The sequence below is a fragment of the Argiope bruennichi genome, chromosome 9, assembly GCF_947563725.1.
Source record: "Argiope bruennichi chromosome 9, qqArgBrue1.1, whole genome shotgun sequence".
NCBI classification, from domain to species: Eukaryota; Metazoa; Arthropoda; class Arachnida; order Araneae; family Araneidae; genus Argiope; species Argiope bruennichi.
The window spans coordinates 5,020,403-5,142,298 of NC_079159.1; the positions used below are offsets into that span (position 1 = coordinate 5,020,403).

At 31.5% G+C, this 121,896-nt stretch overlaps 5 protein-coding genes and 4 non-coding genes across 14 annotated transcripts; 1 reads left to right on the top strand and 8 right to left on the bottom strand.

The window, feature by feature from the left end:
- Positions 1–27,226: 27,226 nt before the first annotated feature.
- LOC129985191 (innexin inx2-like) lies at positions 27,227–45,989 on the bottom strand. Of its 4 annotated transcripts, none has more exons than XM_056095120.1 (3): positions 45,806–45,989; positions 33,347–33,394; positions 27,227–31,488 (listed from the first exon to the last, which is right to left on the bottom strand). In XM_056095120.1, the coding sequence occupies exon 3, from the start codon at positions 31,476–31,478 to the stop codon at positions 30,321–30,323; it is 1,158 nt and encodes a 385-aa protein (XP_055951095.1). In that variant the 5' UTR covers positions 31,479–31,488; positions 33,347–33,394; positions 45,806–45,989; the 3' UTR covers positions 27,227–30,320. The 4 variants fall into 4 exon arrangements, with proteins under 4 accessions (XP_055951095.1, XP_055951096.1, XP_055951097.1 ...); XM_056095121.1 differs by lacking the exon at positions 45,806–45,989 and adding an exon at positions 40,264–40,675; XM_056095122.1 differs by lacking the exon at positions 33,347–33,394.
- Positions 45,990–59,716: 13,727 nt separating this feature from the next.
- Positions 59,717–59,788, bottom strand: Trnap-agg (transfer RNA proline (anticodon AGG)). Its single transcript has one exon. It is a non-coding gene; the product is annotated as a tRNA-Pro (tRNA).
- Positions 59,789–60,144: 356 nt separating this feature from the next.
- On the bottom strand, positions 60,145–60,216 carry Trnap-ugg (transfer RNA proline (anticodon UGG)). The gene has a single exon. It is a non-coding gene; the product is annotated as a tRNA-Pro (tRNA).
- Positions 60,217–66,927: 6,711 nt separating this feature from the next.
- On the bottom strand, positions 66,928–66,999 carry Trnap-agg (transfer RNA proline (anticodon AGG)). Its single transcript has one exon. It is a non-coding gene; the product is annotated as a tRNA-Pro (tRNA).
- Positions 67,000–67,370: 371 nt separating this feature from the next.
- On the bottom strand, positions 67,371–67,442 carry Trnap-ugg (transfer RNA proline (anticodon UGG)). Its single transcript has one exon. It is a non-coding gene; the product is annotated as a tRNA-Pro (tRNA).
- A 1,231-nt stretch (positions 67,443–68,673) lies between these two features.
- Positions 68,674–76,010, bottom strand: LOC129984740 (uncharacterized). The gene is made up of 3 exons (XM_056094687.1): positions 75,799–76,010; positions 72,018–72,599; positions 68,674–68,851 (listed from the first exon to the last, which is right to left on the bottom strand). The coding sequence occupies exons 1-3, from the start codon at positions 75,824–75,826 to the stop codon at positions 68,757–68,759; spliced, it is 705 nt and encodes a 234-aa protein (XP_055950662.1). The 5' UTR covers positions 75,827–76,010; the 3' UTR covers positions 68,674–68,756.
- A 5,290-nt stretch (positions 76,011–81,300) lies between these two features.
- On the top strand, positions 81,301–110,206 carry LOC129984506 (uncharacterized). 2 transcript variants are annotated; one of them, XM_056094399.1, is made up of 3 exons: positions 81,302–81,453; positions 99,188–99,261; positions 107,914–110,206. In XM_056094399.1, exon 3 carries the CDS (start codon positions 108,145–108,147, stop codon positions 109,255–109,257), a length of 1,113 nt encoding a protein of 370 aa, XP_055950374.1. In that variant the 5' UTR covers positions 81,302–81,453; positions 99,188–99,261; positions 107,914–108,144; the 3' UTR covers positions 109,258–110,206. The 2 variants fall into 2 exon arrangements, with proteins under 2 accessions (XP_055950375.1, XP_055950374.1); XM_056094400.1 differs by lacking the exon at positions 99,188–99,261 and having other exon boundaries at positions 81,301–81,453.
- Positions 88,464–102,035, bottom strand: LOC129984507 (innexin inx2-like). Its single transcript, XM_056094401.1, has 2 exons — positions 101,943–102,035; positions 88,464–89,664 (listed from the first exon to the last, which is right to left on the bottom strand). The coding sequence occupies exon 2, from the start codon at positions 89,439–89,441 to the stop codon at positions 88,608–88,610; it is 834 nt and encodes a 277-aa protein (XP_055950376.1). The 5' UTR covers positions 89,442–89,664; positions 101,943–102,035; the 3' UTR covers positions 88,464–88,607.
- Positions 110,207–110,617: 411 nt separating the features above from the next.
- Positions 110,618–121,134, bottom strand: LOC129984352 (innexin inx2-like). 2 transcript variants are annotated; one of them, XM_056094220.1, is made up of 2 exons: positions 120,962–121,134; positions 110,618–113,720 (listed from the first exon to the last, which is right to left on the bottom strand). In XM_056094220.1, the coding sequence occupies exon 2, from the start codon at positions 113,708–113,710 to the stop codon at positions 112,604–112,606; it is 1,107 nt and encodes a 368-aa protein (XP_055950195.1). In that variant the 5' UTR covers positions 113,711–113,720; positions 120,962–121,134; the 3' UTR covers positions 110,618–112,603. The 2 variants fall into 2 exon arrangements, with proteins under 2 accessions (XP_055950195.1, XP_055950194.1); XM_056094219.1 differs by lacking the exon at positions 120,962–121,134 and adding an exon at positions 119,236–119,323.
- Between the last annotated feature and the right edge of the window lie 762 nt (positions 121,135–121,896).

Below are 121,896 nucleotides of genomic sequence, written 5' to 3' on the forward strand. Positions count from 1 at the left end.
GGTCTTTACACCAAATGTGTGGATTTCTATCAAATTTCGAACAAAATCCATTCACAGGAAGGTCTGTCTGGTCATTCGATAACTACAAAACTCAAACAGCGAGTAAAATAAAATTTGGTGCACAGATTCAGCATCTAAAATATAAACTCTAACGAAATTTTGAATCAAATGTGTCATTCTGTACTTTGTTATGCATGTAAACACAATAACTCATACATGCAATGATTAAATGAAATTCAATACATAATCCTGGGGCTACAACTGCAGTTCTGTTTATGAGTGAGAATGCAAGAAGACGTTCTAAATGCATATTTGCACTCTGGATTGAGTAAAAATTGCTAGATTCACGCCAAAGATTTTTATTTCGTAACTATCGTTCATCACTGCCATGCAAGGCACGTGTCACTTTACCCGATGCACACAATTTTATGAAGGGCAAGGAGGATAAAACCTTAACTGAGAATATGCAAAATAGCTTCGCTAGTTGAAATGATGTTTGTCTGTTATTATGCTTGTGCATATGAAAATTCAAAAATAATTTCAGCTAGACAATTGAAATTTGGTATTGAGTTATTGCGTCGAAATCGTAGAAATTAATTTTTGAACGAAATCTATTAGGAATAAGTTTGTCTGTCAGACTGAAACACGATAATTACAAAACGTAAAGAGTTAACAAAATAAATTAAATTTTTTATTCAGCTTCAGTATATTAAATAAAGATTCGGATAAATTTTCAGGCAAACAGGTAAAAAAAAAAAAAAAAAAAAAAAAAAATTGATTGTCTGTCTGTCGATTTGTACTTTCGTATGCATGTGAATACAATAACTAAAAAAAAAAAAAAAAAAAGCCTCTGTGATTTAAATGAGTGAAATTTAGAGTGTGATTTCAGCGTTTGAAAAATAGATTGTATTAAATTTAGAATCAAACCTGTCAAGAGATGACCATCGATACTTCAACATGTAGCATTCAACATTCAGTAATTGCAACTCAAAAAACACTAACTTAATTGAATAAAGTTTGATATATGATCTTGTCATTAAATTATTTAGTGCCAAATTTTAGTTTCTCCTGGTCACAAAGGAAAAAAAATAGCCCGCTGATTGATACATTGGCACATTCGTACTATATTACGAAACACAAAACTCTCATATGCGAAACTGAAAATAAAAATCTGAGCGAGAAAGTGTCAAAGAGAACAAGTCCCGCTTGCTTAAACGAAGATGGTGGCAGGTATATATTATTTTTTATATACCGAAATAAATTTAATAAATGCGACAAATTTAACAACTTTCTCCGAAATACTCTTTATAGAACTATGCTAATTCAGCACTGACGTAAAAAGAGTTCCTTGTCTAAATCACGTGGGTGTCAGACCTCCCCCCCCCATCCCCCGTGCCCTATCAACCAACGGTCCAGACTCGGTCTGTCACATGCTCGGGTACACTACGCCAAACTGGAAAATTCTAACAAAAACTCGAAAAATCTGCCTAATATTTTATTGACCCCGCATTACTTGCGACAATGGCGCTTGAAATTGCAGCAACCCATTCAATTGGGGCTTATTTGCCATAGGTTTTTCGCTCGCCGTTTGTCTTAATCCGAATCATTCGACCCTCTCAATTGGAGACCAATTTTCCACTCCAAGTCCAAACATAGAGATATAAATCTCCCATTTTATCTAATATCCTCTCTCTTCCCAAGACGTTGACTTGGTGTCACATCCTGTTTGGCGACAACGGGGCACGCTGTCCTCGCCAATTCACCGGTGGCGATTTCCTTTGAGGAAACAAAAAAGCATACATTTCTCGGTACGTTTGGTCCATGTAAAAATAGGCCCGGCGTCAATTGGACATTCTTTATTTAAGGTTTTGAAAACAAAACGACGCCATCTGACGAGATAACAAAGGCTTTGTTGCGATGGGAAAAAATTGTTTTGTCTTGCGGAGAAATGAGAAACACAAAGAAGATGGCAAAGACGGTTTTTGTTGTTCTGAGTGGTTTACGGACTGGTCAGATGTTTCGCAGACATAAATAAAGTTGTTGGTTTTTTAAAAAAATTCTATTGTATGAAACAATTCAAGCATTTGTAGAATTTTTTTCCCCGAAATTTTTCATCTCAATTCCATACAGAGTACGATGTCTGATATGATGTGCTGAGCGAATGTTTGAATTTTGAATTTACCATCAAAATTCAGATCCATTTAGAATTTAAAATCGATTAAGATATGTGGTATTAAATGTTTCATTCACTCACTTTTCATTAAAAAATGATTCGGCATTTTATTGTCTTAAGCCAAAGAAAATTTAGAATAAATTAGTTCAAGAGACTTTGTCTTCAAAGGCGGTGAAAAAAGATTTATGAAACGGGTAAAATTTAATGTCTTCGATTATTGAAAAAAATTTAAGAATTCAGTTAAGACTTATTAAGCTTTCATTTTTGAATCTGCCTTTTCTTTTATTCTTATAATTTGGTATAAACAAATCAGAAATTTGAGGTTGTGTTGAGCCAGAACTTTGAATTTTCTATGCACTCAAAGATTAGACGGCAAAATTTTTGTTGACAAATTTAAATTATATATATATATTGTAATCTTATAATGCCTACAACTTTTCATAAAAATTTTCCACTAGTTCTATAGTTTAGTTCCAAAATTTGTGAATGAAGCACTAACTACTAATTACTAATTAAAAATGAAATTCAATAAAAAATAATTAGTTTTAAAACGTCAGTGAATTTTATGTTAGTTATATTAACGTCCCTTTTGAAAACCGCATTAGGGCGTTTTTGGAATGGGCCATTTTGAAATCCGGTCAGGTAAAGAAAAATTTCAATAGAATTAAAATTTAAGTTTGTTAAATTTTAAAATTTTCAGAGAACAAAATATCGATTACTAGACTTTTAAAAAGATCCCTTAAATATTTTTACTTACAAGTGGCAAAAACTTTGAAGGAAAAAAAGTGGGGGAAAGGTTCTGTTTCCCTAGTACATTTCTGATATAATGATCAACACTTATATTTTCACAAGCTGATACACCCAACGTTATTAGGGATTAAAATTCTTTCCTTTATAATATTTTAAACCGAAAAAATACTTTTGCATAAAATATTCTGTTGCACAAAGCTCTTTTTGAACATATGTATTCAAATCAGAGTTGTTGTTTTTAAGTAGTGGCAGAGTTGCTCAAATTTACCTTTAATTTGACCACATTTAATTTTTTTAAAAAAGTTAATAAAAATTGAAAGAAATATTGAAATAAAATAAATTATTGAAAATAAATAAAATTGATATAATTGAAAAAAAAAATGTTGACTTTAAAGAGGGTTAAAAAGTAAATTTTCAGGAATAATTTCCCCTAAAGTTACTATGTAAAAATGATGAAAATATGGTTAATTTTTAATTAATTGATTACTTAATTAATTTCTGTACTTTTAAAATAGTACAGTTTTCTATTTTCTGCTTTAAATAGTAAGTATGTAAAATTTGGTTGAATTCAGCCCAATTGTTCAGGAGCAGACGCATAACATACACAGCCTTAATTGCATTTATTTACATTATTTACCTGCATATATATGAAGTAGTAAATTGAAAAAGGTTAATCATTGGCTAAGGGAAAGTAAAAATTTATAGATTGATTTTGTAATTTTTAAAAATTTGTTAAAATAAGATATTTTTTTAATAATTATTTTTGTTTATTGGAAAAATATTAATTAGATGGGCTCATAGTTGAATCCCCCCCAACCAAGTTTTTCCTTGCTACACACACACACACACACACACACACACACACACACACACACACACACACACACACACACACACACAATCCGTAATTGAAAGATTATGGTTGACATTTCAAAAACTTTGAACTGTGACAGGCAGATGAATGCACCTTTTTTCTTTCACAAAATTTTGAAAATGTTTGAAATAATCTTTCAAGACCGGTGAAAGGTGGCATATTTAGCACTTCACGTACCGCGTGCACGAGTTGCAACCGGATGAGAAAGCGGTCAAATGAATTCTCAAAAACGAAAAAGAGCGTGCATGTTCATTTTATGAAAGAAGTCAACGAAAATTAGGTTCCATGGACTTGAGTTCCGACGTTCCATGAGAAACACCTAAATAAATGTTTAATATTACTGCAGCTAAAAGTATGTCTCAAAAATTTTCAGTTTTTAAAGAAATTCTTAAATTTTATTCTTTTGCAGAGTAGAAAGGAAAGGAAGGGAAATATGTTCGCAGATCTTGCCTAATAGAAACAAAACGTTAATGCATTTATGTCATTCTTTGGAACCAACTTTGATGAGGGAGAATAACAACGTCCCAGGGGTGTTTTGCATGTGTTAAGCCACTTTCGACAATTATAAACCAGAAGTGTCACTGAATGGCTTTCCGTCATCGGAAGACATTTCATTGGAAACATTTTACAACGGAGAACCAACCAATATTTTATGGGTTTTGTATTTAACCCATTTGAGATGGATTTCACACCATGTGTGAAAAGAAATTTTCGAATCAGAATGACGGTCATCACACCGTATGTACAGTGATGTTGAACTCAATCATCAGTCGGTACGGAATGTCGGCTTCTGGGGATGGTCTCCAACAACAACAACAAAGCGGCGTCTCCTTCAAGTTAATATCGAAAGCTGTACTAATGTGTAGCGATAACTCTTGTGCAGATATTGAGATGCCACCACTTATTAGTGTAAAAATTCACCCACTAATGTATTTAATTTTGTGTATAATAATTGAAATCCATTTTTAATGTAAGGGAATTTAAGCACTTTCAACCGTCAGACCAAGCTTTGGAAGAAACGGTATGCTTCTCCTCGTACAGACTAAAAACATCTGAGAGATCAAAATGTTCATCTAAGAAAGATTTCCTATTGTTGCGCATGTGTAGTAACAATTTTTCTCATCACACACGAGGTACGAGAGATCGACTTTTGAAAAGTGCAACCCTGTGGTAGAAATGAAATACGATACGTTTTTGTCCTCTGTAGTATAATGTAATTGTATTTATTATTATTATTATTTTATTTATTTTGCCATTTTTCAACTGTTTTCTTTTTCCTTCGTATGTGAAATATTTTATCTTGTATCCAAAATTTGGAAATAAATCAGAAAAGAAAATTAAACTGGCAAAATATATATATAAAAAAAAAAAAAAACAATTTTTAAATATTTTTTCTAAGGATTGTTAATAGTTTCATTTTAGATCTAGGATGAAAGGATCCATGCTCTTCTCCTAACTTATCAAAATAGATTCGTCTGATGTCACTTTATTTTTACATCTCACTCATCAACTAATTAGAATCGGATGACACACACTCAATGCTTGTATTCCCGATTATTTTACAGTGAATGAAGAAATGTATGAGTTAGCGGCAGTTTTTAAAAATTCTTCGTAATGAAGTTCATGAATGAATGAATTTGTAAAATATTCTTATTCTAATGTAATTTTCCAAAAAGGGGCGTTTTGAAGAGTCATTAAGGGCAGAGACATTAGTCTAATGAAAGCATAGCTTTCACATTGCGTACCAGCCCAGGAAACATGATTAAAGAGAATTCGAAATGAAAAGAGAAGAATTAACTGACATCCCCTGTAGACTTCTGTAGACCAGGCTGTCATTTCCTGCCATTATTCATATTAATATTAAAAGGCGATAATGGTAGATAAAAAAAATTAAACCTGTTCCAGTTTGAAGAATATGTTTATAATAACTAATTGAAAAACTTTTTAGACTTGGAAGTTTAAAATCCAGGCTCTAATAAATATTTGACCATATATATTTTTTTATGTGTTTATCTACTTGTGGGAGTTTGAAAACCATACTTGTTCAATGAAGAAGCAATAATTTAAAAATAGTTTTAAGCTTTCATTTATCTTTATTTTTCCTTTTCTTTTTTTATTATCAAAATGAATCCTATTTGAATAATAAACCAAGATTCTAGTAAACATCTTCTGGGCCAAAAAATTCTACTTCCACTTTTCTTTTATTTATTTTTTATTTCTGCAGTTTATGCAAGGCTTAAGAAAAGCTTTAAAAAGTTAAGATGGGAAAAACAGATAAAAGGTAAAGAGAAGCTTCTGTCATGTTTATTCACTGGTCGCATTCCCGACAGCTGAAAAAACACCAGCAGATGATTGCTGCTCGTACTGAAACGGTTTTCACATTATCAAATCTTCGGACGACGTCGAACAACAGTTTTTGAACGAGTTTTCCTGCAGGCTCCTACTCTATGAATATTTGAAAGAGAAAGAGAATAATTACTTTGCAAACTGGAAATATTTTTATTGCCAGTAACGATTCGAATTCAAAATAACAAAAATAAAAAGGGATTTTAAAGACTGTATTCAGAAAGAAAAAATAAAATAAAATTTATATTTCGATATTTTTATTAAATGTATACGAAACGCACATTCTTCAGTACGAATCTGATACAGTGTTTTTGCTTAACAAATGAGATCTTTAAATGCCTTTTATATCCTATGACATGGTAAATGTCTGGCACTCTTAGCTACAGTAATAGGGGAAAAAATGCACGGCGATTCTTATAGAATGGGACACAAATAAAGCATACTTATGAATGCTGTAATTAATTTATTTTAATAAATCAAATTTACTGAGAAATGAGAGGTAACCAAGTTTCCTTAGTTGTTCTACGTGATAGGCAAATGACACGATAAATATCTATAAGCTATTTCAGTTCCTGCACTCTCGTGATTGAATGTCCCTTGTTAATGACGTCAGCCATCCCCTCTTTCAGTTGCAGTAAGTCCTGGAGTCTTTAACAAAACTCCACAGAAAAGAAAATCGCAAGGGATGAGATCTCGACTGCCAAGAAAGCAATAGCATATCTTTTGACCTACCGTTGCCTATCCAATGATGGTGTAGACGCTTATTTCAGTTATTGATATACGTGTTCTGCCAATGATTTTTCGTACATACGGGAAAAGTGTTTTTCAGCCACTTCGGCTTTTGCGGGTACTCGTCCTGGATTAATTTTCTTGCTCGTAACGTGAAACTGCTTCATCCACCTTTCGATGTTGTGATAATGGAGTGGTTCTTCAACAAATGTCGGCCGAAAATGGATGACGATAGACGAAGATGTTTTGGCATGTTCCAAAACAAAGAAAGCTTTCTCCTGTGTGTGGATGGCATCATTTTGATAATGATGGAGACGAACTACTTTTTCTCAGGGATTCATTTGGCATGTAAATGAAATAAACAGTTTAAGTGAACAGTTTGCTCAGAAATGAAAGTATTATTCCTTTTTTTTAAAAAAAAAAAATCTCTTTTGTTTCTGTAACTAGATTTCATATTTATTCAAAACACTCTTTTCTTTTTGTAGTTCTAAAAAAAACAAGAAAATTAAAAACAACGCACTACCCGAAAACATTCCTATAATCTTGGACAGTTTTATTACTGACTAACATGTTGAATCAAAACTGGTATATATATATATGTATGTGTGTGTGTGTGTGTGTGTGTGTGTGTGTGTGTGTGTGTGTGTGTGTGTGTATGTGTAAGCAGATATTTTTGAAGGCAGTTTCGTGGCCGAAGAGAGAGAAACGACACTTTGAATTTTTAACTTCGTTTTATTTCCAACCCGGGGGGGGGGGTACAAGCAGCACGTCCGCTCACAGTGCGGCACAGGAGCAGAAGACAGCGATAAAGAGACAAGAGAGTGAGAATATTTTTCCCAGTGCTTGTATACCATGAGATTCCGATAGGGATGTTTTACACGTATCGACCACAGGCAAGGGAATCATAGGGATCTTTTTGAAGCATTTGTTTAGGTCATCAATTTTTTGCCTCTTCACTCGGAACGTGGGAGCCGCTAACGAAAGCATTTTTATAGAGCTTCTCTTAAATTAATTAAATAGAAAAAGTGGAATGGGATCAGGAAAGAAGAGTATTTTAGAATGAAGTTATTATGGGCCGAATTGAGCTAAAAATTAGGAAATTAATTAAGTTTAAATCAGATTTTAAAATATCATTCTATATAAGTATGAAAGTAACAGAAATAAAAACTTCCAAGATATTTTGAAAAGTATATACAATTAAAATGTATCCAGACAATTTCGGATTTACTTATTCTCCAAAAGTCTAAAAGAATTATCTTTGAACTTCGACAATTCAAGTTTTGCTGTGAAGATGTGGTCACGTGAGCATTTGGGGAACAACACAAAAATGACACAAGAAAGTGTTTTAAGCTCTTTTCGTTTTTACAGAAAGATAATATTTTGAAATTTTGCAATGGTTTTATACACTTCTTTTTTCAATAAAAATTGCAAACAATTTCGGAAAGATATAAATATTTCTAAATTCCAAAATTTTCCACGAGTTCTTTATTTATATAATGGAGAATTTTCAACAAAGTATACAAAATTTATAGAATATATAAAAAAAAGTCTTATAGTATCATACTGAAGTTTAAAATGGTTGTTATAAATCTTTGAGAAAATACCAACATTTTTAGTAGAGAAAATATAATATTGCTGTTTAATAATAATGCGAAACATAGCATATTTTTCCTTTCATAATTTCAAAATCAGATATATAAGGTTATTTCTATAAAAATGCCGTTTGAATGTCATTAAGAATGAGAAAGATATTGTAGTAAACTGAATTTCATTTGCTATCTGAGAGAAATAAAGACGAGGAGTTTTCCACAAATTGATATTTGCATCTCCGAATACCTACTCTAAATTCTAGAAAAGGTTTGGTAGATTCTAAATACCTTTCCATACTTATAAATTAAGAGTGTAATTAGATTGCAGTAAATTAGGTGTCATAAATAACAAAAATTTATTATGTTGTTCATTATTTTCTGCTCAAGCATTAGACTTCTGACTCACGGATCTGATATTCAACTCATGGTCCTCCAGCCCTATAATCGGGACTATCATCAGGACACCACGTAACGGTCAGCAAAAAGGTCACTACCTTCATTTCACTATCTAGTAATAGCCACACCTACAAAACTGCAGCTTCCGTTCTGATTTTACTAAAATAACTCAAAGTTGGGACCACTATTTCTTATCGAATTCACAATCTAAGCAATTTTGCTGTATTGCTCAAAAGAGAGGTAAAAGAAGCATTTATTGAATGTGTAGTTTCTAGCCAAATTTCTTTTTATATCGCAGGTCAAGAAATAGAAATATAAAAATTATTGTTTTAAGAGATTTATTGATTTTTCAGAAATTTTGTTAAAGAAAAGAAATATTTATTGAAAGAAGGGCTAAATTGTTAAATAGTCAAATTAGGCAATTGTCTGAGGTTCTCATAACTCTGAGAATCTCGAAATATGTTTTTGGAATATTTTCTGAGCAGTTGATTCCTAGAATGTCTGCGTTTGTTTCATAAAGACCACGGAACTATTCAAATTAAAATTAAATAGCATTTAAATTTCAAAACATTATTTTCCTAATTATTCGCGTGCTTTCAAATTCGTTTGGAGATGAGTGTGGGAAAATTATTTTTTTATAATTAAGTGATTGACTCTAAAGTCAGCAGACCTGGTAAATTTTGTATTAGAGAGTACAGACAGCGTTCAAATCTATAGTACATCTATAGTTTCCTGCTAGTCTCATTCCTGTAAAGACCCTGCTAGTCTCATTTTTCAATAGATGCTGAATGGATATTTGGTCAGTGATCTTAGCGATTATTTGGAGCCAAAAATGAAGGTTTTGGAAAATATAAGAATCAAGGCCTTATCTCATTAGGAAAGGAGAGCTGTTATTTCTCCTAGAATATTTCATGTGAATTCATTCCGTGCTAAATTCTATATAAACTCTTGAAGTTGAGATGATTAGGCCATTCTCCATTTGGAGTATTGATCGCAGAGCGAGCTCTTTAATTGTTTGCACTAAGCACTTATTGTTTTTCTATTTATCGATTTGCTGTCTGCTTTTGTACTAGTCATTAGTTTAAAAGTTCTGAGATATAGCCTACAATATTATTCTGCAGTCTTCAATCTAGGTTAAAATGTAAGTATAATAACAATTAGATGATAAGTATACTAAACTGAAGTCGGCGTTTCTTTTAGTCGATGAGTACTTTATGAGTTCTTCGACGTCAAAAGACATTCAGTTTCTGATTCTGTGTTCTCGCTTACATCACAGGCGTTGATCACGTGATTTATAGATCCTTCTTCGTTGCCGCTCTGACAAGTCGTGCTTTTGTCAAAGAAACGACTTTGGTGCACAGAAAATACACTACATGTCCAGTGTACACTTGATTTAAATAAAAGTCACCCTCTATTCGGTTAACAGAAGCGTTTTTAAGATGTCGAGAGGCTATTCTCCCCTCGATGGAATTGTTCCATCTCTCCCGCCAATCTTTAATTGTTAGGTTTTTTTTTTTTTTTTTGTGTTTCATTTTCCGAGTTGGGTTTTGGACTCACGGAAAGAAATTTCTTGGGTTTCTAAGTTTAAAGCTTCCTCGGCTAGTGTATCCGCTTTTTCATTTCCGATATACTTCTGATGAGCTATGATCTGGATCATTTCAAACCCAAGCTCAGCATCGTTTTCTTTTATATCCATTATTATTAAGTTTTTTGTTTCAACAACCGAATCAAGAGCCATTGAAGCCGATCTGGAATCAGAAATTATTTTTGCCAATTTTATATTACATTGAGCGACAAACTCTAGAGCAATTCTGATTGCAACCACTTCTGTCAGAAAGAGGCTTCATATAGATAAATAACCTCATATGTAAACATATAATTTCAAACCATTAAGATAAACGAAAATTTTCTTATGAAATCAAATTCATTTTCCATGTTTACCATTTGCTCCCGGAGAGTCACTAAGTTGTTATTCTTACTCTTTCTGTTTATGTATTGTTTTGATATGTGAATACAAGGATTTCCAAGCTATTGAGCGGAATTTTCATGTTTACAGTATTTACTTGGAGGAATCGCTATTAAGTTTTATCATTGCTTCGCTTTCTTTCTATATTAATTTATTTTATCTTTTCTTATACATTAATATATGATTCTTAAGCTATTGAATTGACCTTGTTCTTTCATAGTCACAATAAAATGGCAGGCTTTTATTTGAAGAACTGACTTCATATAAAAGTAAATTGTTGGGGTTTATTCCTGAAGATATTTAACATCGAAACCACAGAGATTATTGAAAAACCTTCCTTGAATTTTTCCAAGAAGCAAAATGCGAAATCATTCCCTCCAACCTCCCCTTCCCCCCGCTCTCCTCTTGTTTTCAGTTTCAGCTCAGAGCAGCTGATAAAGAGTTTTCTTTTTATTGCACGTGTTCATTTTATTATTATTATTCATGCAAATAACTTTAATTTCATCAGCCCTTTCAATGATGTGACTGACCTTCAATGACGTGATATCCTCCCCCCCCCCCATCAATGATGAACTCCTCAATAGATTTTTCATTTCTAGATGGCGTTGAAAACATTTTTCCTTTGTATCGCGCTAAACCTTTTATGTTAGGACCCAATATATTTCACCTTATATGTTCAACTCATAAGGTGAAATTGTCCTAATTTGCGATTCTTTTATATGGATTCGCTCTGAAATTCAATTAAATGTCTCGGATAAGATTAAGAACATATAACTTTTTTAAAAAAGCTACCATCACAAGAATTTTCAATTTTTAAGTCGCATAGAATACGGTCGCCATAATATGATAATTGTGAATATCTTAAACCGACTTCTCCGACCCGTTGAAAGGTATACGGAAAAATCCGAATGACTGGATCGCCGCAACAGCAGCACTGGCAGAAATTATGGGTGAGTCCTAAGAGCCAACACGGCTCTTAGTATGGAAGGCTCTTAGTTAGCATGGCTCTTAGTTAGCACGGCTTAGGAAGTATGTCCCGTTATTGATTGAAGGAGTCAGACTCCCAACTTTTTGTGTACCCACCAGAGTGGCGAGAATCAACCACTTCAAATACGAGGTGCCCCCCCCCCCACTTAAGTGGGACGATAATTGTGGATAAATTATCCAAAAGGGATAATGGTAGCACTAAAAGAAAAGTATATTGTTTATTAGGAGTTCATCCCATTGTTCGCTGATTCTCGCCAACCCCCTGGAAGATTGCATTGCGATCCCGCTAAGCAAATCCTGCTCTCTTCGCTGGATAAAAGGAGTACATTGCTTTCTCACACAATTATATCAAAGAATAATTATGTTTCAGCTTGAGTCAGTTGCTTATAACGTCTTAATTTATATCAAAATGGAATAAAAATCTTCGATCTTGAAACAGGTTTTTTCCTTTTTTTGACTTTTGTAAGCTTTTACAAATTTGATCAGTTTTATTTTCCACCAGACGGAAATCTGGTATTTAGTAGGTATCGGTTCCCTCATTTGCGGTGAAATGAGTACCAGATACTGATACGAATATGATTTCAAATTGGGATCGCGCTTTTGCAGAAGAGGTATTGTCGACTTTATGTCAGTGGCCTTAATTCTGACAGTGATTGATGGGTGGATGAGAAGAGTCTAGGCAAGGATTTGTTAATGCAGTTAGTATAGGAGAAGGCAGACATTGTCAAGGGTATGTGCATCGTTACAAGGGTAAATGCAAGTAATAGATGGAGATGAAATATATATTATAAAAAAAATCCCCCATGCTCATAATATTGCCGAGATAAGAGCCATTGGTATCACTCCAAGAATTGATACTCTGCTTTTATGCCTGTTATTTTTGTGCTCTGATACGAAGTATTAGAGCGAGCGATACAATATCACCCAATCCTAATTCGATAAAAGATCGAATGAAATGAATGCAAACGATGTATGAAGAAATGTTGTATGTTAAACCTAATGTGGAAAGTCAGACGTCAGGTAAGTAGCAGCTTAAGTATCCTCACATTCTGACCGCAGTTTAAAATGACGAAATCCGACTCAAAACAATCTCATTTTACCCCAAAACGGGGCGTTAATACAATTAAAACTAGATTCATTTAATGATGCATTCTTAACATTTTGAAATGGACCCTCATTATATCATAATCAACTCATTACATGATAATCAATTATGTGCCAAGATTAATTTTGATCAGATAACTTTCATAACGAAGAGACGAAATAGGCGAATCATTAATTAAGCTGCATAGAATAATCAAAAGATAGCCTTGCAATCAATGCCGAATTTCTGCATAAGCTGTAATTTAGCCTCTCCCTTTCTTGGAGAGAAGGGACAAACAAAAATTTTACGAGTGAGTTCTTATGATATTTGTATTGAATGTACTACTTAAATAAACTTATAAAGGGGAATGTTTCCATGTCTCAAATCACTTAGGACCTCATCAAGTCGGAAAATCAGCTCATAGCAGAAGAAGAGACAATTTTACCGAAAAAAATGTATTCTGTCCCATTTTTTTTCTTTCTTTTTATTTTCCGAAAGAGAATTTTTCGGGCATAACTTTGAATTGGGAGTTCGAAATTCTGTGCAATATCTCAATCCGAATGGAGTAAAACACTCCTTTTTCAGATGATCGACTCTCCTCTGCTTCTCCTTACTTCACCATTCACTTTTTGCTTTCATTCAAAGACGTCGACACCGTGAGCTGAATGGGCCGGATGATGAAGATCGAACGCTCTCTCTCGGAAACCGAAGTGCAGGAACCAGGAAAAAGGAGTCACTTCACAACAGTGCAACGGACATGAATATGAGGCGGAAATATAAAACAATCTCAAGGCTAAACAGTGTGAATGAAGCGAGGGGGTCCCATTGATAAACACGACTTTTAATGAGCCTTATCAGACTGAGAGGAAACTTCCGTTTCTGAGACTGAAAAAGAACATACCCAGGATTGGAAGGGGTAGAAAGTATCACTTCCCTTCCCTATCAACTTACAAACGAGAAATGATTACACTATGGTAACACAAAAAACCACATGAATCAGTTCTATTGGAATGGCAGTGGTCAGAATTCTCATAATTTTATGCATAAAACCAAATGAGGAATTTATTCTTTTTTGATGTAAATGTTGCTCATATATGAGGTTACACTAACTGGTGACTGTGAATTGGTGGCTATTTTTCCGGATCGAGTTGAATTATTGATGAAGTTTAACACAAGGTTTACCATGAGTCAGCCTATACCTATTTCTATCAAAGGGGTTAACCCCTTTCGGTTTTTTAATTAGAAAAAATATAAATTGGCCTATCTATTACGAAGTTAAAGTAGAAAAATTTTAATATTTTCAATCTTTTTGTTGTGGTGTGATGAAAAGGCAGTTCCTCTGTGTTTATTTACTAAAAAAAGAGTTTACTTTCTAATCTAGGTCTTCAAGACCATCCATTCTTCTACCACCATCTTCAACCGAAACATTCACTCACACGTCTTCTTAATAAAAACCTATAATAGTTTCTCTCGGACTGACTTTCGGCTCAGTATTCTTGCTTCTTATATACACACATTTTACTAACACATATTTATTTCTATATTTATACCTATATCTGTATGCGCCCCTATCAAGCCGTTACATATTTAAATATAAATGTATATATTCTCAACAGTATTTATTCGAATCGTCAAAATGGCCCTTTCGGTAAAAGTAGGTATACTATATACATTCCTCCGAATCTAAAAAAAAGAAAAAGAGAATATTTGAGCTTATATGTCTTATAAATGTAAGTAAAAATGAATTAAAATATTCCCATAAAATACTGCAATAATTTTCTTGAAGAAAATGAACGAAAAATTTTCTCAGAGGGGTCAAAATGACTCCTTGGTAAACCAAATGCTAAGACTGACCATGCGGTTTATAGGTTGTTATAGTTCTATAGGTATTTCTGTTTAAGTTCCTAGAAGAATATATAAATAGACAATGGAATTTTTTCATGAAATCAAAGTTAAATGCATATTTGTAGGGGCAAAAGGAAGATTTCTATAGTAAAATGTATTTTCAGTGAGTTTGATACTAACTTCGGCCGGGTGCTAAAGTTTTAATAATTGTGAAATGTTGAAATATTATACATTTTTTAAAAAAAAAAAGATTATTTATTCTGCGTTTGAAAACTTTAGAAAAAAATTGCTTTAAAGAAAACAGCCGTATAGATGTAATCCGATAATGCATGATTTTTATCTTGAAAAATCAACTGTCAAAATCAAGGAAAAAAGGTTTTTTTTTTTTTTTTTTTTTTTTTTTCATGAGTGTCTGATTTCAGGGTGCATTTTCATCTTTTGTGTTGTTTTATCTTTCCCTTTTTCTTATAGGTTGCATTAACATTTCTTGAACTTTCGCCATGTATGACCTCATTTTACCATTTAAAGAGGCTGAGACTTCAAACTGCGAAACTAAATAAGGAAAATAAGCATTCATGAAAAGTTCAGTCAAGAATATTTATGAAATCTTTTGAATTTACAGGCCATCTATAACCCTTTCAGCTTACAAATGTAGAAAAATCAGTAAAACAAGTGACTTTTGAGAATGAACAGAGCACCAAAATGAATCATGTCCCCAAATATGAAAAATCGTGCATTCATCTTGTACTGATGAATTATTATAAATGAATGGGTGAGCATTTCCCAGTCACTTCTCGTATACTCTATAATAAGATTGTTTCGTACTTCCACCCTTCATGAAAATTGGCAATCTTGGGAAAGGTCATAAAAATCATGAAAACCCAGTTACAGATTTATACAGTCTCGTGTACGAACATTTTGAGCTTTGTAGCCTAATGAGTACAAACAAATATCCGTTTTGTACGCTATTTGACGACTTACTAAACTGACTGACTTACTTACTTTGATACAGAACTTTCATTTTAGTAGCAAGATCAGATACCAAATTTCATTCGTCTAAGTCACTGCGTTTTTGAGTTATCGCGCTTATATGCTTCTGGAAGTATGATCAACAGACGCTCAACTCCTTCTTCAATTCGGCAGGTGTCTACACTATGGATGTTAAATCTGTGTTCTGAATTTTATCCGTCCAATTCTGTTTGTTTTGTCGTTATTCTATTAACTTGTATTCGAACAGCCAGATAGACAGATTTCACCTGAATGGAGAAAGATCAAAATTTCACAGAAATTTACACATTTGGTATTAAAATCATGTGCCAAATTTCATCTGTTTAGGTCAAAGCGTTATTGAGTTATTTTTGTCAACGAGAGACAGATATAATACCAGCAACGTGTTTTTTTGTGCTCAGGGAGATCTATTTGAAAAAATCTTCAGTTGAATATATTGATGATTACAATCCTTTCTTTATGTTTCGTAAACAAGAAAAGAAAAAAAAAAAGACACCCGTTTACATATTTACTTCGACATTATACATTGGATAGTTTAATAATCTTGAAAGATTTCATCGTCTTGCAAGCAACACTCTTTATCTCACTTTTCCCAATTTTACAACAAAGAATTTTTTTTTTAACAATCTATACCGAATATTTCTGATTTTTTTAAAAAACATTTGGTAAGAAGATGCAATGTTCATACCACAGATAAAAAAAAGTCATTATAGGTTACGAAAAAAATTCAGTTTTTGATTCTCTTTTTGAAAAAAACTTGAAAAATGAAGATAGAAGAGATGGCTTGTTAAACACACACGCACAAAAAATGATTTTCTATTTTGTGTTATATACTTTAATGCTTGATTTCTCGTATATGAAGTTTTACAAAAAGAAAATAGTGTCAAAAAATTCGAACTCGAAATGTTGACACTATTTCTACGTTTCAGGCTTCCTTAAGTCCGAAAAACCCAATTTTGGAATTTCGTCTGTCTGTGAAAGCGATAAATCAGAAACGCTTCGAGCTAGACAGGTGAAATTTTGAATATAGTCTTTATACTAAATTTGTAGATTACTATAAAATTTTGAACGAAATCTATTCAAAGTAAGTCTGATGGTCAAGCTGTCCTAGTACAAATGAACATGGAAATTGCAAAACTGAAAGAGCTAGAGAGATAACATTTGATGCACAGGTTTAGCATCGATAATGTAGATTCATATCAAATTTGGAACCGCTTGCATATAAATATGATAATCCAAAAACATAACAACATAGGTAAGTGAAATGTACCTTACACAACAATTTTAATAAAATACAAATTCACATAATAATACTAACTTGCCTAATAATACAAATTTACATAATTTTAGATACAGAGTTCAGTATCTTAAGTGTAGATTTGTATGAACTTTTGAACCAAATATGTCAAAAAGTGAGCCATTTATGGGTCTGAGTTTTTTTATGGATATAAAGGCGATAATTCGAAAATGCAATCATTTCATTAAATGAAATTGGATTTCTAATCTTGCGACAACAGTAGAAGTTCTAGTTCAAAGTGGGTTTCAATCGGTCTGAAAAAATTAGCCCATGTTACAAATTCGATTTTTTTTGTAATACTTGTGTATCAATCGATGTTAGCGATTGCTCAAGGGGAAAAAAACAACAACACTTAAGACGGACACTAGATACTGTAAACATACTAGGTTAAAGATTTGTAATTATTATTCGCCTTTGGCTTGCAAATATTAGCTTCAAGCCAATCTTTGCTATAATATCTCCATGTGTGAAAATAATCGTAACATTCCCGATCTTGTCTCAGGACCACAATTTTATGCATTTCAAAGGGATAACACCTTTATTAGGGAGGATGTGAGAACGTTTTGAAGAGACTACTGTCGCTGATTCTATCAAGCTATGAAAATGTTCACATTTCAGCCGAATTTTCACAATAATTCGAACATATAATGCAATAAAACTTTCACTTTATAGGCAATGTGTAAAATAGTTAGGTAAGAGATAAGTTTTCAAGTAAAATTTTAGTAGCATCGCTTCTTCACATTTCTTGAATGTTTTTATCTGTATGAAAGAAGGGGGGTATATTTTATAAAAACTCCGAATGTATTTCCCATTCCACCTTTTCCTTCACTTCTATGTGAATTTCCAAAAGAATGTTTTCCAAGCATTGCTATGGATATAAAGAAGTATAAAAACGTCTCACATTTTTTTTTGTCAAGATTTGTTCGTTCGAATACAGACAGAACAAAAATTTTCCGTTTTTGCGAAAACAACCTTCTTTCCGCCCCACTTTCTACTCTTCCCATAGAACATTCACCAAAAACACGGATGCAAAAGGGTAGTAAGAGATGAGAGCCAACAGGTGCTGGGCACCTTTCACGTGAGAAACCCACTGAACTACAGAAATCCACAACATTTTCGGCATAGGAGGGACCAATAGGGGGGAATTGGCGAAGAAAATGGTGACGTCACGATTCCACTACTTCGAAGCATATGCTGCAGACTTCCGGTGGTTTGGCGGAAATACTTTGTTGTGCACGAAATCGAACAGCTGTCTACTACGAACACACGGCGCGCGTACGACGTGTTATTCTTAAGTCCTCCCCTTCTTTGCCGAGGAGGCAGGTGTGACCTGGATGGCGTGTAATACCCTCGTCTGAGAGCATGCAGTTTGTTTACATAGTAAAATGAGAAAGAAAAGTCCGTTGCTATCGATATTCAAGCAAGTTTATTGATGTGAAGACTATTGTAACTAAGAAAGTGATGAGAAATTTTGTCATGCTTTTTTCGAATAATGTCTTCTGCAATGCTATTACAGAAGAAAGACATACAGTGAGAGATTTTTTAATTGATATATTTATTGCTAATAAAAACGAATGCTTGTTGGCACTCTACAGGAGACATACAGCTACCAAACTTAGGAGAAATATGCATGAACGAGAAGGGGAGTATGCGACATTCCGATTGAAAAGTTCTTTTTTAAAATTTTAAATAATTAAAAATAATTGAAATTCTGTAATTTTTTTGGTATATATATATATATCCTTGCAAAATATCACATAAAAATAATTTCTATATCTTCTAAAAATCTGAAATTTTTTAAAAAATTATATCTGTTTAGCTGTTGAAAAATTTCCTTCATTTTGACAATTTTTCATGCATCATTTGCGACAATGCGTTTTATTATTGCAATAAAATGCAAATCATTTTCATTGTTTCCAAATATACTACAATGCTTGTTTTTCTTCCATAGTTGAAAGCCAAGGAATGAAGATTCTATTTATATTTTTAATTAACTAACTAAATTTATCTAGTTAGAGTCAGCTGACTTGTGCAACTAAACATTAGATGTCACAGCGCAAGTACGTTTCTCATATGACTTGTATCCTTTAGTATGTTATGTCTGTGTACGCAAATAACATGAATTCTAAAATAATTGTTTTCATTCTAAAACTCACTTTAACTATTCAGGATAGTTTAATATTTAAAAATACTTTACTGAAAGCCCTTTTGAAAACTTGTTAATTCATATTTGTTTAAAATTAAACAAATCTCCTATTTTCGGCGAGTCAGCTGGTCGCCAATGGCAACCAAATAATTCCAAGATTATTGAATAGACAATTGGCTAGAAGGTTCAAAACTCAGGGAGAGAGCGAAATTTATTGAAAGATTTTTTCAAGGTATTTAATTCTGCACTTTCTGTTTAATTACAGGGGTTGTGAAGTCGAATTTGCCTAAACAAAAATGAAATATCATTAAACATTCACAAAGTTATTATCGGAATAATTTTCATTCTTGAGGATCCATGTACTATCCTTCCTCCTCTGCCATTTTGCATCGACCAACTTACTAGTTCAAGCCATGACAAACTTTGGATTAAAATGTTTAAAAGCTGTATTTAAAAAGTTTTTTTAAACCGTTTTGCTGGAAATCACTTTTAAATTTAAACGAAAAAATTTTGTAAACGCGAGATACTGAAATCTACTATTGTGAAAGTAATTCGGCCAACTGTGATTGGTGATAAGGATTCACAAAAAACACGGATGCAAAAGGTTAGGAAAGAGATGAGAGCCAACAGGTTCCATCGAAGAACCGTCATGTAAGCTTGTCTGGTGCACGTTCAATCCCTAGGGGCCAAATGCCCTTGTGCGGGGGTGTCAGCTCAGGTGTCGTCCTCGTCATCTGATCGCCATTCAAAATTACGAGGCACGTCCCAAAATAGCCCTAATGTTGCTTTAAAAAGGGACGTTAATACAACTAAACTTAACTAAATTTGAAAGTAAGTTGTAATTAAATCTTTTGCCATTTTACTTTGTTTTAGTATTTACTAGTCAAAAACTGCTCATATTAGATACTTCTTATATTTTGTTCTTTAATTAGCAGAAATTATATTTATCTGGTTGAGGAAGTTGAAAGCAGAGAGAAGAGAGCTAAAAGCGTTTAATTTTTTTAATGGTTCCTATAATCTAATCCATTTTGTGTATATTCACTTACGTTTTATAAATCAAAATATTCTATAAGTTAAAATGTTTTTAGAACTTAACCTTTAAAATTTACGTCCCAGATATCTTTTAATGCTTTTTCTCCTTTTGAAGTGCTTGTTTGAAAGTAATTCGTTCATGAAAAGAAGAGTAATAATATTAATTTTTATTCTTAAACTGTAAAAATATTTTTTTTCAAAAGGACTTAACATTTCCGGATCTCTCTGCTCTTCCTTCTCGTCAAGGGCCGGGCCGGATATACTACACTGCGACGGGGAAAAAAAGAAAAAAGAAAAAAAGGACTGAGTGGAAAAAGTGTTCAGAGAATATGGCGGGAGGGATATTGAAAAGGAAATCATCGAAACTTGAGGAAATGTGTTGAAAAGTTCAATAAATAAAGTTCAGGAAGAATATTTTTTTTCTGTTCTGTGCTTTTTATTTTTACAATAAAACAAACGCACTTTTTAATATACTATCGTTATGGATTTCTATTTTATAATACACTCCCGAGTATTCGGTTTCCGTACTATCCACCTAGGTTTTTTTTTTTTTTTTTTTATCGCAATTAAATGAGGAAAGCAAGGCGTCTATTAAATCATTTATTAAAAATTTTTTCAGAACCTAAAAATTCCAAGTTTTGACTCATATATTAGGATTACCTTTTCATATCTGTGTAGTCATATATAAGTGGAAGATAAAATCAGTTTGAGTCAAACTTAAGAATCAGGTCCACGATTTGCGTTAATGTTTTGTTTATGTTTCCGACATTTAAGTAGGGCATTACCGAATTTATGTTAAAATGCGAACAATTAATATCTTTTAATTTACTTTTTATCTAATAAATTCTTGAAATGTGCAGTGCAGTATGTAAACATACATAAACTACCAGTACAGAGCCTGCTATTTTAACTCGACACGTTACCGGCAATTGCTTCTATGATTCAACGGGCCGCGGCTGATTTCACATTGAGATAAATGGAGGGCATACAACACATTAAGAAGTGCGAAAATACGTATTATAAAGAATGAGTTTTGGTACAAAAACTTTGTCTTCTGGTATTGGTGGGCAAAGAAATGAATTCATAGACTTCCGGTTTATCCGACTTTTTTTGTTATCTGGGCTGCCCTTCCATCTCATTAAGCCGTATACTGTATGTTCAAGCATGATTTACTTGAGTTTACTGAAAAAAAAATTTACCATGCATACGTATTGCAGTCTATACCTTGTTCAAATTCTTCGATCCTGGAGTAGTTTCCTCTAAATGTTATTCACATATTCCCTAATAAAGGCGCGTTATTCCCTTAACCCTCGATCAAATTTTACAAACTTTAGATAAGACCGAGGAGCAGGAGAGTTCTTACTTGCGAGCGCTTTGTTTTTTCAGTATAGGGAAGAAAACCGATTAAGTATTTTGGGAAGCAGTGTTGGATCAATTGAAAACAAAAATTGACAAACAAAGTAGGATTACAATAGCATGATCATATACAGATTTCAATTATTTAAGTAGGCGCATTATCGCATTTGCATGCATGCTTATATGTAGATTGACTGATGGTAAATAAATTTGGTTCAAAATTTGATATAGATTTACTTTTTAGGTGCTGAATTTGTGTTACCAAATTGCATTTTTCCAATTCTTTTCACTTTGTAGATATCGTGTTCAGTTGTACTCGGACAGGCCAACTTTCTTTGCATCGATTTCTTCCAAAATTTGAAATATTTGTAGCCGCTCTTATAACAATAGCCATGACTCATCGATGACGTCAAAGACAACAACGCCCTCTGATGCCTGGTAGCACAATGACTCAGTTCAGATCCAGCGATGGCATGTGCTGCATTCTTTGACCCATGTACTTATTATATATATGTTAAAATTATTCGAAAAATTTGTATGTAAATTGTCGGTGTGTAACGTAACCTGTAAATAAATAACTGTTACAGAAATTCGGACTTTTTACTGAACCCCTAAACGACTCCGCATCTTCAAATTTAGTGTAATGAGCGTATACCGAATTTCATCTAGCTTTAAAGCAATTCTGAATTATTGTGGTTCCAAAAATGTGTATCTCGACCTCGGGCACGTCTCAAACATAGAAATTTTCCAAAATCTCCTTCTAGAGATTTCTCTTTCATGTAATTATTTACTGTAAGAATAGTTATTCATAAAATGCTAGTGGTGCTCGTGGCTATGGATGCTATCTTGTCGTCTGATTGCTGACGTGTTCGTGATGATTCTAGTTAGAAAACATCCGTGATTTTGCAAAGAGTTGAGCTTTTGGGTATAAAATTTTTCTCTACGAACAAGTCTGTTTAAACAGGTGTCATTAGAAGGTCAATGAACTGCGAATGCAACAGCATTTAGCGAAAATAAAGTTTTGAAATTTCTGCGATAACCACTGTTGAGTCATATATAATTGTTTAGCTCCTGCGATCGAGCAATTTAAATTTCTGCGTATTTGTTTTCATGTTATAATTTCAGGTTTAAGGAATATTTGTATAAATAGAAGCTTTCTTCACTCCATTTTGAAGAACAAAACAACTAAAACACGTAAATGGTGAATTTATTGTGAAACTTTTTTAAACGCTTGATACTTAAACTGAAAGATTTTCAATGTGAACATCATTAAATACATACTACCTTTCATTTCAAATACAAAGAAATTATTGTTTCAAATATGATGTCATTTCTTAGACATCATTTGTAGATCAGAATTCCCAAATTGTGGATCGTGAGTCAAGTTTTGATAGGTGGCTGCAAGAAGTTGAATGTATATGTGTCTTTGTACAATTTACAAAAACGTGTTGTGTATTTAAAGTTTATATCAACTGCAAATAAGAAATTATAATTTTCAAAAACTATTTTAGCAATAAAGGTTTTTTTCTTCAGAAAATTTTCATTTGGCACAAAAAGCTCTTTCTGAAAAAAAAAAAAAAAACATATATTGTATCTCTCTTTAAAAAAATTGCATGTCGAAGATGAAATGGATTGCAATGCTTGAAAGTTGGGAATTCTCGATTTATACTATTGAGAATCAATTTATATATAATTTTTTTAAAATCATTTGCATTTTTTTTTCCAATAGAGAAAAATTAGCGCTTCCGGCAGCAATCGAGAAATAAAATAAGGATAGAAGTTTTTTAAAAGATAAAGAAAAAAGTAATGTTTTACACGATTGATCAATGGCATTTTAACCAAAAATATTGTTTTAACAATTATATTTGTGTTGCTTTTCAACATTCATTTGTCTTGCAGCAAAAGTTGTGTGAATTTTACAAATGTTTGCTACCTAATATTGTAATTTTTTAACTACAACAACTTTTGGCCGTAGATTCTTATAAAGCTTCTTCCACATTCTGCAAATGTGGATCATTTAGCCTACTTAAAATATTGCCCAAGATCGGTTTTAGAATAACCACTAAGTTCAAAACTGACATATTGCTCATTAAAGAAGGACGTGAAAGAAACGAAACAGTAAAAAAGTGAACAAATGAATAAAAGTGTAAAAATTCAGTTGTGTTTTGAAATAAAACAATTCAGAATTTATTTCTGTGTTAGAATGTCTACTAAATTTTAGTCTAACATATAAAAAATTCTTTTATTTACTTTTTTTATTACCCAAACTCAATATGCAGCGCCATCTTTACCTTTAAGGAGAAAATGTGAAATATTTTTCCCTTCATAAATCGAATTTTTAAACGTAGGCGTACGAAATGACATTGCATTTCATTTTCCACCATCTTTGTCATAGAGCTTTAAGCATCAACATTTTAACTAAGATCCTTCTATGCTTCAAGTGACGAGCATGCAATCGGTCATTGAAACAAAATTTTCGCTTTCATTCATAACTTCGAGGCATTCACGCGTTAGAAACAGTATTTATAATTTCAGTGAATGCAATGTCCGTTGAAAGATATGACTTATCCCCTCGTTAATCTAATATATAAAAATGAAATTTTGTTTTTTAGTACTTTATGCGCTGCCGTACCGTTCATCCGAATGGCGATTAAACTTTTCCCACTTATTGCTTGCACTTTTGCTACAATGATATGCATAGTACAATTATTAGCATTTATTTTGAACAGAATAAGATTGGGTTTGCATTCTCGCTGGCCATCCACTAGACGCAGCTTCAAATGTGCGGATTGAATTTAGAAAATCCAGCTTTTACACATGGCCAGTTATATGTTCATGAATCGGACAGCCAAGAAATTTATTTGTTTTTGCTGAAGACGGAAAAATAAAAATATTGTCTACCCTAAAGAACTTGAATAATGAAGTAAAAAAAAAGAAAGAATAAATATTATTTATACTTGTTCTTTATATGTCATTCATTTTCACTGAATGTATTCATCGTCGATAAGAAAATAAATATCATTCCTAATTAAACAAGATAGATATTTCAAATTATATTATTTCTTCTGCGACAGCAATGGTCCAATGACCAGCTACTACACAATAAAATATTTTTATGGTAATTTGATTTATTCTTTCTAGACAAATAAATATAAAAATAATTATTAATTGCATTTATTTATGCAATTGTGATGAATGAAAATACGTCACCATATATTTCATCATACTCTATTCAATAGACTGACCAATCATTTTAAGGATGACCCAATAGACAAACGATGTTTCCATTATAAATCCTTCAAAAAAAAAAAAAAATCTTGTTTTCAATAGTTTTATTTGCCCTATTTACGTTTCTAATGTCCTGCTCATTAAGCTATTAGCGCCAATAAGTCAGTATAACGCACCGCCTCATTTTGTATCGCCGTCAAGTGGTCAAATGATATAACCCTTAAATGTATTCCTGTGAGTGTTGAAAATAAAAACTATGATGATAGTCCAAGATTTTGTGTTTGATTCATACGTGATTGTGTGTGTTCTTTTTTAATAACTTTATTGTGATAACTATTATCAGTGTGGTACTATTAGTAAACCTTTACTGCGAGTGTTGAAAATAAAAGCAATGATGATACAGTCCAAGATTTTCTGTTTGATCAATGTGTGATTGTGTTTTATAAAAAATGAGCTATCATGGGCCAAAACAAAAATATAAGGGGCGCATTTCCAATCATCACGACTGCAGGTAATAATAATAAAACATGCATCTTGTTTGTTCTCTTAGTGGAGTAATATCAAGGATAAGTGACATTCACGAAGCAATTTTTCCGCATTCAGCCATTGTCAGTGGCTTATCAAAGATAAGCGATGGCCGTGGAAAGATATTATATTCTCACCCTTTCCTATTTTGTTTTAAGGACCATGGCACCTCTAAAGTCAGGTTCTTGGCATCTACACCTGTTCAGCCCTCTGACTGCAACGCCACTACTAGGATGGGCATTATTAAAAATCCATTTGTTTTATGCCATAATCATATAATCAGTATTTTTTAAAGACAAAGCTCAATAAGTAGCTTTAAAAAATAAAAATCAACTAAGGATAAGAATGTCTATTTATACAATTGCCAGAAAACCGTTTACTGACGAATGTTCATACTTCTTTTCATGATTTTGTTTCCATTTCCGTCCCCATGTCTTCAGTAAAATGAGTTCGCTTTTAACGATTTCCCGAGTGTTTTTCCAGTTAATTCAATTTTCGTATGACAGCGCTGATAGATAGCAAAAGAATATATTTCTACTTTCCTTCCTATGTTCTCTGTGAGGTATTCTTTGTCCATACTATTTGTCGACCGATAATCTATCACCTACAAATATTTAGAAAATAATCATTAAAAAAATATGAAGAATATAGTGTCTAGCTTTGTTGTGTTTATTTGCCTCTGCTGCGCTAAACAAATGGTAAAATCTAAGAACAGATGATTAATATTATTCTAAAATATAAAAGTAAATCAATACAGAAAATAACGCATAATATATGATAATGCAACCAAGAAAAGTTTTAAAACTTTAAAAAACAAACAAAATAATGATCGAAACAGTAGAAATATAATGCAAGAACTTTGAAAAAAAAAAAAAAAAAAAAAAAAAAAAAAGGAAAGTGCACTAAATCAAATTACAAAGAAGCAAAAAATTAAAACACTTGAATGGTGTTTTTCACGCGGCAAGCCTGGTAAATGTAGAGATGATGAATTAAAATAGCAATGACGAAGAGTAATGTGAATTTTTCCTGGCGCAAGATCCTTTTCTATGATATGCTGCATCGAAAACAGGTGTCTATAAAGCATCTAAAAACAAAATCTTAAAATGAATGGATATATTTTGTTTGAAAATTCTATTAGAATATACTTTCAATAAATCACCTTTTATGAGGATTGTGAAGTGAAGTAAATTGAAGAAAGGGAATGACAAGGGCCCAGAGCATCAGTGTAGAACTAGAGCCAGTGACAAAAAAAAAAAAAAAAAAAAAAAAACGTGCCGAACTAAAGAAATTAAAATGTGACCTTTTCCCTTAATCCGATTTTTACAGGTCATGTTATCTTTAAAATAAATCAGAAAAGATTCTTCTGTAGAAAGAAGAAGTTTTGTTGGTTTCAGGTTCTGACTTGATGATTGTGCTTCGTAAAGGTAGGGGATACGCAGAAAGATAAGTGTTTAAAACGCCTCCTAAAAAAATGGCAAAATAATCAGAGTTTAACCTATTGTTAAATGCATATATCTCCTCCTTCCATCTTACTTCTCATCCCTTTTTCAAGCAATAAATTCCTCCCGACATATGCACGATAAGCGCAGAAGGTTTACAAAACCCGAAAAAGTGAGCAGTAGATTAGTCGAAGATGCTAAATATCTTGTTTTGGAGTGCAGGATTGAGAGTTTGGAAACTTGCATTATGGTTAACAAGGATTTAGTTTTAGTTATATTAATGTCCTGTTTTAAAGCAACACTAGGGCTATTTTGGGACGGACCGTAATTTTGAATTGCGATTAGATGGCGAGGAGGACACCTGATATTTAACAAGGAAGAGAGATACAGAGAAAGAAAGAGAGAGATAGAAGTTTCAGCAAAATAAATATATGTATCATCTTGGAAAAAATACAATCAGCATTTATGAGTTTTATTCTTTCACAAAATAAACACAATACATATAAAAAATTAATAATATAAAACTATCAAAAAAGAAATATAAAATACAGGTACAAATGTAGTTTAGATAATTCGCATTTGAGCAAAATTTTTCACATTCAAATTCAAAATACATTTCATACTTATATACAGTCTCATCTTTTTTTTTCCTTCGAAATGACATTCTTATATTTTTAAATATATATGTTTAGATATATATTCTTACATATAAAGCTTCATAACTTGGTCACTTTTAGCCGAAGAAGTATGAAATATTTTTGTTTAAAATGTTAATGTGCCAAGGATAACATGATGAATAGAAATTGAAAGAAATTGCATAAGAATTCAGAATATCGTTACTTTTTCAGTACTTACTCATTCATCGTTACTTACTCATTCATTCAAATATAATTATTTTTTTCATTTAGAGCATTTTTCACATTGGAAATGTAAGCCTTTTTCTAATGTCTAACAGTGGTTCAGAAATTGATTATGGGCTAATGAAGAATGCAGTATTCTGTATACTGTTTTAATACAATATTTTCCAATTAAATTTTTGTTCATTTTTATTTATTTCAAATTTGATTCCAATTATTTAAAAGTTAGAAAACATTCTTACATAGAAAACAAATGCTTCCATAAATACATCATCAATTCGTACCCTCATTACATCAACAAATACAAATATCGATTCATACGTTATAATAACAAAAATTGAGCTTTGATATTAAAATAATCATACATTAAAAAATTCAACTAACTCGAAACAACTTTTTTTTATACATGTTGTAAGTCTGAATGTAGGAATTTATTACAAATGTTTGGAAGTGCTTGGCAATATTCAATAAAACCATATTACTTCGTTCTTGATTTAAAATGCTGTTTCATTTACATTGCATCTTAGATTCAAAGTACAATAAAGTCTCGTTTCATTGGTTCTTAATAAAACAAAAATCGTAAAATTGAAACTTCTGTCTTGTTTATTGATTTTAGTTTTGGTATTGTAGAGTGACAAGTGACAACTCTAGTATTGTTCTTCTGTGTTTGATGAGGGAGCAGCATTACAAGGCACAAACTAATAGGGAAAAAAAAAAAAAAAAACTAAATAGATCGTTAGTATAATTAAATTGTAATCTAGATCAAGTGATGTTTTTTTCAAAGTCCACTGACACCTTACAAAATACAGAATTTTCTTTAAAGTTTCTATACTCCTCTGCACCCCTAAACGTATAGCGAGGGAATTATAAGGAAGAAATTGGCAAACCCTCGAAGGTTACGTTTGCCCACAAGCATGAGTGCCATCGACTACTGGGTGTATGACGCATTCTGAGCTTTGAATATAGTGAAATAAAAATGCCTCTTGGATGCCTTTCTTTACGCCGATTAGATCCTATTTTGGCACGTATCTACCATTTTGGTCACATACCAAATTTGCGTTTTTGGAAAATTGTGTAAAAACACACGTGAATTTAGAGACCAAAAATGGGTCTTTATAATAAAATTTACACATTTACTATTCTGATGATGCATTTTCATTGGAATTGAATCCACGCAGTTCTTTGCGTTTTTACTTTCTCCTAAATGAGGTATAAAGAAGGTCTTGTAATCGTTAAAAATACGAACCTGAGATTTTAACGAATCTTTTCATTTCAGAGTTCTCTGAGTTCGAAAAATACATTTTTTTTTTTTGGCTTTCTGTCTATCTATCCGTCTATATCAAAGATAACTCAAAACCGGTGTCAGCTAGATGGATGAAATTTGGCATATGATTTTTACTCCAAATTTCTAGATTCCCGTCAAAGTCCATTAAGAGGAATTCAGTCTGCCCGGCTGTTCAAATTTAAGTTGATTAAATTAAGTTAAGAGAATTATAAAACAAAAAGAGCTAGATAAATAAAAAATGGTATACAGATTTAACATCCATAGTGCAGACAGCTATCTAATTTCTGAGCCAAATCGAAAAAGGAATAGAGCGTCTGTCGGTCGTAGGCAATGATCGAATTTGGTACGTGATTTTGAGAGTATAACTCCAGTCCTGCACCAAATTGTGGTTTCAGTCGGTTCGGATAGAACGCAAATTCACCTTTATTATAGAATATGCGACAAAGGTTTGGGAAGATCACTCCCGCTGCTTGAATCATCATATTCACATGCATATGGAAAAAACAGACAGATTCCCCTTCAATGGATTTTGTTCAAATTTTGAGAGAATTCTACAAATTGAATGTTAAGACATAAGCTTTGACTCCATCTGACTTTGAGTTATTTTGCTTACCAACAGGCAAAATTCCAAAGGTGTGTTTTTCGAATCCAGGATAGTCTGAAACATGAAGATTCTTCAAAATCTAGAGGTCGAATTTTTTGACTATTAGAACATTACTCCTATGCACACTTTGCATACGGAAAAAAAAAAAAAAAAAACACCGATAGATGAAATATGTAACACGTAATGTAAATATGTATTATTTAATTTACAGAAAATTTTTTAAACCATTTTATATTACCATTTACATTTTTGATTAAAAAGAGATAAGATTGAACCGAATCTGGTTTTAAAAAGTTTTTTTGTCAGTTTTTTGAAATGCAGCAGAATTTCAAATTTTTTTTAAATTTTGCACAATACGCATCTCATATTTTGATGAATTTTCATCATTTCGGCTCATTTTTTAATACATTCTATATATTCCGGTAAATGTAGAGTTTACAGTATTTCAATGTTATTCACCATTCTCTCCATAAAGATAATATCAAATAAAAAAATAATCTAGATAAAATTTTTATTTTTAATAAATTTTTCTATTGTCATGCAAAAAAAAAAAAAAGATTTTATTTTAATTTAAAATGTTTCATAGATTCAAACAAAATTTAAGTCAATGAAAGACTTTTAAAAAGTTAAAAGTGTTAACTATTTTGCTACAAATTACATTCGTATCGGATTAAATTTTATACTTGCACTATAAAGACAAAGACAAAGAGAAAAGAAAAGAAAAAGAAAAACTCTCAAGTACACCAAATCCATAAACGACATCTCCTTTTTCGATTTAAACGGAATGAAGAGAAAAAAGTGAACTCATATGTAATTGTCAACTGGCTTCCTAAACTTTTTCCCTTCGAGTTTTTTCGCAAAATCATTAATCAGATCGTTGAACTCGTCAGGCTCAAAATTTTTGCACAACATGTCGAAGAGGAACCAATCAGCGAGTGTACTTTTTCTGAAAATGAACTCATAGCACTCTGGGTAAGTAAGGCGGACTCTCGATCGAGTCCAGAATTTTCGAACGCGAGGACTAAAGACGATGAAAAACCTACAAATCAGCACGCTGGCAGATAGCGCCGCGATATACAAGAGCCAGAATGTCATGAACATATAGAATTTTTCATCCATGCTCGTTCTGGGAAATTTACAGACGGCATCAATGTGCCTCATATCTCCAGGGGTCACCTCACGTTCAAAGAAGCATTTAGTTTTAAGGCCTGACATGGGCAAGTGGACTGCATGGTTACATTCTACCTCCCAGTTAGAAAGGTTGGACCTATACCAGGGAATATTCTGACCCATGAAGTGCCCATTAAACAAGGAATTTATAAAGAAAATTTGACCCACCACATTTATGAAATTCAGGACTTCCGCGATAATTAAACTATAAAACCACCCATCGGGAATGGTGTTGAATATCTTCGCCAAGCGATTCACGAGACCCTCCCTGCCGGTGACCATCCCTTTTTCGACATTCTTAAGGGTCGAATTGTATATATCTAACATTTTTTGGGTGATGCCGCTCTCCAGAGCACGCCACAATCTGTAAGGCAAGAGGAACAGCACACCCTGGACAAAGAGGCTTAATGTCACCACCTGATAGAAATACATCATGCTTGGCTCTCGTTCCAAGATCGTTTCGTTCAGGCCCATGCTTCGTTCATATGCATTTCCGAGACCGATGTCTGATAAATTATATTCGCTGCTGAGCATGCAAGAACTTTCCAACATCTTCCAAACCCGATCTCCATCATTTATCTGGTCCATGGGCTCTTCTATCAAAGTAGTGGCGGACAGAAAGATGCTGAATGCAAACAAGAATCCGAAGGTCAGCCTGTAGTGAAGTCTGAAGATGCTGTTATCGATGATGGCTTTGAAACGGTCCGTGATGATACCGTTGCGGAATGGTACTATAAAGGCTGCTATGCCGAGTAAGAAGAGGACGATCGATATAGGAATAGAGATGGTCATTTTCCAATATCTGCAAAGGGGGAAAAAAAAAGCTTATTATAATTATTATATACTGAAATGAAAACTAACGCTGCATTTAAAAAGAGTCAATAATGCGGATGCATTCATCGTCGCTCACAAATTCAAAGATAATAAATCTAATAAAAATGAACGGAAGTGTTTCACCTGAAACTTGTTCACATACTCTCTTAATAAAAAATAATATCTAATAAAAATAATATTATTATAAATAAGCCCATAATATTCATAATATTGGGTAGAAGCTTGGCCTGTACCAATTTACGATTGATAAAAAAAAAAAAAAATCGACTTTTCGATGTCAGTTTTTGAAATTATCGATATCATGATAATGAATAAGGGTTCACGATGAATCGCGATACAAAAGGGATTCATTCAGATTAAATCCACAATTTTATTCTCAGCTTGCACTTTCATACTTAGCCATACTCGCATAAAAAAATAGAAGCTCTGCTATTATTTCCGCTTTCGCCTGGCGGTGGAACTGTTTGTTCCTTTCAAAACGAGTTTGAGTACTACTCGATCAAACTTCCGATACTTATCGAATTTTTGATACATATCGAATTGCCGATACATGACTATTAAGAATCAATAATGGCAATGCTATTTTTTTTTTTTTTTTTTTTTTTTTTTTGACATTGCAAGATATTGTTTTGGATATATGTGTTAGAAAATATGTCGATATCTATCATAGTTTACTAGAAATCATTCTTTGATGAACCCCTTATCATGCAATGACTAGTCTGACTCGCGCATCCAATAATTGAATTTTTCATTTTAAATTTGCAACTAAACCAAAAGTACTCAGCAATTTGAAAAACAAAAATCACCTAAAAACGCTTTCATTCTCAAACGCCCTTATATTATAATAAAAATTAAAATAACAATGAATGGTCTAAATAGGATGTGTCATCTAATTAGAAAGTTAAAAAAAATTCGTGGGTCAAGGGATTAAAGAAAAAGCCGATGGTTTTTATTAAAGTTTATTACATGTATGAGAATAAATGAATTTGATGATTAAGATGCCAGATTCCAATTCATCCAAAACAAGGATAAGACAAAAAAATTTTAAGCATGTTCCAGCATATTTTATTAAAATAATTATTATATGTTGGGAATCTTGCAATGCGGAAATTGATAAAAATTGTAGAATATTTTTTATTTTTAAATGTTCTTTTTAGAGGAAAAAAAAATTGCGTTATTTTTTATAATTTTAAGAAGTATAAAAATAAATTTATTGTATGACTTGAATCAAGACAGCCTGAAATCACGAAAAGAATAACCAAGAATTTTACAGATATATCTCAACGTATTCCCGTAAAATTCTTTAATATAACTTTGGAATCTCAATTTTTATTAACTTGGCGCTGATATGTGAACAACCATTCGAAATCAATTATATTAAACACCCTAGCATCCTGAATCGGTTTAATATGTGCAATTGAGTACGATGAAAAGAATTGAAAATGCCAAAATGTTTCGCACACCAGTACAAATTTTCTTCGAAACATTATTTAGTATTGAATATTATTTTTTTTCATTGGTAATGCAATACGGCATCACTGACACATTCATTTTTTCGAAAATACTTTAAATACTTACCTTCAAAGTTGTCTCCATGGTTTGGTCAAAGACTGCAAAAATTTTTTGAATCGATTTAGAAAAATAGAGATTAAAAGGAATATAAGCTTCATTTGGATCTTTAAGAATGGAAATTAAACGAATAAAAGTTTCGTTTGGATCTTTAAGATTAAAAGAATATAAGTTTCTTTTGGATCTTTAAGGATAGAGATTAAAAGAATAAAAGTTTCGTTTTGATCTTCAAAGTAAAAAATTTAGATACTACTTACTTGTGAATATCAGATTCTCCAACTGCGAATTATCATTTGACTGTTAACCTGAAAGAGTATTTTAAAAATGTGACTCATTTACCACATATTAAGCTATGCCTCTTTCATTTAAAACAGTGCTCTTTGTATATTTTGATATTTCGAACACAAATATGAAGTGAGGCATTCAGTCAATGAAAAAATAAATAAGTAAAATCTTTATTTTTATTACAAGAAGGGGAAATATATAATATTTATTAGATTCAAAATATTTCTATTTCACTTAAATATTAATATTGCTATAAAAGAAAGATAAAATTAATATAACGTAATACTTCTTGTACCAGTCAGTTTGCCTGTAACTCAAAAATGTTTTGAGGTATAAAAATGAAATTCCATATATTTGCACCAGATGTGTAAATTTTTGTCAAATGTTGAGCAAAATCTATTTAGAAGAAGTCTGTCTCTTCAGCTGTTTGAGTACAAACGGACTCAATAATTACAAAACGCAGAAAGCGATGTAAATAAAATTTGGTATAGAAGTTAAGCATCTGAAATGGAGATTTGTATCAAATTTTGAACGAAATCTGTCAAGCGGTTGACCGTCTGTCAGTCCGCTCTTTTTCATGCATGTAAATGCAATAATTCATAAACTCAATGACATAAATCATTGAAGTTCATTACATAGTTTTGTGACTACAAGTGTGATTACATTTTAGTGCGAATCTGTCTCCAAAAAGGCGTCCAATACACGTATCCTCAAAATTGATTCAGTAAAAATAGTGGATTTACGCCAAAGATTTGTACTTAGTAACTATTACGAGATCTGTAATGACTTTGCATGTTATTAGTGGACGCCAATCAAAGCGTGCGTGGCCATATCCAAGATACACAATTGTACGAAGGGAGAAGGGGTAGAATGAATCGGAGGATGTATCAGAATGTTTCTGGAAGACTATCTCCTTTGGTTTTTGTCTACGGATTGAAAAATTTGAAAATAGTAACTTAGATAAAAAGGAATCTACCTTTGCCTTCCAGGAGAGGAATTATTGCCAAGAGGAATTATTTTTTGTTTTGTTTAAACTTTTAGAGTGTCAAGACTCATTTGCTTAATATAGGTAAGAATCGGAAATGTATAAAAACTGTATTCTTTATTTTTCAGTAGTGAATGGATTGACTCAAAAAAACATTAAAAATGAATTCACTATGTCATTAAAACATTTTTCATTTGGAAATATTTGCCTTTTCGAACCATTTAGAAATGAACATTCGGTCAAGTACTAGATTATTTAAAAACTTATTCCAAATGTTGAATTCTTGTTCCTCGCCCGTTCATATACATTTTTAATTCTTCTTTTAGGTGAGATTATCATCCTTCAGTTGTCTGAAATGGAGGTTTGTTTGTTTAATTTTGTTTAGTTGAGTTATATTAACGTCCCGTTTTAAAGCAGCACCGGGCTATTTTGGCACGGACTTCGTCATTTTCAACCGCGGGCAGATGACGAGGACGACACCCTGCAATGGAGGAATAAATCAACCAAGAAACTCATCTAACCACTGAATTCCTCATCTATATGAATAAATATATGTGATATGAAATAAATATGGAATTTAAATAAATGTGTTGTTTTTAACATTTAGTATGAGCTTTGATTGAAACAAGGGAAATGAGCACTCCTATTTAAACAAAAATTCAAGCGACCTGCATTAATGCGTATTTGCAAATTTCCATGTGTAAACAAGCATATAAAAGAAAGAATATTTTTCAATAAATTTTCCAAAATTAAACATAAATAACTGATTAATATACAGGATTTTATAATTCAGCTTCTACTTTAAAAGGGACATAAAAAGAAAAACCTTTGACACATTTTTATCAGTTTCAAGGAAAATATTTCCTGAAAAAAAAAAATACTAACCAATAGCGAGTCATTGCTGTTAATGAATATTGACCCTCGAGAAACTTACGGAGAGTTTAGATAGCACGGCCTGTTGCACAATATTGTGTAATATTATATGACATTAAACACTATCCCACACTATTAAACAACATTGTAAATATGGATCAATGCCATGCAATGTTGTACAATATGTGTGTGCTGCTAGGGAGATGAGACTTATTCCTGCCTAAATGGGAGGGTTAACAAGCGTCATCGCAAAATATGGATCAAATAAATAATTTATGGTATCTCCCCCCAGCTTCGTTGTGTTCATTTAAAGTATGCAAACGATTTAAGAGCATTCTACCTAATAATTTCCTTTTTCTGGCCATTTCAAGAGGAACTTTAATTATAAAGCCTCTGTTCATGTTTTATTAAAGCTAAATATCTACTGAAATTTAAATTTTATTATAAGAAACTAAATTTTGATAAATCGGAACGTTCAACCGATGGATAAGCATCCCACTTTTATCTGGCGGAACTGCATCAACGCGATATATCGTCCAAGACATACGATATTTTCCGATATATCGTGATATCATAATTTATTTATAGCTATTAAGAGTTATAAATAACATCTCTTAACATACTGACTGAGCAGACGAACGACTCCAACTAAAAGGAAGTTTCAATTTATATAATAAAAATATTTGTTTTCTTTAGAGATAAAATAGTTAGAAAATAATTGCGTTAAAACCCCTTTCATAAAGTGTGTCAATGCCGAAGCAATGTCTGGAAACTACAATTTATCACACACGGTTTAAAACAAGTATTTTTATATATTAGAATGACAATGTTTATAGAAATATTAACAAAAATTCTATATGAAGGACTATAAGAATGAAGAGCAACAAAAATAAACATTTAACTGGTAACCAAAACGAAATCGAAAATGAGTTGTGAATCTATTATTGGGATTAAAAGAATATTATTACTATTTTCAAATAAATACGTTTATAAAAAAATGCCAAACGCGGGAACTGTAAATTATGATGATGATATTAATACCTTTAAATATTTAAAAATGGTTCTACTCCTTCTTCTTCTTCTTTTTTTTTTTTTCTTTTACTCCATTCATTTTGCTATTTCGGTAATAATAATGTCAAATATTTCTGTAAATAATAATGCGCACAAAGATGAGTGTTTCGAAATCATTAGTTATAATTTCCCAATAATAAAGATGAAAGTGTATGGATTTAAAGGCTAGAACGTTTGACTACAGCTACCAAATTTGGAATATGTATATACCTCGGAGCAATTTTTTGAAATTCTTTACAAGAAATTTAATTAATTAAAAATCAGTCGAAAATGTGAAGTTTTTCTGCTATCATTTCTGAAAATATTACAGTACAAAAATGAATTGTGCATTGTTTCAAAATATATACAAAAAAATGTCTTTTTAGTGATACTAATTTAATAATCATAGGAATTTTTAATGAATTTTTGAAACTTTTTAAAAATATTTTTTGTCTAGTTTTCAACAATAGATTACATTATTATCCTGAAATTCAAGCCGTTTCCATGTTTGTTTTGACAAATATTTGATCGCATGATTTTTTTTCATTGTTAAAGGCTAAAGAAGAAGAATTGTTTAATATCTTTGCAGTTCACAAGACGAATAAAAAAAAGTTAAGTTATAATACCGTGAAATTTAGAAAATAGATGAGCTACACATTTACGTTTTTAATAGATAAAGGAATGTCTCCAATAGAAAGGTTTATGAATATAATGAACAAACGTAAGTCAATTAAAATAACAGATCTTTAAAAAGTTGCAATTTGACTGAATCATAGACAAAAGAAACATTTATATCCAAATGATTTAACTAAAATTAAAGGTAACCAATATTCTTGACAGACCAGCTGGTCGACATAAACGACTAGCGAGTTAATAATATATATGCTTCCATAAAAATATTAAAAAAATGTTATCTAAAATAAATCACACGGTTGATTAAGTTACAAATTTATTGAAATGTGAAAATAAATCGATAGCTTTATTAAAAAATGGAGCTTCAAAATGTGCACTGAGTAGCGCCGAAAAATATTTAAATCCGCTGCTACCTCAGATTTTAATGCTTTCCACTTTTCAAATGACGTAGTCTGCGAACGTTCACTTCAGTTTGCATTGGAGAGTATACACGCAGTTTGTGCAAAGCAAATAATGATCGGAAACACCAAAGTTAAAACAATGCAATTAGCATTTAACATAGAGAAAAATTATTATTGAGTAACAAAGCAAAAATGTGCAATGTTGTCCCAGTTGTATCCCGTTTTAAAATCTTGCCTAATGTAATTTATACTAAACAGTTATGTTGTTTTTAATTACTTTGCCTTAAAAATAGTATATTGTAAGCTAGGTTGAAAATTCCGTCTTTAATAAAAAAGGCACAACAAGACTCAGCTGTCGTTCCATACCAAAAGCAGCTGTTTAATTAGGTTATGAAGGTAACTTACTGTTTTAATGACACAGGTGTCCTTTTAGTATTTAAATAGCATTTGAAAAAAAAAGTCGATTTATTTCCTGTTATATTTATACATTTGCATATTTAATTAATTTTACACTCTTGTAAAATAATTTGTTACAAGAAATAAGACATCAAGTGTCTATATTATAAAAAAAAATGAGTTCGGAATATTAAGAAAAGAAACTTAACCCCTTGACCTAGTAATTAACATCTCCAAGATACACAACATGCCCTCTGTAAAACATGCTTTATTACCTCGTCCTATATAAAGAACACCTACGATATTTCATCGTGTTTTTACTTTTAAAATGATTGCCGCATTCAATTAATTAGGTTTACTTTTTAAAAATATCTGTCATTTGATGTATGCCATTGAAATGGGATTAACATGCTAGCATAATATACAGAGGCGGTGGCAGAGGTTGGCAAGGCAAATTCGACAGGAGAGACATAAACATGATTTCTTTCATTTGGCTTCACATAATTAAATCATAATAATAAATTTTACGTCCTCTCATTGTTAAAAACTTGCAAAGATATTTGGAAAAAAAAATGTTCCAAATTTTCTTTACTGAGATCAGAAGATTTTCTATGTTTGAATCTACTTTTTATGAGACTTTTGATATTTAATCGCACTGAGATCTAATTCCAGAAGAAAAAAAAAAAAAAAAAAACGGTTATATTTCATTCCAGATTGTAGATAGAAACACAGGTTGCAACACTAAATGACGTACATTTTTTGAACCATGATGGAAATATTTAATTGAAGTTTAACGAGAAATATGATTTAACTAGTTTGCTTTTGGTTCAAACTTAACACAGCTCTTGATATTCTGGATCTTCTTTTATTATTTATGAAATATTTAGTTACAACAAAAAATGAATGAATCGAACGGGACTACAGTCATTTATAAATGCCTAGTAATGGATAATGATAATGTAAGCAAAATAATACTTCATAAAATGAAATAACTAAAACTAAAAATTCAGAAAAAAGTTTTCTTGGTTAGTTAATTTTTTTGATAATGAACAATGTTTCTGCAATATATAATTATATGAAAAGAATTAATGTATAAGACATTATCGGCGTAAGAGAAAGTAAGGAAAAAAAATAATAAATCTTATTTTTATTCTTATAAGCACCTTCCAATACAGTAATATATATATATATATATATTGATTGCGATACAGAAGAGTTTTAGAGTTCTTTTCGTTTCTAGCTAGAATTTATGATGAAATAATTTTCCATGGATTCTTCCTTTTCGAGATGTGTTTCCGAGTCTGACGCGAATGAAAATTCACTCTCATTCGGACATGAACACAATAGAATACGGGAAGGATAAGATGAAGTGATTTCTTAAGAAGGCTGACAAAAATATTTTGTAAATTTATGATATATATAAAACCAATGTACTTCATTCAAAAACTATTAAATATTGATTTTGAACTCCCCTATCTTGCCTTTTTGGCTCGTGTTCTAATAGTTAAGTACTTTTTTTCCCTCAAAGCTATAGCAAACTAATATTTATCCCCCCATAAATGAATGTTTTTCTCTCAGTTGGTTTTTCTTAATCCCCTCACATACAATGACAAGTCTGACTCGCTCATCGTATTGCTATATTTTCAATTTAAAATCTGCAATTAAATGGCGGTATAAAGTAATTTAAAATGAAAAAAATATTTTAATATATCCGATACCCTCATATTATTCTAGGAATTAACAATAATTGTCTCAAATAGAAAATCTCATCTAATTAGGAAGTCAAGAGATTAATGTTATGTATGAATATTCTATGAATAACTGTTTTAATCATCGCTTTATGAAGAGACTTTTATTCAAAGACTATTGAAAATTTAGAAGCAATTGAAATTGTAGTTTTTGCCGTGAAGAGTAGCTGAAAGAAAAAAATATGGTCTCCAATAATACTGAAGGTAAAATCTGAGAAAGCAGGTACTTATTTAACAAGTTTAGTGCATATTTGATGAGCTCTTTTAGTGTATTTAAAAAGTTGCCATATCAAATGTATCTATTTTTTTTATCATCAATTGCAATTGATAATATTTCATTTGTCTGATCATTGTAGCCTAATAAATTCGATTGCAAAAAACAGATATTTTGCGATTAAATAAACTGAATTTGCAATTATACAATTTACTTACTCCACTGATTTATTGTGAATTCACACAATTTGGCTAATGCAAAATAACTCTTTTTAGCATGCATATTACAATAGAATGTAAAGAGAAAAAATTGTTTGATTAAATTTAGTTTAACCATTAAACAGTCAGAGAATTCTTATAGTGAAATGAACTTTAGAATTTATTACTGAGAAAGTAACAATTGGATAGTTTAAAATGGCAATTCTTTTCTGAACTATTCATCGTCCTATTCATGTATAAAATGAAAATTTTATAATTTCCTTAATAATTTCACCTACAAGTAATCGAAATAACGGTTGCAAACACTTTTTTTCATAGACTATGATATCAACTTAGTCAAAAGACAAAAATGCAACGTCATATTCACTTACCAGTTTGCTGATTATTCTGCTAAGTATAGTGGAAATTATAAACTGAATAAACAATATTTGAGTCAGATGTCTGAAAATCTGCTTGCTTAACGTCGTCGACACCAATCGTATAGACTTCTTAGTCGGCCGACCAATAACTATCGGCAAAATGCGGTATCTTATTCACCAGCCATCTAGTCGTTTATACTGCCAGAAGTGCAAATTATAAGCTAAATAAACGACACCGGAATCTGAGGACATTCGATCAAATATAAATTATCGGCAAAATGTGACATCTTATCGATTTCCACTTTGTTGATTACATAGCCGAAATGCTTAAATCGTTATTTGGATATTTCGATTGATTACAGTGCATCCATTTTAAAATTGTTTTGAAATTATCACATTCGCAATGCCCAGCTCTCTACAGTCATTCTGGAAAGGCGAAAGTTTTTGCTGAAGAAACCCTCCATTTCTCACCGACGGGGGGGAAGTAAGCGGTTGCCGACAAGAGGTGCAATGCCCCCTCCCTGTTAACGCCGCATCTGATACTATAGGGGAAGATTGAATTTTAAATTCGGTTCTTCGAAGTTTTTTCGCCTTAGTTATTTCTCCTCTTTCAAATGTGCTTTGGGTGGCTTTGGGTAATAAATACAAATTTCAAATAAAATGGGACAGAAAAGTATTAGCGCAGTCTGAAAGATAGTCACTTAAATCGTAGCAAAACAGCCAATTTTTAGCCATTAGTGATGAGATATTTCTTTCAATTGAAAATATTCTAACGAAATCCAAATCTGCATGTCGTTTGACGTCCTATAAAGTAAAATATTCTTGACACACTTAAAATTAAAAAAAAAGTTCCACTATTCCAATGGTAAATTTGATCTGAAAGTTATGAAACTTTCCATGACACCATTTCAAACAATTTTAAATCATTTTAATAGTTGCCTCCAGCAGAGCTGAATATACTTAACATGGTACAGGACCAAATACCAAGACAGTGCTAAACTTTTTCCATTAAAAAAAGACATTACTATCCGTATCTCTCTCTCCCCCATAAAAAAACGAAAAGCTTTAAGAGAGGCAAACCTATGTCGGAGGGAGCAGTTAAATCTAAATAAAATATTTTCAGCTAATAAGAATTGGCTATCAACCAATCAATAATCAAATGAATTGTATTCATTTCAGTTTCGTATTGTCAGCCATCTAAGTTAGAATGGATGGAATTAATTTAGTTATTGATTTAATTTAATTGTAGTATGCTGAAAACATTCATTGCAATGAACGACCAAGAAATAAATTGCATCACTTAAAAAAAAGGAAAACAATCCACAAAATTGCTATTTGAATTAAATATTCATATATGAACAAAATGAAAAGATACTAAGTCAGCTGGACTAAGAAGGACACTAGCCATTTGGATTTTAAAAAATGTCATTTGCCAGATAAATGCATTTGTAAAATACAGAAATTCTATGAATGATAAAATATTAGAATAAATGATGACTTGGTCAAGCGTAATGGCTAAGGTCCTAAGCTGTTTCATCATGCTTATTTATAAACATAAAAACACGGTGTTTGTTTAAATTATAATATTATTTTAAGTCAAAATAAGTAAATAATAAAAACATACACATTTTTAAAAAATATTAAAATAAATAATTGTCTCAAATATACCATTACTATCTTTTACTAAATTAAAAATGTGGGAAATTAAATTGAAGTTCATTTTAAAAGAAAGGCCTCATAATATGCACTTCCTAGGGCCCTAAAATGAATAAATCTTCCACCGAATATTTCTCAGGGAATGAAATTAAAAGACTTTCTGAAATATACGAGATTTAATTCAGGATCTAATCATAAACTGAAATCGCATTCTTAAAAAATACCAAGAGGCAAATGTATATATATATATTATTCGCATGAAATCACTTATCACCATTCCAGAGTTCAAATTTTTGATTTTAAAAAATTATTTGAGAAAGAATGATTTTTTTTAATTGAAGAAAAATATTTTAAATACGGCGAAACAATAAAATAAGTTTGACTTAAATTTCTGCAATAAAATAGGTTTGATTTAAATTTATGCATTAAAGTTGGTTTGACTTGAATTTCTGAAGTAAAAACTAGTACCGCAAATTTTATTTAAAAAATAATTTTAAATACTTGTTAAACTTGCGGAATATTGCATCATTAAAAAACAATATTTGTACTAAATTAGAATTATTGAGTCCATCCTTTTCGGAATTTTAAGCTGATGTAAGCATTACATTTGTGCAAAATATCACCATTAGTTACCTCGACCCTTTTCTTGCTTTTAATAAGTTAAAAGACAAATTAAAGTTCTACTGGAGATATCAGTTTGTACCCTCCAAAATATATTTGTGACGAATTTCGAGACTCACTGTCGCTCTTAGTATGTCATAAAACAAGATTTTTTTTTCTTTTCGTAACACTTTCCAGAAGGAGGAAATTTTCGTGTCCCCGTTTTCATCCAAAATATTTGACCGCTATTATAGAATTAGAAAATAAGTACGAAACAAGACATTCAATAATGGTGAACGGAAAGAAGTGAAGTTTTTTCCAGTATACATTAGCCGATTTTCAAAGATTTTTCTTGATACTTTCTATTCACAATTAGAGAATAATTAAATAAAGAAAATAGGTGATTTGAAAGGTAATGGGTGAAAAATATTTAGTGATTCCTAATGTTATTCATTTCTATAGCATCAGGGATCAGAAAGGTAATAAATTCACTTAAAATTAACTTTTAAAAATTATTAATGAGTGATAAACCCAGCGAACAAGAGCAGAACAATAAGTTTTTAGACTATTTCCAAACAAGGGAACAGCAAATAAGGAAGCATTACAAATAATTTTGGTGACCTCAATAGTGTTCCTATTAGGAGCCCCAATCAATGACGGACTTAGATATGTTGGGTCCTCGTCGTGCACATTGAAACTTCGTTTTCAATAACTGATCAAAAGTAGTTTCCCATTTAAAATATTTAACGTATTAATGACTCAATTTAGTTTAAATTTTGAAAACATTGGCCATAATTATTAGTTTTTATGTGGATTAGTATATTATGAATAATTTCATATTAGTTCATTATTTACCTCATCTATATCTATACTTATAATAAAGCTCAATGTGTGTGTGTGTGTGTGTGTTGGCGCTCTACAGGCCAGGTCATTTGACATACAGCTACCAAATTTGGTACATGTATACCTTAGAGGTCGGGAATGTGCACCTGGGGTCCCTTTTTTTGAAATTTTAATTAGAATTTTAATTATTAATTAAAAACTAACTTTCCCGCCAAAAAAATCTTCCATTTTCCCCACCGCCAACTTTTCCGCCAAAATAATCTTCCATTTTCCCCAACGCCAAATGATTTAGGCTTTAGTTCTTTTTTTCTCCCAACAGTAATGAGGCTAGGGTTAAGATTTTTCGGCGGATTATTTCAAACGATTCTGTTTATTTTCTTAATGTTTTATGCATTTAAAATTAAACATTGTTAATTAATCCATGTTCCAGATTCATTCTGAAGTACTTTTGAATTAAAATAACACAGAATAAAGGAAATTAAAAATGTATAATCTGCATAGCGTTACCCCAACTGGCGTAGAAAAATTCACGCATTTGCGTTACCGTAAAAGGCGAAGAAAATTCACGCATGCGCACTGTGTTCTGATCGTTGGCATGGCAACCATTAACAACGGACGATTTAAATTACTTTTAGGTTAGTTGTATGCTTTTGTAAGTAAATTGTATTTCTGTTAGTTATATATTTTTTTGTATATGCTTATAGTTTTAAGTACATCGTTTTTTAAGTAGTTTTTTTTAACCTGTTTTCAATGATTTAAATTATTTTTAGGCTAATTGCATGCTTTTGTAATTAAATTGTATTTATGTTAGTTATATATTTTTTGACATATGCTTATAGTTTTAAGTACATCGTTTTTTAAGTAGTTTTTTTAAACCTGTTTTCGACCGATTATTTTAAACGATTCATTTTATTTTCTTAGTGTTTGATGCATTTAAAATGAAACATTGTTAATGAATCGATCCGTTCATGATGAATCTGAGAAAATTTTGTTGACAAATTCTTGAGATATTATATAAATTAAGAAAGATATTCTTTAGTGCCCATAAAGTTTAAACGCTCAGTGACTCTATTATCAGTAATCATATTATTAAAAAAAATGCTTTGTTTCAGTAAAAAATATTATTATATTAATTGCCGATTAATCCTTTACACTTTAATTTAAAGCATAAATTCTACGAGGGGTAACAGAAAATGAGAGAGATACATATCACGTTATGACTGAAGGCCTTTATAATATTATGAGTGAATTATATGACTATCAAAATTTGAAGTTTTAAAATATTTTGCTGAAGAATCTATTAAAGTTGGAATTGCATAAAATATTTAATTATTAAAATTTTAACGAACATTAAGATTGGCGAACCGGCTGGTCGCCAAAGGCGGCTAGTTACAAATAAAAATATATAGATATTATGATAGATGAGATGGAGCTAATAAGCTTCAAACGAATATAACATGAAAATATTTTTTTTACATGACTTACCAAGTGGAAAATAACATTACTATTTAAATGAGTGATTAATAATTGTAGTATATTACAAATAAATAATTTGTTATGTTTTATTTATTAATTGAACTTTAACACATAATGTAAAGCATAATATATAAAGAAGCCACAATCCATTTGGAGTGTATACATTAAGGCATCTTTTTCAATAACTGATCAAAAGTGGTTTCCCATTAAAACATTCAATGCCTTATTTAAGTTTTGAAAAATTAGACTGTGATAATTAGTTATTATGTGGATTAGTATATTATAAATTGTTTGATATTAGTTAACAATTTGCCTCATAAGAATAAAAACATATAATTATTACGATAGAACTAATAAGCTTCAAACAAATATAAACATTAAATTATTATTTTTTACATGACTTACCAAGTGCAAAAAAACATTACTAGTTAAATGAATGGTTAATAATTGTAGTTTAATATAAATGAGTAATTGGTTATGTTTTATTTAATAATTCAACTTAAATACCTGGTAGACGCTAATATTTTATAATTCATAAAAGCAATATTTTTAAAAATTTATTTTTTTCGGTATCTTTGCAAATTGCATTTTCTAACCCACTTGCCGTTTCTCAATCCCGAGGTTCTAGGGAATTGCCTCGTTGGAAATGCGTCCTGGGTCACGAATCATAGTTCAAAAATTCCTGCCTTGAAAAGAAATGTTATCGATTTATCAGGTCTATTACAATTATACAACTTCGAGTTAGAGAAAACCACCAGCGCGAATCCGCCAAATCTCCCATTACTTCGCTAATATTTTTTAACCGCCAAATCTCCCATTACTTCTTCCAAAATGGAGGCAGTCCCGCTATAGCGGGACGCTCGCAAACAAAGAAACAGTGAGTTTTTAAACCAACAAACAAACCAAGTTAGTGTTTTGGACAACTCGCAGAACTCACCCGACTCACGCTGCATCGAAGTCAAGAGCAAGTTGTACTCACCAAAAGGCTCCTTGAAAACAAAAAATAGTTGTTTTTTCGGATGAGATGGAACAGTTGGTTACACAGTATAAAATTTTGCAGCTCTCTCGACTTCCTTCAGGTTTTCTTCTTCAGTGTGGGGGACACAGAGTCGCTGATCGTTCTTGTGACGTCACAGAAACTCGAACCGGTGGGGCAAACCGGTCAGGTTTTTGCCCGGAATAACAAAATAGTAGAAAAAGAATTTTCTGAGGCACTATCAGTCCTTTTAAGCTTTGGGGGAAAATGTGGGTTTGCCACATGTTACCGTTTATCTGAACCTGCGCGAACTATATTTTCATTTTTTTATTTAATACGATTTGACTTTTGGCGAATTTTATCAATATTGGCCCAGTCAAAATAAAAACCAGGATTAAATTGTAAAAAAAAAAAAAAAAAAAAAAAATGAATTTTTGTACTAGTTAGCTTTCACATAAATATCACCTGAAGTCCATTTTCGCAACTGAACTAGCTCAGGTGAACATTCATTCTCACTTCATTTAACGGAATATTTTTGGGACACTATGAAAAAGAAGGGGAAAAAATCTGAACTGTAAATGAATTTACAGCAGTGAAGCAGTTGATTTTCAGTTAATATGTTGAAGCAGGGATATTTTAATAAATGTAAATATGAATAATACAAACAATTGTAGTCATGAAAGCAATAAATAACTCAAAATTCCGCTTTCTTAAGAAAAAAAAGTATAATGTAAATATAAATGATATATCGAAGCGGTCATTAAATCAATGGTTATATGCCAATTTCTAAAAAATAATGAGTGCTTTAATATGTCACGTAAATATAAATAATTTAAGCAATATTGTTGCAGTAATTATTAAATTAACATATTATTTTATTTATTTAAGAAAAAACTTTATTTTTTTTCAATTATTAAAGCATGCGATTTTGTTTTAGCACCAATTATTACGAATAGTTGAAGCTCTTGTATATATACAGCCTAAGGTATATATATATATATATATATATATATATATATATATATGAAAATTATAATTGTGCCAAACGCTGCCTCATGGCTATCGAAGTGTAAGAATGACATTTCATAAATGAATAACGACATAAAAACGAAAATTTATGTTAAATAGTTTATTTTAGTTACATTAAAGTCCCGTTTTAGAGCAATACTAGGGCTACTTTGGGACGGACCTCGCAATGTTGAACTAAGCTCATATGACGAGGACGACACCTGAGTTGGCGAAAAATTCGAAGTTTTTCTCTTTCAAAAGGGCATCATTTTAAAAGGATGTGGTTCAGAACCTAAGAATAACTTTTGGAATCTAATGAACAAAGTAGAGTATCCTGATTTTAAAAAAGTTGTGAAGCATTTAAAATTGTTCTTTGTCTCCACCTACCTGTGTGAATCTGCCTTTTGAACGATGAGTGTAATTAAGACAACATATCGTTCCCTTCACACAGACTACCATTAGAGATTAGAAGCTAGTTTTTATATACCAAGATATTCAAGATTGGCAGACAGTATGCAGACTAAGTCTTCTACTAATTATAACTACGAGAACTCACTTTAGATGAAAATGGTTTATTTTCTAATGTATTTTGAATTGTTTGATATTAAATGCACCATTTGGAATTATTAAATTTGTGGCTATTCTTATTATGTTTGTAGTTGTGTAGGTAAGTACATATTCCGTATTTATTATTATGTTATAATAAATATTGTAGACCTTTTTTCTTAGCTCACCACAATTAGGCCACTGGGTGGACTTCACACCCTTAAAAAATGAGAAGTAGCCCGTATCCTGGAAACATCTGTTCACGCCTGATATAGAGTAATAGGGGAAAGTCATTCATAATCACTAAGGAATGACAGAATTTCAGATATATAATTATAATTTAATCTCTAATTTATCCATCAACAATCTAAGGCAATTGTTTCAAGAACTTTAAATCTTCAGGCAAAACGCAAAGAAAAACGGCAGGTCATTTATCTTAGAAATAGAAAATTTCCCTAAGTACTGTGCTATAATTTGATAAATATTTCCCTGGTACGTACGCTTAATAATATAGCAAATCCGATTCATAGAACAGTTTTGGAAGAGAAAATGATCAGAAATCGACCATGGGAAGGTTTGAAACAATGGTAAGCCTGTTTCACTGCAGAAAAAGCTTCTGAGAGTCTAAAATTTGAAAGTAAATGTTAAAAAAAATGGAAGATAATGATAAATAAGGATTAATTAAAAAAATATTGGAAAATAATTTGTGTGTGTGACTAAATACGAAAGAAACATTCTTACATATCTATTTATTTTACTCTTCCACTTTCATAGTTTTTTATTGTTCAATTGTAGTGACGTGAAATGTTTTTAGCGTAAGTTAGATCTGCAGAAAATACAAATAGAAAAATTGATTAAGCTTTGATTTTTAAATTAAATGAATTAAAAATTAGTTTTTGGTTAGTTACAATTTCTTTACTGAGTCTTAAACATCAAAATAAAGATTATTTTTTATTACCTAATCATTTGACTAGAAACAGTTAATAAGAAAATATAAAATTTAAGTTAAGCCAAAACCAACACTGTGCAACGTAGAATAGCTTATAAGTCCCCCACCCCCCATCTCATAGCTAAAATGTATGAATCATCCGTGAGAAATAATATCAAAATGCCCTTAGAAACAAGCCAGTGTCTAAAGTTACAAAGTCATTCTTAAGAGCCACTGCGCAGAATTGCAATGAGGAAATAATTAAATAAACGTGACTAGAGAAATTCCCAAATATTATATAAAAAGAAATTAATTCTAATTGTGTAATGAAATAAAAGGGTAGATACCGAATCTAAAGACTTGCGCAAAATTTCTATCCATGTGGTGGGTAGATCAAGAGTGATAGGTATGAGCCAGCTTTAGAAAATAGCTCCACCCCACCTCCCCTTAAGATATTCGGCTAAGAGTGAATGACCAAAACACTGTGACAACATTACTGGGAACTATGTTTGAATCATAAGGGCCGGTAACAGTCGTGGTACAGCACCTCCGGTAGGAGGCACGTCCAGTCATTGGTAGGGTTTTTTTTTTTCTTTTTAATTTTATAATTTTATATTCTTAATCTCTGAAAGATTTTCTTGATAAAACTTTTGAAGTTTTCTTCTGGTTGCATTCTTCGAAAAACTGTGTTGAATTTATATTTGAATAATTAATGTTTTAATATTATTTATACATAAAAAAATTATTTTCTCAAATTCTAAATTCTGGTAAACTTTTTCTTTCTCATCCTTCATAAATTTATGAGAATAATGGTGAAATTTGAGTCCATTTTAGATACGCGATGTCTACTTTAGCAATATCTGTTGATATATAAAACATGACTGGATTCATTTCTACTTAGTGTCTATGTCTACTTTATCAATTTCTGTTGATATACAAAATATTACTGGATTAATTTTTAACTACAATTCTTGGCATTTAGATTATTTTTTCACAAGAAAAAAATATCTAGATATTCTCAAGACATTAGTTTATTGTTTTAAAACGATAAATGACCTCATGTTAAATTATTTTCAGCCGTTTTCTTCATTCGGCTTCCCAAATTCTCTTGAACTGTAAATGATGCCATTTAAAAGAAAAATTGGCACTCTGACTTTAAATAAATGGCATCAATAATACCATTGATGTCTTTATATTCAATTACATTACTCTTGAAAAAGGCAAACTCTATGCTTTATTGTTGACCTTGTTTAGAAATATGCTGCCATTTATTCTTTTACATTATCAAAATAGTTTTATAAAAATCTAAATTCTTTTACAATAAGCCATTTGAAATGGATCTTCAAAACTCACCGTCATCTTCTCTTGGTAAATTCTTTTTGTTGAATCAGGATCATTAAGTGATTGTTCAGGATCCCTGTGACGTCTTTTATGACGCAAAATACAAAGTGAGCATCTGCGGGTCAGATTCTCGAATTAGAATTAACAATAAATCATCCTGTGACGTAAAATCCTGAAGTAATAGTAATTCACTCAACTCAACTCCATTTCACAAAGGCCATGGAGTGACACAAGCGAATGATGGGAGTATTTAGTTATAGAGAAATTCTCAAAAAGTGACTCTCAAAAAATGATTCACAATCATTGTTTACTCATTAAATCTCTGAGATCCTTCTTTGAGATGAAGAGTTGACTGTTTAGACTGTCTTCAGTTTCCACGTAAATCAGGAATTAGAGAGGTGAATTCATTTTTATTTCAGAATAGCCGTCTTTCGTGACCAGTTGGCTCGTCTAACATATTGATTGAAATTTAATTTTCATTCAATCTCTTGGATATAACTTCATGTCCATGATTCCAACAGCAAACCCTTCTTAGGCATCAAATAGTTGGAAAAGACTCGCTTTTATGAGTATAGGACCATTCCAATGAAATCAAATCTGAAGACATCACAGTATTTTTAAAAACGTAACTGTTCCGTTCTTCTGTTTTAGTACTGCAACTGCAACTTCTTTTCCTTACTTCTCATGTAATACCCGGATATTGAATAAAGTCTTTAGCTTGCAACATTGGCAGAAATAACGAGAACAAATATATAACTAAACAATGAAAATATTTTGAATTTCAGTGCAATAGATATTTGCTGTTTAAAATAATGAACTTTTTTTTAAAAAAAATTGTTAAAATTCAAAAAAAAAAAAAAATTGAGGAGTACTTAAAGTAGTATCCTTAAACAGAAATTATTTTTTCTGTTTTAAAATGATGTGAAAATTATTTTTTCTTGAAATATTTTCAGCAGTTAAGATGAAAATACGTATGTCAAATTAATTTATAATCAATTAACATCAATTCTATTTTAAGTTAAAAAAAATCGTTCTAAAATGCACATTCCTAACTTCCAAAATATGCCTGTGCCAAATTTGGTAGCTTTACATCTGTCTAGTTGTCTGTACCTTAGACCGCCAATACACACACACACACACACACACACACACACACACACACACACACACACACACACACACACACACACACACACACACACACACACATTCTCTTTTATTATTGATAGGGATGAAGAATTCACTATTTTAACAAATTTTTAAAAAATATTAAATCTAATAATTTTTACTAAGAGCTTCCTATACATAAATAAAATTAGGGGTATCCTATTAAAGTCCAGAGAAGGCATTTGAAATTTAGGACTATCTCAGCAGATGAAGATTAATATTAGTCTTAGATAAGTGTCATGTTTTAGATAGTGTCATTTGTTAAGAATAATAAATCGGAACCAATCACGTTAATTCGTTCCGATTCTAAGAAATAATACTTATTTTCTATAGAAATATTTTTTTTTTTTTGAGAAGCGATTCTAAAATTGATTTTTTTCAAATTTAAATACAACAAAATGTTTATTGTCAGTAGTCATTACTCCAGAATATCGAAAATTTAGAATGCCATATTATTTCACATTCCGCAGAATTAGTTTTGTAAGCACTATTAGTTTTGTAAGTTTTCTTAAAAATATGAAATTATTTAACTAATTATTCTGTTTTATTTTTCATTTAAATGGATTGGTTTGTGGGGTGACGAAATATGAAGGAAAAACTTTATCAACTTTACGTAAGTCTTTATTTAAACAAGTAAAAAACATCACAACTCTCTGGAAAAACCTAAATTAAGTACTGGAATTCAAGAGAAGCGCTCAAGCCAAACAAATCTACAGGATTGGATCCAATTAGTAAACGCACGATTAAAAATCTCCCATTTAGGTTTATTTTATACTTAACGCTAATGTAAAATAAACTGTTAGAACTATGTCATTTCCCTGAATGCTGGAAAACAGCTGTGGTTGTCTCTATTCCGAAACCAAACTCTGATTTGTCACAACCCCTAAATTTTCGCCCCATCTCGCTACTTAGAAGCCTGAGCAAAGTGTACGGATCTGTGCTTCTCAAAAACGTCTGAATCAATTTTTATAATATTATGATTTTCGAACAATTCGGATTTAGGAAAAATCTGTCGGCGAATCACCGTCTTATTCGTGTTACAGAACTGATTCATGATGGCTATGTGAAGTCCCAAACCACAGGTGCACTTTTACTGGACGTAGCCAAAGCCCTTGATAAAATTTGGCAGGGAAGGGCTTTCATTCAAGTGCATACGACTTGGATTTTCGGCGCAATTTGTCAAAATTTTACGCCCGTATCTATCTTCTCGTAATTTTAGGATACGAGTAAACAATATAATTTCGTCCTCCAGACCAATCCTGAGCGGGGACAAGGAAGTTTGCTCTTTAACGATTTATCGTGAATTAGGAATTGTCACTTAGCAATTTTTGCGGACGATTCCGCCATTCATATACAACATAAGGATCCTGAAATTGTCACTACACAACTACAACAGTACATGCGTCTTTTGCAGTGTTGGCTCATCGGCTGGAAAATAAAAGTGAACCCAAATAAATGCGAATGCCTCCTATTTATTTAAAAATTGTCAATATCCGATCTAGCCCCTATCCAAATTTTCAACTAGCCTAGTACAAATACCTAGTGTAAATGAGTACAAATACCTAGGGTTCATTTTAGAAGCTGAATTAAGCTTTAATAGTCATATTAAAGCGGTCCCCACCAAAGCTACGATTATGTGTGTTAAACTCAACAACTTAATTGCTCCATGGAGTAAGCTCTCAATTAGGCTCAAGCTTCTGCTCTACAAAGCTATATTAAGGCCATTATTGATGTATGGCTCCCAAATTCGTGGGAGGGGGCACTTCTGCCCAAAACATTAAGAAATTGCAGGTTTTTCAAAATAAACATCTGTTGAAGATTGTTAATACGCCCTGGTACGTCAGAAGGAAAATACTTCATGATGGCCTTACAAATTGAACCTGTTTTGGAATTCATTAAAAGAACATCCATTAAATTCTTCGAAAAATTACCTTAGATTCGTAACGAGTTACTTCAATTGCCAGCGTATAATCCAGCTGTGCTCAGATCTAGAAAGAGACCTAGAGCTGCAATCGACAACTCTTGCATTCATTTTCCGTCCTTAAAATGACTGAGAATTTACTAACTGTTATCAATCTGGTGGATTAAAATCTCTCAAAATTATTCCTGTTTAGACCTTACATAGCTAGACACGTGAAATTTCTGGATTTTTTTTTTCGAAAATAACTAATCAAAATAGTTAAATCAGTCCTCATAGTGAAAGGCACTTTCCATTAAAGTTTTATTTCCACCATAAATAATCAAAATATTGTTTTCTATTAATAATTATATCATAAAAATATAATTTAACAAATTTACCTTATTTCCTGCTGTTAGAGCTTTATGCGTTCGTCTAGTCTCTATTATTCCAAATTATAACGTGGAAGTGCTTGTCACACAGCGAAACTCCGAAACATCACGACGTTGCCGTTACCAAATACTTTAAGTCGCAATAGCCATAAATAAATATAATGCATAGAGATATACATTCTAGCACGTTACTTTTTGCCAAAGTGAAAACGTTAAGTGGAGTTTTTATCTGAAGCAGATTTCGAAACAGCTGCGGGAATGTTCGATTAATTCTAATGAAATATTTCATTTTAGCCGCTGTTCCCAGAATAAACGAGCAAAAATGAGGGCCTTTTTCGAATTCAGCTGATAAAACGGACGGAGCTTACTTAAAATCTTCAACATTTGTTTGATAAAATGGACCTAAAATTGTGGAAGAAATGGATGTGGCCATTAGCTCCATTGCAAAATTTCTCGAAGAAATCGATAATTGCCTTTTTGATAATGGAAAAACTTGTTTCTTAATGGAAAAGATAGAGTCAGAATACTATAAGGAATATTGAGCACTAAATTAAAGGCATCAAGGAACCTTGAAAGATACTATCCTGCTTTTAAAACACATACGATGGGAATTTGAATTAGTTTCTCGGGCAATTAATACTACGGCATTATATTCACACTATGACATACATTTTTTTTTTTTTTTTTTTTTTTTGCACATATTCACAAATCACTGTTGCCATGCACTCACTACAACTATTTTCGAACTAGAATATCTACATAATTAAGTAGTATGTAAATTTTAAAGCTATGCTTTTATTAATTCATGGAATTTTTATTTATTGAAGTAATTATTTGTGAAAGATATTTTTTTAAAAAAAATTTCACTTTAAAGTGCTTTGCAAAAAATCAATGAAAAGAAAATTCTGACCATTCTTTGATTTTTAAATATTAAAAAAAGTATCGACCGTGTGCAGGTTTGCTTCGAGTAATAAATATGAAAAATGATTGAACTTATGTACACAAAGTTATATTAATTGCTTACGTAGAATCAAATCAATTCTTGAAGACTTATTTGATAATAGGTATACAATTATACAAATATTTTGCCGAGTTTACACTCAGCAAGTAAGCAGCGCATGCGTAGAAAGGCTGAAAAAGACTGCTATTCGGTCTATGGCAAGTACTTATCCCGACGGAACAACATGTTGCTGTATTGTATTTTTTCTTACTGCTCATGCGTTTGTTGAATTTTGCGGGGTTTTTTTGGCGTGAAAAAAAATTGATAACTTATCATAGATTAATTCCGACATTTTTTGCTCTTTGTTCTTTCTGATGCGATTTTTTTTTTCATTTTATTTCCCACTTTTTTTTCTATAGTTTTCCAAATTTATGCATGCTAATCTTTTTTTATTTATTTTACCATGCTTCTTTGTGTAAATATCCATCCATTTAATATGATGCGCAGTGAAAAAGAAAATTTCAGGGACGCCAAAACTTTATTAGAAATTTATAGCAAAGCATGGAATGTCTGAATCGATTTTAAGAAATTGTGGCAAACATAAATCAGTCCCCTTCTACGCATGCGCTGCTTACTGACCGCCTTACAACTGACCAAGTGTAAACCCGGCATTAGTTATAACACTGTTAAGGAAAATTTGCATTCAGAATTTAGAATTAATTCATTAATATTTCCGAAGATAATAATTATAGAACATTAATAATTGTCTGTATTACTTCTGAAATATATATTGTAACATGCACAGAAAATTTGTTGGAATATTGCAAAGTCGTGTATACACAAATCTACATTTTTTGGGTTGGCGAATGAGCTTATTAAATCAAAAATCTTGATTAAAAAATTTTCCAAAATTGAGCTTTTTTTTTTTTTTTTGATAAGTTAATAGAATTCTGTTTTTAATAGAGTTTTTCTTTTGTTACTTGCAAACATTATTCTTTCTTTGATATATTTATTCAATGTTTTTACAATAATTTTGAGAAACAGAATAGGAATATTTCTCGTCCAAAAAAATTGTTCATGGATTAATTCAAGCAAATATTTATTTAAGATGGTTATTTAAAGTTAGGTCATATAGATAATATTTTAAAAAAACCTTTTCACACTCTATAATTGGTTATGCGTTCCATTATTAATGTTAAAAAAATGTGCAAACAACATCCTATATATGCATAAATATTATGATGTCTTTTCGAATATTAAAGCGGCATTTTGAAATGGCTTGCAGTTTTTCTTCTTTAACATTTTGAATTCAGGAAAGCAATTCGATACATATTTATACATTACAAGAAGTTGCTTAGTATTTCAAAAAATGAATATATATGTTACGGCCAAAGCCCGAAATCGGCCAATTCGCGATCTGGCCAACGTTGCTGTAAACTTACTGGCCAATGTCCGATCTTTTCTTGATTTCGGGCTTTGGCCGGCCAATTCGCGAAATGGCTTGGGACGAACGGCCAAAGTGGGAAGAAAGGAACTGAGCAGATTGTTTTACACCCTGTTAAAAATGAAGTATTTAAAAATGAGTACTTCTGTGTACTGTTTTTATTAAGTACAATTGTTTCAGAAACGAGTTCAAATATAAGTGACACCTGTGAGTTAAAAATAAGCTTGTAATATATAAAAATATGATCTCGTGTTATTCTGTTCTCATATTAAAGTCATAATAGAAATGATTCAGTGAACGTATATACTGTAACAACGTGATAGCATGAAGATTAGATTTGCGCCCTTCAAAATGAACGAATTATATCTTGAGCAAATGCGTTGCGTATCGTGTATGAATACAAATGCAAATTGAGTATTCAGATTTCAATTACCTTTAAGGGTGATCCTTAGTCTTTTTCTGCTCCATGGACCTAATGTTAAAGATCCCACATCACATTGTCTCCCGAAATATCGCTTCAAAAAATATGAAATTTTTTGCAAAAGCAAATAGCAAAAATAACGGCTAATTGAAACAAATATGAAGGACAAATTGTTTTGTTATTAATATAATTTAAGGACATTTCTTTGTTGGCACCATCTTTAGAATTTCACATACAACATGTCCTTATTTATATATGATACATGAATGTCATTATATTTCTTTACCATTAGTCGCCTTTGGCGACCAGCCGGTCCACCAGTATTAATGATCGCTAAAATTTTCAATTAATGTAACTTGTTCTCTTAGTAGCCTTTTCTGAAAAATATTTTTGAGCTTCATATTTTGGTAGTTATATGATTCAGTCGTACTTTTATGTAGGCCTTAAACAGTTCTGTTTCATTGTACTACTTTCCCTAATGTTCAGTATGCATAAAATTTCTACTTTAAATTAAAGGGAAAATGTTAAACTGCAATCAATATAAAAGCTTTTTATATTGAAACTAACCATGTCTTTTTTAAAATATGAAAATTGAAATCAGAGTCATTCGGCAGTGAAATTATATGTGCACTGCAGAATAATTTATATAATATCTTAAAGAATAATTCAACGAAAATTTCTCTGATTCATCGTAAAATTAATTTTTTACTTTCAAATGGATGATGCAAATAAAAATATTTTATTTTATTTCAGTCAATAAATTACGAATTTTAAATTTTACGCAATCCTTTGGTCCCAAGGAATCATATTCTGCGAAATACTCTTGGCACCAACTTTTAAATAAATAAATAAACGTCCTTATCTTTTGCGATAAATCTGACCGATTTATGAAGATTTTATGCATCAGTTTTAGAACAATTAACATTTTTATAATCACAGGCCAATCACTGTCGAGAAACCCTGCAGAGGATTAGCGTATCTTCATTGGGACAGTCAGGGAAGTAGTCTAAAATCGCCAGTTTGTATTTTATAGAAGAGTGATATTGAAATTTCATAAATCAGTCAGTTTTAGTGATTGATTTAGTTGGTTGATTTTTTATTAAAAATATTGGTGTCTCAAGAATATTTTGTTAAATATGATTCAAAGGGCAGAGGACCTATGTAAAAATTTAAAATTCCTGATTCATCGGAGCATTTATTGACTAAAGTTATATTAAATATAATTATTTAGCTCCTTTAGACTATTTTGTTAGCAAATGTATGCCCCAAATTATCTGATGGTCACTGATTAGAATGATTATCCTAAATATATTAAACTATGTTTGCCTTAAATTAAATTGTTTTATTGAATTAATAATATAGGTATTGTCAAAGCTCATAGAAAACTTTTCCTCCTTTTACTTTTCAGAAAATATCTTATTTTATTATATATTTTTTTTCATTTTATACAGACACCTGCTGAAAATTACAATTTTGTTTATTAAATTTGCAATAATAGTTGATTTATTTTTTAATCTAAACTTCTGTCAATGTGATGGCAATACGTTGATAAAGGCTATTTTATTTAAACTTTATATGCTCGTTCAGATTAAATTTTAGCATAATTTAATCTAAGCACAATTTATAAATTAAATTTTAAGCTTTAATTTAAAAAAAGCTTTAATTTGATGCAAAAATCTAGTTTGTGCTGTAATATTTTTTGGTTATAGCGACAAAACGCCGAAATTACGCTTAATTTTTAATTAAAATTTTTAAAAAATCGCTCCACGGTGCACATTCCCGATCTCCAAGGTATATATATGCCAAATTTGAAAACTGTATGTCAAACGGTTTGGACTGTAGAGCGTCAAAACACACAGACACAAACATACATTGAGCTTTATTTATAAGTATAGATTATCACATCGGGCTTTGGCCAAGGATTCCCGGCCACTTCGCGAAATGGCCAGCCAAAGTAGAAAATACAGTATTAATTGCAAGTATTTCGGACTTTGGCCAAACCTCTTGGCCAAAACGCGAATTGGCCAGCCAATTCGCGAACTGGCCGTACTTCGGGCTTTGGACGTAACATATACACCAAATTTCACCCGTCTACCTCAAAGCGTTTTTGAGTTACTGTGTTCATAGACAGACAATATTAATGTGGTTTTAGAATTCAGAGAGGTCTGAAACGTGGAGATTTATCAGAACTGGAGTTGGATTTTTTTTTTTTCTTTTCTTGATGAGTGCGTCCTCTAGAGTACTTTCTCTGAATTTCGTATACGAGGAAGTTAAAAAAATAATTGCAATATGAAAACATTATAAAATTTCTCTTGAAAATTCAAACAAGCATATTCTTAATTTAAAAAGAAATATTTATTTATTCATTTGAAATAAGCCTACTGCAGAGATGGATGCCATTTACAGTATACATTGATCAAAAACACCAAGAAACACAAACCGCAAAGTAAATGAAAACACACATAAAAAAGGAACCTCAAAAAATAAAGAATTAAATAGTTCTTCATCGTCCATAAATTAATATGCAAACAGCAAGCAAGGGTCAAAAAGTAAAACACACACAGGCACAATGCCAACACAGACGCATGAGCACACTTAAATATCACAATTTGTATAGTTGAAAAGAATGTGTATTGAAGAGTTAAAAAAAAAATAATGAAGTCAATAAAAAAGGTCAAGTTTAGTTACATTTACATAACGTCTCTTTTAAAGCGACACTTGGCTATTTTGGGACGGGCAACAAAATTTTGAACCGTGGTCAAATGTTGAGAACGATGCCCGAGTAGCCACCTCTTCTCCAAAACTTCAAAATCACACCACACTAGCGTGTGGACGTTGGGCCCCAATGGATTTAACGTGCACCAGACCCACTTACATGACGGTTCTTCGATTGAATTGGGTCTCGAACCTAAAGCACTCCGGTTCCCAAGCCGCGACCTTACTACCAGGCCATCGCGAGCCTAGAAATAAGGTCAAAGGGAGAGAACAAGTTGAGATGCAGTTGAGAACAAGTCGCTTTAAAAATGTTTGGAATCATATGACGAATGTCAAGTTCCCCAGAGATTCTGTTAAAAGTCTTATAAAATTTATACATTCTATTTAATATAATTAAATTTAGAAAAGTACTCTGGTTCCTTAAAGATCTTACAGAGACAACGAAGTGTATAGAGCTCAGAATATCAGTGCAGTCGATCGAACCATTGAGAATCTTATAAAAGAAAAGAACACAAGAAACATCACGTCTACAACACAAACTAAGAAATTAACATATCACTTAGACATGTTAAAGTATCACTAAAAGATATATCTTGGGAAGGGAATCTTTTTTTTTTCTTTTTTGTAAAACAAATACCGCAAAATACTAGTTCGTACACGCTAAATAAATTTGTTACTGCAATTCGAATCCCAGATAACACTACAACATTCCAAACAAGATCTAACATGAGCCTAATTTAAAACCTTCGAAGCAATTTCACTCGAAAATTCTTTAGTTTTTTCATTTCCTAGTTTCAAATGCGTTCGCTTCTTTCATAAGTTTGTTCATTAATATTTATTTATTTATTTTGCTGTTTCTGAACAACTGGCTCTTAAAATTGAATGAAGAATGAAATTTTCAAGTCTTCTGTTCTATATTTCTCTTTTCATTGTTTTTTTCCAGAAAGTGGAGACTAAAATTATCGTTGTAGATTTAAGCATTTTGTTTTACGGATAGTCAGAGTCTAGTTTTAAAACTTTGTTCTTTATTATTTTCTTCCACTATAACAAAGTAGAATTGAACTAGATTTGTAGTTACTGATTTTCTTGTTAAGAGAGAGAGAAAAAAATTGCTTGGGTTTGGCCGGGATTTGAACCCGGGACCTCTCGCACCCTAAGCGAGAATCATACCCCTAGACCACCGAACCACATGAGACGTTGTTCTATTAAGATAAGTATTCTGAAAATATTGTTTTCCTTATTCCGTAATGTGCCTGGATAATCATAAATCACCTTTTATCGAAAGAAATGTAACAATTCAAATTTTTTTCAGCGTTTTTACTTTAAAGATCATTTTTTGTTTTAATAATTAATATAATATTGTATCTAGAAATAAAATTTTAATAATTTCTTTTTTACCACGAGAATTATTTTTTTAATTATCAGCTCAGGAAGTAAATTTTTCACGGACAACTTGCATATTGCGTTTATATAATATATTTAATTATATACCAATTTAAATTTTCACTGCACCACATACCGAATGCAAAATAAGATGTTCATTGGGCTCGGCCGGGATTTGAACCCGGGACCTCTCGCACCCAAAGCGAGAATCATACCCCTAGACCACCGAGCCACGGTAGAAAACAACTGGTAGAAAAAGTAATCGGCAAAACTGGAAGTTCGTATGTCCTACATTCGAAAGATGAATCGAGTTTCTTCTGTTGAAACGAACTTTTTTTTTTTTTTTTTATTTAATAGTTGATATCAGTGGAGTAAGAGTACACTTGACATCACAGTGACGTGAATACATAACTGCGGTATCAATTAACACCAAGTGATTTGTAACTAGTAGAAAAAATATTCCAATTCTTACGAGCTGCTATACAATTATGGAAAAAAAAAAAAAAAAGAAGAAGAAGAAGCAGAATTTTTAAAAATAAATCATCTGAATAAGAAAATAAGAAGTAATATTTGATTTCAAAGTCTACTAATATTAAAGATGAATAAGTGTGTATGTTTGTATCCATTTGCACTGTACAGGCTGGACCATTTGACCTACATCCGTCAAAATGAGCACAGATGTACTTCGAACATATAGAATGTGCACTTCAGAGTGCTTATTTTTCAAATTTTAGTTAAAGTTCTATTTAATTAAAAATTAAATGAGAATTTGGTGTATTTTTGCGATAACTTCCCAAAATATTCATCTTTTTAAGTGATGACGGCGCAAAATTATTTTTTGCACTGTTTTAAAGTTTAAAAAGTTATTTTTTACTGATAGTTTCAGTGTAGTTGCTGTAAAATTCCTTCATTTAGATTTAATTCATTTTTAAATATACATCTTCATTTCTTCGTCACAAAATTTTTCGAGTGATTCTTTTTCTTTGATTGAAAGCTAAGAAAGAGCTAATTTATTTTTGTATTTATTATCTGTGTATTTTATATGACGAAAAAGAAGTTGCGGTATCGCGAAAATTAGAAAAGCGAATCGTACATTTTCATTTTTAATAGCACTACGATGTCATGGGACTAGATTCTATTAGAATAGAATTACAGACAGGACGGTATTCTGTTAGGACACTCAATAGAAAGGGTTATTAAAATGACACGATGTCTGCCACAATTTAGTTTCCAAAAATATGCATTTTTGGAGGAATATATATGAACATTAAGTTAGGTATAAAGGATTTAATTGATATTAAGCACAAACAATATTTCCGATGAACCCTATTAGGACAGCTGACCGCTAAAAGCGACTAGTTGTCAAAATTTACTCCATTTTATAACAAAGATTTTAAATACTTAATAATAAATAAGTATTTAAAATCTACATCTAATCTAATATATATATATATATATATATATATATATATAGAATCAATATCAATTATAACGTATAACAACTGTTTGCAATATAATCTTCCACATTAAGCAGGATTTTCCCTCTTGATTTAAGCAAAGAATATTGTTTTTGTTCATTTGATAGTAAGTCAAATAATTTGTGACTTGTCCGTTAATATCTTTAAATCATTCAATTTATCAAAATATGATAAGCGATCCGAAACGTTTCACCTGTCGATGAAAGATCTCTTCAACATCATATCGATTTGTCTGTTAGTAAAATAATGTGTCTCTTCATTTCCCATAATACCTTTCATTCATTCATTCATAAACATTTCTTGATCGATGAGAACATTTTTCCACTTCTGAGAAATGACTTTTTACCAAATTAAATTTATTGAAATCAGTTGAATGCAAACATAAATACCTTATAAATGTTTGCCTTATAAAATCTCGCTCATTGTTGTTAGGTGCTGAAACTTGCCGAGTCATGAGGATCTTTTATTATATCATGGAAACGGAGATGGTACACAACCGAAGAATTTTTTCTTCCTTAGACTTTTTATTCTTTCGTATACAAAGGATGGAGGAAAATATTGTAATCTTCAACAAATTTTGGCGAATCTCTATTTTTTAGATTTCCTGAGACTGGAAAACACATTTTTTTTTTTTTTTTTTTTTTGCATAATGTCTATCTGTTTGTCTATGACAAAGATAACTAAAAAATGCTTTGAGCTTGAGAGATACAATTTGGTATATGGAATATACATCAAATGTATAAATTTTGTCAGATTTTTAACAAAATCCATTCAAAGCAAGTGTTTTAGTCTGTTAATCGAACAGAAGGTAACACAATAATAACAAAATAAAAACAGCTAGATTTATAAAATTCGGCACACAGTTTAAAAATCTATAGCATAAAAATTTTAAAATCTATGCCTACACATTTTGAGGCAAATAAAACATGGGGTTGAGCATCTGCCGGTATGCATTTTCGGAAACATGTAAACGCAATGACTTAAATGTATGAGATTTTTTGACTACAATTGCAGTTCTGTGTCAAATTTATGTTTCAATCGGTCTGGAAAAATACAAATTTGACTTTCGAATGCTGGTAACCGTATGCCAGGGATGAATCGCCAAAATCTCGTCAAGGATCACGCAACAGATTCATTAAAGATCTTTCATTCACGCCAAAGGTTAATATTTAGTATCTAATGCCCACCAGTGCCACAAAAGACATTTTCTGCGATAACTCCTTTATTAGACATTATGTGAACAAATTTTTGTGACGCGACTTCAGCTGGTTCTCGCCTTTTAACGCAGCATAATATGTCTTGTGTTTCATAGTAGAGTGAAGACAACTGAGTATAGACTTTCGGTTCTTTCCTTTCCAAAGATCGGACCCAAAATTTGATAAAGATCTATAAATGGGTTTTGAGGTCTCAAGTTTGAATTTTTTGACGATTACAATACTTTCTTTTTGTATAAGACAAAGTAAAAATCATATGATTTTAAATAATCCATTAATAGCAATGTTGTTTGGAGAAAATTGTTGTTAGTTATTGACTCATTACCATTTGTTCTCTTCCAAAATTTATGAATCATAAAAATGGGTTACGTTTAATCCTTAGTTTGTTTGTTCTTCCACATAAATAGTGATTTACGGCAGATAATCCAAAAAGAAATGTTCTAGATGTAATTCAACAAAGCCTTCGTATCCGCACAATAAGGAAAAGCTAGTAAACAAGCAGTTGATGTAGTTTTCCTAACAATTCATGAATGGAAAAATAATTGTCACTTTCCCAGCCCTCTTAGCAGAAGCTCTGATAAAGTACGAAGGAATTCTTTTGCAGGCAAAAGCAACATTCGTGCATTGATTTAGCTTGTTTAAAATGATCAGTTCAAATGAAATGAATGGTACCCAACTTTATCTGATGCTTAAAATCTCCAAAAGCTTTCTATCTGAATTGCAGGAATAATTCAAAGAGACACAATAGGATTCTACCTTGCTTCGTTAGTACAAGGCTCTAGTGGTTAGTCAGGAAAACGACCTTCTTGAAGGTCATGGTAGAGAAAGAACGGAACTGAGTAAGCCAAATACTAATCCTCGAATAGACCAAACTGGCCAAAATTCTTTGATATTTTATGAATATTAACAGAGAGGAACAATACAGTTATGTGCGATGTCAAGTTTTCAAATGTTGATGTAGAAATCTTTGGAAATCGTTTGTGATCGATTCTCCCACTTCTGCTAAGACAATTGCCCAAAATAACAGCAGCAGCAACAACAACAACAATAAAAATCTTATTTCTAAACTGAACCATTTCTACTTATAACTACTAAAGCAAAATTTGAATATCATGAATTTGAATTAAAAAAACTTGACAATTGGCTACTTAATTATGGTGGTTGCTATCAAGAACGGATTTATAATAATATGCTAGTTATCACTGGGGCGGTGCCGATTTTCAATTTATAGGGGGAAAAAAATCGATTTTTCGATGCCAGTTTTCGGAAAATATCTATCTATCGAAATCATGATCATGAATAATAAATAGTTCACGATAAACTCGCGATACAATAAATCGATATTCCTAATTAGTTTGCGTTTTCGATTTCGTTTTGGTTATCGGTTAGTGCTTATTTTTGTCGCTCTTCATTCTTTTTCACATCCATACAAAATGTTTGTTAATATTTCCATAAATACTGTCATATTGTAATATATCAAAATACTTGTTTTAAATGCAGTGTTGTAAATTGTGACATGCTGATATTGCTTTGGCATTGACACACTTTATTAAAAGAGTTTTAACAAAATTATTTTCTAACTATTTTCTTTCAAAAGAAAGCAAATATTTTTATTTTATAAATTCAAACTTCCTTTTATTTTGAATCGTTCTGATCAGTCAAAATGTTAAGAGATGCTGTTTATAACTTATAACGGCTATAAATAAATAAGGATATCACGATACATCGATATGTGTGCGACGATATGTCGCGATGAGGAAGTTCCGTCATCGCCCAGCCCTAGTGATTAGATAACTATTATAGTTGACAATACAACTGACATCTTTGAACTGACAAGGTTATGTTTAAAATGACATGAAAATCGCTTTCTTCGGATAAAAAATGTCAGCTTATTGTCAGTGGAAAAAACACTTAATTTACAAATAATAATAATAATATAATAAATAATAACAATAATAGGCTGAAATTATTTAGTATTTATTTTTGCTAATTCGCATAAAACGTAAAATTTTTACAATGATTGTTCATTATCTTGGATTCTTTTTTGTTATAAAAGTTAAACATATCATTTAATGGTGTTTAAAATTAATTTTGAACAGTTCATCCTAAATTAAGAAAAATAGTGAGTGAAAATAAAACTGATGTATTTAATAATGTATTATTTTCACTCAAAAACATTTAGTGATTTTCATTCAGTTTCATACATTTTACAATGATTATCCATGATCTTGCTTTTATATATATATATATATATATATATATATATATATATATTTACAAAAATAAAACTTTTTTTTAATGGTGTTTAAAACTATTATTATTATTGAAATAAAGAAGGAAAAAAAATATGTGAAAATAAAGTTGGTACTACTGAAAAACAAAATCTCGGATTTTAGAAATTTTTTTCCTTGTTAATTATATATATATATATATATATATATATAAACTTTAAATCTTGTTTAGTATTAAAAATTAATTATTCCCGTAGTAATTAGAAAATGCTATTTAAACTTTGTATATCCTTAATGAGCATCTTTCACTCAAGAAATAATTACACGCTAAATTTAATCATTCAAAATCCAATTGCCATTTCTGTTCGTTTTCAACGATTTTTGCATCTCTCCATTTACAGACAGTATACAGCCCATAAACATTATCATGATACGAACAGTACTGAAATTCCTCCATGGAAAAGAATTCTTTTGCAAGCGTTTTATGGATGACAATATGGAATATACGTATGCATATCCTCTCGACATCTTTTTACTTCCTCGTATGAGTATAGAGAAAGTACTGTAAAAGTCAAAAAAAAAAAAAAAAAAAAAAAAAAACGCGCTCTAGAGGTTGACGAACCTTCCTGTTTTGCGCTGTCTGACTTCGAAAAACACATTTTTGGCATTTTGTCTGTCCGTCTGCGAAAACTCAAAAAATACTTTGAGCTAGACGTATTACATTTGGTATACGATCTTTACAGCAAATGTGTAGATTTCTGTCGAATTTTGAGCAACATCCTTTCAGATGAAGTCTATTGAACCGGCTGTTCAAATAGGAGTGAACACGATCATCAGAAAATGAAGAGAGCTAGATAAATGAAATGAGATATACGGATTTAGCGTCTATAGTGTATGGATACTTATCACATTTTGTGCCAAATCCATCAAGAGATTTGACCATTCTTCGTCGATCTGTATTTTTATATTTTCATTGGCAGTCAACGCGAGTACTCCAAAACTCGATGACGTAAAGGTAGCAAATGTATTATGCACTTTTATGACTGCAGTGGCACGTCTTTGTCAATGGATGGAAAGAAAATGCATCTAAAACATAAATTCTATTTTCGGATATAATTAACCGCATGCCAAGGATGAATCGCCAAAAAAGTACCCAATATGGATGGTACACTCTGCAGTACATGCTAAAACAAAATTTTATATATCTGGCATTTCGTGTCCTTTAGTTATTGTGCTCATTTTTGTTTGGTCACACACACTTCCTCTGAATGGATTTCGCTCAAAGTTTTGACCGCTTGATAAAGTTTTTGAATGATCCTGTTCAGAGACAGACTCATCTCATTCAAAATGTTAGAAGCATGGAGTTTCATCAAAATCTCAAGCATGGACCGTTACAAAAGGGCGATTTTTTTTTTTTTTTTTTTTTTTTTTTGTTCCAAGCGTTCCTATTTGGCTTTAAAAAGTAAAATGAAACGTATTTAAAACATGGGTAGCGACAATAGACAGAATTATTTATTTTCCCTCCTTGCTTTGAAGTTGGAAGGTTTGAATTCTCTTTGAAACAAATGAATATCGTGAAAAAAACTTCCCTCTATAAATATAATAAGCGACATAAAAAGAATTCATGCGATTACGTTTAGTATTTCCGTATGCACATAAACGCACATTCTTTTTAACCTGTTCTTTTTTTTTTTTTTAACAGCATTCATTTTTCTCTGTTGCCTATGAAGCAGCAATATTAGATTCTAAATGGAATGACTAGTATTTAATTCTATTCGTTGCCCACTCAACCGGAAACACAAATACAATTTACGATCCATTGAAGTTTAAAATGATACTGACCAACATGAATGAACCCATTTAAATAAAAAAAACAAATAAATAACTGCCACAATTTTAAAACAAATGACCAGAAATGTCAGAATAGTTTACTTTTCTATCGGCCATTCCTTCATCCTTATTTTCTTCTTTTTATTATTACACAACGTAATTTATTCAAAAGAACCAAAATGGAAACATCGGGTTCGGCCGGGATTTGAACCCGGGACCTCTCGCACCCTAAGCGAGAATCATACCCCTAGACCACCGAACCGCGTAGTAGGAAAGCAATTCTAGATATATTTCTTTTTTAGTTGCAAATTTACGCTTTTCTTCAATTTTAGCTTTTTTTTCCCCCTTCTTTTTCAGTGCATCCAAAACTTATTCAATAGTTGAAATAAATTTTGGATGCCTTTCAGAACTGAAACATAATAAATTTTATTAAGAATTTTTTTTTTTGTATTTAAATTGATTAAAGTAATTTCGGAAGAGTATTTTTAGCATTTATTTGCCCATAAGTAAATATTAACTTTGACTGGAATTCTTTAGTTATGCTTCGAAAAAAAATTTTGAATGCACAAATCAATTTAGTTTATTTGTAAAACTTGAGCAAAATTGTTTACTCCCAACGAACAAAAGGAAATTGGGCTCGGCCGGGATTTGAACCCGGGACCTCTCGCACCCAAAGCGAGAATCATACCCCTAGACCACCGAGCCACGTAAGGCGTTCGAAAGTAGAAAACGTAACCGCTAACAGGAAATGTTACTTCGTTTTGTTTTGGGAAAAGTGTTGTAGAATTACAATTAATTAAATCAATCGAGAATGTGGCTTGGGAAATAGATAAATGAGCATAGTGCGAGAATTAAAAGTGTTTTTTTTTCTTAAAAAGGGGTATTTTTTATTTAATATAAAGTTTTAAAAAACTGTAGTAAAGAAGAGTTGATCGAAATCACGACCACGTTCACAAAATGATACGTATAAAAAAGTTTTCGGGCTTGATTACAACAGTCGTTTCATTTTGGTTCATTTCACCTTTGTAACACGAAATTCACAGAAAGAATGCCTACCTAAAACCATTATCATGTTAATGAAATCGGAAAGTCAAATATTTATATCACAATTTTCAAAAGCATGTTGATTTGATGAAACAATAAAATGGCTCCGAATTTCATTACATTTACATTCATTAAAAGAATATTTTACGTTTATGCATTTAGAATTAATTTTGAATATTAGTTAGCCTTAAAATTTTTTTGCGTAAATGAATCTGGTATCAGTGAAAAGCTGTTTTTTTAATTTAAAAGTGGTGTAAAATATTTTTTGCGCAATGATACCTACCAGTTTAGTTTAGTTATATTAATGCCCGTTTTAAAGCAACACTAGGGCTATTATAAGACGGACCTCAACTTTTGAACAGTGATCAGATAACAAGGGTGACACTTTAGCTGGCACCCACCCTCCAAACTTCTACACCACACCAATGGATGGACGTTTGGCCCCATTGGATTTAATGTGTACCAGGCACGCTTATACGAAGGTTGTTTGCTGGAATCGGGTCTCGAACCTGAAGCCGAGACCTAACCACCAGGCCACAGGGAACATATAATACTCTCCAAAGATGGAGTGGAAAAAAAAACATTTAAAAACTAATTTATTTCCATCTCCTTAAGACCTACTAGCCTTCTTGAGTTTTGATTTTTACATCAAGAAATTTACAAAAAGTTCTCCAAACTAATAACATTAAAATTTTAATTTTTTAAATATCGGATTCCTTCATATAAAAAATGCTTTGAAGTATTCTTGTTTAAAGAGTAAATGCAAGCTTCAAATGGGATCACTTCACTTTTTTTTTAATTTCCTAAAACCTACATTATAACTGTTTCTGCTAAATTCATAAATATCAAAGCAATCATTTTTCTAAATTTTTTTTATTTTTTGCTGATTATTAATAAATGACGTAATTTCATGAATATATTAAGAAATATACAATTTTTTTTCCACATGAAAGAATAAATGTCTTTTTGTTTAATTCATCGGATGGTTATAAACCTTTTCACCAACACTTCGAAGAAGTAGTACAAGATCTTAAAGATGTTCCAGTATGAATTTCCAAGATCAGATTCTCCTAAAAGATAATAACAGTTAACAAATCAATACACTGATTATTTTTGAAAATATAAAATGGTTTAAAATATTATCAAATACCGCTGAAAATCCTTTCAACAATATTTTTGTTATTTAAAATACTAGAAAATTATTTCAGATTTTTTTTTTTTTTTTTTTTTTCCCTAGAGCATTTTCAGTTTTTGCTATTTACATATAAACTCGAGTTGTTTTGTTGAAGGACGGAAAGGAGTAAAAGGATATAAAATATATAGCTAAAAAAATATTAAATGAAATTTACATGATTTAACATTTTAAAACCAACAGTTGAAATGATGCTCAAATATAGTTTTTCAGGAACAAATGAAGTTTATCTATAACATAATTGTGTTAATCACAGGATATATAATGAGAAATGCCTTTTTTATTCGTAATTAAAATCAAATTGATGCTCGGATACTAAAGGACAAAAGAAAAAGAAGGAAAAAAAAAACCTAAATATTTTATCACTTAGTAACAAAATCAATTCGTTTGTGCCAGCCATCGTAATAGCATACTAGTAACAAAAACGCGAAAATTTGAACATTTCATTTGTCTGAATCTAGCAGCGATTGTACAAAGATTTGCTCAATTATATATATATATATATATATATATATATATATATATATATAATGATATTTTAACTCTATTTTCAATTTTATTAATTTCCAAGATTTTATCTCAATTTAGCCCATAGTAAGTTCATTCTTTTATTTCTTGATCCAGTTCCACTTTCTCTACTTAATTAATTCATTAATTCAAGAGAAGCTTTATAAAATTGTTGAATCGGCTAAACGCCGACACTTTCACACGTTCCTCGTGAAGGGCTAAAAAATATCCAGTAAGCACATTCTTTTTAAAAGATCCCTGTGTTTCCCTTACTTGTGATTGACATGCGTCAGAAATCCTCAGCAGAATCTTATTAATATATTAGCATTATGAAGAAATATTTTTCCTTTCAAAATCTCAGGTTATATAAGACGAGGGATAATTTATTTTGTTCTTTTTCCGACTTCCACTTTTGTACCTCGCTGTTGTAAATAATCATGCGTGCTTCTCCTATATGAAATAAAACGACGTCACGAAATCAAAAGTCTTTCAACTGTCTTCAAAACTGCATTCTGCTTCACATAAAATAATGCTTATATATATATATATATATATATATATATATATATTGATAATTTTACAGATGTGTGACCAAAAAAATATATATATATATACAAATCTGGAATTTCTTTCAATTTATTTTTCCACGGAAGAACATGATTTTCACACGGGATCAAAGGCGGAACATGTCTGTTTGCATCAGAACACAAGAGCGGAAAGCGAGTGAAATTTTTCATAGGGAGTCTTAGGTATCTTTACAAATATGCGTAGGAGTTAGGGATTTTTCATCATTTTGTTTGCAGCACGAGAATTGTAATGGCCATTAACTTTTTAGAGTATGTGTTCGAAATCTAATATATATAGAAACGGATTTTTGTTTGTTCGTATTTTATGCGCTGTCGTACCGTTCATCCGAGTGCGATCAAACTTTGCCAACTTAATGCCTTGAATGCTGAAAAGCAGAAAATCCACGTTTTCCAAGTGGCCAGTTCTATGTTGGATGCTGTCGAGTCGGACAGCCAAGAAATTTATTTGTTTTTCCTGAAGACGGAACAACAAAAAATAGAATAATTATTATACTTCTCCTCTATATATTCTTAAATTTCATTGAATATATTTATTGGCAATTAGAAAATAAATATCATTCTTTCTATCATTCCTAATCAAACAAGACAGTTATTTCTATTTTCAAACCATTTTTTTTTTTTTTTGAAATTATTTCTTTGGCGGCAGCAACGCGCCGGGTACTACCAGCTAGTAATTAGTAAAAAAAAAAAAAAAAAAAGAAGTGAGATGTGGATCAGGAAATAAGAGAAACTTTTAAAATAACGCAGCATGGACTCATTTAACCCTTTCTAGGCCTGTGGGAAGTATGCTTCCCACCAAATTTATCAATCTTTGTATGAAATTATGTAAGTTGGCATAAGTTCTGACATATTTTTTTAGTAAGTCAGAAACTTAGATGCTTCAGTTCTTTATCTCAGACAAAATGATGTGCCTTGATTTATCACTTAATTATTAATTAATCAAATTAAATTTATCTAATAAGCTAAATGAATCTCTTTTCTTATTCTAATTTGAAGTCTAAAAATATTTTAACATAATATGACTAGAAAAAAATGGCCCTTTAAAGGGTTAAGATAAAAAGTAGGGAACTAATTAAGATTTAAATTAGATTAATATATATATATATATAATATTTGTAGGAGACATTCATTATTGTCTTCAGGTAAATGTTCAGAAAAAAATATTAAATAATACAGTACACTCCCGATTTTCCGCGGAATTGGGTGGCGCGGCCGCCGCGGATAACAAAAATCGCGGATAATCCGAAAAAAGCTAAACACAGGTATAGCAAAAGAGAAAACAGTCATTCCACCTTTGAAAAATCGTTTTATGTACAATAAAACGAAAAATAAACAGCAGGAAATGTTTAACTAACGCTTAATATTTTAGTATATTACTCAAAACTAATCTAAAATGCATTTTGTTAATGAAAACAGAAAAGTGCTTTGTACTTACGAGAGGTGTCAAGGATACACAGAAAAATTAATACATATGTACTGTTTTAATACTATAATGTATTATGTAATTACAAAAGCATAACTGTAAAACTACACCTTTTTAAAGAAATCAGTCATTTGTGTTTGCTTCTTGCTTTGGAGGCATTTTCTCTTTGCTTGGAAGCAAAAAAAAACTTGGTGCGGCAGTCGCGGATAACCCGCCCGCGGATAATCGGGAGTCTACTGTATTACCCTACAAATAATTGGAATACAGGCAATGAAAATCGTTAAAATTAGGAAGGATTCAAAAAATATTCTTTATTTAAGAGGAGGGGGGATAGCACAACAATCAAACGACCACCAATATATAGATAATGTTTTAATTTTTAAGAATTTACAAAAACTAATGTCCTTAGATGCATTATTTTACAATTTGAATTTGATTTTAATCTCAAGGTAATATTTTTGTTTAAGCTGATGATTGCCTGTGCCATTTTTATGACAAAATGACAAAGAAACGAAGCATTTACATACTTTTCCGATATTCCACTATCGTAAGTATCTGGGCAATCCTTTTGTGTCTCTCAGGGGTCATGGTCACGGCGAATAAATACAAGAGGTGATAGTAATATTTATCCGGATACTTCCACCTGTATTTCTTTATGCATTTTATTTGATCTTCACATTTATTATTTCCTTCTTCATTCAGCGGCCCCTCCAGAAGATTCTGGCAAAAGCTCTTGTACGCGTTCGGAAATGTTTCCTTCTTCGCCAAAGAGAGCAGGAAGTCGGCGCACCGTTTCGGATTTTGGGATTTAAATTTTAGCACAGCTTTCACCCCCGCATCATATTTATCATTCGCTCCCTTATCTTGCAGCTGCCGCACAAGTTTTTCTGCAAGCATTCTGAATTCGCTGGGACTCACGTCCATTGCCACCATTACCAGGAAAACATAGTACAGATCTGGATCCTGGGATTTCATCTCCAGCAGAGACTTGATTCCTGCGTCTGATCTTCCCCATGTTCTGAGCCAATGACATGCTTCGGTCAGCAGCCAGTAAGAGAAGAACGAGTGGCCATCGAGGCAGCAAAGGAAACCGTTCACATCATAAGATTCTATAAAATAATATAATTTTATTAATAAATAAAATTTATTTTGTCTTTACTGGAAATGTAAATATAGAGATTCTGCTATGGTATGCCTAGATGTGAAGGTTCGGTCCTCCCGTTCGGTGTTGAGATAAAAAAAAAAAATGTTTTCAGAACACGTGGAAAACAAATGTGTGGCACGCCAAATATTTGTTTTATTGGTTAACTAGCCGCCTTTGGCTACCAGCTGGTTCGCCAATCTTAATGCTCGTTAAAATTTTTATAATTAAATATTTTATGTAATTCCTACTTAAACTGCGACGGCATCTTGATGAAAGCAGGATCTCACAGTTGAATATGTGTGTGTGTGTTGGCACTAGAACCACTGTGTTGATCTAGAGCTATCAAAATTGGCACACAAATAGTTTGGAAAATTGAAATGTTCACATATCGGAAAATATGTGAAGTAAAAATTAGGAGAAATTTTGTCATTTTTCCGAAATAACTTCCAAAGATATTACAAGACAAAAATTATTTTTAGATCATCTTAAAATTAAAAAAAAAATCATTTTAATAATGCTATTAATCATTTTAATTAATTAACTGTTTGTGTAATACCAAACTTGGCACACAAACAGTTTAGAAAAAGGTTTTTCATAAATTTTTTGCAGTTTTTTTGCATTCAGGATTAAGATTTAATTTCGAAATAAAGCAGTGATAAAAAAATTTGTTTAAATGCACCCATTTTTAATCTCTGTTGCTCTTTCTTGTGACCTAATTAGAAAGATGTAAGCAAAAAATGAAATGCATTGTCCTGTTCAATGAACAGGACAATGCATTCAAGGCTTCTAAATTCATAACAATTACATGTTTATCAAAACTTGAATTATAAAAATACTATTCTAACAAAACCGTGAAGACGAAATTATACAAAATATTTAATCGAAAATTTATTGTATCCATTCATCTCGTCAAACTAATTGCCTACCAAAACGAACAAATCATTAAAAAAAACTACAACTTCTGATAGAATTAACCCTTCCAGCTCTTTGCTTTTCTGTTTTATTTCAGCTGTTCAGCATTGAAACGATCCCGGATCATTTAGAAAGCTACATTAATCGATTTGTCCAAACTTCTCTCAAGATTTTTCCAGACATTCAATCTTCTTGAGGTGTTTCATCCCCAAACAGCATAAATTCCAGATCAAGATAGGTAAATAGCACGAAGAAAAGACACTTTCCTACAGCAACAGATGCAACAACTATAGGAGATATAGCCTCCTTATACTGGAGAAAATATTTGAAACCATTAAGACCCTTGTTACGACAGAAATAATGTAATTGATATATTTTTAGAATATTGATATATTTCAGAATAAATTCAGAAATTTTCTTTGAAAAGATTTCATGCATTTTTCAAAGAAAAAGTGAACAGATAATAAAAATCTAATAACAAATTGACAAATAAATTTTTTTTTTCAATTTTTAGTTAATTTACTGTCAAATTTTTGAAGAAAGTATTGGAAGAATATATTAAAATTTTTTTTTAATTGCAAAAATTTGAGAAAATATTATACCGGACTTACAAAAATGAAATTTATGAAATATTTTTAAAAAGTTCATTCTTCACTCGTATCATATTTTACCAGAGGAGTTTTATTTGAAAAAAAAAAGCAATTCATTTGTTTTGTATAGCTTTGTTTGCATTTTATATAGGGTGCCTGTGCATTTCATATAGGGCGAAATGAAGCACTTTAGAGGCTCGCTCATAAACAATACGAGTCTCGGTACCTCTTTTTTCTCTTCCTCGAATTTCCCAAACCAAATTTTTTAAAAATTTATTTTAATACATATAATCTACATATTAGAAGTTATGAATTGCAAATTTCGACAAACTAAAATGAAAAATCTCGGGTCTCTTTTATGATCAATGGCTTTAATATCCAATGTATAAAAGAACTTTAAAATTAAAAATAATTTTTAATTAAATGATAAAAAAAATCAAACTGTCTTAATGCAGTTTAAATACTATTCATTTATATGTTCAGATTGTTTTTTTTTTTTCAATAATTCGGAAGCAACATAAAATAAAACTTACAAAAAATAATTAAGTGATGTTACTAGAATAGAATGATCCAAAATTGAATCGAGACGCTTGATTTTAATTTGAAAAGCTAAACTTTGATCCCTGTGAATATAAAAAGAAAGAAAATAGTCAATTTTTTCCCCCAAAATAGCGCCAAAGAATTTCGAGATCTTCCTTCCCTCAAAAAATAAAATTGCAGGCTTCTTGTTCGGTTGTTTTTAAGTAATAACCCGATTAAAGAATAAATTAAACATCGTTATTTAGACTATTGATTCATTTTTAAGACTAATGAAAAGATCGTTTGGATTATTCATTCCCCTGGCATCATAAAAAATACACGAAACAATTAAATAAACATAAAAAGAGGTGAAAACCTTGAGTCTGGGAAATAAGAATCATTGATTTAAAAATTTTGAATTTTTAAAACTTAGCTAAGAAATATCTTTCTATAAATATTAACATTTAATCATATTAGTTTTCGATCGTTCAACCGATGATATAAAACCAAAGACTACCTGCTTTAAAATGAACCAGTTACAGTATAAAAAATTTGCATGAAAAAAATTAAAACTAATAATATGCGTCTTTTTTTTTTTTTTTTTTTTTTACACAAAGAGAAAATTTTTTTTTATTTTCATGACACATTTCAAACTTCTAAAGCAAATCTAGCAATCCATTTATATTTCAATCTTATCATATCATTTTTGGAATTTTATATCCCAAAATGATAAAATATTTATAAGCAGATGGTAAATACGATTATGGATAAACCAATCCGTCACATTGTCATATCATCAAACTATTACATCATAACACTTATCTACACATAACGCGGATTTCAGTGACGCACCAGACATTTTATTCTTTTTGGAACTGCACAACATGAAAATGTTTACTCATTGAACAAAATTTGACGGATTTTTTTTTTTCTCGAAATTTATCAGTCTTCTTCGAATATAGAGAACGAAAATCTATTTTTGCTATGCACTATCCAATATTTTATCGAAAATCACATAAAAATGTCCAATTGACACATAAAATCTCTAACTAAGTTATTAATATCGCGGAACAAGCAACGATCAGTTAATTCTATAACTCTAAAAATCACAAATGAAAGTGAAAGAAAGCAGCACTCATTTACCTTTAAGATATTCGACTAAATTGTCCATTGAGATTCGAGTGAATCGTACTCTGAATCGAAAAGTAGCATATATAAATTGATTGTACTGCTATAGTCGAGAGATGTTATGAATTGAGACAGTATTGCAGCGGTTGACAGTTCAAAACAGCTTTGATAGTTCGATTCTCCAAGAGGCCATTTTATGGAGTGTTTACCAACACGCTGGGCCTAGACGCCAGCACAGACAAGCCAGTAAGTGCACGCACGCGCAGAAACTGTATAGCAAGAAATCCTCTTCATCCCATCGGTACAAACACATTTTGTGTTTCAGCGCACGTGCGATCTTATTGTATTGATAATACTAGGGGAGGCTTTAAAATTTGCGTGGGGATCACGGTCTCCGAACTGTGGGAGGAAAAAGATGGCCCTCATAAATCTCCCCTCCCCCCATCTTTTCCCTCCCTGGTTGAATGGTTAGTTTCCTGAAACGAGTGCAAAATTATTGTCAAAATCTGTAGAAGAATTTTTTTTTTTATGCAGGTTGGTGTTTCATTGTTCACATTTAAAAGAAAATAACCCCCGCCCCTGAAAAAGTTTGTCTCTCGACACATTATTTCGTTTTTTTAATGAGTGCTTTTTAAATTTAACCCCGATTCAAACCGAACACAGAAATAGAATTTTAAATCTGAATTACAAATCATTGAATGCATTTACGATAATATGCGGCATTTGTGCATCTCAGCAACTTTTGTTGAGCTACACTTTCGCAACTTATTTATTTTTTTACTACATTGATTACAAAAGTTTTACATGTACGAATATTAGAACATCTGCGGGAGATTTGAGCATTTAATTGAAACTAAATACAGTAACTGCCAATCAATGTGATGACTGTGGAACAATAATAGAATTGGGTAAAATCAGTTATTATTATTTTTATTATTATCTTGGCAAGGGAAATGAATAAATGTACTTACCTCAGGGCTATCTATAATTTATTTCAAAGAGCATGATTAAAAAATTATTAACTTTTGTTTTTCGATCATTATTATTCCTGAACAGTTCATTTATATATGCGAAAATCTATTGTTTTCCCGACAACTATTATTTCTGAAGAGTTCACTTATATAAGATAAAATCTGTTGTTTGTCGACAACTATTATTTCTTAACAATTCACTTATATATACTAAAATCTATTGTTTGTAGACAATTATTTCTGAACAGTTCACTAATATACTCTAAAATATATTATTTGTCGACAGTTATAATCCCCGATATGTTCATACTAAAATCTATTGTTTGTCGACAACTGTTTCTTGGCATATATAAGAAAATCTATTGTTTTCCCGACCACTATTATTCCTGAACATTTCACTTATATATGCTAAAATCTTGTGTATTCTTCGTACTTGATTGTTTTTAAAAATTTATTGAATAACCCTGCATCCCTCGTTTCAGAATATCAAGAACTTGATTCATTTCAGCATTCCTATCAAGGATTTCTTCAACTCATTTGTCCCAGTCTTAATAATTAACGTTTATTTGATCTTGATCTTGCTCACGAATAGCTCCCCTTGTTTCAAAATGTTACTAATGCCATCTGTGCCACATTATTACTTTGACCTATTTTAGATATTTATACTTGTTAAGAACTTCAGTAACCTCAAAACTGTTGCTTTAAATAAATAAATAAAGGTATCGTAATTCAGTTGCAAGTGACAACAGTCTATGGCTGTTCAACAGATTTCAAGTCATATCTTGCAATTTAGCTGTCCTTTTAATCCGATCGAGACCGTTCTAGTCCAGATAAAAAAATATGAACATTTCACGAGGGCAAAGACTTCCAAATGTTTTCTCACAAAGAGGAGGAGCAAGAAATGTCCCGAGCATCAATCGTTAACGCTGATTGAAAATGAAAGAGAGGCCAGTTCTTTATTTAAAAATGATGATATTAAAATATATAGTATTCATATTAAAATAATATTTTAGTGTACATTTGAATATATTGATTTGAAACCAGAGGAGTTTGATAATATAAAGAAAATCATACTTACTACGATCACGTTAAGCGACGTCCACTATGTATACAAATAGATGCTGCAGTTTTGGGTTAAATCCCATATATCAAATAGTGTATTTCGCGTTCGGAAAAAAAAAAGGAATTTTTAAATTAAAATAAAGAAATATGATAATATAAAACCGACATAACTATAAATGGATGAAGATATGTTTTATTGGAAAATATGATAAACCATTTTATAAGGATATTAGGTTCTAATGAGCTGAATTAAATTGCAGCTAAATGACACTTTTGGATGCATTTAATCAAACTTTTTTACTCTATGTACTACTACTATTATATATTACTATAACAGCAGGTGAATCTAATTTTCTGCAACTGCTACTATACACTCCAAAAAGTCATGCTGCTTTGATGTTTTCTTGAGCTATGGCACTCACTGCACACATTTTTAACAATTCAAAATATATTGAACTTCTTTAGCATGTACATATTGATACCTGCAGACTATTTTTAGAATTTATTCAATTCGCAAAATACGTCATTAACTTGAAAAATGTACTGCTGCAGTTGAAATAATATCTTTGGCATGTCCCCAGATCGATGTTTACGTTCTCGTACATGAAGAAATACAGAGGAAGTCCTCAAAAAATTCGAACTCCAGATTTTAACGAATATCTGTGCTTCAGATGTCTGCCTGTCCGTCCATCTTTCTGTCTGAGACGAAGATAATTCAAAAATTCCTTGATTTAGAGAGATGAAATTTGGTACCGTCTTTACACTGAATTTATAGATTTCTGTCAAATCTTGAGTTAAATCTATTCAGAGGTAGTCTGTCTGTCCGATTGTCTGAATACAAGTTAACACGATAATTACAAAACGAAGAAAGCATAGATAATTAAAATTCGGTACGCAGATTTAACATCTAGTGAAGATACCTATCAAATTTTGAGTCGGATCCAACAACGGGTTGAATGTCTGTCAGTCTGTACTTCTGAAAGTGCAGATAGTCGCAGGGGCATGGAGAGGCGTTATGTCAGTCTGTACTTTCAGACGCGATAGCTATGAAATGCAGTGATTTAAACCTACCAAATTTGTTATGTCTTTTATGACTGCAATTGTAATTCTGTGTCCCATTTTGTTTTCAAACGGCTGAGAAAAAAAATGCGTCTAAAATACAAATTCACCTTTATTAGTGAATATGTGAGAAAGTTTCGAAGCGATAACTCAGTTGGTTAAATCGAGTGATTTTCTACTGTGCAATTGCTCAAAAACAAAACATCTCCTGTCTTCAAAGGCGTTGCAAATTGTAGACCAAAGCAATAAAAATATTTGTAGCGTATGGATCTTTTCATGAAGAGATTTGACATAGAAATTTTTATTTGGTTTTATTTCTATTCAATATTTTATGATGATTTTTTTAACTGCGCGCTTCTCTTTAAAATAAACATTTCATATTACCGTATTCAAAAAGCCTGGCTTTATCAGTCTTGATTATCAAAATATCTGGGCGAGAAAGAAAAAAAAATCAATCAAGATCAAAAAAAATTTTTTTGCAAAAATCAGAAAAAAAAAGAGTGAGAGAATATAATGTTTTGATGATAGAATAAAGCTTAAAAAAGAGAGTTAAAGGAATATACACTCATGTCCAAAATTAAGGTCACAAACATAAAATCTGCGAAAAATGAAAAACTATTCACTGTGTTGCCACGAAATTTGGCACAGAGGTACACTACAATGGAAGAAAGAACATAGACACAAAACAACATGGAAAAGATTTTAATTGGGAATTAAGAAACAGGGTATATCAAAAAGCGTTACATTATGAATCAGTGATAAAGCATTTATCTCGGGGAAAGCCTGTCTAATATGGAGTGTGACCTCAGTGCAGTGCTATACAGGTTTCACGACGAGCTTTCATACTGTTTATGATGATGACAATAAATGCTTGGGGCAACAAAGCCCATTCTTCCGAAATGGGGGCTTTTAACTCTTGGAGGGTATTAGGAGGGGGGTTACGCTATACAATGGCTCTTACGAGACCATCTCAAACATGTTCAATAGGATTGCAATCCGGAGACCTCGAGGGCCAGTCCATACGTCGAATATCCTCTTCCTCACGAAAATCCTCAACGATCTGGGCTCTGTGTGGACGCTTGTTATCGTCCATAAACATCAAGTCTGGGCCAAAAGCACCCCGGAACTACCTCACATAGGCTTCAAAGATCTCATCCCTATGGCGATGAGCATTGACAGTACTCGCATAGAAGACGTGCAGTGGTGTACGATTGCCCAACATTATGCCACCCCAGACAAGGATTCCTCTGCCACCAAATCTGTCGATTTCTTTTACATAGGAGGGATGATAGCAAGCTCCTCGCTCTTTCCAGATGAAGATTCGACGAGTGTCACTCTGTATGGTAAATCTCGACTCATCACTGAAAAGAACACGCCCCCATTCTTGCTGTGCCCAAGACTGATGTGTTCGGAACCAGAACAACCGGGCGTTTCTGTTGGATGCAGTCAAAGGGGTGCACTCAACTGGTCGCCGGGCATAAAGGGCCCTCTCTGTTAGACGACTGTATACTGCTTGTCTGGAAATTCTTATTCCAGACGCAGCAGCAAGGTCAAGAACAAGTTAAGGAGCCATTGTCAGCCTATGTCATCGAGCTCAAGGAATCGTCTAAACGATTATGAGAACTCATTCTCACTGGAAACAGGTTAAATTTTTTGTTTTAATGCAATATTCACAAAATTGCAGGCAAAAATCCCAAATGCCTAAACGGCCTCATTTCAGTAGTTCCTCATAAACTAATGCTAAACAACATTTTTTCCTACAACAAATGTTAATATCGTGTTACCGGTCCTTCACAATATATAAAATATAATTTGTTTAAATTTTACTGGTAGCCATTTAGAATTACTTTGGAAAACATTTTTGTGACCTAAATTTTGGACATTAGTGTAAATAAAATGCTTTGTTATTGGTTTGCCGGTTTTATTTGCATTTATTCATAAAATACTTTTGAGTGTAAGCAAATATTGATGGGATAATTCTTCCGAAGTTTTATTTTAAAATACTCTTACGTTAATCGGGACAAATAATCAAATTTTTAAAAGTGACTTATTTTTTATAAAAATAAATATAAAATGAACAATAATTTCCTGATAAGTCATTACATTTTATATTAAAAATCTTTAGAATGAATAATTGTATTTAACAAAAACTCATTTTTATAAAAGCTGTTGTCTGAAGGGGGGGGGGGTCTGAACAGTCTCAACATGCTAAGACATTTCCATGTCATTGGCTTTGCCGAATTATGTTTTAATAAAAGATAAATATACATCTGCTGACGATGATCGGTAGTCAGGTGTTTGATCGAATTCAAGGTCAGGAAAAAGAATATTCGAGGAGGATAATTTTCTTTCATTAATGCAATCGTTTTCTTCTTTCATAAACATCAAGAAAAACCAGCTTTGACCATGCTTTAATTCTTCTTTCCCTACAGCATGAAATGATTGCAATTCCCAGACCGAGTGGTTGCAATAACAGCTTGTTTAAGAGATTGAGAAGCTGGAAATGTAATGCTCTTTATAGAAAAGAGCATTTCATAGAGCACGGAGGATCCATGTTCAAAGAAGAGCTTTAATAAAGGTAAGTTTTCGATCTTTCAAATCATTTACAATATTTGAATCCCAGCTGAATTTCGTATAGTGGGGACATTTCTGATCGATATAGACATCAATTCAGGATAAATTCTGTTTATTCTTATTATTAACGTGTTTAGAGCTTTTGAATTTTGTCATGTCGTCTTGGGATTCTTTCTATTTCGAATAAAATATCCTCGATTGTCCTGTCGTTTCCTGGCTGTCCTATCGTTTTTATCTACTTATAATGATAAAAAAAAATACATAACGTATTAATTTATTATTATTATAATTGCAAAAATTAAATTCTAACGAATTTCTGTTATTTCACATTTTTAATGTACATAAAATATGCACAGTAAAATTCATGTGTTAATAAATGATGGTATTTCAGTGTCATAACTGGCTATCGAAGGTAAATGACACTCGAGATTCCGATGTCATGTCGAATGATGAAGATGGTATCTGGAATGGTTTGGTTCTCACACTACACCGATGCCAGGGTATTTCACCCTGTCAGATTTAACGTGCGCCTGGCCATTTATGCGGTGGTTCTTGGGTGGTGTTGGTTTCTATCCTCCGATACCGAAATTGAAACCTAAACTATTAAGTCACCATTGCGCTTTTATCTTGATTAAATAAAAGCTACTGCTTCAGCTATAACAATTTGATATTAAATTTATATTTTAAAGTCTAAATAAGAATTATAGTTTGGAATGATATATAATGTATATGATATGCAATAATATAGAATGTATATTATAACTTTTATAATATATAGCTTCTTTTGGCGGTCAGTTGTTTCAGGGGATTATTATTGTTACTATTATTTTTATTTTTGCGTGTAATTCGCAATTTGATTTTTTTTTCTTAATGGATTACTCAACCAGGTATTTTTAAACTTCACATTTGATAGATATATTTTATTTTGAAAACCTTACGATGTTTCAGCTATTAGGCAATTCATCCAATGATTTCTTTTTTCCTCACCTAAAATGTAATCATTCATTTGAAAAACAGGAGTGATTAAACTTCAGCTTATATAAAAACTTTTCTGACAAAACTAACATTTTTATATGAAATAGCAGAATTCTAAGTGACATTGGGTACTTTTCCGTTTCCAAGGGCTGTTGGCGACAGTTAAATTATTTTCGACAAACAAACAAACAAAACAAAAAAATCGCCAATAGTTTATGATTTTTTTATGGCTCTCGAAAATAGAAAAGTACTCTTATATTCCGAGGGCTATTGACGATAATTGAATCATTTTCGCCAAATTGCCAACAAAAAAATTCGTAAAAAAATTGCCAACAGTTTGGAGATTTTTTTTCCGATTTTCGGAAATGGAAAAGTACCGTGAAATAGTTCAGCATTGAAGTTTGATACATGTTACAGAATATTTTTCATGATTTGTGTATTAATTCAGAGGATTATACAGAAAAATAATGGCGCCCAGAGTGAATATATCTCACTTCACTGACATTCCTGAATCATTCCTTCAGTATTATTGCTGTCTGTTTTATGATGTCCCGTGCTATAATTATTGTGAATGAAAAAATAACAAAATCTGACAAGGTAGTCGGGGAACTAAAAGTTTTCGACTTATGGTCGGAAGTGAATAATCTTCCAATACTTGAAAGCTCTGAACATCTGGTCATTTTATTATTACTCTGAAAATATATTTCAGTAGTATGTGTAAAGAATTTAGAGTAGAACCCGATGATAACTGTCAAATCAGTTATAAAATTATGTTAATATAAAAAGTAATATCAAGAAGGTAATTTTATTTCAATCTCTTAAAATATCTTTTAATGCAGAATTACTGGAAAATAATTTTATTAAAGGAAAAGCTTTTCTTTCTTTTTTGTAATTTCTTAAACGGCAGTTTATTCTTAAAATCTACGTTTTAAGAATGAATTTTAAAATAATTAAAAACTGCACTTTAAAACTGTGTCATCAGTCCAATGAAAGAAATTCATTTCTCTTGTCGAACACTGGATTCTCAGATTGGAGTACCAATTACTTTAATTGCAAGTAAAGTAAAAGACCTTTTTCGTTTCCGAGGGACAATATATTGAGTTAATTTTTTAAGTTTACTGCAAATACAATATTTGGAGTTAATTTTACATTCGTATGAACAGAAGGCAAAAAATAAGGCCGAATAAGAGATAACACATAAAAGGCCATCTGTTGAGGCAAAACGTATATTGGTCAAAATAAAATAAATAAATACATAATAAAATAAGACAGCAAACATACAAACAAAAAGATGCCAGAATCTCTGTGTGTGTTTCCTTTTACTTTTCTTTTATATTAGCCGTCTTTAACGACCAGCTGGTTCGCCATGAATACTAAACGCATTCAATTTCAATTAAATTTCTTAAATATAATTTCATGTCGATGATTTCTTCAGAAAACTATTTTTAGGTTAAAAAAAAAAAAAAAAAAAATGTGATAGAAATTAAAACTGTGCCAAGTTACATATGTCTTTTCTCATTATGTTCCTGGTGCACTCTAAATCAGTCGGGCCAAACGTCCTCCCGCTGGTGTGGTGTGGAAGTTTGAGACGGCGATGCCAGCTTAGGCGTCGTCCTCGTCATCTGACAGCTGTTCAAAATTATGAGGTCTGTCCCAAAATAGCCCTAGCGTTGCCTTTAAAAAACGGGACATTAATATAGCTAAACTAAACTTCATTGCGTTCCTTCATTAATTGAGACCTGTCCCATGACGGCAGAGCGCTGTTAAAAAAAGTGATTTCCACAGCGCTTTAATTTACACAGACATTAAACAGAATCTTACTTAATTAACTTAATCTTTAACTTACAACAATGAAAAAAAATTACATGATCAAAGATTGGATGAAAAAATGAAAACAGTTTGAATTCCATGAAAATAATGTAATCTGTTATTGAAATTAGGCTAAAATATATTTTAAAAAATTAACAAAATTCAGTAGAAACTTGATTTATTATTAAACTGGTGTCATTAAAAATGCATTTTTTTTTTCAAAATTTTGAAACAGTGTAAAAAAAAACATTTTTGCTCAATTATTCTTTTCGAAATTATCGATGAAATGCCCTAACGTTACAATTTAATTTTTAATTAATTAAAATTCTAATTAAAATTTCATAAAAGAATCGCTCCATGATATACATTTTTATCCTCCAAGGTATATATATAAAATTTGATAGCTGTTGCCCCAAACGAGTTGGTCTTAAAAGCGCTAGTACGCTGACATACACACAGAGTGATGTACATGTACAGAGAGCGGCACGCGTACACACACTCAAACACAGACACACGCATATTCATTTTTATTGCTAGTGGAGTTAGAAATTGATATTCATTGTTAGTTTAATTTTGTATTCTTATTATCGGAAGTGGGCAAATGGAACTACGGAGAGTCGAACAATAACTGCGATCATCTATCAAGCCGGTGATCTTTTAGCCGACTGGACCTATTACTTCTAATTGGACTCTGGGTGTAAGAGGCTTAACATCAGATTCTTGTCTTTTCAGTGGTATTAAAACAGTTGGATTCAGCAAGGTAAATGCTCTATACATATTTTCAGAGAGTGTAAAATTATGTTAAAATCAATAGCTTTTTTGAAAAAATTACTTTACAGCATATAAATTATACAAAAGAAAAATAAAGCAATTTTTAATAAATTCTACTTCGTGATTACGACGTATTTTCTCATATTAATCTTTAATCAGTCAGAAAAAAAAATATCATTTTTGTATCCGTAGCTCAACTATTAAGTTCCATAACTGAAACTCACTAAAAGCGGTGCTCAACGCATGAAAGTCGGTATATGATTATAGCACTAAAATTTCGCTGACGATTCGCCAGCGGGCTTGTCTCTGACAAGTGCCATTAGAAACAACAACAATAACTAACATTTCTGATATCGATCAAATCTTAAATGAAGTCCATCTGTCTGTAATTCAAAGAGATAAAAATAGTAAATTTAGGTTACCATCAACGCAATTTTAAATCTGTGTCATATTTTGAACCAAGACCATCAAAGGATTGACTGTTTATTGTACTCGGGTATATGAAGAGTACTTATAACTGAACTGGCGGTAGTGTTCTGGAGGGTTTCTTGCATACTCTCTTATAAATGCATTATTAATCGCATACCATTGCGAACAATCATTCCGAACAACTTAGCGTGCTATATTTGGGGATTTTTTCAGTATGATGCAATCAATATAAAAAGTTCAGAAATCAAATCTGTATTTTGGACGCTTTTTTCCAATAAACTGAAGCAAAAATTTGATACAAAAATACAATTGCAGCCATAAAATGACACACTAAATTTCATGCATTTAAAATATTGCGTTTTTGAGTTGTGTTTACATGCTTATAAAAATATTCACAAAGAATCGAAAAAAAAAGTACCAACAAGCTTTCTGCCCTTCGACAGCTGTGGTTCAAAATTTGATAAGGATGCTAAAATTGGGAAACAAATTTCATTTACTTGCATTGGTTTATAAACTGTCCAGTTTAAATGCATAGACAGACGAATTCGGTTCCAAATTCGAATCACATCGCCACTTTCTACGTTATATCTGTGTTCGAAGTTTTATCGTTCAACAAATCTAATATTTCTTCTTTTTGTGATTAGTGTGTTCCCTTATATTCCCCAGTTGGACAGACAAGACTTTCTCCCAATGGCTTTCTTTAAAATTTAATATAAGTCTACAAATTTGGTGTCATGAACCCATACCAAATTTTATACCGTTAATTCAAAGCGTTCCCCATATTGTTTAATTGAAAGCGTTCTCAATTTATCATGTTCAAGAACAGACTGGCATAATTCAAAAAGTGTGGTTGTTGGATTTCTTATCTACAGCTGATCACCCGCCACCTCTAAATAGGTGTGTATTGACATGTTGTGGCCGACAGCTGTCTCGAACATAATCCATCCATATTACTGACAAATTCTCCGAGTTGGCATTCTCGTCGAGGCGGTTGGCCTGTGGTTGTTGAACTCACAGAGATCTGAAACGTGAAGATTTCTGAAATTTTTGTTCGAATTCTTTGACGATTACGGTATACTTTTATCTTTTTATACGAGAAAAATATAAATATAATGCCTCTGATAAATGAAATTTTTGTATATTCTTAACACCAAAAGTCTACTTTTGCAGGAAATGTTGTTTCCGAACGATAGAAAATAATAGCTTTTACGATTGTCTTTACTATACAAAGAAGCATATAGGGTGTTTCTGAACTCCTCTAACAAACTTGGAGGGGAGGTAGAAAATATCAATAGGGATTCGAATCAGATATGGAAGCAGAGTCCCAAATAAACAGCTGGTGTTGTAAAGGTATAGTTGGTATATGATTATAGCTATAAACTTGGCTATTTTGGGACGGACCTCGTAATTTTGAACCGCGGTCAGATGACGAGGACGACACCTGAGCTGGTACTCCCTCTCTAAACTTCCACACCACACAAACGGAATGGCGTTTGGCTCCGACAGATTAAACGTACGCCAGACCCACTTCCACGACTGTTCTTCGGTGGAATCGAACTTGAAGTTCTTCGGTTGCGAAGCCGAGGCCTTACCACCAGACCACCGTGGCCCCGACAGAGGAAAGGCATGATAACAAAAAAAAAAAAAATCAGATAAGTTGGGGTTCGATAGGTTTTTTACATCTACACATATTTTACAATTAATTCTGCAAATATTTCACCAATTTTTTTTAATAACTGAGCCGAATAATTGCGTATAGGTTAGCTAGGAGTCTTTTGTAGTTGATTTTTTTTCTTCTTCTTTTTACCAGAAGAAATGAAATAAAAACGCAGCGTATTGCTATACATTTCTTCCATAATATACTTATTGAAAGCTATTAATTCATTTTTACAGCTTTAGCACTTTTTTAATCTGGCATATTTTGGGCATATTTTCTATTCCTTATAAATAAAATATAACGTTCAGTATTAAACAAGAAATGCTTAATAAACTATCCAATTATGTAATATAATATGTATGCTAATTCTGAAAAAAAAATATTTTTTACTAAAATAAAAAAAAAATTACTATTGAGGTTTATTTAAAATGATTGTACCTATTAAGATACATACGAAAATATATATTTAATAAGCTCTTAAAATTTATATTTGAAGCATAAGAATAGTTTTTATGCATATTATTATTTTGTGTTTTATTGTAGAAAGGAAACTCCAGCGCCAAATATACAATTGGAGGAATAAGCAGAAAATAAAATTCTAAATATTTTTTTAATATTTTTTTTTTATTTTTTTTTTACAAAAGCGACCACAATTCTGTTTCTTATGAACAAAATTTATGTGAAATTGCGTCAGTTCATTCAAATTAAACGAAAAGTTAATTCATCTCTGAAAAATTATATTGATTATTTTATAGTTTAAAAACAACAGCTCTAATCCTTAAATTTGATGTTTTTATTTTTTTTTAATGTCATAATCTTTTAATAAATAGGTTCCTTTTCTTAACACATTAATTACCATAAGACATACCCCTGGAACCGAAAGCTTTTGGGCAAACATGTACGTTCTAAAATCATCATAACTTTGTTATTAATGAAGTAATAACAAACGGGACGCGCAACACGAGAAAAATCGTGAACGGTCCTTAATGTGTTGAAAGGAATAGTTGATTTTGCTATCCAATAAATACATCTCTTTGTATCTTTCGAAATTGGTCTTTTTTTGGCATAATGTAATATCAAAATACATAATATGACTGAAAAACACATTTTTAAGTGTATATTTTTTAGTATTACACGAATGGAAGGAGACATTTCTAAAATAATCTTGGATTTGGCAAATTAAAAATCCACCGTATTTAAAATTCAAGTGTTTAGAAGAAGTTTTTGTTTTCTAATATCAAAAATTTTTATTGTACGAGTACAAAGACAATCATAATAAGTATACAACTGAGAATTAATTAAATATTTGGAAAAAAAAAGGAAAGAAACACTAAGGAAGAATTAGAAGCGATTCGAATATATATATACATAAACATACTTCAATGTGTTTTAATCAGTACCTGAAATATTCGGGTTTGCTAAGAATAGTTAACATAAAAATCTATGTAATCCTGATTAATTTGAAAGCTAATTAAAAAAATTAAAACATCGTTTTCATTCACCAAATCGAAGTTATTCTATCCTCTATCCAATTCTTTAGCCAAATGATGGACGATGTCTTTAAAATGTTGAGGATCTACATTTTTAGCCAGCATGTCCAGCACAAACCAGTCTCCCAAACCGAGCTTGATTATGACGGTTTTAAGTAAATCTGGGTCACAAGCTGTATCCCGAGATCTCGTGACCAGGAACCGGACCTTAGGACTCGTGGTAGCAACAAGCCGGAAACTCAGAGCCAACCCAGATAAGATGGCAAGAATGCAAAACCAGAACCACAGGAGGATGTAAATTTTCTCGCTTACTTCATTAATTGGAAGAGCGCATCTTGTTTTAGTTTTCATAACATCAGTTAACGGTCCGATACTATAGAGGGTGCATTCGATCATCTTCGGAAAAATATTTGCCATTGGATCATGTCGTTCATAAAACTCCCATTCTGTGAATGCGATCACTTTCAATCCGTAAGTTGTAAATACTTTACCAAATGCGTAATCTATGAAGTAGACTTGCCCAACAACGTTGATGAAATTCCAGACCTCGGCTACGACGAAATGAATAAAATATCTGCGATTATAACGCATGCTGGCCAAAAGATACCGCACAATAAGTGCTGTGTTCATACTTTTAGCTTCTGCAGGTATTATGGGAGAATCGAGTCCCAGGACAAGTTTCTTCATGCGACCTTTTTCCTTTGCCTGCCAGAAGTGTCCAGGAAGATAAAACATGATAGCTTGAACGAGTAGTACGAAGCAGAACCATTGATAATACGAATGGTATTGTTCTGAACCATAATTAACTTGAACACCATATTTTTCACTAAAAATAAAAGGTATATGGAAAGATTTGCGCATCCAACATAATGTGTCCAATCCACGGTTTTCATTGCAATTTATGGGGTGGAATAAAAACTGATTGATGGCCACAGAAGTGCTGCAGATAATCAGTACGATGCTGGTGTACTTGTATTGAAGGGCGAATACCCAATTGCTCGTGGACACGGAGGAGCTGGTGGCTTGCAGAGCCCAGAAACCCAAGAAATCCTTCAATATGGAAACGAAGTCTATTTTCCAAATCCTGTAAGAACAAGATTAAACCACTTTAAAGTAGTCTGACTTTTTTTTCCACATACAATCTAAGAACAGTAAGCAAAAATTTAAAATAGTATTAGGGTGTCCCAAAAGTTTCTTTCTCATCACGTTATGAATGGCCTTATCTGGTTGTGCTTGTGCAAACATACAGGCTTATCTATTAGCCGTCTATATCATTGGTTTCAGTCGTACCAGAGCTGTTTTATAGTACGTTTCATTTGTACACTTCCAAAAATGTTGTTTTGTCCATTTGGTTGGATTGGAAAGGTGTAATTTTCTACGAGCTCCTTCCTTAAAGTGAAGCAATAAATTCTACGAAATATTGTCGTCAGCTGGATCAATTAAAAGCTGCCATAACCAAAAAAAAAAAAACCAGCTAGAAATAATGAACCGACGAGGCGTTGTTTTTCATCATGACAACGCGAGACGACCACATTAATGCATTAGTCGTAAGAGTGAAGCTCTTAAAGTTTGATTGGGATGTTTTACCGCATCCTGCATATTCTCCAGATCTCGATCCGTCTGATTATTGCTTCTTTCTGTCCTTAAAAAATTCTCTTCGGGGTAAGCGCTTTAAATCCTTCAGCGAAATAAATGCGCACCTCGAGGATTATTTCTTGTCCAAAACAGAACTATTTTGGAAAAAATTCAAAATGAGGCTTCCTGAGAGATGGAATAAGGTAATAGAGCAAAAGGGTTCTGATATAACAAAATAAATAATATCTTAAACAGTATATATTGTGCATTCATTTCATATTAGAAATAAGAAACTTATGGGACACCCTAATATTTTTACTTCATGATTTGGAACTGAATGTAAATTTTATTAATTGCATGACGCTTGAATTACGGAAAATGTTTTCGAAATTATGAGATAAATTTCAGGTCAAATCAGGCTTACAAAAAAAAAAAAAGAAGAAGAAGAAAAAAATAAAAAGTTTTTTTTGAAATTCAACAGTTTCGGAAACACTGAAAGAGCGAACAGACAGGATTTATATACCTCCTGCATTAACGTACCAGTCAAAACGGCACCTGGTACACAGGTGATTTAGAAAAGCATTTTGTATAATTAAATCTCTCTCTCTCTCTCGCTCTCTCTCTATATATATATAGAGAGAGAGAATGTAGATAAACATATATATAGTGAGAGAGAAAGAGAGAGTGCCGAAGAGAGAGACAGAGAGGTACTTTTGTAATTTTCATAATATTTTTTTATTCAATTTGTTTCTCAGTCTAAAGAATTCTTCAAATATTATGATGGTAACGAAATGGTTATGATGATATAGTATTATAGAATATGATGATATTCGTAATATATGCACTTTTTAATTTTCAGTAAACTGATTTAATTAAATTGTTTTTCAGCTGCATTATATAATAAGATGAAATTTTAAAAAACACACGCACACACATTTCGCATTAATCGTTTAACAACCTAAGTAGTCAATAATTAAAATGAAAGAGCCAAAGGTAGCTAATATAAATTTATGGCAGTGTGATTTTTATTACATTGAATAAATTGGCCTAGTAAAAAAATTATAATAAATGCATAAAAAGAATTATTTAACATTTTAACTGTACACAAAGTTATTGTCCGTTCAATAAATGAAGACTAAAATAAATAAATAATAGGAATGAGATAATAAAAACAAAATTATTAAATAACTAAGAAAAATATAAAATAAGAATAAGAATAAAAATGTCTTCATAAACTTTAAGAAATCTCAATTTGTTATGCGATTACTAGAATAAGTTTAACATGCGTTTCCTTTCTTCGTTTTCTTTTTTTTTTCCCTTCGATTTTCTTACAAGTTTTAGAGCAAATTCGTTGTAAGTTAATACAGATTCTTTAAATAAAAAGGCTAAGTAGGTCCAACATTCTTGTTAGATTTTAGATTTTTAATTTTTTCTTTCTTTTCGAACTTCAGACAGATTCTTCTGCAGATTCGGCGGTGATTTTTTTTTAGTTCAATATAATCTTTAAAAAATGATAAAAAAATTTCGATAAATTCGGATAAATTAAAAAAAAATATATCATAATATCTGTAATATTGAGATCCTGGAAGCCAAAACTCGGTGACAAATTTTGACTCGATCGATCGCAACTTCAAAAGCGATCATTCGCAACTTGAAAAGTGGCGTTTACATCTTTGATATATTTAAAATATCGTCTTTAGTTCTGGGAATGAATATTATTCGAATTCTATAAAAGGATTTACGAAAGTTCATCTTCGTAATACATTTCGAATCTTTTCTTAAAAGAAATAATGGCACTTTTGATTATGGTTAGAAAGTATAGAATTCAGAAATATTCTTCGCTTGATAATCATAGAATGACTACTCAGACCGGCCCGAAGGCACACGAAAAATCTTGAATGACCGGACCGCCGCGGCAGCAACACTGGCAGGAATTGTGATTGAATCCTAAGAACCATCACTGGCCATGGTACAACCCTTTCCTAAGGAAGTACGTCCCGTCATCGATGGGAGATAGCACCACCCTTTCGTATACCCACAAGGGTGGTGAGAATCAACTACCATACCGAAAGTTTCTCATGCTCAATTACGAGATGCTCCCCCCCCCCCTCTGAGAGAAATCTTCGTTTGATAAAACAGCTAATTCCTTATAATAAAATTGTTTTCCCCCAAAAAAATAATTAAAGATGCAACATTTCTTCTTTCCTTTTTCTTTCAGTTTATTAGAGTCACACATGTATTGTTCTCCTGGAATTCTATTTCTGCTATGTTGTCATAAGTTTGCAATATTGTCTTGAAATAATATTACAAACACGCTATATTCATTTCTTTAATGGCAACGGCAACGTCGAAATTTCGGAGTTCCGCGGTGTGGCAAAATGGTCACGAGCACCTCCACATCATAATTTGGAATAGTTATTATAATTTGTAAGTTTGGGTAAAGATTAAAACTAGTTTGAAACTAGTTAAGACGAGGTCTCTAACGTCATGAAATTTGGCAAGATTGTTCGATTAAAACTCTTATGATATAATTATTAATATTAAATAATATTTTGATTATTTATGGGAGAAATAGACTTTAATGGGGACTTTACTTCGGGAACTAATTTAATTATTTTGATTAGTTATTTTTGTAAAAATTCCAGAAATTTCACGCGTGTAACTTATCGTAGCTATCTAAGACCGAAACAGGAACAATCACTTCTTTAATAGGATAATCATAATCAGATTGAAATGAGCTGCTCGGTGAGATCACATATTACATAAAATTACTTTACTTTTTAAATATAAAAATTTTATTTATTTTCACATTTTCCTATAAAAATATCCTATAAGCCATTAAGGCGTAAGCACAAAGAAAAACGTTGTTTTTACTTTTCTCATTAAGTAATCAGTGGCCACTGCTCGTTTCAGGAATTTAAGATTATCAGATTATAAGAAATCTTAAAAGATCGGATATCATTCAAGATTTGTAAAATTTACCCTGCAGAGGGGATATGGTTAGATGAAAGCATTTTGTTAGGCTGTGACACTCTTCCCGTGCATTGCGTTCTCTTTTGATTTTTTTTTTTAGCTTGTAAGTTAGAATCGTACTACTTTACATTAACTTGAAATTTCTTTATTTAGTGCTTATATGGCTAAATCAATTGTGCGCATTGTCTATTGCCATCTAATTCCGTTGATTATCTAAGTTTGCTATATTGCTATTAGGTGTACAACTTCCCTTTCGATGTTTTCCAATAAATTGTTGCAGTAGTAGGTGCTGGTCGATATGTGCAAGTCAAGAATGTCACACATTAAGCTTAGACATCGGCCAACATAACGACAGAACCACAACGGTGAATTTGTATATGCATCACACATTTATTCTGGATCGACGATGGCAGTTTTGATTTTTCTCTTGCATTTGGTGAAAAAAGGTGGGGGGGGGAGAAAGAAAGAAAAGTTCGGATATAGCTCATTGAATGCTCTCAAGTATTTATGGAAAGTCTGCTCTGAACGCAAGAACATGCTGTGAGTGGTTTCGACACTTCAGACAGAATTATGCCTGCATTTGCAGAATCAACTAGGTATGATAAATTACGAATTGTTGAAGCTGAATGAAACTATCACAGGGAATCGGTATCGTACACAGCTGATAAGTTCGGGGAGGCACTGAAGTAGAAACGGCGGCAGTACCAAGAGAGACACGCCAAAGTTATCCGCCAGCATGAAAAAGTTCGGCAACGTCTCTTAAGGCATACATGGATGGGAGCTAAAATGGGAGGCCTTTCCACACCCATCGTACTTTCTGGACTCCGTACTTTATTCCTTTCGACCACCATTTGTTTCGATAGCAGATATGTGATCTAGCTGTTCAATCTTTCCACGCGTATAGAATAATTCAAAAATGGATCGATTCGTGGTTCGCCTTAAAAGACTTAACATATATACAGATTAAATACACACACAGATGCATAGATGAGCACATACAACATGCAATATAGTGCATATTGCGTTTGCATTCCATTAGGGCCGACCTTAGACGCTAATTAATTAATTAAGTAAAAGCCAATTGATTAAATAAGTGAAAGTAAAGGATTCAGTAGGTAGGTAGGTTAGGGGGATACCCATTTATAATCACAAAAAATTCCAGTAGCATAAATATCAACGTTGAAGATCATAAACAACATGACGCATGCAACGAATTGACACGGTATCAACAACAAATTTTCGGATTAATAATTTTTTTTCAAATGACTTCATTCAAACCTCCACAGACATACACCCAAATGTGTATTTGGCTATTATAAATTTTTATTCCGTTAAATATGTGATGTGTATTTTATATGACAAATCCTTCTCTTTTACTCATGTTGGATTATTAACAGAGAGCCTCCTGTTACAATCATCCTTCTTGGAACTCGTGTTCTAGTGCAAACATGACTTGTTTCTGAATATTTAACCTGATCTTAGTTTATCCCATAATTCCAGAAGCACCTATTTCTAAGTTTCGTAGCCAGCACATTTTATTTGCCATTCATTAACTATTTGATCTCTTGGTTTTGTACGTAGTATCCATTTCAATCATCTCTAACAACAGTGTGGCAAATATCAGTATATATATAAGCACCGAGCCGTCTGTAACGCTGAAGAGAATCTAAAAATATCTCCGCTACTGTTATGTTACCCCATCCGGAAGTTGGTATTTTGCTATATATATCTAAATAGCAAAATACCAACTTCCGTTTCTGCGTTTAGCAAAGCAGTTTTTAAAAAGGTTAATGAGCAGAAGTTTACGGATTGCCTTATATTCTTATTTCATTTGGAGGTTATTGCTGACATTTTCTTTCACCGTTATTTTGTATTTACCATTGCGATTTTTTTCTCTCAGTATTACATTATTTGTTTCAAATCGATTTTGGTGATTCGTTTTGATTTGAAAGTTCGTGAACGTCGTGGATAGACCAGATCTTATGGCAAAGAAATAAAACTTTTAGTATTACTATATATTCACATCTAATGCTTATGACAAGCAGTATTTCTTAAACATAATGTCATTGTGCATAAGAATTTTTTCTACCCTTTTCGATATCTACTTGTTCGGGATATTGTTATCAGAATAACAACGTGTCTAGAACGAGCCTATCTTTTAGAGTCGATATGAAAGCATAAGAAAGACCCAGCAGTCATGGTATCGTTTAAACTTTCTCGCATATTCTCAAATAAAGGTATTTCCTTTCGTACATAAATCGCAAACTTTCGACACTGCCGTGAATGCCGCGACTCCTAAAATTTGAACCAAAATGATGACACAGAATGACAAGTTTAGTGGCAAGCTATCATCTGATTTCATGGACTTTGCCATGGTGTTTTTGAATGATCGCATTACATTTAAGCAGGTTAAGGTATCTGTCTACGTCTAAAAGGCCACTTTTGGTCAAAATTCACAATTTTTTTTTTATTTTTTTTTATTTTAAAGTGCATTTATTTAGCTTTCTAAATCTGTATTTATTTTTCTCCTACGATTGATAGAAATGGAGATATAAAGATTTATGTAATTCAAAAGAGTCGAAAACGAAACCGGAAGTGCTTACCGGAAGTTGAATGTTTTTCGTCGTTTCATCAAACATACGCTCCTAAAATCATAAATTAATTATTTTTTTAAATTTATACAAAACTATGTGCAAGCCACCTAAATTTGAATTAATTTTCAGCTCTTTATATACAGAAAAGATTGGCAACAGCTGCTTCTCGAACACTGTTTACGTTTGAAAACATCTGCTCGTCTGGTGTTATATGTTTATTTACTTTGCTTTTTCGAGTGAATACAGCTTAGTTTGATTTGAATATTTATTGCTTTTTGTTTAAAAAGTGTTTTAAATGGGTGGAAAAAGCATTAACAGAAGTAAGAAACGAAAGTTTCATGGAAATAGGCATTCTTCTTCCATGCAAGCTGCAGACTCTGTTGGTGTATCAGATTCAAAACAAAAGACTTGCAGCGAAAAGAAACTGCTGAATTCGCAGTTATGTGAAGATAATGTTCCTGATTTGAAAACAAATAACCTTTCTGGATTTCGAATTATGGATATCGAGATATTAATAAGTGTTTTTACTCTTTTATGTTGTCCTTTATGCTTCAAAAGCAACTTGTATTTGATAGAGGATTCTACCTTTGGATTGTGTTCGAATTTCTGCCTCAAATGCAAGAATTGCTCCTTTTACAAAGGTTTTTCTTCATCTAAAAAGAAAAACACATCCAATGAAATAAACACTCGACTTGTGTGTGCACTTATAATCATTGGAAAGGGTTATACAGCTGGAAAGAAATTTTTTGCTACCCTCAATTTTCCATCTTTTCTTTCCAAACAAGCATTCAGAATGCAGGAACTGAAGCTTCTTCGTGCTGCTCGTTCTGTTGCAGAAAATTCAATGAATATTGCTGCTACTGAGTTAAAAGACAATAAAAACCCTGCTGCTATTACTGAATGTGGTGTATCTGTTGATGGAACATGGCAACGGAGAGGGTTTTCATCACTGAATGGAGTAGTGAGTGCAATTTCTGTGACATGTGGTAAGGTGCTGGATATTGAAGCGATGTCTCAGTTTTGCCAATGGTGTCACACGAAAAAGCTGAATTTATCATGTGCATCAAAACATCAGTGTGCAAATCATAAGGGTTCATCTGGAAGTATGGAAGTGCTTGGTGCTTACAGAATATTTGAGAGTTCCAAGAGTTGTCGTAAACTCATTTATTCACAATACTATGGAGATGGTGACTCTAAGGGCTATGATACAGTTAAAGACATTTATGGGAAAGATTCCGTTTCAAAACTGGAATGCATTGGCCATATTCAGAAGCGAGTAGGCACTCGTTTGAGAAAATTAAAGTCATCGAATAAATCTCTTGGTGGCAAAGGGAAATTAACAGACTCCTTCATAAATAAGTTGCAAAATTACTATGGGATAGCAATTAGAGCTAATGCAGGGAATTTATTGCAAATGCAGAGTGCAACCATTGCTGCATTTGCTCATACATGTTCTAATAATAAACATCCCATGCATGGACAGTGCCCAACAGGAAAGGACAGTTGGTGTAAATATCAACGTGCAATTTCCTGTGGAAAAAAATTCAAAGAAACAAATGCAGGTCTTCCAAAGAACATTATTAAAATCATTAAGCCAACATATATGCAGCTATGCGATCAAAACTTATAGAAAAAATGCTTACACGGTAAGACTCAAAATGCCAATGAAAGCTTCAATAATCTTTTGTGGACAATAATTCCCAAAAATACATTTGTGGAGCTACAGACTTTACGTTTGGGAGCATCAATAACTGCAATAATTTTCAATGATGGATTTTATGGTCTCTTGGCAATTTTTTTTGAACTGGGAATAACTCCTGGGGATTATACCCTGAGACACTTCCTTTCTCTCGATAAAGAAAGAATCATCACGTCAAAAAGGCAGTCATTGGGTACAACAAAAGTTGCCAGGAAAAAATTAAGAGCTGTTAGAAAGAAGAAAACAGATAAAATTGTTAACAAAGAAGGTGTATCATATAAATGTGGTGAATATTAATAAAAATAAAGAGAGATATTTTTCATAAAACACAATTAAAAACTTTAAATGCATTTTTTGAGGAACTTTAATTTTGTAAAAATTTTGATACGCAAAACATGATATCTCAAAATATTATGAATATTTTTTAATGAAATTTTGTATGTATGTTATTTATACTATCCTAAAGGCAATGAACTAGGATTATAGTTTTGAGATGAATAGTTTTTTATTTAAAGCTCATTAATGTTGTTTATGCATAAGAATTTTGATAAATTTTCAGTTAGGAAATACTCGAACTGCTATAACTTTCTTATAAATGCAAATATTTCTTAGATCCTAGTTCATTGCCTTCACTAAAGCTCTAACTATATTTTGTAGAAAAAGAATTTGAAAATTTTGATTAGAATTCTTGTTAGGATGTTTTGCGTTTTACACCAATTTTCACAGTTTTTTACCCAAATTTCCCCATTTGACTGAGTTGCAAATTACATAAAACTTTTTAAATGGTATTATTCATTGTTTTGAATTGCAATAACCTAAAAAATAAACTAAAAATGAAAATTAAACAGTTTTTTCAAAAATTTGTCTTCGCACGTAGACAGATACCTTAAGAAATTCAACAGGTTGTCGATCGGATATTGAATCCAAAATGTGATATATATCTACACTTCAGATGCTAAAATGATGCACCCAATTTATCCACCCAGCTCTTTAGCTGTGTCGCTTGTGCTCGAATAGACAGAGTGACAGACTTTTTGCTTATGGATTTCGTTACAAATTTGAAAGAAATCTATAAATTTAGTATCAGACCCGCATACCAAATTTTATCCGTTTAACTGAAATCGTTTTCCAGTTATCTAGTTCTTAAACGGGCAGACAGACATCATTTCGAAAATGTATTTCTAGGAATCAAGAAGACTTGACACTAGAAATTCGTCAAGATCTACAGATAGAATTTTTTTACACTGACAATATTTTTTTCTTGATATACGAGAAAGTAAGAATGTCGCTATCAGATTCAAATGTTGAGAATGCCACCACAATAATATCATCTATAAGCACCCTTTCATGCAAGATTAAAAAATCTCGCTCAAAAATGATCATAAAAATGCTCAAAAACATACCTTAAAGTATTCACTTAAAGAGTATGTATACGTGTCAAAATTAAATTTGAAAAATGAACGGATAAAAAAAATGATGAAAATTGCCATTTACAAATATTTGATTTACATATTCTTTAGAGAAACCACATGAAAGAAACGACGACAACCCGGTGATTTCAAAATAAAAATATAAGAAATTTTAGAGCTTTTAAAAATCCTATATTTATAGCGTAAAACGATTTTTAGAAATATAGTCACTGTTACATTCATCAAATAAATATCAAGTAATTTTTAGCAAACCTTTTATCCTTCTTTGGATTTTGCAATATATTATATCGATCCGCAATTCCCTTTTTTAAAATGCTTTGTTTATCACTGTTTCAGAAAGGTCTTTTCGCACGTAAGTGAAGGCAAGTAGAGACTGATACATCAGGAAAGACAGGTCAAAGTCCGAGAAGGTAAATATTGAAGTTTTTATTTTACTTTTTAAAATAAAGACACTTTATTTACAATTCATTTTTAATTTATCCAGAATCTAATTCCGTTATAATAAATGGTGTAATGACTGTGAGAAACGAAAGACTCATCGAATCGTTAGAAATTCATTTTTACATCTTAGTCCAGTCGAATGGTCATCAAATTTCACTTTGTGGAAACTTGATGACATTTGGAAATATATGAAATGTTATTTAATTTGTTTGCGTTAACATCCCTTTTTAAATCAATACCGTAGTTATTTTGTGACTGACTTCGTCATTTTGAAGCCTAGTAAATTTGAAGGATGGCACTTAAGCTAGTACCCTTCTCCAAACTTCCGCACTACATGAATGGGATTTCAGTGTGTGGATAAAGATCCGTAACATTATATTTAGTGCCTTAAATAGTTGATCCTCCAAAACTTGTCACTATTACATGAATACGAATATCGGACAGATAAGATTTTGGTGGAAGGAGAGGGGAAGTTGAAATGAAAGATTTTCGCGTTTAAATAACAGGCTACTAATCTGAGAGGAAAAATGCAAATGAAAGCACAGAAAAAAAAAACCCTGATAAAATGAACCTTAAATTATTAACAAAGATTAATTAAAACATGAGTAAATAAAACTAAAAACGCTTCATTTATAAAGGGTGTACCAAAATGAATGCAAGATATGAATTGGCCACCATTCGTGCAGTAAAGCGTTGGCAATCCTATTTTTTTAAAAAAACAAAAAAACATTTAACATTTGATAGTTTAGGGTTAATAAAAATAGAGAGTTACTCTATAGAACAACGTTTTTTCATTGTTGAACAATTTTTCAAAAATAATGAAAGTCTGGCGGGCACAATTCGAAAATTTGAGAACTGGCCTCTTCGATCGCTTGAGTTAATACCATTGGATTGCTTTTTATGAGGTTAATTGAAATCAAAGGTCCATGCCAACAAGCCCACAAGTATGCCTGAATTGAAGGAGGAATTCAACGCTGCATTAATGTAATTCAGCCAAATTTATGCAAAATGGTATTAGAAAATTTCAGCAAAAAACTGCATATGTGGTCAGCTAAGCCGTGGAGGTCATTTGCCTTATGTGTTATTCCATACATAACCCTATTCTGTGTACTTTACGATTCAATAAAAATATAACAATTTAAGTAAAAAAACCTCTGTTTTTTTCATTTAATACAATCTTGCGATAACACGTTGTTCTATCGCGCAACTCTGTCAGATACTTTTTTATAGGGTTGCCATCCCTTTATTGCACGAATGATGGCAAATTAAAATCTTGCGTTCATTTTGGGATACCTTTTATATTTATAAGTAAAGTTTGTGCAATTCCATTTACGTGTATGTTATACTGTGATGAATATCTGGTGAAAATTATTAATTGATATCAGAATTATTTTTCGAAAAAAAATTAACTTTTCTCACAAACACAGAAGTTACCAAAAACTGCCTATTAGGTCCATCTCATTCTGTTCGAATTATCTCAGCAAATATAGTGCAGCGAAGTGGGTGAATTTTCTTATCCCAATTCCGTGGCGATTAAAAATAGAAAAACAATTCATTTAAATGAGAGCGAATGACCGACTCAACACAATCAAATAACTTCTCGACCAATACAAATTAGACAGAGAAGGGATTTTCAGCCTCTCATTTGACTCGTTTTTTAAACTAAGTATATGACACCTCGCTGGAAGGATGTCATCGGTTAAACTCACTTTTTTCTTTTATCTCCACAGTTTCAACTCAAAAATGAAAGGCGAAAAGGGCGAAGGATGAGATTGAATGATATTTTCAATTTATCCCTGGAGAAATGGAATCTGCAGTCGGCTTTAGCATTTTCAATCTGATTTTTTTTAATTATACTCTACATAACAAAAAATTAGCAGAAAAAAAAGGAGCTTCTTGATATGATTCAATAATTTTAATTCCTCATTTTATATCAGTATGACATTTATATGGTGACAGTCATCGAAATGTTGAGTTTTGGTCGGAGATGATTAGGCACTTATGATGACTTGAATCTACATCCTCTCTCCAAACTTCTGCGCCATACCAATATGTAAACATTTGACTCCGACTCATTCAACGGTCGCCACATTGGCCTTCATGGCGCTTCTTTATTGAAATCAAATTTCGAGCTTAAAGATCTTTAACCCCAATTGGAATCCTTACTAATAGCCCACCGCGGCGATATATGAATTGTAGTTAGAAGTTTCGATACGATGGTTTGGGTAGGCATAATTTATCAAATTTCACAACAGATATTATTTTTTTTTTTTTTTTACGACAAGAGTATACTCCGTGAATATGATAATTGACTTCAAAGCAAAGTGCAAATGCGCATAATGTCTAACATTCCTCTTAGCAAATGATCATCTGATACTGATCCCTACCTCATTTCACTTTCCATTCTAAAGCTCCAGCTTTCATTAAAGATCGTTCATTCGAAGACATCACCGCGGCCAATGAACAAATCAAATGGAAATGCAATAACATTTTGGCACAGCGATATCTTCGAAAGTAAAGAAGGATTAAAGCGGAAGGAATTTTCTCACTCATCATCAACAAATGACGAAATGTTAAGAAGTCATCGGAAAATTCTATTTGAATCTAAAACTTTCTTTTGTGAAAAATTCGAAATGAAATTTTAACTCACCTGAATAACAATCGATGCTGACCAGCCACATGCGAGAGAAATTTTGTTTTCTATCTGGATGCAAAGGAAGTTCCTTTGCATCCAGATGTTCCTTCCTCTACATGAAAGCAACTTCCTTCCCTATATGGCGCAAGTTTCGGAGAATGAGATGAAACATACTATCAGAAAATAATCAATATAGATTCACTATTTATAATTAGTTTAAAAGGATATACCACCTTCCACATTAATTAATTGCGTGGTGGATCTAATTCTATTTGGTTAAGCATATCTAGCCAAATCCATAAATTAAAAATGGATGGTAAATTGAAAAGGCCGCATCTTCTATTAATTACAAAAACCTTGCAGAATATCTTAGATGGAAACATGAATTCGGTTCAGTGCAGGGGGGCATTGTCTTTCTGGACAATTGTGCACATTTGTTTTTCGTTTGAAACACACGCCAGAGAAACCTCCATCTACCTGCTGTATATAGCAAGCACTAAGCAATTCATCTCTAAAATGCACATTAATCTAGCAGTTTTCAAATAATATGGTTAAAATGTCCAAGATAGTGGTAAATGCGCGTAAACGCATTTGCGCTTAAGATCAGAAAGATCCAAGCATTCTGATTTTATTAAAATCTATATGATTTGGAGCGACCCCGTTCCCAAGGCCCGTGTGCGCCTTGAGCCCGGCACATTTTGCACTTTTTCTTGTCACTTGTGGTTATCCGGGGCTCTTTTATGTCCGTTCATTATATCGACAGTTTGTGGAAGCTCCCAATCAACGTCCACAGGTGAGAGTGGTCCTACAATGAGTTAGATGGCAGATTTTCGATCATATCCGTAAAGACAACAGGCCATGGAAACAGGGTTTTGCATAGCACAGAATTGTCTTGATACGATTCATCAGAGCTAATTATGTAGAATAGCATTGTGGTGTAAGGGTCCATCTTTATGATCTTGATCTATCTTGTGACGATCTTACCTGCCCGACAAGGTGTAAGATCTTGAAGGTCGCCGAGAAAAAAAGCCATTATTTATTTATTGAAAAGTTTACAATCATCGCCAGAATATCGGTGGTAATTAGGAGTATACATTATAGTTCGTTTGACTAAAATAACAAAAGAATGATTTAATTAATAACAAACCTACTTTAGAGTCAACAGATTTAAATTAAAACTTACACAAAAAATATGCAATAAAGGCAGGAAAATAAAATAAAAATACCCGAAGGGCCGAAAATATAGTATACTCTACAGCAATATCAAATAATAACTTATTAATATTGAAAGTGCGCACAATTGATTAAAATATAAATCTGATAGAAAAAAAGGAATAATGAACTTAAGATTCCAAACATGGCAAAGGCAACAAACAAAATACCCCACTAAGAAAGTGAATTAAAAACCTGTGCAGAAATACAAAAATTGTTAACGATTATATTCCCAGAACAAGAAAACCTCCAGAGGCTGCCACAAAATAAATAAATAAAGCATCAGATAATACAAGACCGCAAACAACGCAGAACATAAGCCCTATCGCCTCATCCTCTGCTGAATTTTATCACAAATACTTCATGAGATTTCACATACCTTCCTCATTGTCTTCGGCGAAACCTCATTCCTGAGTGCTGTTCGTCAACGGATTCTGAGACGACCACATTTCGACGATTCCATCTCATTAAGGTGAGGCACGGAACACATTTCCGGTATTCACCTTTGATTTGGATTTCCCCCATTAGATACTTTTTTAGTTCAATTTTTTTTTCACGTGTATGTGAGTGTTGTGTCGTTTCTGACTCCATTTTATTTTAACTCAAATTTTTGTATTGGTATGGCTAGTTCAAATAGCAAAAAAGTTTTAAAAAGTGTCGCGAAGAAAATTTTAGTAATTATTTCATGTCATATATTTAAAAATAATAATATTCTTAAGTAGAAAAATCCTTAATAGTGGTTCTTTTAATATCATGGATTTTAAAGATAATATTTATAATATTTTAAGAGGCTCCATATTTACAACAATTCCTTAAATGAAAATGAAATGTTTTAAATAGAATAAAATCTAAATTATCCATTGTTTTTAATCTTAAAATATTGTCAAAAAATTCAATAACACAATAATATAAATTTAATATTAAAAAGATCATTACTATTTTGTAAAACTGTCATTCTTCGCAATGTAATGTTTATGCCTCTGACATTCAATAAAAATGGCTCTGAAATATTTTACTGTGCATTAGTACCTTTTTCCTTCTGTATTACTAAATATCTGTAATGTTTACGTCTCATAAAACAGCGAGTCTTCATCGTTAAATGTAAACATCTCCTTTCGTTCCTATTTTGACGAATTAAATCCATCCTAACGCATGCGCAAAAGCGTGGAGGATTTTATAATCCGTTGTCGAATAGTACGCTAAAGAACCAGCGAGGTTTTGATTCCTTAGAGGGATATGTGATCTGATAAGAACTGGTAAGTGCACATTTAAAAATTCCGATTAAAACTGCATGGCCAGAGTCCCTCAAACCACAGCAGATACTAGGAGGATTATTTATGGCATAAAATCCGTATGAATAAAAAGGAAGACGACCGTGTCCAGGTCAGAAAAATAGTACATATTTATTTTGTTTAATATATTAAAATCAACTTTGAGAACATATCCTCTGACTTTTACACCCTTGTTAGAGCCACTCCAGTCCATCTTTATAGAACAGGTGTTTAGAGTGATGAGATAAAACTGAATGGGGGAAATGGCAACGGAGATATAGAAATCTCATGAAAAAATTTCATACGCTCTTCATTTATGAAAAAGTTTCTGCTAACATTTCATCGCGCGTACCTTCCTTTTAATAACTACTACAGCACATTCTTGAATATCCTCTCTAAGGGGACAAGATGGGCAGACTGAATAACGAAAAAGCCGGAGCTCTATGAATTCATCTCTTTACCCACCGATACCAGAAGAATTCTATACCAGAACTCACTCTTTACAATACGTATTTTCTCACTTCTTATTGAGCACAGAGCCCTCCATTTATCTCAATGTGAACGCAGCTGCAGTCCGGTGAATCATAGAAGCAACTACCGGTAGCGTGTCGAGTTAAAATAGAAGGATCTGTATCGATAGTTTATATATGTTTATGTACTGCACTGCACGTTTCAAGAATTTATTAATTAAAAGTAATTTAAGGTTATAATTCGTTCACATTTTAAAATAAATTACTAACTTAAATGCAGGAAACGCAAACAAAACATTTAAGTACATCGCACAGTTAACTCTTAAGAAAATTGGCTCAAACTGATTTTATTTTTCACTGATAAATGATTACACAGATATGAAAAGGGAACCCTAAGAGTCAAAACTTAACAGTTTTTAGGTTTTGCAAAAGTCCTAATAGAAGACTACTTGCTTTCCTCATTACGGTAAAAGGAAACTAGGCCAGATAGTTGCAAGCCAGATACTCGGAAGTGTATTGTATATAGTTTTTAAATATGAATTTTTAAAGAAAAAGAAAAGAGAAACAGGGATAAGGAGTGGCATGAATGGAGGATGGACTCGGTGAAAATATATTTACGAATAAATTTTTTAAACAGAGCATTCAATTTTAACAGGAACAATCTTCAAAAATAGCAAATAGGTAGTATCAAAGTAAGTTTTTATGTCCTAATCTTCATAATAATAAAACAAGTTAGGAAATTTGTCAGATTCAATCTCCGGAATCAAGAAAGTGATAGAGGATTCACTCATCAGCAACCACTCTAAAATATACAGCATTTGCTCTTCATCCTTTTGTTACACTTGTATTATAAATTAGTCCGTATTATAATTTGTCGTATTGTATTTGTTTGCATTATAATTTGGCCCAATTTTCAATTGCGTCAATTATATATTTGACATATAGTCGTTCCAGATCATTCGCATCCATTTCAAATTTGACCTCTACATTATCAAAAATATGTCTGTATCTTTTTTTTTTTTTTTCCCCTCAATTTTGAACCATCCCATCGCCTTTTTGTAACTTTGTCCATCCTTCATGAAGTTTTTCCAAGCTCTGCAATAAAGTCTTGAAGATGTTAACGTTCTACCGAAAATGGAATTACTGCAATGTGAGTTTTGCAGAATCGCTTTTACTAGTTTCAGCGTTAAACAGCAATTTATTTACTGATAGGAATTTGATGGGACATCTCCTCAATCAGAAAAATCTTGCTTTTCTGCACCGAACTTTCATCGCTTGTAGCTGGAAAGGAAGAAGGCTCTGAATACAATATTACCTATAGCTCTGGCAATCAAGAAACATATAATTTTTAGGAATATATACATTTGAGAAAATTATATTAAAATGTTACTTTGCTAAGTTTGCAAAGAATTCAACGAATAAAAGAATCATAATTATAAAATAATTTCGTTACATTTAATGAGTTTTTTTTTTCTTTTGGAAATAAGATTTATCGAGTCAATAAATTTAACCTCTTTATTTCGGTCTATACCTATACATACTATACTGATCTGTACATTTAATAAATCTTACTACGAGAATGAAAATTGAAGCCAGGAGTATTTCCTATGAATTTAAAATAAAAACACGCCCATAGTTCTTTCCAATTCTATGTAAAACCATCGAGTTTTCGGAAATAATAATTGATATTTTAATACTTTTTGGCTGATGAAAAATGCTTTAATGTTATCAGATCGAGATCTTATATAATCTCATTTCCTAAAAAACAAGCAACATTAATTTTTTTTTTCTATCGCAAGTTGTACAAAGAAATCTTTCTATCCAGCATAGTTTAAATATGAATTAAAAATTTCCAATTAAAAACTCCCGTTTGTATGTGAGCTGGAAATTTTTTTTAAAAATACATATGATAAATTACTTTTATTGTTAATCTCATAGTTAAAACTGTTTCTTTCTCTGTTCATATTTTGTGTTTTAAAGATTTGCTGTTAAACATAAATTCACGAAAAATTTGAATTTTATGCATTTATGAAGTGTTTTTTCATTTCGATATTTACAAATTATTGTTGCCGCTCTTTCACTTCCTGCTCCTCTTTTTCAATTTTGATTTTTACAAGAGATACTTTTTTCTTTCTATTTTGTATAATGTATATTATGTTTAAGATAAACTATTATGATTAACAATATCTTCATCACTGCTTTTCTCTTTTCTTCGGTTGGATTCCTCACAAATAATATTCAACTGTCCATTTACTAAATTTTTATTCCATACGATGAAGTGCAGCTATCATTTTCAGAAAATCACATTTTATATTAATAAATTTATATTCTTTTAATCATTTTCTTCTAAGTTTGTTCTAAACAACTACGAACCACAAAATATCTATATCTATCTATCTCACTCTCTTTCTCTCTCTATATATATATTGAGTGTTATTTTTAAGTGCATGCGTTGTCATTAAATAACTGAATGAAATTTTTATTTATCGATTATTTATTGAGGTTTTATTGATGTAGTTATAAATGTTATAGTAAGAATACATCCTATAAACACTACCAGAATAATTTTTTAAACTTTTAAAATTTTCCTTAATTTTTTTTCTCAAATTATATGATCTTATAAATTTCATCTAGTTTTCCTTGACCTTCATGCAATGGACGTTACAACAAGAGGTCATTTTTTTAATATCCATTTCTCAAAAACAACTTAAAAAATAGAAAAAAATAGATGTAATGGATTTTTACTTTTTACAGCATTCATAATATATATTTATGAATGTTTTATTAATAATAATAGCTATAAATACTTTCAAATTAATTATTTTAAACGTTTAAACTTCCCTTAATATTGTAACATTTTCTGAAGAATGATTTTAAAATTTTAATTTAGTTCTGTCTTGACCTCTATGCAATGGGCGTTACAACAATCAGAGATCATTCTTTAATATCCATTTCTCAACAACTTAAAAGTAAAAAATAAATAAATGTAATAGATTTTTACTTTAAAAAACTTTTTCCCCTTTTTATTTTTAGAATTCGTTTGCTTGATTAAAATTTGTTGAGGAATTTTAAACTCCTACCTGATGATGCAGAAGACACCTGAGATTATTCTTCCACTTCCCATCAGTTTGTAGAACGCATGCTGCACGAGGTTTAACGTCCATCAAGCCTACGTATACAAAGGACTCTCGAATCGGATATCCTTTGATTTCGAATCAAATAGTATCTACTAGATCGCCACGGCCCTTCATTAATTATTTTGCCATGAGTATCACCTTTGTACCCAATCTTCAGATGATGGCTTGTGTACAGACAGCTATCCCTATACTGAATTCTCCTGAGATACAGAAATTAATAAATTGCTATTCCCTTGGATGTTCTGAAAATATTGATATGTGTAATATGATTGAAAAGACGGCAACGGAGAAAATTCAAAATTTAGCATTAACATCTCAATTGCAAGCGATGGTAAAAGATTTTCTTATGAATATGTTCTCTGAAATCATCGAATGTAAGAGCAACTATTCCTTGTTTTTAACTGAGTGGGCCAGTCACGTTAATCAAAACTTTAAATTTTTCTGGAAATCTGACGGAACAATAGATCAAAGGAAGTCGGTGAAGTCATTGATTGAAAATGAAGATGTAAACGTTAAAGAACGGTTTTTGTTGGCAAGCAATTATTGCTTGATTGACGCCAGTTTGAGCCTGTGGAAAACTATGACAGAAACACAAAACATTTTTTCTCCATTAGAATTAGAATGTCATCGGCTAGCAAAATTTTGGATTGAAATATTTAAAGAAGAATCTTCGCATTCGAAAATATCTCCTCAGATTCTAGAATCATCGATTTTGCAAAATAATGTTCATATGCTACGTTACGTCATGCAGATGTTGCCATATGAAAAGCAACGTCCTTATTTATTAAGTACAACATCGAAAGATGATATTAATGCTAAAGTTATGATTTTTTGTTTGTCTCGGCTAGACGAATGTGATCAAGAAAAAGTTTTTAAAAATTGTCCAATGAAGGTGCTCCAATGTGTTTTGACTTGGCCTTATCAATATATGTTTATGAATGTGGCGAATCGTTTGTGGGCATATCTCTCCAAAGAAAGCTTTTGTGATATACTTTGGCTGATTCTTCGTAAAATGATGCACCAAGAATGGTCAGATTTTAGGCTTATAGAGAATCTGAAGGAATTTTGGTTTGAATGTCCCGCTCATTTCAAGGAATATGCGAAACAGCAATCCGTTTTCGGACTGTTAATAGTCATACTGCATTGTGATATGCGCTATTTTCCAAGATGCGAGCTCAACCAAGCTTGCATTCGAAGTCTTGAAGAATTCCTCCATCGAATTTGTCTCAATGATTTATGAATATTTAATTTATTAAATAATGTATATATATTTCAGTCCTTGTCCATTTCCTGTTTTACTCTGACTAAAGTGCTAGAAATAGTCCAAACGAATAGTACGAGAAAAAAAGAAAGGTTACGATTTAAGTAGTTGTAATACCACATAAAGACTTCTCGTTATGAACCCTATAGATTTCCCAGAAACATTGACTTATCTTTAGCTATAAAACTTCATGAGAAAATGAGATGTTGCAAAGCAAAAACTCCAATCCTTCTACTCTGGCCCTCTCCTTATCTATTGTAAGAATTGTTGCTGAATGAAGCATTCAAATAATACTTTTTATTTTACAGTTTGGTAGAAATTCATAATGGTAGCAGTTAAAAAAGAAAATGAAGTTTATAATCGATATGTTTTGTTTCTTCATTTTTTTCCCCTGATAAATTCTATCTATCCTATAACACTTTTTCTGATTTTATTGCTTTTGCAACATGGATTTCATTGGGAGGGAAGAATGTGACACATTCTTTGTTGAGTTTCATTCGCTTTTTTAAGAAAATCACCTACTCGCCGATTCCTCCCTCCCCTAAAAAAGACAATGAAAATAATTTTACTGGAAAACAGTAATAGGAAAATTATAATTGGCGGAGATGTTTGCGATTAAAATGAACTTTCTGTGACTTCAAAATGAGTTCGTCCTCAAAATGAAATATCTGATATTATCTACAGTTTTTGCCAGCTAAGCAATGAAGTCATTAAACATAACTAATAACAAAATTTGAAAAAAAGAAGAAAAAAAAAAAACTCGGTAGAAGTAGGGAATCTAAGGAGTCCACTATTTGTTTTTTTCAATAGATGAACCCTTATTTAAATCACATCAAGTTTATAATTTTAATCGCAAATATCTCCTCCAATTTTGCTGATAACTCTACGAACTTTGAGGTGTATTTTCCTATAATAAAGAGCACATTTTTCTAACTGGACTTTTTAGTGGAGTTCATTTATTTTTCGAATTATTTTTTTGTATTTCGCTCCTTGAGGTTCTTCCATCTGTAAATTCAACATTTTCACTTCTCTAGATATACGAGAAGCCGTTTTGAATTTAAAAGACTTAAAAGGCTTTTACTATTTAACTTGTATATACGTATCTGAAAAAATATCTCAGAAACTGAATGATTGACATATGATTGACATAATCCATTACCTTGCTTTAAGAAAGTATTTCCGATTGAAAACAAATAAAAACTCATTTCAAAATTACTTTTTTATTAATTGTACAAACGACATATCAAAATTTTAATTTCACAAATAACTTTTCCAGTTACAATGTATAACACTCAAGAAAACCATTACATATAAAACGAAGGCAGGGTATCTATCTAGTTACAACGGTGGGGGAGTAAAAGGTAAATAAAAATATTTATTTTTATTTTTTAGCCTATTTTTAAAACCCTATTGAACTTAATGAAATCTTCTAAATAGTTTTAAAAATTGCGAGAAAATCTTATTTCAGAAAAGTAATGTCTGAAAAAAAAAATCTTTGCGTCCTGTGTTTTAATGCTACTTCTTTCAGCTGATTCTTATAACAATCTCATTTTTAAATCAATTGGTCATTTTTAATCCTTCCCATTAAAGATCCGTCAAAAGAAAAAAAAAAGAAAAAGAAAAAAAAACAATATCTTTTCTTTGGTATGGAAGATAAATAACCACAACAGAATTGAATTTCCTTACATTCTTGACTATAATTTAAATTCGAGACATTTTTGCAATAGATAGATACCCTACACATATAAACGCTGTAGAAACAAACATATAAATGTATCAAAACTATTCATGAAATGAATGCACTTTTCTTATTTAAAACATGATTATAAAACTATCACAGAGATTTCTCACTGCAGACCCAGAATTCTGTATGGACGGGGTCCAGACATTTAAGCTTAAAATCGAGATTTAATTACCTTCAATGCGATTAATATAAAAATATTTTTGGATTATGAAATTGACATTCTACAAATGAATACTCAAATAGCTACTATTATTATTTAAATTATATTTTAGTTTATTTTCACAACGTGAATTGATATGTATATAAATTTAAACATATAATCGATATTCTTATAGCAGAAATATATTGATTCAACTAAAAATGCACACAAAAATACAATTTAAAAAAATAATAATACAGATACAAAATACAATACAAATTTATAGGTCATTTTTTTTAACTAAGTAAACCATCCTGATTGTATAAAATTAATTTCAATTGATAGTTTGCAAATTAATAAATTTTTATAACAATATATTTATTCCTGTCTTTTTTAAAAATTCAGTTAGCTGTAGATCTATATAACAATAGTTTCAGTTTTTCAAATTTCTTCCAATTTTAAAGTTTTAAAATAATGAAATCTAGTTTGGAAGAAATGAAATTAATATTTAGGCTTCTGCAAAAATCAAGAATTCTTAAATAAGGCAAACTGCAAAAGCATTTTTTTATGTGAGGAAATTTGACTTGATTATTTACTTAAAAAGTGGATGACATCACTGTATAAAGAAATTTGCCTCATATTCTTGTCCTCCAAGAGAAACTGATTCATACGATTCTCGAAAACTAATCAAGAAAATAATTAAAGCACCAATCATATTCATTTGTTCACAAAGGTATGAAAAAGGATATGACAGAAAAAGCATGCTACTTAAATAATGACTCGAATCCTCGAATGACGATCAATATCCTCAATACAAATTGTTAGGCTAAAAATGAAACTTTTTCTAGCAATTTCAGTTGCTGTTACAAATTGCAATAAAAGTAGGTACTGGCACTTAAATAATTAAATACAAATCATTAATTAAGCTAGACATTAAGATTGAAAATGACATGTATGCAATTTTCAACTATAAGTAGAATAATTACGAGATTGAAAATTATTTGAAACCTGATACTCACACTACTTTACATATTAAAACTATAAAATTAAAATTTAATCTCTCATAGTAAAATAATATTATTTAGATAACATTTTACACTTCCGAAATTAATTTGAGCTTTTACTGAATGATTAATAAAATTATTTCAATGAAATTTCTGACTTAAAGTTAAGAAAAAATTTTGATAGGTTTTCATTTAATTCACTTAATTTTCAATAAGTTTAGTATCCATATTAGAGTTGATAGACTAAAATTTTCTTCGGACTCCTATTCATAATGCAGAATTGCACAAATGCTATAAAGTACTACTACTTTTCACAGAGCAGGACTAATATGATTCAACTGACAGAAACTGCAAAAAATGAAAACAATCAAAATGACTGTGTCAACTCTCTATATGATAAAATTAAGTAAATACTGTGAGCATACGGAATTTCATATTCTAAAAAGTAGCGGTAGGAAAACCATTCTTTCTTTCAAACATGCTCCCGTCTAACTCTTTCGCCAAATCATTGACAATATCCCTGAAATTTTGAGAATCCACATTCTTAGCCAATAAGTCAAGTAGAAGCCAGTCGCCTAGTGCGAATTTCTTGACAACAATTTCCAGATTATCGGGATCGCACAGGGAGGTGCGAGATTTTGTTGAAAAAAATCGGACGGTTTTGCACTTGATGGTAGCAAAGCGATAAATCAGGGCCAAACCAGAGATGATTGCGAGAATGACAAACCAGAACCATAAAAAGATGAAAATTTTCTCGTTGACGTTGTTGATGGGCAAAAGGCACATGGAGTCGTGACGCTGGACATCACCTGAAGAACCGTAGCGGTGGAAAGTGCACTTGGTGATTCTAGGAAAGACTTTGATCATAGGGTCATAACGAACCTCAGGCTCCCACTCGCTAAACCCAATGACATTTATACCATAAGTAGAAAACTCTCCACCTAAGAAAATATCCACGAGGAATATCTGTCCAACAACATTAACAAAATTCATGATTTCGGCTGCTACGAAGCAATAGAAATACATGCCATTTTGACGAATTGTGGATAAGAAATATTGCACAATCAGCATCCTGTTTTTCACCTTAGCCTCTTCAGACACAATGGGAGAATCGAGCCCCAGGATCAAATTTTTGATACGCCCTCCTTCCATTGCCTTCCAGAAATATTTTGGGATATAAAACATGATGCCCTGCAGGAACAGGAAAAAACAGACCCACTGATAATAGGCATGGTACACTCGTTTCTCACCAGGTGTATATTTGTCTACTCCAGGATAGGGTACTTCATCACCAACTTTCTTTTCCCATGCATCTGGTAAGCTGAAAGTTGTATGTATCCAACAAAAAGTGTTCAGCAACTTTGTCGGAATGTCATCCCTGGATATGCAGTCGATGGGGTCCCCGAAATACTGCTTGCCGGTCACGAGGATGCTGAATGCTATCAGCATGCCAGCGGTGACCTTGCAATGAAGAGTGAAAGCCCAGTTGTCCACTAATGTTGAGCTGCTTCTGAAGAAGCTCTTCAAACTCGAAAACAAATCCATCGTTCAAAGTCTGTAAAAATAAAATGTCCAATCAGAATGCTTCTACGCAAAAAGTAATGTATAATATTTCATTACAAGAATAAATACAAAAATTGATAAATATAAAAGAAATTGATAAATATAAAAATTGTTTTTTTTTTTTGAAAAAGTAAAAGGTAATGCATAGAATCCCATTACAAAAGTGTGCAAAAATCGACAGAAAAAATAAAAAAAAGTATTGTATAGTATTTCATTATAAGAATAAATAAAAAAAATCCACGAAAAATAAATAAATAAAAAGTAATGCATAGTTTCACATTATAATATTACAAAAATGTGCTCAAAAAATTGACAAAGACAGAAGAAAATGGTACAGAGCGAAATGGTATGCTAAATTTTATAGAAATAAATATGCTTTCTTTTTTCCCCATTTGAATGTATTGATTTCCGTAGGTGTCTGTTGAAGCATTATAGATAACATTTATACAAGAACCAAAACAGAATAGGATAAGTAAAAGTTTTAGAGTCTTAAAGTAAACATTAAATACTACAGTACAAGAATATGTTGGTAAAAAAAGAATTTCAAGTTAGCAAATTTTCAGATTAAGAATTTATTAGAAGTTTTTATTCAGTTCTCGTGCTTTAGCAAAATAAATAAATTTATTTCAAGATTGAAATGTAAGAATAGCTCTCAAATCAAAAGATGAAACACACTAAAATAATAGAGTGAGAAAAAGAAAATATTAAAGGCGGCATATATTATAACCCCACCCACCAAACAAAATTCGTCTTTAGTAGTTAAATGTCGTGAAGGGAAATAAAGGTGGGCAAATTTTAAAGACTGAAAGTGAAATAAATGAATTTATTTTCATAAATAATAATAAGAAATTTTTAAATTAAAGAAAGAAAGATAGAAAATAAGCAATAGACAAAAAAGTGAAGAAAATTAATAAAACTGAATAAGAGTAGAAAAAAAAAGTCTAAAAGAAAAATAATTGTATGCAAGAACAAGAATAAGCTTACAGTTGCTAGAAAATGCAGTTTTACGTAACAATTTATTTATAAGCTGACTAATAAATAAATTCCTATCTTGTTATTTTGAAATACTAAATATCCTCTTTAAATAATTTTTAAAACAATAATTGCCGGTTTCCTTTAAGAATAAATTTCATAACTGTTTTTTTTTTTTTGAAAATTTTATTTGAAATAACTGAATGGGCCCCTCCCCCACGAATTAAACTGATTATATTTTCTTTTTCTTTCTTTTTTTGAATTAAAAGAAATAATAACACTAATATGAATAATTATAAATATATATTGATAATATTTCGAAATTAAGCGGCACGGGAGATGACTTTTTTTTTTATAAAATATGCAAAAAAAATTTTATTATTATTATTATTTTTTTTTTTTTTTTTTGGAATATGCTTATTTAAAAATGTTAGTTAGTTCCGCAACATTCTCCAATGGAGATCACTATGAGTCTTAGTGCAAAACTTAGTCTGTGTAAAACAAATATTTTTCCTTTAGTTGTATAGAAATAAATTTAAAATAAAAATAAAAGCATCTCGAGATGCAAAAAGAAAAATTTTAAATATAATTAAAAGCAAAAAAAAAAAAAACCCTGGGAAATAGTATACAAAAAATATATAAAACAAAAACAAAAACTCTAAAAAGAATTGGAAATAATTGGCATATACTTAATAAATATTTTTATCAAAATTTATTAAAATTAGACAAAAAATTATGTGAAAAAAAACTGGTATACCTGAAAAGTCAATTATGAAGTATTATAGAAAGAGTATTGGTGCAATTTCCATTTTTAAGTTATTGAGAGAAAATTTTTCAACTCATTTTTTATTTAAAAAATCGAATTAAAACTTTCAAAATTATTATTTTCCAAGAAGAAGCAATATGCAATGGGTCAAAATTTTTGTAGTTCTTAGAAAATTTTTATATGGCTTACAAATAAGTTGATAAGAAAATAAAATGTAAGAAATTAAATTAAATGAAGAAAATTTAAAAATATCCAAGAAGCAATACCAAGTAATAATAACTTTAAAGTTGTTTGAACTTTAAAGCAACTTTAAAGTTGTTTGAAAATTCAAATATGAGTAAGATGTTATCTTAAATTTATGCTGATAAAAGGAATTCTTATCGAGATATATTTAAGAAAAACATTTTTAACAAAGTTTAAAATAAACAACCATTTTATTAAAAACAAAATTACTTTTCGTTGTTTGCATTTCAGTATTCATTTAAATAGACTATCACAAGAAATAAAACTTTTATCTACTTTGCTGCATTGTAAGAAAAAAAAAGAATAAAATTATTTTAATGCTGCAAATAAAATAAACTAACAACTTACAACAACTTATAAACTTTTTTTTTATTGATATACTAATTTCATAAATACTAACAAATTTATATTAATAATGCTTCGGAATTAAAAAAAACAAGCAATAAAGCAGGCTCATCATAACATGTTATTTTACAAAAGTCAAATATGTAAGGTTTAGTGCAAAGTAGGGATTGCAATACCGGTATACCGGGATACCGAATACCGGTATTTTGAGCCATTTGTACAATTTTATAATACCGGTATTCACAAGCTTAAATACCGGTTTTTCGGTATTTACTAGAAATTTTTAAAACTGTCTCCACTATATATTCAGGGATCGCCAACATAGCAAAATAGTATACGTTTTTGTTTTTATGTCTCCCTAACGGGCGAAATTAATTAACAAATTAATGGCTTAATTAATTGTTTAAATCTAAATTAGCGAAACATGGATTATCCCTGAAAGAAGAAATTGTATCCATAATGACTGATGAAGCAACAGTTATTAAGAAGATTTGGAAAGTTGATTGGTGCAAATCAGTAATTGTGCTATGCTCATGGAATTCTGTTAGGAATAATAGATGTATTATACCAAAAAAATAAAGAATAGAAGAATCCAAATACTGTGGATATAGAAACTTCGGATTCCAACTTTGAAAAGAGTAAGAGTGAGAGTGATATTGACAATGAAGATAATGACAATGTAATTGTTGAAGAAGTTATTGCTAATGAGGATGAAATATTAACCCATCAAGTATTGCTTATTATAATTTATAAAGTTCGGAAAATTGTTAAGATATTTCAACGTTCTTCTATAAAAGATTACATATTATTAAAATACATACTAACTGAAAATAAAACAGAATATATGTTAATATTAGATTTTAAAACACGTTGGCACCGTTTACTCCTAACAGCACACATCACTACCTGAAGATTATATATTACATTCAAAAATCACACAGAAGAAAGGCATATCAAAATAGAAAATATGGTATTTACATAATTATAATGATTTTTAAAATAAAAATGAAAAAGAAGAAAAGTAAATAACCAATTCAAATCTGATTAAGTTTATAGTAAATTTTCTTAAAATTTTTTACCCATAAACCTATCCACATTCAAAAGAATTCTGTTCAGTTATCGAAGATTATGATAACACTAATATCGATAGTGAAAAGGAATTGTCTCTTGAACAAAAATTAGAATTAGCGATAAATAAGAAAATTTCAACGAACCAAAATACAATACAGAAATCAGCTATATCCAAAACCATCCGATAAGCGATTTGAAGATGAGGGATTTGGAGGTAAATACTTGGACAGCTAGTTTTCGACAGCTAGTAATTTTTGCACAAAATTACTTTTCAGGCTTAATGATAGTACAATCGATGCATTATGTTTTTTAAGATCACATTTCAAAAATTTGTATTAGTACCACAGACTGAATAGTGATATTTTCAATTTTTTGTGATTTAAATAAATAAGTTGTTCCTTTACTTTTGTGTAATTCTTTAGATACTGTTATAATTTATAAGTTACAAATTATTTTTGTAATATTTACCCTTTCTAATAAAACTGGAAAATAAAACAAAGAAACACGTGTGTTTTCTTTCTTTTTCTAAAATTTCTAATACCGGTATTGCAATCCCTAGTGCAAAGCCTTTAATGCCAACTAGATGAAAAGTTTTTATTTAGCTACACGATTTTATAAAAACACTATTTTTAGTACAAATTGTTCAAAAATGCATGGGGAATTATAAAAATGATTCAAATTCAAATAAAATATTAGCTTATGCAATCATGAAATTGCTCACAAGGTATATTAATTGAAATAAAAGGCAAAACTGCTAGTAACGCATGTAATAATCATGGTACTAAGTATGTTAAGCATATTATAAACTACAAAACGAAAAAATATTTAAAGTAGATTGAAATTTCTGCTCGGAAACATCATAGCATATAAATATTGTAAGCTTGGTTCGTCTATTTTTTATTTTTTTAAAATTTGGTCGTAATTATATAGAATTACTCAAATGTACCATGGAACGTGCACCCACAAAAAAGTATTGAATATCTTGCAAAGCGAATGAATTCGGATCCATTGCATGAAAAATAAATTGCTATGATTTAAAATCATTTTTAATAATTTATTAAATTTATAAAATGATTGTGCGGAAATAAATTTGATATCGCTGAAAGCGTTTTTTAGTCACATGGCTATAATGGATGGAGGCATGGAGTATCCGACCTAATGTGGCTGAAGAGCAGGCCGGATAACGAAAAAGCCAGACTTCCTACGAAATCATTTCTTTGTCCCCCGATACCAGAAGTCAACTTTTTTATATTAAAATTCACTGTTATATTACGTATTTTTCTACTTGTTAATGAGTACTAAGTCCTCCATTTATCTCAATGTGAATGTAGCAGCGGCCCGGTGAACTATAGAAGCAGTTGCCGGTAACGTGTCGAGTTAAAATAGAAGGCTTTGTACTGGTAATTTATATATGTTCATACACTGCACGTTTCAAGAAGTTTATTAGAGAAAAAAATAAGTAAAATGATATAAACTCTTCACATTTTAACATAAATTCTGTTATGCCTAACTTAAATGCAGGAAACATAAACAAAATATTAACGTAAATCGTTGGACTAATTCTTCAGAAAATTGGCTCAAATTGATTTTATTTTTCACTGATAAATGATTACACGGATATGAAAAAGTAACCTTAAGACAAGATTCAAAACTTCCATTTTTGGCTTTTAAAAAAGTACTTAATAGACGCCTTGCCTTCTTGGTTTAATTACGATAAAAGAAAACTACGCCGGATAGTACACATGCCGGATAATCGCGAACTGGATACCTGGGAGTGTACTGTATAAATAATAGACACCGAAATTATTGAGAAAATAAATGAAATTTCGATTCGTTTTCAATTGAAAATCAAGTAAAAATTTAGAAAAAGTCTTCTACCCGGGTAACTCATTTATCAAATTTGTAGCTCTATGGAAAATCGATCCATCCTATACAGCGTCTCGCACGATTTTTTATCATTCATAAAGCGATTTGCAGATATCATGCAAGCTTATAACCATGATCACGATAAAAAAAAAATAATAAAAATCATCTAAATAACTTATCAACACATGATTATTTTTATAATTGTCGGAGCTCATTCCGAAACAAACATGAAATATTAACTTACTCGAAGCTCTTGAGACCCAAAGGACCGTTGCTGTTTGCCAGACAGCTACACGAGGTAATGGGGAAATATTTTACAAAGTGGGCGGTATTAGTAAACCCTCGGGACTTGCTTTTCTTAGAAACCCCTGACTGATAAGGCGACCTCTCAGGGTCAAATTCCGAAGGTTAACCCTTCGCCGTAGGGGCTGGCTGGGCAGGGAGGCGGGGGGCAAATATCTTTTGAAAACATAGTGAAGGAAGCGATTATCCCTTCGAGCAGAGTGGGGGGGGGAGAAAAAATGTATTTGGCAAAAATAAGTAAATAAAAAGAGAGATGATTTGTTGTAGAATTCGAATATGAACCTCACAATGAATGAGATCTTCAATATCACCAGCCTGAGGTCACATCAGATCTCTCAGATACATGGCTTCTCATTTTCTTCTTAAGCCTCCCCAAAAGTTAATCGTATCTTATAGATATGGGACAACCACCGATATTTTGTCTTGTTATTCATCCGACATTTCAAATCATGTTTTATGTTTTTAGCGTTGTCAGTCATCACGCTTGCATTCAAAGCGATCACAATCGCACGTCTCAAGGAGGCAGGCCTGCCAAATTCCGAAATATTTTGCTTCTTATTCATTCCGGTATTTAAAAGTATATTTGGAAAATCAATCATGAATCTCACAGGTTCCAGGCAATCATGAGTGGGTTTTCCAGTGACATGCTTATTTGAGTGTATATTTATATTGCTAGGATGACGTTTATCTACCCCGGATATTAATATTATTTACATTAATTTTTTCTTTCATTTTCATTTTTTATTTGAATTATTGAATATTCGATTATTAAAGAAATATAATTCGCAATCGTTTGAAAAATGTTTCGTACGTTATACCATGATAGAAATAATTTGAAAACTTGATCATGTAAATTATGTTGAGATATAAATTTCAGGCTATCTAGTTTGATTTATTATATTTAATTGTAAAATTTTTGAACAATCAGTTCGATAACAACATGTTTTTTACGTTAATAGATTTATCATTTTTATATACAAGAAGAAATATCAGTTATCCTTAAATCTTCAATGTCTGTTTTTTTCCTACTCGCTAACATGAACATGGAAACAAGGAACGTGAAATCAGTCTCAAGACAATTTTAGTAATCACACTTCTTCAATCCATTTAGTAATCAAACTTCTGTATTCGAAATGCGAAATATGCTACTTTGTGACGTGACGCATTTGGCGTTTTCTGTTCATTCCCCTGTGACAAATGTCGAACTCAAAACACTCATTTTATTTAAAAATCCAATACCCTTCTTTTATAGGAATACCACGCGATAGACGATAAATTGCTACGTAACATGTCTTTACTGCATGCTACTGATATCACACGATTCATTTATCATTCCATTCAAACAATTAGACATTTTTTTTTGTTTGTTTATTAGTGATTAGAAATTTATAAGATAAAGATTAAAAGTTTAAGTCGATATGATGAACTTTTGACAAGATAACGAATGAGTAAAAAAGAACCTAATTATGACCCTCGCACCACACATACTTACTTCACCACTGCTGGTGACACAAGGTGAGTCACAACATAATGTAGGCTTAATACATACATAATGATTTTAGCGTTAGTATTAAAGCATTTTATTAAGTACACCAATATTTTTTTTGGAAGTTTCCAATTAAATTTAGAAGCAGAATTTAAAATAAGGTTGTAAATAATGTACTCACCTGTTACAAAATTCCACGTCTTGGCCTACTTTTACCAACAATAGCGCTCAGAATCTGTCAATAGAACAACTCAGTGCGGACACAACCAGTGGCGAAGAATGGTATCTGGAAAAATCTGTAAACCACACAAGTGGACTTTGTTTTCCACTCCCCCTTGAGAAACCGAATGGTTTGACCAGCCTGAATTCCAACTTTTCAAAACAGCTTGCCTTCAATCAGGGGAGAGAAGCGAACAAAGAATAAGAAATGTGCATTACTGAACCTCCCTCTCACTAGTGAAAGTGAAGTCGACCCCCTGCCCTTAGTAACGGTCAGTTCTCAGAAAAGAATTTTTAGGGGAGGTGTTGTATTTCTACTTTTGTTCGCAAAGTTTCTTCATGGAACCTTATAAGGGGAAGAGTTTTATTTATTGGAAACCTGTAATACGAAGGCAGATAACGCGCGTTATGTGCCAAAGTTATAGCATATCATTCAGAGTGACAATGGAATCTCTTTTATTCAATGTGAAACTAGTATATTATCTCCTGAAAACGAGATCGTTTGAAAATAGGGAGGAAACTAGTAGGAGTAGTCTTCTCAAAACTTTCTAGCGTACTCTCTAATAAAGGTGTTATACCAACGAATGTCTTACATTGCACTGGCGTACAATAGTTACGAAATATTAACGTTTGGCATGAATTTAACATTTTTCAGAATCTATCGAACCTTGACGAGGGTTTTTTATTCCCCAATTTATTTCTAGCATGCTGCAAATAGTATTTGAAAAAAAAAATGTATTTTAGATGCGTTTTTTACAATCGATTGAAACAAAAATATGACAAATGACACTTGCAATCACAAAATTGCATACCAAATATGCGTTTACATGTTTCTGAAAGTACAGACCATTCAGACGTTCAATCCGTCATTGGATTCAGCTCAAAGTTTAACAGGTG

What these genes read in the sequence shown, in the direction of transcription:
- LOC129985191 (XM_056095122.1), bottom strand. Translation starts at nt 31,478, where the DNA reads ATGACCATCTCTATTCCTATATCGATCGTCCTCTTCTTACTCGGCATA.
- LOC129984352 (XM_056094220.1), bottom strand. Translation starts at nt 113,710, where the DNA reads ATGGATTTGTTTTCGAGTTTGAAGAGCTTCTTCAGAAGCAGCTCAACA.
- LOC129984740 (XM_056094687.1), bottom strand. Translation starts at nt 75,826, where the DNA reads ATGGACAATTTAGTCGAATATCTTAAAG. An exon ending in TTTAGTCGAATATCTTAAAG is followed by an intron (nt 72,600 to 75,798) that starts GTAAATGAGTGC and finishes ATTATTTTATAG; the next exon opens with AATCTTATGATGTGAACGGT. An exon ending in GATAGTGGAATATCGGAAAA is followed by an intron (nt 68,852 to 72,017) that starts GTATGTAAATGC and finishes ATTATCTTTTAG; the next exon opens with GAGAATCTGATCTTGGAAAT.
- LOC129984506 (XM_056094400.1), top strand. Translation starts at nt 108,145, where the DNA reads ATGAGTATCACCTTTGTACCCAATCTTCAGATGATGGCTTGTGTACAG.
- LOC129984507 (XM_056094401.1), bottom strand. Translation starts at nt 89,441, where the DNA reads ATGCGCAAATCTTTCCATATACCTTTTATTTTTAGTGAAAAATATGGT.